Source organism: Talpa europaea (assembly GCF_964194135.1).
Source record: "Talpa europaea genome assembly, chromosome: 9".
NCBI classification, from domain to species: domain Eukaryota; kingdom Metazoa; phylum Chordata; class Mammalia; order Eulipotyphla; family Talpidae; genus Talpa; species Talpa europaea.
In genome coordinates, this window is record NC_140076.1 from 16,712,515 (window position 1) to 16,831,099 (window position 118,585).

Consider the following 118,585-nt stretch of genomic DNA (forward strand, 5'->3'; position numbering starts at 1 on the left):
GAAAGAAACCAGAAAAGGAGAAGCAGTGTAGTGTGGCTCACTGTTGAATGCCTTAGGTAAATGACTGCTTATCTTTTCAGAACTGTAGTGACCTCGTATTTGAATGATGTAGACAGGTAGTGAATGAGGTCTTTTTCAGTTGTAGGTGAATGTTTTTAATAGGGATACCAAACTATTTAGAACAAAGGGATAGCCACTTTAACATTGGGTTACCTGTCAGAAAACAAGACTATCTTCCTATCCGGGATTATAAACCCTTGGTGTTAGGAATTATTTGTTACCATTTTTATATCCCCCCAAAAATAAAGAAAGTGCTTTTATTTATTCAACTTGAATGTTGAATAAACTCGAATACTTGAATGGCAATCATTTTGATCAAGGATGCAAAGATTAACAAGAGATTAGCATTGCTGCCTTTGTATAAAACTTTAAACAAGCAGTTATAAACAGTACAGTGAAATAAATATGAAAATACCCGAACTACAAGGCATTTACAAGGAGGTAAGGAATTGGAAAGTCAGAGAAAACTTACTCTTTCCTTTTTTTTTAAATTGTAAAATATACATAACATAAATTTATCTTAAACATTTTTAAATGTTATATTTCAGTGTCTTTACATATACTCAAATTGTGTGCAGCCATGACCACTGTCCATCTTTAGAATGTCATCATCCAAAACTAAATTGCTACCCATCAAACAATAACCCACTATCCCTTTCTGCCCTAACCCCCAGCAAGCAATGTTTTACTTTTGTATCTGCCTTATTTCACTTAGCATAATATTTTCAGGGTTCATCCATATCTTGGTACATGTCAGAATTTTATTTTTAGGGCTGAATAATATGCCATAATCTGGATATCATACACCTATTAAGATTATGTTGATCTTTTAGAAACCACATTGCATTTTTGGCTCATAAGAAAAATTTTTTTATAGTCCAGAGTTTATTTTTGTTTTTCTCAGTTCATCTTTGTTTGCTTTCTCTAAATATGAAATCTTTAAAAAGAATGTCACCAAGTTGTCTTTCTCATAATTATGTAATTATTTTAAAATTTATTGTAAAATATTTAAGAAATAGGAAAAGATAAACATTACCCAAGTTGCAAAATAGAACATTACCGATATAGTTAAGAGTCCCAATGGTGCCTCTCTGTAAATCTTATTTCCCTCCCTGTCTCTGGGGGTAACCACTATTCTAAATTTTGTGATTATTCACTTCTTTATGCTTTTGTTAAATAGGTATTTCTGATTTATTGTATTATATGTTTTCCAATTTTATATAAAGAGTATTACATGAAATATATACTTGGATTTGCTATTTTCAGCAAACCTAAGATTCATCAATTTTGATGTGTAGTTCTAGTTCATTTTCACTGCTGTAGTTTAGATCCTCTTTATTATTAATTTATTCATCTATTCTGATTGATGTTTATTTCTACTTTTTTCTTTGTAATTATTTTTCAGACTTCAATGCAGAAACCTTACTTATATTTCTTTCAAATCCACCTTTTTGGTTTTGTTCCCTCTTTCAAACTTGAGGTATTTTTGAACTATGAACTAAGTTACTGGCTGCAAGTTACTTAACTTTGAAGTACAATTTTTTCTGAAACAGGAAAAGAAAGTAACCTGTTAGGTTACTTATATGAGCCTGAAGTAGCTTTGCTTTTAAGTTCTTCTTTATAGTTTGAAAGGGCACAGGTAATTTTGTGTCTGACACATGTTAACGCTATTCTATTTTTCTCTCAGACTCTAGTCTGAATTTTACCTTTATTCTTTCCTTCCTCCTCCCGCCCTCTTTTCTTGCCACTTTTTCAAAGTTTATTTTAGTTCCATCCTTCATTGAACCATAGCCTCTGGCCATTATTTTTGTAAGTACTCCTTTACAATGCTATTTTAAAATTTTCATTATTGTCCCCTGCTGTTCATGTCTGTCTTTAGTTCTTTCCTCAGGTTTTTCTAAAAATTTCTGATTGCATAGAGAAAATTTCATTGCCATATTGCCAGACTCTGAAAAGAACCTGCCACATAATATGCACCTATGAAATATAGTAAATGAGCTTCATTTACTTACAAGTTCTTGTAAAGTCCTTGGCCTTGCAATTAAGCTTTATTTTTCTTTTAAGTGCTTAAAAATTTTTTTAAATAAATTTTATTTTTTTATTCCCCATACAATTGCAACCCCCTTATTTTGACCCCACTTAAAAATTTTTTTTATAATAAGCTTACATATTTGACTACGACCTACCTCTTTTCTCAATATTAAAGCTTTTGAAAGTTGTTATTTTCTGGCAAGTTTCCTGATATGTTCTTTATGTTATAATTATTCTTTAATGCTCAGAATTAAGTAATAATAATGGGGAGAAAGAGAAAGTTGTCATCAAGCTTAGTCAGTAATTTTATTGAATGCTTTTAGCAAACTGTAGTTTATTGGAAATAATCCACCATTGTTAAATCTTTTCTCTGTTACAGTGTTAAAACTGTGTGTAAAGCAAATATTTTCTGGTAATCTGTAGTATATTTTTCACATTATCAGTGGTGGAAGACAATTATAGCATTTGTTCCAATTTTCAGAATATCTGTTAAAACAAATCATGATCAAATGTAAGTTTCTGATTCATACTTATATTGTAATCAGATGACATTTGATACCCAGTTTACTTACTATAGTTTTATTTGTTTAATTAAAGATTTTTTTTTTTATTTATACAATAGCTGGGGTATAGGTCAGAGGCCCAGGAGCGTGAGAGGATTCAACAGAGACAGAGCGGGGAGCAGAATAGATGGACGGACTGAAAGCACTGATGAGGGGAGCAATGGGCGAGACAGGAGAGGTCTGCCCTGCCATGTGGGAATCTCCACGGCTGGCCAGGAATTGAACTGGCGCTGCAGAGGCTGCAGACAGCTTCACGGAGCTGTGCTCAACCCGCTGCGCCACTGGGGAGACCCCTACTTTAGTTTTATGGTTAAGGTGAAATTTACCAATATAATAATTCATAAGGAATTTCTTGAGTTTAGAAATTAATATGGTAAGTGTATGTAGTACGGCTAGAAATTTTTAGGTTTTGTTTGTACTTACCTTAAAATTCTTGATATAATTGATTGGTTTTCCCTTCTTGTTACACTTTCAGACTAAACTATTTGTTTTTTAGTTTTGTTTTATTTTCCAGAAGAGTTTATAATGGTAAAATATCTTATAGAAATAACAACATTAAAAACTTTTGGTCTCTACTTGTAAAGAAAGTGAATGATCATTATATTGGTTTGCTGGGTCTGAAGGTCATTCATTGACTTCCTCAACTAGTTACAATATAATGGGAACCTCAAAGTAGGTTTCCATGGCATTTGAAGGGATAAAATAGATTTCATAAAATCCAAGTTTTGAAAGTAAATTCAGTATAATTACAGTAATTTAGAGCATTATTCTTCCTTAGCATTTACTCTTAATCTAGACACAATTTTATTACACTTTGCTATTTGATTTACTAGTCAATGGTAGATAAGTAAATAGCAGATTAGAGGAGGAGATATTGAAAGCTCTTGTTAGTGTGTGGAATTACAGCAAGAAATCGGAATTAATTATACAAATCAATAAACAGAAAAACTAAGGCTATTACAAAAAATTAAAAAGCACAGTACTCAGGTATCCAATGGCAGCGCTAACCATCCCACTATCCCTAAAGGACTTCAGTAGCCCTTGAGGATATTAGCTTTACATGGTAATTGTGAGGTTCACAGTGGTGACTAACTCAATAAAAGTTTAACTATGTCCTATGGAGTCAAGAAAATGAAACAAGATGCATATAATTCATTTAATAAAGATTTCTGCTCAGAATGGCTAAAGTAATACATTTTGACAAAGGGACTGAAGTTCCAGTTCCATGGAAAATTAGTTTTTTGGTCTCACATCTTCCTCAGTGATGCTTAGTAATTATGGGGGTTGTATATTCTTCTGGGTGGGCTCAGGTATATTTTTAAAATACATTGTCTAAGCACAAGCTTGAATTCAATGAAGAAGTACAAAACATTTCTTTAATATTAGAAGGAGGTGAGGAAGAATTTGCTTATTTAAAAATATCTTTGAATTAGTTGATTCAATGGTATTCGTCACCATAGAAATGACTTATTAAAAGGTAACCAAGTTGTTGAAAACAGCGTGTTCATGCTGATTGACATTCCTGATTCACTCAGTCTGACAAGGATTCTTTAAAATTCAATATAGGAGTAGATTAAGGTCCAAGTAGTTTGGGAGGACGGAGAGAGAAGCACAAAGGAACTCTAATATTTTAAAAAGTTATTTTAATCTGAAAATCACATAAGTGGTTATTGTTTTTTAAGAAGTGCTAATTAGGGGCCTCTCTGGTGGCTCAAGGGATTAAGATGCAACCTGTGAAGTTATCCGCAGCCACTGCAGCCCGAGTTCAATCCCTGGCCAGGGAGCTACCCACATAGTACTGCAGACCTCTCCTGACTCGCTCACTGCTCCCCTCAGCACTGTATTTCAGTCAGTCTACGTGTTCTGTTCCCCCTTCTGTCTCTGGTGAATCCTCTCACCCCCTGCACTTCTGGCCTGTACCGCAGTTCTTGTATGCATAAATAAATAAATCTTTAAAAAAAAGTGCTAATTAGTATACTTAAATTTGTTTTGAAGAAAAGACACTTTCCTGTAGTCTTGAGGGGATTGATTTTTTGTTGGGGGGGACATTTTTTTTCTTTCTAGATAGAATGAAAGAATGCCACTGGATTCTCTTGTATGTCAGAGAAGTAAAAGGGCCTTTCCTCATTTCTTTTTCTCCCCTTAATCCTTCTAACCCAAATGATAACTCTAACTTTATATTGTAGCCTTAGCCCAATTGTGCCATTACTCTAATGTCCCTGTTGTTTTCTTCCTTAAACTTCCTTCCTATCTGTTCAAATCTTAACACTGGATGGGACCTTAGAGGTCAGTTAATGGAAGACTCACTTAATAGAAGGACCCTTTCTCGGGCATCCATGCACAGATTGTCATTCAGCTTTTGAGTTAATATTTCCAGTGGTAAAAGACCCACTATTAGTTCATTTAATTATTGGATATCACTAATTATTAGGAATGTCTTCCTTTTAGTGTATTGAGATGAAAACTGTGTCTTTGTAATTCCAGACTAATCTGAGTTGTGCCCTTAAGAATCATCTACAGGGCCTCCCTGGTGGCACAGGGGTTAGAGTCTCAGTGCTATCAAGCTGTCGCCAGCTACTGCAACATGAGTTTGATCCTGAGCCAGGGAGCTAATCCCACATGGCGCAGCAGACCTCTCCCATCTCACCTACTGCTCCCCTCAGCAATGTATTTCAGTCAGTCCACCTGTTCTGCTCCCCATTCTGTCTCTGGTGCATCTTCTCACCCGCTGCACCTCTGACCTACATCACATTTCTTGTATGCATCAATTAAAAAAAAAAATCACCTACAATTTGGCAGGTCTTGATGTTCCTGAAGACAATGATTACTTCCCTTCGTTGGGCTTTCTTTTTATAAGCCAAACACCCCGATATCTTGCAGTTATTTACTTTATATGACATGGTTTCAAAATCCATTATCTTGTATTTCTTCTTTGGACAGATTCTGGCTTCTTTAAAACAAACTGCCCAGAACTGAATGACAGATTTAAAATGTAATGTAAGTAGTGAGAACTGAGGGACTGCTGTTTATCACTACCTTCTGAATGGAGATTAAGCCCAAGGGGACATGGTGGCAGTAGAGAAGGTGGAAAGTGGATTGATTATAAATATATTTTGGAGGCAGAGTAGATGGGACTAATAGACAAATTTGCTTGGGAAAAAGAGAATACTGAGACAAAGATGGCTCTTAGGTTTCTGGATTGATCTATTGGATGGTATGATTGAACTGTTTATTGGAATAAGGAAAAGAGAATTAGAAGCTTAATTTTGGGCAATTGAAATTCCTCTGAGATATCCATTTCTTCCCTTCTTTTTTCTATTGTTTCTATTGCCATACCATTTCTATTAAGCCATTTATCAGAGTGAGCCAAGGAAGGTTATTATAAAAATGCCTTTAACTTCAGACATAAACTGCCTGGGTTAATGAGAAACTTGCTAATGAGAATACACTGGAGAAACTAAGAAGTTCTTAAACCTTGGTTGGAAACCTTTTCAAGTTTCTCTGCTCAGTATTGGTTTCAGCTTCCCTAGGGATTCCCATTGTGAATTTATTCACTGATAACCTGAATTTACCTAATCATTTATGGAGTTTCTGCCTCATCTCGCCTGCCTCTACTTTATCTATTTCCCTGTTTTAAAATGTTCAGTTGGTGGGGGGGGTCCTGACGCAGGGAGTTAAGACACGGCACTCTGAAGCTATCCGCAGCCTCTGCAGCACGAGTTCGATTCCTGGTCAGGGAGGTGACCCACATGGCGCAGCAGACCTCTCCTGACTCACCCGCTGCCCTCCTCAGCAGTGTAATTCGGTCAATCTGCCTGTTCTGTTCTCCACTCTGTCTCTGGTGAATCCTCTCACCTCCCACACCTCTGGCCTGTACCCCAGCTCTTGTATTCATAAGTAAATAAATATTTTTTTAAAAAAAAAAATGTTCAGGGGTTCCCCACGGTTTACAGGATGAAGTACAAACTCTTTTTTTTTTTTTTTTTTAAGATTTATTTATTTATTTATACAAGCACTGGGTACAGTCAGAAGCGCGGGAGGGTGAGAGAATTCACCAGAGCCAGAGCGGGGAGCAGAGCAGGCAGAAGGATCGAGGTACACTGCAGAGGGGAGCAGTGGGCGGCAGGAGAGGTCTGTGCGAGGAGAGGTCTGCGCGCCATGTGGGACGCTCCTCTGGTGGCTGGGGAGCAGCCGGGGATCGAACCGGTGCTGCAGAGGCTGCGGGCAGCTTCGCAATCCAGCACTCAACCGCTGCGCCACCGGGGAGGCCCCTGAAGTACAAACTCTTGAGCATGTTATTCCAGTTCTTTCATAATCTGTCTTCTTTGCCTGCTTCTCCCCATCTTCCCATTCTACCTTCATTCATTCTGTGGAAAAAGAAGTATGTGCATGAATGAGGGACTTGAAACTAGTGGGAATAGAGGTGATCTTGGCCTGAATGAAAAGCCTGCCTATAAATTCTCAACAGATGTTTCTTTAGCAGAGAACAGCGGGAAGAAGCATTTGAAATACCAAGTTTTACAAAGACAGATACTCTGGGAATTTACAATGAAATCACTGCCTTGTCTTACATTAATAGTTTAATTAAAACATTGTTTAGTTCTATAATCTGGAGCAAAGTTTTCAACCTCCCAGAGCCTGTTTATTTGGGAAGTAAGAACATTGGCTATAAGCTTATATGGTAAAGAATGTAGAATAATGTGTGACATTTAGTAAGAACTCAATAAACAGTAGTTATTATTTCACTTAGAATCTAATTTTATTTATTTTTTTAAAGATTTATTTATACAAGCACTGGGTACAGTCAGAAGTGTGGGAGGGTGAGAGAATTCACTGGAACTAGAGGGGAGAGCAGAGCAGGTAGACTGACGAAGTACACTGCTGAGGGGAGCAGCAGGTGGCAGGAGAGGTCTGTGCGCCATGTGGGACCCTTGCTCATCGGCTGGGCATTGAACCGGCGCTGCAGAGGCTGCGGGCAGCTTCGCAGCCCAGCGCTTAACCACCATTCTAGGGCCCATTCTAGGGCCACCAGGGGAGGCCCTAGAATCTAATTTTAAATGGTAACTCTAGTGTAACATTTTTTCCTATTTCCCATTTGTAGCCCTGGTTTAACCAGTCAGGACTACTGATGAGTAAAGCTACACTTACTCTTATTAGTGTCAGTTTCTTTCCTGGAATACTACTGCCCTTTGCCCTTTTTTTCCTGTGACATCTTATACCCATCCTTCAAACTATAACTTACAAACCACCTTTTCCATATGACTTTTCGTGATCACTCTCTTTGACTGTTATTACTTTGTACTTCTGTAATGTTTAATGGTTCCATTCCTGAGGCCTTGTCTGATAAAGTACCAGATACCACCTTGGATTCAGTTATTTGTATATATGTCTTATGAACTTAAAAATTGTGTATTATTCTCTTTAAGTCTCAAAAAACCAAGCCAAACTTTATACATGATTAGCACCCAATAAACATTGATAAATGTTCAGTGAGCTAATTGAAGAATCACCAATAATTAAATCATTGAACTTCATCCTAAATGTAGCCCTAAACTATAGTGTTTTTACAAAGTTTTCCACTGAAGAAGCATTAATGGAGCACTGACGGTACTAATGTTAGAAAAACATGCAAAAAAGATGAAAGCTATCGTCCAGCCCTTGCTATGTGCTCAGTGTCAGAGATCTCATTTGCCTGAAGTCAACAATGCACACTGTTAAAACAGGTTTCTCTTAGATACCAGATGGGGTATAATTCTTAGAGTTTGGAGGATTAGGATTGAGACTGGAATGGGAACTCAACACTTTGTATTCAGAGCAGTGCTGGTTTTTTTTTTTAATCAAAAGACCTCTTTCTGTCATTAAGTAAATAGATTCCTTCATTTGGATTTTGTATCCAGGATGAAAATAGTATCGTTTACATAGCAGAACCTGTTTTTGGAGCACTTATTGGGACATTACTGTTTGACCTCTTTGTATTTTTTCCTTTGCATTTTGTCATTTGTAATGTGAAGAACTTGGCTGCGTCTATTACAGATTTGTCAGAATTAGTCTATTTGAGCGTTTAGTAAATGGGCCATAGGACCATTTTCTGGTCTTGCTGTTTATTTTTTACTTGCTTAATTCTGATCAGCTTCAGAGCTAGTTAAGAGATATTTGCCTCGTTAATCAGTTTCATTTATATTCTTTTTCCCACCTCCCTTTTGCGTTTGTGGTCATTTACTAACAGCATTGCTACCAATGTGTGCTGTGAAGAACATGCATGGAAACTGTCCATAGTTACTCATTTTAATCTACTTTTCCTTCCACAGACTGCATGCTAGCATCTTGCTAAATATTGTATTATCTGATTTTCTGCATTTAATATATATTATGTGAATTTGTTTGGTTTCAGTATATTTCAGTGGGATTCTTTTGACCTCCATGTGTATTTCCTTATGTTGTGTTCTTATCTGTCCTTATGTCAGCTTGTTTCTTTATATATGTCCAATTATATAGCAAAATATCCAAAATGTGGCACTAGTAGATATTATTCTCTAATTATTTATTCATTTTTTTATCATATCTTCCTAAATGTATCAAAGCAATCTTGTCAATGGAATTACCTAAACACTGACTCTCGGCAAGCGTCAGTTACATGGGCAACCTGGAATTGCCTCAGCTCTGTAGTTAAATATTTTTGATTAAGTGCCAAAAGAGTTCTCAAAATACTAGTGGTTGAGCTTCCACATTTAATATTAGGTTACATTCTTTGCTTCATTCTCTTTAATTCAGGTAACATTTGTTGAGCATTTATTATGTCAAGTATTTCTCACTGCTCGTAGTCCACCTTTTAGAAGTAGTTTCTTGCAATCTTTGTTTCTTAAGTATTTTGAGTGGTTTTTTAATGCCTGACTACTCAAACTGCTGTCACTGGGCCAGCAACATCAGTAACATCTGTGATTTTGTTAGAAATGCAGAATCTCAGGCCCATTCCAGAACTGCTGAATCAGAATCAGTGTTATAATAAACTTGCTAGATGATTTGATGCACACTAAACTTTAACAAGTAGTGTAACATATGTCTTGTTAACCATCTGTGGTTTATTTTTTAACAATTGATTACTTGTTCACACTCAATTACTTTATTAGAGATAAGAAACCTTTTCATGAGAAAGTAATTATAGCTTTAAAACTATTTTTTAAGAGATTTATTTATTTATGCATACAAGAGCTGGGGTACAGGCCAGAGATGCAGGGGGTGAGAGGATTCACCAGAGACAGAGTGGGGAACAGAACAGGCAGACTGACTGAAATACACTGCTGAGGAGAGCAGTGGGCGAGACAGGAGAGGTTTGCTGCGCCCTGTGGGTTGCTCCCTGACAGGCCGGGGATCAAACTCGTGCTGTAGAGGCTGCGGGTTGCTTCATAGTGCAGTGCTTAACCTCTTGCGCCTCCAGGGAGGCCCAGCTTTAAAACTATTTTAAGCAATGTAAAACACAAAACTATTTATTTACTAAAAGATACATACAATTCTGTTCAAAACGAAGTTTAAGTAATTTTTGTGTCTGTTAAAACTTGCAAAAATGTTTGTTTTTAAAATCTTTTTGTGAGACCTTGCTGTGAAGTCTGTTGTGTGGGAAAATATTAATAGAGTGGTTTTTATTTCTTTACAGTGATATTTGAAATACATGGCAAATAGTGTGAAATCCTCAACATGTCCTTTATTATTGCAAAGGAAGTATAAAGTTAACTTGTGCTCTCAAATCATTCAATCTTTTAGAATAATTAGTGGTTTGATACCTAGATTTTTTTTTCTTTTCTGGATCAAGTTCCATTACTTAAAGAAAAAAGAAATTTGGAAAAATTAGTTGCTACTCCTAATGTAAAGAGTAATTGCAGATAATTTTATTTCCTTTACATAAGTACTATGTGCCTCATTCAGGGGTAACAAATTAAGAATGTATATTTGTTGGTAAATATTTTAAGCAGTATTTATAAAGACCGAATTGCCTACTTTACTAGCACAGGGTAATTTTGATGACTTAGTACACAAGACTAGAATATGGCCTATAAATATTTTTATTGTTTGAAATATTATTAATGCTTAAAATGAATAGTCCAGCAATAAGGCCACATAAAACCTTTTCCTTTCATTCACATACCTTTATTTATTTCAATACCACTTACAGTGATTTGCTGCTCCAAGTACTATGATGTTAGGCAAGTTACTCCTGAGTGTCTACTTCCTCAACTATCAAGCTAGGTGATTCCTCTTCCTTTGTGAAAATTGAGATAGATAACCCCCTGTCATGGGGCCTGTCACAAAAATAGTACTCAGGACATATCAGCTTCCTTCCCTTTTCACTGCTTTATTCCATTTATATACAATCCTTTAAATTTGGCTCATATTGTAAATAAGATTTCTTGAATTTTTCTTTCATTATATAGGTTAAAGTTGAATCAAGAATATGAACTCCAAGATTGCATAAACCTTTGTTACTTTTATATCCCTAGCACCAGGCTAGGTGCTTGACAAGTGTTTATTGAATGAATGAATGAATGAATGAATGTCATGCATTTCAAGTAAATTTGAATAAATTCAGAGACGCCTTTTCAGTTTATCAGGAATATTCAGTTGACATTAACTCACACACAAAACTTATATTTTAGCTGGGGTGGAGGGAGGGAAAGAAAGAGAAGGGCGATAAAACCCTTCTTATCAAATAACAGGATAATTGTAGGTAGTAGTGAGTGTTGTAGTGCTGTGAGGCCATCTGGAGTAGAAAGGGCCACTGCTTTAGATAGGATGTGTGTGAGAGCTTCTCTGAGGAGGCAATGTCTAACCTGGGACGGTACCGATGAAAAGGGATCCAACCTACAAATAGTCAGGAGAGGAATTGTATAGGTAGAGAGAACAGCCGGTGCAAAGGCCTGAGGAGGGAATGAGCTAAATTTAATTCATTAATTCAGATTGTTAATATCCAACTAAAATTACTTCATCTAAATAGTATGGGGCAGGGCATCCCCGGTGGCACAGCGGTTGAGTGCTGGGTTGCCAAGCTGCCCGCACCCTCTGTAGCATTGGTTCGATCCCGGCCACCAGGCGAGGGTCTCACATGGTGCGCAGACATCTCCTGCCACCTGCTGCTTCCCTCAGGAGTGTACTTCATCATTCTGCCTGCTCTGTTCTCCCCTCTGGCTCTGGTGAATTCTCTCACCCTCCCACGCTTCTGAGTGTACCCAGTGCATGTATAAATAAATAAATAAACCTTTTAAAATAAATAAATAAATAGTATGGGGCAGTGTTATAAATACTGTCTTTTGAGTGGAGTATTTTCATGTATAGCAGTAAAACAAAATGTAAGATTATCAATAATCAGCTGTATTGCCTCATGTCACAAAAGTTCCTCTGTGTATTGGTTATTCTTTAGTAAATTGGTGACAATACTCTCTAGTTACTATAGTGAGACTTGACTAATAATACTGGAATTTTGAGATCATGAGGATAGAATCCAACAAGTTTGAAATATGTAAGGTCTGCAGCCATTCTTTCCCCCCATAATTGAATTTACTTTCTAAACTTTTCTTCTCTATTATTTCTCCATTTTAATTGTTTCACACTCTACTCTTAAAAATGCTGAGCATGAAGGAAAAACATTCTTAAAAGAATTTAAAATGGGATATTTCTGAAAGAGGCTATAATTTAGTATTGAAACACGAAAACCTAAGTAGTTTTTTTTTAGTGTGAACATATACTGCAATTGCTGTTATTATGTCTGATAACAATCAGAAGTCTACATCTGCTGTTCTTAATAGCAAAGCCCATGATTCTAAGAAATATAAAGAAAAAATAATAAACAGTTGGAGAACCTTTTTATTTAATCATCTCTGGGGATCCACAAAATCGTGTAATATTATTCTTACAAACCCTTCACCTTCGTATTGATACCCACATAGGACAGTACACAAATACATCCTTTCTTAGGGAGGATAAAACTATTTGTTGCACAGTTTTGAACATGAAATTGAAAGCATGATGCATTTCACTAGAGTGGTCTCATTGGGTGCTCTTTTAAGCTGATTTTTCTGTGTGATTATATATTTAGTGAAGCAAGGCATTAATAATTTACTCAGAATGTATAAGTAAGGTATTTTTGTATTTTATGGAAAATATCATGTTTAAGCACTTGAGTGCTGTCTGTTGGTGATTAAATACCTAAATATATTAATTTTGGCACACTTGACCTGATTTAGGATTTTGTCTGCCATGTGTGTTTTTCTTCTAAGAGCCCCCCCTTTTTATCTTTTTAATAGCAACACCATGACAACAGAGAAGAGTTTAGTGGCTGAGGCCGAAAATTCACCACACCAACAACAGAAGGAAGAGGGTGAGGGAGCCACAAACACAGGCCAACAAGAAACTCAGCTGGGAGAGGCTTCTCAAGTGGCAGCTGAGGGAGATAATCATTGTGAGCAGAAGCTAAAAGCATCTAATGGAGATACTCCTACACATGAAGACTTGATCAAAAACAAGGAGCGGACATCAGAAAACAGGGGCCTGTCACGGCTGTTCTCCTCATTTCTCAAAAGGCCTAAATCTCAAGTGTCTGAGGAAGAAGGCAAAGAAGTAGAGTCAGCTAAAGAGAAAGGTGAAGGAGATCAGAAAGAGATTGACTTTGGAACCAGTCTTGATGAGGAGATCATTTTAAAGGCCCCAATTGCCGCTCCTGAACCTGAACTCAAGACTGACCCATCTTTGGATCTCCATTCGTTAAGCAGTGCAGAGACACAGGTGAGGATGTACAGATGTGTGGGAGGTGGGCTCAAGGGAGGTTATACACTTTGTCTCTTAAGAACAATTTCTTACTAGCCACTTGACATGGGTATTGATAGTTTGTGAGTAACATTCTGCTTTAAAGATATTGATGTAGTCAATGGAATCTTGGTTTTTTTTTAAAAAAGGATTTATTTATTTATGCATGCAAAAACTGGGGTCCAGGCCAGAGGTGCCAGGGGGTGAGAGGATTCACCAGAGCCAGAGTGGGGAGCAGAACAGGCAGATCTACTGAAATACACTGCTGAGGGGAGCAGTGGGAAAGACAGGAGAAGTCTGCTGCACTATGTGGGTAGCTCCCTGAAAAGCCGGGGATCGAACTTGTGCTGCCCTTGACCCCTTGCACCAACAGGGAGGCCCAGAAGGTACTTACACTGTATAAATCAAATAAAACAGTTTATCAACCTGTATATCAATTTGCTCTAATAATGGAACAGTTCCAAGGTTTTTGATGAGAGGGGAGAAAAGCAGTGAGGTGGTTTAGAGTTCATTTTGGTAGAATTATTAGGAATGGGAGAGTTGCTGATTTATTCATCTGTCAAAATAAAAAGGGAAAATATTACTATGCCTCAAAAGTATTTTCTAGAAATCCCATTTGTTTTCAGCCTTGGTATCCTCAAATTAAGAGTATCTTTAAAGTATTTATGAAGCATATTAGCATTGTCTGCATTGTTACAAGTTTTATGTATTAGTATTAGGTCTCAGGTTTAGGTTGAATAATTTTATTGGAATTTTTTTTTAAGTATTACAGATATTTCTAGAAATATATTAAACATGATAAGAGTAAAATTTAAGATACAGTTGTAATTATGCAGTTGCTATTAGTGAAGCAAGGCTGAAAACAAGATTTACTACATATTGTAATAATTAAGAGGGAGGCTCTGGCATCAAACTAGAGGATTTAATTTACAGAACTGACACTTTTGCTTTATCAGTTTCCTTCTCTGTACAATGAGGAGATGGATATCCACCTCGTTTGGGGATTATAAAAATTAAGAGATAAACGTGAAGCTTTTAAGCTTTATATGTTAGGCATATATTAGGGCATATATAAATTTTATTTATTTTAGGAATACCAAAGGAGTTAAATAGCATGGTCTTTCAGGAAGAGGTTTTTTTTTTTTTTTTTCTTGCAGAAGTTTTATTTTATTTTTTTTTTTATTTTTTATTTTATTTTATTTTTTTTTATAGAGGCATGCTTTATTTATTTGTTTGCTGGTTTGTTTGTTTGTTTTGTTTATACATGCACTGGGTACAGTCAGAAGCGCGGGAGGGTGAGAGAATTCACCAGAGCCAGAGCGGGGAGCAGAGCAGGCAGAAGGACCGAAGTACACTGCTGAGGGGAGCAGCGGGCGGCAGGAGAGGTCTGCACGCCATGTGGGACCCTCCTCTGGTGGCCGGGGAGCAGCCGGGGATCGAACTGGCGCTGCAGAGGCCGTGCGCAGTTTCGCAACCCAGCGCTCAACCGCTGCGCCACCGGGAGGCCCTCAGGAAGAGGTTTTTAACTGCTTTTTCCCTCATTTGCTTAATGTAGGAAAAAAAATCTTTGTCTTATTTTTAGTTCACATTTTAATCAGTGCTTATTGAATTTGAAGATCATAGCATTTGTACTGAAATTGAAATAGAAGATTGACAAAGTTAATTCTTGATTTAGCTAAAATTGCATTCACTGAGATTATGAATGTAATTGATATAAATTATATGCAGGTGTTTATCTAAACATGAAGAAAAAGAAAAATTACTGCTGTTAATAAAATTTCAAGGAAGCATTGTTTAAAGGTGTGAACTACTTTTAGTCCTTTTGGAAGCTAGTGTTTACAATTAAACACTTGTGGATGAAGATTTATTTGCTTAACCACGTTTCTGTATGAGTAGTAGAATTTTATTTGAATGGCCTTTCCCTAGCTAGGATTTTTTTTTTTAAAGATTTATTTATTTATTTATACAAGCACTGGGTACAGTCAGAAGTGCGGGAGGGTGAGAGAATTCACCAGAGTCAGAGCGGAGAGCAGAGCAGGCAGACTTGACGAAGTACACTGCTAAGGGGAGCAGAGGGCAGCAGGAGAGGTCTGCGCGCCATGCGGGACCCTCACCTGGCTGCTGGGGATCGAACCGGAGCTGCAGAGGCTTCGGGCAGCTTCACAACCCAGCGCTTAACCGCTTCGCCACTGGGGAGGCCCTCTAGGATTTTTTTTTTTTAAGTGAATTTGCACTTACAGGATTGTACCAGTCTTTACCTAGGGTACGTTGGATATTTTGGAAGCAACATGTCAGTTTTTAATGTTCATTCATTTATTCAACAAATATTTTTTGAAAATATTCTGTGTTTGCCAGGTCCTAAGTTGGCATAGAGTAGGGGTAGGATAGACAGGATAGTTGATGAAGTCTTCTCTGGGATGGGGAGGACCCTTTTGGAATACCTTCAGTAGCTAATGTAGGACCCAAATAATTAATTTCTTTTTCCTAAATGCCAGTTATGCATTCTTTTGAGAGAAAAGACTTAGTAAGGCTTAGTTGAGAATCTTTCAGCAGCTTTATCATGTTAGAAGTAAGAAAGAATATGCATAAATGTTGTCCTACTTACCTAATGATTGCCCCCAAGAGACCACGATTTCATTCTCTCTCTTGCCTCTTTACAATTAACATGATTGATGCTTGGCAAAAAGGAGTTAGCTGGTAGTTATAGACTTCCCCTACCACATACATTGCTTTATACCTTAAAATAGGTGCTAAAAATCCCTCTTATTTATTCATAAAATTTAGAATATGTGACAAATCACATCTCATTTTGTAATTCATAAACTACCTTGCTAAAATTGAGGAGCATGGGGTAGAGATGGTAAAGTTTTTATTGGTTTTAGTAATATGTAGTGACATACTCAGGAAGAATATATACTACTGAGGGCAATTAGTTGGTGCCTGAAGCTATCATTTCTTTTTTTTTTTTTTCTTTTATAGAGGCATGTTTTATTTATTTGTTTGTTTGTTCGTTTGTTTCGTTTATACATGCACTGGGTACAGTCAGAAGCGCGGGAGGGTGAGAGAATTCACCAGAGCCAGAGTGGGGAGCAGAGCAGGCAGAAGGACCGAAGTACACTGCTGAGGGGAGCAGCGGGCGGCAGGAGAGGTCTGCGCGCCATGTGGGACTCTCCTATGGTGGCCAGGGAGCAGCCGGGAATCGAACCGGCGCTGCAGAGGCTGCGGGCAGCTTCGCAACCCAGCGCTCAACCGCTGCGCCACCGGGGAGGCCCTTTTTTTTTTTTTTTTTTTAAGATTTATTTATTTATGCATACAGGCCAGAGGTGTGGGGAGTAAGAGGATTCACCAGAGACAGAGTGGGGAACAGAACAGGAAGATCGACTGAAATACACTGCTGAGGGGAGCAGTGGGCGAGTCAGGAGAGGTCTGCTGTGCCATGTGGGTAGCTCCCTGGCTGGGGATTGAACTCGTGCTGCAGTGGCTGTGGACAGCTTTCATAGGTTGTGTCTTAACCCCTTGTGCCACCAGGGAGGCCCGCCATCATTTCTTGATTTGAGGGTTGGGATTCTATCTGAAGATGGGATTTTACCTTCTAGTACAAGGTTCTGGAAATAGTAGTCTGCAAATGTTTGGGGGATTATAATATCTTTTACAGGAACCTAATTATTTCACCTTAATGAAATTTATATTGCTTTAACAGCTTTTTTCCTTCAGTGGGTGCTTTTTATTGGTAGCATTGTTATAGGTTAAAGAATATATGTACAGGATGTTCTGTGAAATATCTGTTACTAACTTGATGTCGTGGCTATGTAGCCTGCTCAGGAAGAACACAGAGAAGATACAGATTTTGAAACTAAGGAAGGAGGAGTTGAAGATTGCTCTAAAATAGAAGTAAAAGAAGAAAGTCCTGAGTCAAAAGCAGAAAGAGAACTAAAAGCTTCCCAGAGATCAACCAGAAGACACAGAAACATGCACTGCAAGGTTTCTTTGCTGGATGACACAGTTTATGAATGTGTTGTGGAAGTGAGTGCTCTTTGCTTTCCAGTAGTTGGAACTCTTTCAGATTATTTCATTTGGGTTGGGTAAGTGGTATCATGGCCTGAAATAAGACCCAGTCTGACTGTTTCTATGGACAGAAACGTTAAGTGATCTTAGAGGTACCGAGTGCTGATTGCGCCACTGGAGTCACACCAGTGTTAAGTGATCTTGTAAGAGTGGAGATGTAGGATTATGAATGGGTCTTTTTTTCATCTCCAATTTCTTTCTGAATCTGCCAAATCTTGTGACTTGAGGATGTATTGCTTTTATCATCAAAAACAATTTTGCTTAAAAAAAAAAGGCTTGTTGTTTGTAGAGTAGCCCAGCTAGATTTCTGATATTAGGTTCATGCATTCCCATAATTGTGTTTGTTTAAAAAATTTACCATCTTTTTCATGTCTGCTTTCACAAATATAAACCTTAATGTGTTTTCTTAGCCCATGAGATAGCATATAAAAATTTTAAATAATGTCATTTCTTAATACAGGTACCCAATTTGGCAGTAGTTTGAGTGTTTAGGTAAAAAAAAAAAAAAAAGAAGAAGAAATAATTTGCAGCACAAATGAAAGAGCTCCTGCAACTGACAATGTCTGTAGGATATGTAGATTTTTACACTTTATGCATTTTTGGGGAAAGATTTCAGAGAGTTGAAACATAGCTCATTTTCTTGGTACAGTGGTCTGGGATTGAGAGTGTGATGACTTATATGGCCACTGCTGTCATTGCTGCTCTTGATTGATTTAGTTAGGTGGTCAAGGAGACTGACGACAGCCCAATAGCAAGCTTCAGAAAATACTCACCAAAAAGAAAGTGTGATATTTAGGAGAGGGAGGGAGTTGTAGATGGAGGGAAGGTAGAATTTTGATTTGAATTGTAGCACTATTTCCAAGCCATTTAAATGTGTTGCATATTTAAACTGACAAATTATGACACAGAATTTTGTTTGTCTACATTGTTTTACTTATACTCTGGCCATCTGAAAGTGTTAATAACTAAGATTGAAAGAGGAAATTGGAAAGTAGCATTTTATTTGGTGATCAATATAGGAATAAGAAGAACCCTCGACTAAAGTGTGTATATCTTTGCAGAAGCATGCCAAGGGGCAAGATTTGCTTAAACGAGTGTGTGAGCACCTTAATCTTTTGGAAGAAGACTATTTTGGTCTAGCCATTTGGGATAACACAACCTCTAAGGTGAGGAGACTTCCCTTTTTGTGATATAAGAGGCTAAAAATATGTATTTTAGGTTTTTTTATTGATAAAAATGTATTTATTCATGCCTCTCCAAAACACAGCATACTTAGTTATTCCTGTCTATTCTTGTTTCTTGGATTTTCCCTTTAGAATTAACATTTTAAAGGAAGGACTATTACTGGTATGTTCTTTCATCATTGAGAAAAATTATCTACTGTATATTTTTAAAAGACGGGGAAAATAAAGACACAAGACATCCTGATGAGGAAATAGATACAAATAATTTCTATATGCAATTTGAATTATATTTAAATGCAGTACGTTCATAGTAAATATTCTTGTTGGAGAGATGGTCTGTCAATATTATAATTATAAACTATACTTGTAATTTGGGAGTGATGTTATAAAAGAGAATAAAGTTATTTTTATTAAAACAGTCAGCTTTAATACATAGAGTGAATTTGCTATTTTCTTCTAGCCTAAAAGGAAACCAGTAGTTAACTTTTGAAAGAAATAAAAGAAAGGGTGAGAACATGGAAGAGAAAAGAAAGGTTAAAAGTCAGGTATTTAATTCAGAACACTTGAATTATTTCCTGGGCCAATTAACTGAAAATTACAAATATTTAAAATCTAATAATGAAAACTTTAATCCAGCTTGACAAGAATTTGTAAGTACTATAGTAATTGATAAAGATGTAGCTGTGAATAAGGTCTACATGGTCCCTCCTTCTGTAACTTACAGTTTAGTGTGACGAGTGTTATACAAAAGGGAAGTACAAGATGTCCTGGGAGGTGAATGGCACAGAAATCTTCTCTGGGGAGGTGGTGCCTAAACCAAGACCTGAAGCTGAGAGAGTGGCTTGTGTGAAGACTTGATGTTGAGAAAGTGACTTTTGAGGAACCAAGAGCCATCTTGCATGGCTAAGCTAAGCATTAGAAGTGAGGAATCAAGTAATAGATAAATCTGGACAGCTCCTTGGGGGCCAAGTCATGGCGAAAGAATCTTGTGTCAACATACTTAAGCCATTTTAGTTGGTTCTTTTTCCAGGATTATTTATGTTTATTAAGAAAAGTTGAGGAGCTACAGTCATTAACACCTGCAAACCCTGTCTGTTGAGTTATGGGAGTTAGGTAATGTACACTAGAAGACATGAACTTGCCTTCTGCCTAAATAAAATCTCTGTGTAGAATGTACCAGTAGTTGCCTAGTAGTTTTCAGCAGCTTGTTCATTCTATGAATGACTCAAACAGAAGAAATATGTCTACCAGCACTAGGTTAATTTGTTCTTTAAGTATTTATAACCTTTACTCTGTCTAAAGACTCAAATCAGCTTATACTGAAGCCTCTAGTTTCCATTAGGAAGGGAAGATTGAAGGTAGTGAAAAGTGAAACAATAGCCCAAAACTACAGTGAAAAACTTTATGAGCTACAAAATTATCTATGAATCAAGAAAAATATTCTGGAAAGTATTTTATGTTATATATGAGTGATAAAATGGAATATTTTTATATTGGGGGGAGGCCAAAGATTGACTAGCAAATAATTAAGGATCCTTGAATGTGGCCTATAAATAAAATATGAATAATAAAGTCACTAAATACCTAGTTGTTTAATAACTGGAAATAAATTTTCCATGAACCAGGAATACTTAAATTTCTAGAAGCTGACTCATCCAAAGGCGTTCAGCTGAGGAAATCCTTTCCACTTGCTGTTGAGCTTCTAGGGCCACATTTTGAATTATAGCACTATCTCCATTGTTTTCAGCTGCACTGAAAACTTTTCACCATTGTTGGGGCCATCCATACTTTGTCCTATCAGCAAGTTTTATTTCTTTTATAGTAGTTTTCACTATTTTTAATGAGCGGAGTTAAATTGCTTTACTTATAAAATTCATTTATATATTGAAGTGTAAATTGTTATTAAAAGTGCCTAGTATAAAAACTGAACAGCCAGCCTGGCTGTGTTAAAAAAAGGGATGGGAGAGCATTATTGTTCCTCTTGATAAAATGTCCCTGGAAAAGAAAAACTGATGTCTCTGAATCATAATCTAGCTTCTGCTTCCTGATAGTTTATAGGAACCCCTTCTGGGGAAATCAGTGGACAAATGAGTTCTGTGGAACAATAGAGCTTATCATAGTCTAAGCATCTGGCAGGTCTGTAGTACAGGCTAGGTTCGTACAGGATATCCAGGAGGAACATAGTCATGGGCTGATCTATATTTTCTGCTTCTAAATTCATCATGGCTGACCTCCAGCTCTTGGAAGTAGGTCAAAGGAGAGTTTTTCTTTGAGTTAAGTGAGGACCTTTAACTGATCCAAGAAGCAGAACACAGAAAGGAAAGCAGGAACTTTATTTGCACCTGCCTTAGATCTTGTACAAAAATGAATCTGAGGAGACCTTGCGTAGCATTGTCAGGCTAAACGACTAACTGGCAGCAAAAGCCATCTTGGTGATGACAATTTTTCCTCCACATGGTATTTCTGAGTCACACTTCTCTGATCTATCAATAGTTGGGTTGCCCTCTCTGTCTTATAAATAGCTGCCCCTGGTATTTCACATCTAGTGAAAGTGTCTTCACTTTTCTGCCATCTTGCCAGAACTCACATTCTGAGTCTTGTATCTTTGTATGACGTCCCTTCTCCCCTGCCCTTTGTAGAATTAAGCCAGTAGAATCTTTTCCTTTTTGGTCTTTAGGACTTTGAGATTTACACTTATCCATCTTGGTGCGGGGTTAATTACCACCATTATTCTGGCATGATATCTGTATTCTTGATTGCAGGGTGATTCACTAAAAAATGGCTTTGTCTGTAGACAAAGCCAGTTGCCTGTCTGAGTGTGGAGGGATTTAGTAAAGGGTTGAAAAGGTGAAACATTGGGCCTCCCCTGTGGTGCAGCGGTTGAGTGCTGGGTTGCGAAGCTGCCTGCAGCCTCTGCAGCGCCGGTTCGATCCCCGGCTGCTCCCCTGCCACCGGGTGAGGGTCCCACATGGCGTGCAGACCTCTCCTGCTGCCCTCTGCTGCCCTCAGCAGTGTACTTTGGTCCTTCTGCCTGCTCTGCTCCCTGCTCTGGCTCTGTTGAATTCTCTCACCCTCCCGCGTTTCTGACTGTACCCAGTGCTTGTATAAATAAATAAATAAATAAATAAATCTTTAAAAAAAAAAAAGGGTGAAACATTGTTATACTGTAGAGAATAACTGTTACTTACGTTTGTGAATTATGTGAATAAATTACTTCTCCCTTTTCTCATTGGTAAAATAGGAATGGCAATAAGATAATCTGTATAAAAATGGTACCTGGAAGCGCTCAATAAAAGGAAGCACTCAATAAAAATTAGATTACTGTTACTGTCATATGATAGTATCATTTAAAAATGATATTATTAACTGACCAAAGCCTTTGCTTAAAATATTAGATTTCTGTGTCATAATTTAGAGACACACTCTGGAGTATCCTTCAAGATGAATAATCTACTTGATCTTTTTTCAGGTAACATATACTGGAGAACAGCATACTTCTTATGTAAAATTGATGAAGCTAATCAAATTATCTGACTTCACTTTAGTTACCAATCTCTATACCTGTGATCAATATATTAGCCAGATTTCCAGATATTCTCTCTGGAAGTATTAGATATTCACAGAATGATTAAATCTGTAAAGCAATTAGTGTTTATTAGTCATTTATTTAAACTTTCCATCATTCTGGAAACACAAAGGATGTTAGAGCTATAATGGTTCTTGAAGCATAACCCCTCATTTTATTTTATTTTTTTATTTTTTGAGATTTATTTATTTATACAAGTACTGGGTACAGTCAGAAGCACGGGAGGGTGAGAAAATTCACCAGAGCCAGAGCGGGGAACAGAACAGGCAGACCGACGAAGAAATACACTGCTGAGGGGAGTAGCGGGCGGCAGGAGAGGTCTGTGCGCCATGTGGGACCCTCGTTGGTGGCCGGGGATCGAATCGGTGCTGCAGAGGCTGCGGGCAGCTTCTCAGCCCAGCGCTCAACCACTGTGCCACCAGGCAAGGCCCATAACCCCTCATTTTAGAGATGAAAGAAAGTGTGACTTCCTCCAAGCCACAAGTCACTTCACTCTCAGAATTCCTTACCTGCTGCCTCTTCCTCGGTGGTTTTCTTTCTCAGTTTTTGTTCCTTCTCTTCTTTTTATTAATTTCCCCTTTACTTTTGCACTTTATTTTGGTTTTTTCCTACCTACAGAATTAGTTCTTTATATTGTGGGGAAAATATGAACGACATACAAGAGATAAAGATTTTATCCCCTTTCCATTTCCAGTCTCTGTGGTGTCTTTTTCTCGTGTATGTAAAGACTTTTCCTGTGTATATATAACTTCTTAAGAGCTTCTAGATCTGAGTGTTTTTGTTGTAAACAACTGGATACCTTTAGCAGAGAGGAAAGTTAATGAATTGACTTTTTCCTCACTTGGAATGGCTCACTTGCTCCCCTTAGGCTTCTTGCCAGATTGAGTCTAACCAGAGAAAAGGAAAAGCAGTCAGGAACAAACATCTATGTCCTTGAGAGATTTATTGCCACTATGAAATAGGGTTATATGGGTTAGTTATTTCCAATATTTTATTACTGCTTAGAATTATTTATGAATGAATCAAGGATCTTTTCCATGGAGGAGAAGTCATATTAATTCATACATACTCTCCTTCTACCTGCCTCCCCCTCTTAATTCCCTCTGTAAGCAAAACACTTGAGCAGTTCTGGTAAATAATGCAAAGTTAAAATTAGAAGTTCATTCAATGCAATAAACATTAACTAGCAAAAACCACATACCAGATGATGTGCTGACACAGAGAATTTGAACAAGACTGGAGGTCAGAATTAGAGGAAAAAAATACAATTTGGGTGATGTCAATCCTGATTAGAGTGTTACTAGTCTTTATAGAATAACAAAATTTCTTGTTTAAGAATTTTATATGTATTAACTCATTTAATCTTTACAATAACTCTGTGAGATAGGCTCTGCTACTATTATCTCATTTTATAGATGGGGAAACTGAGGAATAGGCTTGCCTAAAATCACTCAACTACAAAGTAATAAATCTAGCATTCAGGTCCAACTGTGTGGTCCCCCATTTCTCTGCTCAAAATTACTATGCTATCTGAAATAAATGCAAGAATATCAAAAGTGTAGGTTGACCAGGAGGTAAGTAATCATCTTCTGGTACTCTGGTTTGTGTTTTGGAGCTCTGTGTGAATGCATTATTGTTTTGTTTTGTTTTTTTCTTTTTTTCTTAACAGACATGGCTGGATTCTGCCAAAGAAATAAAAAAACAAGTTCGTGGTAAGTGAATATAATCCTTTTTACAGTTCTTTGATTCTTTTAGTGGGTCAGAGAATTTCCACCCGTCTTCTGGTTGTGAGTCACTTTAGACTCCTGACTATGCAGATGGCTTTGAATTGAGATAAAGCCTCACCCTGGAAGGAGGGATTCCATAGTAGAAAGATATAGCAAGGTGGACACTGTCAAGATGTAGGTCAAATTTTGATGATTTTTTTTTTTTTTTTTTACAACTAGGCAAAGTTGGGGAATATAGGAATGGTTGAGAAACAAAAGGTGAAAAAGAACATAGATGAGAAGAGAAAAGGGATAGTGATTGAAACCATAGTAGCCAACAGTTGGTTTGCTGCCCAATTCTGTTTCTTTTAAATGGTTCCTGACTATTGCATCTAATCTTTTCTGTCTTTTCTTTGGTACAGTTCTTTTTGTCTATTTTCAACAGTCTTCCAAATTGAAATAAAAGACACTGTGGAAGACAAAAATTATATATATATATATATAAATGAGAATTTCTTTCGTATGGCCCTTCTGACATTGTGGCTTTCTCTTAACTCTAAGTCCTCCAGCATATATTACTGCTGAACACTGCTGATGTTCTGGATAATATTTCTAGGTCTAAAAGGGGTAGATTAATATATTGAAGTCCCAGGCCCAATGGGGCAAGCTACAGTGTAGAGGCACTCCCCTTCCCCATCCCTATTTATCAGTACATGTCCTTTTAGTTTAGTTTATTTTTGAGAAACTTCTAGGAACTGAAATAGACATTACTCATCATGATTAACGAAAGAAAAAAGAAAACACTTATTATGGTGAGATGTTTCCCTATTTATAGTTTATTTTCTTAAGATTAAGAAACAAAATGCTCTTTTGGACTGGCAACTCTCCACATTGCTCCCTGACTATAAAATCTTGTTTCAAAATGTAAGCTAGAGCAAAAAGTATCTAGATTACTTGAGACATTACAAGAAAAACAACTCCAAGCTCCTTTTAATTAAAATGCTTTTCATATTCAATATTACTCAGGAGAAAATGATTGTACAAAAAATCTCTTCAGGAAGAAAAGTTAAAAAAGAGTTTATAAGGAGTAGAGAAGAATAACTAGATTATCTTCTTCTTAAAAAAAATCTTTTGCTGGGCCTCCCTAGTGGCGCAAGGGGTTAAGACGCAACCTGTGAAACTATCCACAGCGACTGCAGCACGAGTTCGATCCCTGGCCAGGGAGCTACCCACATGGCACAGCAGACCTCTCCTGACTCGCCTGTTGATTCCCTCAGCAGTGTATTTCAGTCAGTCTACCTGTTCTGTTCCCCACTCTGTCTCTGGTGAATCCTCTCACCCCCTGCATCTCTGGCCTGTATCAGTTCTTGTATGCATAAATAAATAAATCTTAAGGGCCTCCCCGGTGGCGCAGCAGTTGAGCCCTGGGTTGCGAAGCTGCCCGCAGCCTCTGTAGAACCAGTTCGATCCCCAGCCACCGGGCGTGGGTCCCACATGGTGCGCAGACCTCTCCTGCCGCCCTCTGCTCCCCTCAGCAGTGTATTTCTTCATCAGTCTGCCTGTTCTGCTCTCCGCTCTGACTCTGGTGAATTTTCTCACCCTCCCGCGCTTCTGACTGTACCCAGTGCTTGTATAAATAAATAAATAAATAAATCTTTAAAAAAAAAAAAAAACTTGCCAAGAAAAAGAACTAAATATTTGTCTTTTTTTTTTTTTTAAGTTCTCAGTCTAAACAACTTCTTTTTCTTTTTAAAATAAGAACATTTTATCCACAGAGCATGAAAATATTAAAAGACCTCAGGGAGAGAAAAGGATTTTTAATATTTTTAGGTAATAAGTTTACGTATAAGCATAAAATTCTTTTGTGTTTATTTTTATAGGTGTCCCTTGGAATTTCACATTTAATGTAAAATTTTATCCACCTGATCCAGCACAGTTAACAGAAGATATAACAAGGTAAATAATTTATTAATAGTTAAATATATAATAAGTAATTCTCATTATTATAAGCTCTGGGACTTTATTCAGAATTGAAGAAAAATGATGAGTGATTAAATCTGAGGTAGAAAGTTTGAAGAAAATGATGTGCTATTAAATCTAAGATAGAAGGTTTCTGGTTTCTTCAAGACAATTTGAAATCCATGAACCTAAAAACCTGACACATTCTGGCTTGCCTGGAGGAAACTGGCAAGAATTGACCTTGTTTGTCTGTCATAATGCCAAGCTATGGACAGGACACGTATAAACCCACAGCGCCCTCCAAAGGTCAAGACATAAATATAGTGGATGAAATACCTCTATTTTTTTCCGTTTCCCATTATGTTCTCGCTTATAGGGATCAAAAAACCTGATATGGCAGTGTTGTTATTATTTCTTTCTGTCTCTCTTTTAAAGTGTATAATTAGGAAAATGATCTTCATGAACTGAATTTTCCTCAGTAATTTTTGAGCCCACTTAATTTAGGCAATGAATTGTGTGCTCTTTAATCAGCTTACTGATTTCTTTTAAGAAAGTTGCCTTTATTGGATCCTATATAAATATTAATAAAAAAAGAAAATGGGAAAGCATTATGTAAATATTGTAAAGAGTAATACTGTACTTACCTATTACATCCATAGCATCTTGCATAGGGCCTTATACATAGTAGATGTCTGGCTAGTGTCTGTTAACATTGAAGTGTTGTTTGTTGAGAAAGTGTTTTGTAGTTTTAATTTTGCTGATAACTATCTGACTTCAGACACTTTTAGAACCTCTGGGCCTCAGTTTTCTTATCGCTCCAGGGAATAACCCAAATAAGCTCTTTAAGTACTGTGAAATGTCTACACCATTTTTTTTTTTTTATAGAGGCATGCTTTATTTATTTGTTTGCTGGTTTGTTTGTTTGTTTTGTTTATACATGCACTGGGTACAGTCAGAAGTGCGGGAGGGTGAGAGAATTCACCAGAGCCAGAGCGGGGAGCAGAGCAGGCAGAAGGACCGAAGCACACTGCCGAGGGGAGCAGCGGGCGGCAGGAGAGGTCTGCACGCCATGTGGGACCCTCCTCCGGTGGCCGGGGAGCAGCCGGGGATCGAACCGGCGCCGCAGAGGCCGCGTGCAGCTTCGCAACCCAGCGCTCAACCGCTGCGCCACCGGGGAGGCCCTGTCTACACCATTTTTAAAGATTATTTTTTGTAATCCTTAGTACATTCTTGGAGTTGTGATGCCAACGTTTTCCTGTCAGTTATTTCTTTAGTTGTCTTATTTAATTGTTTTAGCTATTTCTTTTTTGCCGGTAATATTTGTCTCTTAAGTTGCTATTTATTCATCTTTCTTCATTGAGGCTTATTATACAGAAAATAAAACAAATTCTTAAAAATATTTCCTGATCACCGACATTTTAGAGATATTAATGAGTCTGTGGCTTGGTTGGCCTTGCTCTGTGTTAAAAGAAAATTTTATGTAGTGACTAATTATAGGTAGCAAAAGTGATTATTGATGCTTATGCTATTCAACATCTTATTATAGTCCAAACAAGAATATGATTCTAATTAATATAGGACTTTTCCATTTAATCATATCTTCCAGTTTTTCTGTTTGGTAAAACATCTAAACTGGTCAACTCAGTTGGTTAGAACAAGTGCCAAGGAGGTCAGGGCCATCAGTGTGAATACCCTGCTGACTGAGAAGAGTGTCTGCCATGCAGGGAGGGTCACTCCGTGGTTTGTTGGACTGAACTGTGTTCTTCCTCATCTGAAGGCCAGCAATTAAGCACACAGGTGGAATCAGTTTTACAAGATGATAGTGTGTGGAAAGGTGCATGCAACTTAGTTTCTTAGAGGAGAAACATAACAAAAATGTTCATGTTCTATTGAAAAAGTATTAATAATGTTATCTTTGTATATGAAAGACAGTATCTACACATTTGGCAAAGTAGTATACAGAAAAGAAAGAGCCCAATTTTGGAGTTAAATAGCCTTTATTACAATCTGACAATGAGCAAGCTTAGCCTTTGGGGCTGCCCTCATATATATAATCTGGTAATGATACTCACCTCACAAGTTTTTTTGTGAAGATTAGACCTAGGTGTATATATATATATACACATATATGCCTACATATCTGTATATTTGTAGATATATAATTTTTATGTGAGTTGTGTTATCTTGAATCTCATCTTAATACATATAGTACTTAGTGCATTCAAGAATATTTTTTTTACCTCCTTCAGACTTTTCACAACTTTTCTTCCTTTCTTTCTAAATTGCTTTCTAACCATAAGCCAAACATAATTTTTTAATGTTTTATGTGGAAAAATTTAAAACACAGAGAAAGGGAAAAAAATGATAGTACAATAGTACTATTATTTAGTACAATGAATAATAGTAAAATGAACAACCTAAGACCCTCTACTTAGATTGAACAATTATTATTATCTCAGATTTACTTAATCTCTCTTTTCTTCTCCCTTCTCTTTCCCCTTTTCTTCCTTTTTCTCTGTATTTTGTTACTGTTGTTGCTGACATAGTAATGTTTTTTCTTTCTTTTTTCCCTGTAGGTATTATTTATGTCTTCAGCTCCGGCAGGACATAGTTGCAGGACGCCTGCCCTGTTCCTTTGCAACCTTAGCATTGTTGGGTTCTTACACCATCCAGTCTGAGCTGGGAGACTATGACCCAGAGCTCCATGGGATAGATTATGTCAGTGACTTTAAACTGGCCCCAAATCAGACCAAGGAACTTGAAGAGAAGGTCACGGAACTACATAAATCATACAGGTAAATACATCTCCCGGGTTTGTTTCTTTGTTTTGGCAATAAGTTTAAGTCCTTGACCTGGGATTGATTCAGTGTTTGTTTAGCCAGAATGTAGTAGTCTGAAAACAGTCAGTGTGAGGTCAGTTCTTTCTCAATTCTTTGGACAAGTCATTTAGGCCCATTGAACCTCAATTTTTCTCACAGAGTAAAGTGTGTTATAAGACATCAAATAAGGTAGAACACTAAGCATATAGTTTGGCACATAGTAGGTACTCAATGAATGGTAGCTATTATTACCATTGCCTTATTTTTTTAATCTGGATTTTAAACATATTGTACTGTATTTAGTGGTTTAAGGTCCTTACAGCAGGGATTCGAAACTTGGGAGAGTTTTATGTGGATAGATGACAGAGGACCCTGAAAGTATTTTAGAAATCTATATCTAATTCACTGCTTTTCTTCATGGGAATAATTGGTGATGTTGGGAGATATGATACAGTGATCAAGAGGAAAGGCTTAAAGTCAGACTAAACGGGGTGAAATCTTGGCTCTGCTTGGTCCTTGACTTCTGACCTTGGGTAATTTACTTAACTTATCTGAGCCTCAAGTTTCCTTGTATGTATGATGGAGATGACTACTTCAGAGGAAAAAGAGTGATCGATAGGGTTAGAATAAATAATTATGGACAAACTTAGTCTTACACATAGTAAAAATTGAATACATGCTAGCTGATATTAAAGTGCCACAATAATTTGTGTTTCTTCCTACTGTAGTTATTTGAGTGACTTGCTATAACTAACTTTATAAGCTATTTTAACTTATTAATGTGAATGTCTGATCTTAAGTTACTGAGTTATGTCAACATGAGTTGCGTTGTGATACTCGGAAGCATCGCACTGCTAAGAGAAAAATCCAGAGTGCTCCTGGTAGGCTTTTTCATGATAATAACAAATATTCTGTCCAGCCATTGCACCATCCTATTTCCTCAGAGTGATTGCAATAGGACTTGCAATGATTGGGATACTTCAAATTAGATGGGTTTAACTCAGGGCACCCAATTCTGGGTACCTTATTGCCCCTGTAGGTTCCAGTACTTCGGTCATGAAAACCATGGCAGGGCTTTAATGCTTACAATCTACATATCAATAGTCTTATAAGAATCACCCTACTCTCTTGGAGACACATTGTTTCCACAGAGAACTGCCAAAATTTGGTTTTTAAGTCCGAGTGTATACATTTCAATGTACTGATGTCTAGGGTCACTAAATACACCACTTTCACCTTGCTGGTGATTGTAACTGAAACACATTATTAAATACTTCTATTTATATTCTGATTATTAATCTAGATACATATATTCATACATATACATACAAAAGCAAGTAATAGAATGAAACAAATATTTCGTTAGAATGTTGGGATTAAAGGGGAATAATCTTTTTATTTTCTAATAATTTTAAATAACTTTATTAGTGATAATATAATCTTTGGACAATTAGTAAAGTAGTATAAGAAAATACTTGGCTGCTTCTGTGAAGCCAAATAGCAGAAAATAGTGGTATCATACTGTGATTAATATCTTATATCTATGATGACTTTTTTTTTTAAAGATTTATTTATTTATTTATACAAGCACTGGGTACAGTCAGATGCGCAGGAGGGTGAGAGAATTCACCAGAGCCAGAGCTGGGAGCAGAGCAGGCAGAAGGACCGAAGTACACTGCTGAAGGGAGCAGCGGGCGGCAGGAGAGGTCTGCGCGCCATGTGGGACCCTCCTCCGGTAGCCAGGGAGCAGCCGGGGATCGAACCGGCGCTGCAGAGGCTGCAGGCAGCTTCGCAACCCAGCACTCAACCGCTGCGCCACCGGGGAGGCCCTATGCAGAATATTTTTAAAACAACTAGCTAAACTACTGAGACCTGAGTATTAGATAGCATTAACATTAACATCCTGGTTTTGATAGTTGTATTGAAGTTATGTACGAGAATGTCCTTGTTTATAGACATTTGTTTATACTGACATATTGGAGTGACAGATCATCAAGTTGCAATTTACTCTGAGGAGAAAGTTATTTGTAATTTTTAAGTTTAAGAGTGTTTTTAAAAATTAAAAATTATATTAAAAAAATAAATGCAAGGGCCTCTCTGGTGACGCAAGGATTAAGTCTCAGCACTATGAAGCTGTCGTCAGCCACCACAGCATGAGATCTATCCCTGGCCAGGGAGCTAACCCACATGGCACAGCAGACCTCTCCTGTTTCAGCCGCTGCTCCCCTCAGCGATGTACTCCAGTCAGTCCTCCTGTTCTGCTCCCCACACTGTCTCTGGTGAATCTGCTCACCAGCCCACTACACCCTGGCCTGTACCCCAGCACTTGTACGTATAAATAAATAAAATGAATCTTAAAAAAAAAAAATGCAAGTGTTAGCCAAACATCCAATACAAGTATTATTTTCAATTAACAAAAAGTTATTGTTTTAAAGTTAAAAATCCGTCCTTATTGCCTGCCCTTAATACAATTTGAAAGCATACTTATTTTTTTTAAAGATTTATTTATTTATTTTATACAAGAATCGGGGTATAGGCCAGATGCGTGGAAGGGTGAGAGGATTCACCAGAGACAGAGCAGGTCACAGTACAGGCAGACTCATGAAATACACTGCTGAGGGGAGCCGCGGGTGGGACAGGAGAGGTCTGCCGCACCACGTGGGACCCTCGCTGGCCGGCCAGGATCGAACCAGCTCTGCAGAGGCTGCGGACAGCTTCACAGCGCGGTGCCCAACTGCCTGAGCCACCAGGGGGTCCTGAAAGCATACTTATTTATGAAAGTATCTTTTTACATAGTTTGAAATTTTTATCTGAATTTAAATTGACCCCATTAATATGGTTCTTAGAGTTGAAGGAATGAGTATAGGGAAGATTTTATCATGATTACTTCATTTAATATTTTAACATTTGTCTTCATATTCAAGCAGTCAAAATTTCTTTATGAGCCTATGTACCATCAAAAAACTAAGGTTACAATAATAAACATTTATACTTTATAAAGTAGTCTCACAATCATTAACTCGTTTGCTCCTACTGGTCACATTTATTCAGTAAGCAAAGTTTAAAAAAAAAAAAAAAACATTGCCTGTCCTAGTATCTGGAAGTAGGTATTGTGGTTCTTACTTTATTAGGAAATGGAGGGAGACACGGGCCACCACCCTTAAGTGTAGGAGCCAGGGCTCCAGCTCCAAGATGTGGTTGAGTCATAACTTGCCCAAGACCATGTGATCCCTCAGGGCCTATTTCCTCATTAGTGAAGTGAAATTGTTGGACTCTATAATCTTCAAGCTCCATTCTAGTTTCAAAATCTTAAAATTCAACTCACTGATACTACTAACAACAAAAGACATAAACTGACTGGGTGCATCTTAACTAGATAAGTCTGTTCTTTACATGGGGATAGAGAGGGGTGAACTACAGAACTTTCCTGAGATATTTTCAATGACTTGAATATGGGTTAATTTAATTATTCTCCTGTTTTATGTGTTCAATTTCAGACCCATTAATAAATAGAATTCAGGTGTTACGCTTTAGACGTTTGTTGGGGTTGGGGGAGCTAAGTCTTGAACAAATCTGTTGACTCTCTTTTTCATTATTGTTTCAAGGAACCCTTTGTTCTTTTTAATGAGGGTAAAGACAGATGGGCTAGGAAGAGACTTTCTCCTATTAGATGAACTGGGCACTGCTGCTTTGTTTAGCTTGAGGCAGTCTTACGGGAAAGAGGGGTTTACACGATTTTTCTTTGGGGATGTGGCTGCATTATTATTATGAATTTATACTTGATTATTCCGAATTGTGCAGCCCTAAGAGTGTTATCTTTTTCTTAAAACATTAGTTCATCAGCAGTTTCAAGAAAAAAGTTATAAAGGAGTAGGAAAGGCCATCACAGTGTTTAGGCAGAGAGACTAATTGTTTCAAACAAATTTAATTCATTGTATGCCTACTAATGGGGACATTGTACTAACAGAAAAAGCAGTCCCATTATCTACATGTGTCTATTAACCAATTTATTTTGTGTAGATCAGTGGGCAGGATACCATCTGTTACCAAAAATTTTCTTTTCATCAAGCCTGCCCCCAGTAAGTCCCCAGTTAAGTAACTTTAGCTGCCCTCCTGGTTAATTTCCATAATAACCTTATTCAGAGGTTGATAGAGAAAAAGGCAGCTAAGAGGATATTGTAAATTGTACCATACCCTCAAAGGATTTAATTTGGTCACCGCCTTAACAAAAATAAAATTAGCAGGAGGAGGGTTTATGTGAGTTGGAGAAAAAGGGAGGAATAGGAGGGACTGAATTGATTATGGGTGAAGAGCTTTAAGAGCTTTAAATTGTATGTTGGATTTTTTTTAAACTTTTTTCTTATAGCTTTTTGGTGACTGTGTTTCTCTAAGATGTCCTTTTTGGGGGAAATATTTCAATAATTTAGACACAGGTGTGAAAAGTCCTTTTCCATAATATTCCACTTTCAGGACCATGAAATATATCTATAATATATATTGATCTATATGTCAATATTTATAATACATGTATTTACGAGCATATTTTTATAAAGTACAGTTACACTATAACATTGCATTTTTATCTTTGTTTTTTCAAAGGTCCATGACTCCAGCTCAGGCTGACTTGGAATTTCTTGAGAATGCCAAAAAGTTGTCAATGTATGGTGTTGACCTTCATAAAGCAAAGGTAAAGATAACCTTGGCCATTTTCAATATGAATGCATCAGACCTTTGTCACATAGTACCTTCATCTGGGTTATTATAAAGTATTCAAAATAAACAGTAGCACTTGTTAGAATTTTAGGTCTTTCAATTGAATCAATCAGGTGTATCATATGTATGCATTGAATGTATATCAATCTTTGGGTTGTATAGAACATTCAAAAGAGATGGTTCTTTTTTAAATTTTTAAAAAATTTTTTACATCATTGTTCATTTTTAAACAATATTTGCTTCCCCCTACCCCCTCAGGTGTAGTCCCCATAGAGTTTCCTTCACCAATGCACCCGTGCACCATCACCTCAGTCCCCTGTGTTCCTCCCTCCCGCCTTCTGATCCCCCTCCCTCCACCTCCTCTGCAGTTTGTCTCTGATTTATAATTGTCTATTTTTGCTTTGTTGTGTTTTGTACTGTTGTTGGTTTTTTACACTGTTGTCTTATTTGGTTCTCCTATATTCCTGCTATAAGTGAAACCATCCAATTATTTTTCTTTTTCCTTCTGGCTTGTTTCACTGAGCATAATTCCTTCTAGCTCCATCCATGTTGTTGTGAATGGCATGAGTTTATATTTTTGATTGCTGAATAATATTCCATTGTGTATATGTACCACATCTTTTTGGGCATTTGGGTTGTTTCCAGGTTTTGCCTATTGTAAATAGTGCTGCAATAAACATAGGGGTACAGGTGGTCTTTTGAATCAATGTTTTTGTGTCCTTTGGGTAGATCCCTACGAGTGGAATTGCTGGGTCGTATGGTAGCTCCATTTTTAGTAGACTGAGGAACCTCCAGACAGCGTTGCATAGTGGTTGGACCTGTTTGCACTCCCACCAGCAATGTAGGAGAATTTCTTTTTCACCACATCCTTGCCAACATTTGTTGCTTGTTTTTCAAAAGAGAGGGTTCTTACTGGAATTTTTAAGTCTGTCAATGGAATCAGTCAAGTGTATCAAAAGTATAAATTGACTTGCCCTTTTGTGACTTTACTACCACATGAAGTTTCATGTACATATACTGTAAGGATCAAAAAATAGAGCAAATAGAGCAAAAGAAATGATACTTTCCTAAAGTATCAAATGTGAAGGTGTGTTTGAAAATATAGAATGTCACTAAGGCCTGTTTTACAGCCAAGGTCACTTACATCAGAATCACCTGTAAGGTTTATATGCTGAGTCCTAAGGTCCTCCCAAATTTAATGAATTACTTTGGAGAGGAGATTCTAGAATCTCCGGAATCACTGAACTTCCCAAATGATTCTCATTCATATTTCAATGTGAGAATTATCAGCCAGAGGTGGTGGTTTTCAGAGTGTGATCTCTGAACTGGCAACGTTTAGCATCATCTTGGAACTTGTTGGAAATGCACCTTTCACGCCCCATCTCAGAGATACTGATCAGCAACTCTGTGGGTGGAGTCCAGCAGTCTGTTCTAACAAGCTCTGCGAGTGATTCTGATGTACACAGAATGGGCCATAGTATCTCTGTTGAGGACCGCTGGGATGGGGAATTGAGCTTTAATACTACCCATGCTTAAATACAGTTTAACTGAATACTTAATGGAAGTCATTTGACTTCGCTCATCTTCAGCTACTGAAATAGTTGAGGAAATTGTGAGGGGAAGGGCTCAAGGGATGATCTGAGATTCCTTTAGAGGGACAACTAGGATGTGTGTTGGTGAGACTCAGAACCATGTCCAGAAATAAGCAAAGGAATAAGGATGCTTAGCCCACAGGAGAGAAAGTTTAGGGAAGACATAAACATCTATCTTCGTGTATTTAAAGGATTGATATGTGAAGTACAGATTTTACTGTGGCTTCAAAATATAAAACTAGAGCCAATAAAATGGAAACTACAGGGAAATACTATCCAGCTCAGTTTGAAAAATTGTGTAATAGTCAGAGCTATTCGGAGACAGGCTAGACTGCCTGAGAAGGTTGTGTACTTTCTGTCACTGGAGGAATTCCAAGATAGGCTGAGTAATCATTTGGTAGGAATTTAGAAAAGGACAAACATCTGGTGGGTGATTGGACTATAGTGATCTTTCAGGCCACTCCCAACCTTAATATCTAGTATTTGAAGTCTCTTTCTTATTTAAACTCTACTAATTATAGTAAAATTTCATTGTTTGTTGGTTTTTCTTAAGATGCTGCTCCTTACTGTTTTGCACTAGTTAGTGTTTTGACTGTAACTTCTGTGACTCTCTAAAGCACTCAGAGGGTAGAATGAGCAGCACATCAGGTCAGGTGTGTCTGTTCTATGAAGTTTTTAGTTGTTACTTCTCAGTTCCTGCTAGAGGCTGGTGTCAAGTTAGTAATTGTTAGAAAAGGATGAAGGATTTAGGCAGTATGTTCCTTTCCCAGAGGATGTAGAGCAGATAGTATCTCCAAAACATATAATTAAGATAGAGATATAGTTATACCCAGAGGCTTTAGGAACTTAAGAGGGTTATTCTGGAAAATTCTGTTATATGGTCATGAAATCGGAGCTATATATAGTTAATACTTCTCGATTTTGCTGCACTAACACATGTAGCACAAATGTGTTTCTCTACTCACCTTGAGAAAAGAAGCAGAGATGGACTCAGGTGAAATTAATTTTCCTTAAATTACAGACATTAATAATGTATAATTTAAAAATGTCTTTAATAAAGATGCATGTAATGTGGCTTTGTTTTATCACATATATGTATTTGAACCTGAGAAGGTTGCGTGCTCTCTGTCACTGGAGGAATTCCAAGATAGGCTGGAGATATATATATATATATATATATATATATATATATATATATTTATGTATTTATTTAATGGCCACATTATATTTCGCTATGTGAATGAATGGACAGTAATTTAACCCTAATGCTTGGATACTTAGGTTATATCCAGTTTTTCACTCTTATAACACTCTGAGCATTTTCATGTATGAAGCCTTTTCTGAGATTTGAATGATTTCCTTGGAATACATTACAGAAATAGAATTACTGAGACTGATTTGGATGTTTTAAAGACATTTGGGATAGGTAAGAACATTGATGTTTCTGGAATGTTGTATGGTAACATTTTTACATAGCCCGAACAGTCATCTGGCTTATGATTGTTAGTTTAAGTTTTATTTTTTTTTATATGCTTTGTAACTGCTGGTGGTGGTTGACATTTGTAGTTTATCTTTAATTTTTTTAAAGATTTATTTATTTATGCATACAAGAACTAGGGTACAGCCAGAGGTGCTGGGGGGTGGTGAGAGGATTCACCAGAGACAGAGTAGGGAACAGAACAGGCAGACTGATTGAATACACTGCTGAGGGGAGCAGCGGGTGAAACAGGAGAGGTCTGCTGTGCCATATGGGTCAAACTCATGCTGCAGAAACTGCGAATAGCTTCATAATATTGTGCTTAGCCCCTTGACAAGGGAGGCCCCTGTAGATTATCTTTTAATAGTCAGCAATGTATTGTGCACTTTATTTAAGACAAATGCCAATGCTTTTCTTTTTCAGGACCTAGAGGGAGTGGATATCATTCTAGGTGTCTGCTCTAGTGGCCTTCTGGTTTACAAAGATAAGCTGAGAATTAACCGCTTTCCTTGGCCCAAAGTGCTGAAGATTTCTTACAAACGTAGCAGCTTTTTCATCAAGATTCGACCTGGAGAGGTATAAAAGGCACATGTCTTTTTTCCTGATTCAGAGACCAGGCCTAAAACATCTTTTCATTCCTGTTTTCTTTGTCATGTCATTGAAGAGGTCACTCTACTACTAACTACTAATATTTAGGAGCAGATAATTCTGTTCTCTAAATTAGTCTATCAGGACTAATGCTGCTTCTCTTTCTTACCACTAATCTTCTGGACATTTCACTTTATTTAAAGAAATATCCCATAACCAAAGTGAAACTTGGATTGGTAAACTTGTTCCTTGTTTACTATAGGTAAAAACTTGATGGAAAAAAAATTTTTTTAATTAAATAGCATGAAATTTTTAAATTGTGGAGTTAATGCATGTTTTGTACTGTGAATTCCTTACCTTGTATAATTAGAATTTTTTTATATGTATAGTTTCAAGTGTTTACTAAGAATATGTTCTAGGGTAAAGGTCTAGATTTTTAAGAGTAGCATTTTCAGCTCTATACCAGATACCTCAGTTGGTGATCAAATTTCAGGATATACTAATGCCAGCAATTTAACTTTTATGTTAAAGAGTTGTTATGCATAGCAGGGGCAAGAAAAGGGTTTCTAGCTCCTACTCTGTTTGCTATTGAGCAAAAGACCCTTCATGACCCTAAAGCTCAGCCACCTTCTTTGTCATGCTTGATTTGACGATCAAATGAGATGCCCATAAAAGCCCTAAACAGAAAAGCATCAGACTAATATAAGTGGCTTTTTTGTGTAACTATCACCATCTGCTGGTGAGAAATGACTCATTATTAGAGCATGGAAATACTGAATATGTAGCCTTAAACATTTTGAATAAGGATTATCAATGAAGTTTGCTATTATTTATCTGTGTCTAGCATGGAACCATCAGTGTCTTCCTACAAAGAATTCAAATCCCAAGGTCATTCAGATGACAAATATTTATTAAGGACTTTCTTTGTGCCAGACACTGTTCTATGGGCTAGGAATATAACAACACAGTTCATCCTTCAGTGATCTTAGGTTTCAATGTGGGAAGACAAAAAATTAATGCACAAATATCAGTAAATAAATGAGAACATCTGTTTTCTTTAAATGTCAACTATATAATATATACTAAACTACAGAATTCTTTTTTTTTTTTAATTTTCTAGAGGCATGTCTTATTTATTTATTTATTTATTATTTGTTTGTTTGTTTGGTTTATACATGCACTGGGTACAGTCAGAAGCGTGGGAGGGTGAGAGAATTCACCAGAGCCAGAGCGGGGAGCAGAGCAGGCAGAAGGACCAAAGTACACTGCTGAGGGGAGCAGCGGGCGGCAGGAGAGGTCTGCGTGCCATGTGGGACCCTCCTCCGGTGGCCGGGGAGCAGCCGGGGATCGAACCGGCTGCAGAGGCTGCAGGCAGCTTCGCAACCCAGCGCTCAACCGCTGCGCCACCGGGGAGGCCCTAAACTACAGAATTCTTAAGAAAGCAATCAGAAGCAACAGTAGGTTTTGGTTTTTTTTTTTTTTAAAGCTTAGGGCTACTTTTTTTTTTAAGATTTATTTATTTATTTATACAAGCACTGGGTACAGTCAGAAGCATGGGAGGGTGAAAGAATTCGCCAGAGCCAGAGGGGAGAGCAGAAGGCAGATGGACGAAGTACACTGCTGAGGGGAGCAGCGGGTGGCAGGAGAGGTCTGCGCGCCATGTGGGACCCTTGCCAGTGGCTGGGGATCGAACAGGCGCTGCCCAGCAACTGTAGGTTTTCTGAGGAGTGTGGTATTACCACTGCAGTAGGAGATTTAGCATGATGTAGTAGACACTGTGAAGTTCTGCTTCTGCCACTTAGTAGCTGGGAGACTGAGCACATAACTTCGCTGACCTCAGTTTCTTCATGTATCAAAACATAAATAATGTTCTATCATCTTCGTGTTCTTGGCAATGGTAGGTACTAGAAGTAAGTGTCAGTTTTCTCTCTCTCTGCTTAAGGCAGAGATGAGGAGGGCAGTGTTTCTAGTAGTTCTAGTTTGATTGGCTTGCTTAATCAAAGGGGCGTGTAGATCAATTAAATCAATTAAAGGGAAAAAAAGAAAAGATATTTGATAATTCAAGAATCTGGTTTGAATATGGTTTAAACATAGGAATATGTTTAAGACAAAGGTTTTGGCTTCTACTACTAAAAACTACTACATGACAGTTATGATTAATTGGAAGAATCATTCAGTGCCCGATTCCCTAATCATTGAGTAGTCTAGAATCTCAAATGCAGATGATGACTAAGGAAGAGCAGTGTCTAGACAATCAGAAGGTGACTTAATTTTTGTTTTGGAAAAATGTATGTACAGTGTATTTGCATGTGTATGTTTTTCTTAACAAAATAAGATGTATAAATAATATAAAATGTATTCCCTGGCTTCCTTGCTTTGGAAAAAGTCACCCTCAGTGAGTAAATTTATTTTGTTGAGTAGGGAAAAACTTAATGATATTTTATGTCTTAGACTATGAGTACTCTTTTTATTCCCAATGACCTCTTCTGAAGGACTGTATTTCTCTGGTATTGTATCATTCTGGTCAAATAATATTTCATGTTTCATCTTTATTTCTGTTTTTATAGCAAGAACAGTATGAAAGTACCATTGGATTCAAACTTCCCAGTTATCGAGCAGCTAAGAAATTATGGAAAGTCTGTGTAGAGCACCACACATTTTTCAGGTATTGTGTTAAGTATTTTTCAAGGACAAATTATTTGTGCATATTTCTATTTTGAGCTTTCTATTGAAATTCTCTTCTTTGTTTGGCTGGCATTCTTTTATTTAGTTCAGGTGAGATCATCTTAAGCAAGGCACAGTGGATCTAGTCTTCTTCCTCTAGATTGAAACATGTGCTCCACGTGATATGGCAGAAGGAAGAGAGAAGTGAGGAGTAAAGTGAGGACTCTTCCAGGAGCCCTGAGATTGTCAGGGGAGACACTGACTTATCTCCACATGGAATGTCTCAGCACTTAACTACTTTCTGTGGGGAGTTTTATACAAGAAGGTTAAAGATAGAAAGTGTATTGTTACCCTGACTCTGATCAATCTCAGAAAGGGTGCATAGAGAACTATCCTTGAAGCCAATTATATCCTGTAATCAGAAGACAAAGAAAGTCTCCACTGCCCTGCTTTTCAAGAGGCTACATCATTAATGCCTGATGTTCATTTACCAAGCATTTTCTGTGTACTTATCCTTTGAGTAGGCACTGTACTAGGCATTGGGAATATACCGCAAGATAGTTTGTGTCCTTGTCCAGATGGTACATAATATCTAGCAGAGACAATAGACCTTAGATGAGTCATTGCTTTTCTTGAAAAGATAGCTGGTTATTATCAGCGTTTAAGAAAATTTCCATATTATGGGAAATTGCATTCATAGCAACAGTAAAGATAGTAGTATAATGAACTCTGTACTTATCACCCAGCTCCAATAATTATCACCCCAAGGCCAATTTTATTTCACCTATCTTCCCACCCACTCCTTCCCACTACTTCTCTGACTGTTTTGAAGCAAATCCTAGACCTAGTCATAAATAAACTTGACTCATTATGAATGGCTCTCAAGAGAGATAGTTATGATATCCTTTCCTTCTACTTGTATCTTCGTATCACACTGAGCTCTATAACACTATGGACAGAAGAAAAGTCAGGAAAAATAATACTTCAATTCTCATTTCAAAATAAACATGAGGGTACATTTTATGCCCAATTAAAGAATCTTAATTATTGCTTATGATTTTTTTATACTTTTAACATCCCCTCTTTATAATCAATATCCCAGCCTCCAAATTAGAATTTTTATAAAGGGTAAGAAAAAGAGCAGTTATTTTCAATGTTTAATGTCTGTAGTACAGAATTCAGCTGTGACTAGTATATTTAACAGCAGGATAGCATATATAAATCCATTTTGTCAAAATAAGGCATAGGAATATGTTTCATTATATGAAAGAAATGTTTAAGTATTCGAATGTAAAAAAAATGCTTTCTTTTTGATAGCATTTCATGTAGTGATTTATGTATTTATTCAGGAAACATTTATCGAATGCCAAATTCATGCCAGGCACAATGCCAGAAATGAAAACACAAAGATGAATAAGTCATATTTTTTATCCTTTACCCCTAGAGACTTCACAGTTCATAGGGGAGACCAGCTCATAAATTGTTTCAAATCAATGCAGTAATAAATACTGTGACAAAAGGGAGCATGGGATACTGTATAGGAAAAAGATGGGGTACCTAACTGAGGAGATAATATACCAAAAATATAAAGTAGGTCACGGGGTATTAATTAAGTTTGGAGTGTACTTGGCAAGATTATCATTTTAATAGAATGGAAAATGAACTCTGAACTTAGACCCTATTTGCCCAATCTCTTAACAACAACCTTAAGCAATTCCCTTTGTGAGGCTCAACTTCCTGTATCTATAAAATGAGACTACATAGAGGGATATAGTAAAAATAGTCCAGTGCTATAAAAGTATTTTGAACCCATAAGGCCCTGTCTACAGATGTAAGATGATATTAATATAGGCCAAAAGTGAATTATACTTGTTGCTTTGAGAAATGACATAGAATTAATGATTGCCTGGTTGGAGATCCATTTTAGTAACTATAAGGAATCTATGAGAATTTTGAAGCTTTTTTGAATTCTTGATTTTGTTTTTAATCTTATGGTCTCATTACAATAAGATAATATATATGACTCTTATGTTTTTTTCCCCCCAGGCTGACATCTACAGACACCATTCCTAAAAGCAAATTTCTTGCACTGGGATCCAAGTTTCGATATAGTGGCCGAACTCAGGCTCAGACCAGGCAATACAGTGCTCTGATTGACAGGCCTGCCCCACACTTTGAGCGCACAGCGAGCAAACGGGCATCCCGGAGCCTTGATGGAGGTAGGTGCAGAATACTAGTAATTTCTTGTGATCCTCTCTTTAGAGAAAGATAAAAGAAGTACAATTATGTATTTGAAAATTAAAAGAATCTCAATTATAAAATGAAATGAACCTTATTGATTGTCTAATTCAGTGGAATCATCTTAAGAAAAGAAAACCTGAGTTTCAGAGAGAGTAGTGACTAGATCAGGTTTCCACTACTAGGTAGTGGTTGATTGAACACTACCAGAATTAGAATTTAGAAGCTCTAACACAGAGTAAAAACCTAATGTAGTATATTAGACTATAGCCTTATCAAACATTTTTAAATGGGTACTTTTTCAGCAGAAAAGAGGCGTTAGTAGCCTCACCAGAGCAATGATTTAAAAGTTTAGATCATTTTGTCATGTGGAAATTACAGGCAGAAAGAGGAATACTATTATTGGAATCTTCAAATTTTGTTTAAATAAAATAGGAAGTAAATAAGTTTCATGAGTGCATATACTGACAGAAAACCTTTCTGAATTTTTCTAAGGTAAGTCTCAAGGATTTGAAAGTATTGCTGAAATGAAGTACCAAACTATATTCAGTTCTTTATGCCACTAAAAAGAAAAGGTAACTAATAAATAAAAGTTCTGAAGGCAACTGCCAAAATAGAGTACTGTCAGTTACTTTTTTGAAGGACTTGCCAGTACATGGCTTCTATGCAATCTGTGAAAGCAGGGGGCATGTTACAGAAGTTAGGGGCTTGGATTCTGGATTCAGACCTGGTTCCAATCTCAACCCCTGCATTTAGGATCTTACCTTCTTGGTCAAATTACTTAATCTCTCTGTGCCTTTTTCTCATTTATAAAACAGGGGTAATAATAATGCAATACTACCCTAAAAGAGTTTTTTTTTTTTTTAAATAGAGGCATGTTTTATTTATTTATTTGTTTGTTTGCTTGTTCGTTTATACATGCACTGGGTACAGTCAGAAGCGCGGGAGGGTGAGAGAATTCACCAGAGCAGGGAGCAGAGCAGGCAGAAGGACCGAAGTACACTGCTGAGGGGAGTAGCGGGCGGCAGGAGAGGTCTGCGCGCCATGTGAGACCCTCCTCTGGTGGCCGGGGAGCAGCCGGGGATCGAACTGGCGCTGCAGAGGCCGCGGGCAGCTTCGCAACCCAGCGCTCAACCGCTGCGCCACCAGGGAGGCCCCCTAAAAGAGTTTTAATGAAGAATAAATGAGATGGTATATGTGTATGGTACTTAGCACAATGGTTGACATTTAATAAGTCAAAAATATTACCATCATTAAGATAGTGTTAATATTCTAGACACCGCATTGTTATTTAATTATTTTGTATCATCCAGAACCATATTTTGGTTTGTTGCATTATGGGAATGTATGTCAGAAACACCTCACTCAGTTTAAAGGAATGAGGAACGAGGAAGCCATTCTTGGAAAAGAGATTTCCCAAGCAATTTTGTTCTTCCATACTGCAAGTCAGGCTGTTTTCTTTCAGGTGTTTTTCTGTTGCCTTGACTGCGAAGGTACTGCTTTAATAGTAATAAGACAGATTGCAGGTTTTGTTTTATTTGGTCTCTATCACAAACCTAGGAATTAGACTGAGAGATTAACTTTTCCTAAAATGTGATAGCTGCTAAGTGGGTTGGTATGCAGGTTGGGTGAGCTTCAAAACCCATGTTCTTTGAGACACTTATTTATTCTTTTTTCACCAAGGTATTTTTATACATACTATGTGTTAGGTATTGTTCCACTCACAGAATATACAGCTGTGAGCTTACCGGCATAGTCTCTGACCTCATGGGGCTTATATTCGATGTGTCGAAACAAAACAAAACCATTTCAGGTAGCGATAAGTGTTATGAAGAAAACAAAGCAATAATGGGATAGAATGTCTGGGCTTGGGGGATGTGGTTTGGGGAGCTGTTTGAGATTGAGGAATCTAAGTATAGAATGTTCTTCTGAGGAGTCCATTAGAACAGACACCTGAATTATGAGAAGCTTAGATACTCACAAAATCTTGGAGGAGAAAATTCTGAAAGAGAAGTAACTATTATAAAATCCTGGAGGTGGGAATGAGCTTGACATGAGACTTCATGTCAATTAGTGCTGTCTATAAAGCTGTCTGTGCTGATGGGAATCTATTTTGTGACATCCAGTTTGGGAACCAGTAGCCGCAGGTGAATTTGAAATGTGATGGTGTAACTGAGGGCTGAATGTTAATTTAATAGCCACATGTGGCTATTCAGCATAGGTCTAGCTCCTAGTAAATGAAGAGAAGTAAAAAATAAGTTAAGTTAGAGAAATGGACAGGGGCCAGATAGTGCAGGGCCTTGGAGGCCATAGTATAGAAGTTAGATTTTTTTTTTTTAAATTGCAGTTGAAAGATATTAGAGGGAGGGATATGATCTAATTTCCATTTTTAGAAGATCACTCTGATTGAGGTGGGAGGAAAGCAGAAGTGTAGTTAACTGTCGCAAGATATAGGTGAGAAATGGTGACAACTTGGACTTGAGAATTAGCAGTGAAGGCACAAAATTTGCTCAGGGATATTCCTGAGCTCCTTGTCCAGTAGGTTACTGTACTTCCAGTTCACCTTAGGCTTGGGGAACCTGTTGTTTTTATTAATTTATACAAGTATGTCAGTGAGGAAAATTGAGGTTGAAAAATTTAAGCAACTTTTGCATGATCCCGCATATATTAAGTTGCAAAACTAGGACTAATCTCAGGTCTGCTGACTGAGACAGGGGACATGAGACAGACCATGTCCCCTGACTTTTCCTAAGTGGAATTTCAGTTACATAAATACTGTGCTGATGTATTCTTTCTTTCTAATAGCAAAATAACCAAAAAGTCAACTGTTAATGAGCTTTGGTGCCTTGAACAAATTAGAAAGCATTACTTACAGAAATATTATTATTTATAGAAATTATATCTTCATTGTTGTCATTTTTCTAGCTGGGGCCTCATAGTTGAAGATATTAAAAAATCTTCATGTCTCTGCCTCTTGACTAATATTGGCTAGTTCTTACTAAATTATACACTGTGTTCCTTGGGGGAATGGGAGATATTTCCAAAAACTTGCCTTCAGAATGCTGTACGAATGCTTGAGATTCTAAAACTAAAGTCAGTCAGATGACTCTAAAGGAAGCCAGATTATTGGTGACGTTACCATAGCATCACAGAGTTTTGGGGCTTGGGAAAAGATGAAATCATTTATTCCAGTCACCTAATTTTATAGAAGTGGAGTTGATCCAAAAAAAAAAAAAAAAGTAATTTGTCCAAAGTTAATATAGTTCAGCAGCACAAACTTAGAACAGAATCTACATTGCCTGGTAGCTAGAATAATCCTCTCTTTCCTTGCTGTATTCTTTGTTGTCTCCTTCCTATCTACATATTTTGAGAATTTTTTTGAAAGATGTATCATCTTAACTGGTCCTTACAATTACCACAGTACTTGTTATATTATAAGCACTTTGGTAAATGTTGAAAATAACATGATTGCTTCTCCTGTTTAGTTGAATGTGTGCAGAATTTTATGTTCCAAATTCCTATGTGATATTTTCTAAATATGAATCTTTTGTCAGCTATATACTCGTATAGATACTATATATACATACATATATACATACATATATATGTCTATTCTCTGTTTCTTGCTTTTTCGTTCTTTTAATGGTATCATTGGATGAACAGAACCTCTACATCTTAATGTAATCTAGTTGATCAAATTTTTACTTTTTTGCAAAGAATTTATGAGTTCAATTTAAGAAATCTTTGCCTACTCATGAGCATGAGCTGTTTTCTGAAACCCTTGTTATTTATATTTCATATTTAGATTAATAATCCATCTGCGTTTATTTTTGCATGTAAAATGAAATAGAAGTCAAAATTAATTTTTTTTTTGGGGGGGGGGCCTCCCCGGTGGCGCAGCAGTTGAGCGCTGGGTTGTGAAGCTGCCCGCAGCCTCTGCAGTGCCGGTTCCATCCCCGGCTGCTCCCCGGCCACCGGAGGAGGGTCCCACATGGCGCGCAGACCTCTCCTGCCGCCCGCTGCTCCCCTCAGCAGTGTGCTTCAGTCTGCCTGCTCTGCCCCCACTCTGGCTCTGGTGAATTCTCTCACCCTCCTGCGCTTCTAACTGTACCCAGTGCTTGTATAAATAAATAAAAATAAATCTTAAAAAAAAATTTAAAAAAACATTAATTTGTTTTTCATGTGGATATTCCATTGACTCTGTACACTGTATTAAAGATATCATTCTTTCCCCATTGTATTCCAGTATCACCTTTGTTATAAATCAAGTAACCATAAATTTTGGGAGTTTATTCCTGATCTAATCTGTTCTATTGGTCTCTGCCTATACCACACTGTCTTAATTATTCCAGCTTTATAACAAGTTTTTGTTTAGAGTTGTAAGTTCTCCAACTATCTTCTTTAATACTCTTGACCCTTGTTGTTTTCTTATATATTTTAGAATCAGATTTGCAGTTTCCTTATTTATTTTAATGGTTTATCTATGGAGTTTTTTTTTTTTTAAGATTTTTTTTTTTAATACAAGTGCTGGGGTACAGGCCAGGTACGCGGGAGGGTGAGAGGATTCATCAGAGACAGAGCGGGGAACAGAACAGGCAGACTGACGAAATACACTGCTGAGGGGAGCAGCGTGTGAGACAGGAGAGGTCTGCCATGTCATGTGGGATTCTCACTGGCCGGCCTGGATCGAACCCACGCTGCAGAGGCTGCGAACAGCTTCACGGTACAGCGCTCAACTGCCTGCGCCACGAGGGAGGCCCCTATCTGTGGAGTATATTTGGTACATAATGACATCAAGCAAAAGTAATAGTAATTGTATTACTTCTTTTCCAACTCATACTTTTAATTTCTTTTTTGCTTTGTTGCTGGCTAGAATTCTTGACAATTAGTATTCTTCTTGCTCCCAATCTCAGGGAGAAAACATCATCACTTCTTCATTCAATATGTTTGCTATAGGTTGTTCATTCAAAATGTAGCTACCTTTTATCAGATAAGGGCATTTTCTTTTATTCCTAGTTTCTTTGTGGTTATCATGAATGAATGTTGACTTTTAGCAAGTGCTTTTTACTTTATCAGATGATGTAATAAAATGATTTCCCTTTTTTGTTATGTGGATTGCATTGATTGACTTTTAATTGTTAAACTTTGCTTTCTTATAGTAAACTCAATTTGATCATAATGTTTTTCTTATAAAATAATTTTAGGATTTTTGCAACTATTTGCATAAGGGAGATAGGCCTATAGTTTTCCTTTCATGTAATATTGTGGTCAGGTTTTAGTATCAAGTCTCAACTTACCAAAATAAATTGAGAGAGATTTGCCTATTTTTCTGTTCTCTGAAAGAGCTTATGTAAAATTGATGTTATTTTTTCCTTAATGTTTGGAAAATTCACCAATAAAGCCATCTGGTCCAATAGGTCTCTTTGTGTGAGGGTTCTTTACATAGAGATTCTTTATTAGAGTCCTTTATTAGATAAAGGACTCTATATTATAGAGTCCTTTATTAGATAAAGGACTATTAAGATGTTCTAATGTTCTTGTTTCAGTCTTGGTAATTGTACTTTTCTAGGAAATGTCCATTCCATCTAGATTTTCAAATTTATTTCCATAAAGTTGGGTATCTTTTAATATCTATGAGACCCCTAGCAAAGTTCTTTTTTGTGTTCCTGATATAAGTTGTGCCTCTTTTTTTCTTCAGTAGTCTTACTGCAGATCTATTAATTTTACTAATTTTTTTCAAAGAACCACCTTTTGGTTTTGTTATCTTTTCTTTCTTTTTTTTTTTTAAGATTTATTTTTATTTATTTATACAAGCACTGGGTATAGTCAGAAGCGCTGGTGGGTGAGAGAATTCACCAGAGCCAGAGCGGAGAGCAGAGCATGCAGAAGGACCGAAGTACACTGCTGAGGGGAGCAGCGGGCGGCAGGAGAGGTCTGCGAGCCATGTGGGACCCTCCTCCAGTGGCTGGGGAGCAGCCGGGGATTGAACCGGCGCTGCAGAGGCTGCGGGCAGCTTCGCAACCCAGCGCTCAACCCCTGCGCCACTGGGGAGGCCCGGTTTTGTTATCTTTTCATAGTATATTTTTAAAATTTAATTTATGCCAGCTGTTTGTTATTTTATTTCTACTTTCACATAATTGTTCTTTTTCTAATTTCTTGAAATGGTTACCTATTGGTGTTCATTATTTTTTAAAATCTATCCTTCGGATTCAAGTGACTTGCCCAAGGTCACACACAGTTAGCAACAAGACTAGATATATAGAATCTAGAACTGTTCTCTGTTAAATGAGAGGACCCAATAAAAGGGGGGAAAACAATCTAGAATATTCTCCAAAACCTGTATTTTTTGCTATTCACTATGATAACTTCTTTTTTGTAGATGAGAATAATAAAAGGTGTTCATAGTCAATATTCATTGAGCCCTAATAAAGCAGGCACTGTTCTGAACATTTTGCATGTATTATCCTTTAAGCTTCTGAATTGCATATAAACTTGGGTAGGGCAAAATTTTTTATAGTTCTCTTTTCAAATGTCTTCTTTTTCTCTGTGCTATCTTCCTAGTATAAAAACTAGAAACAGTTGATGGGAACTATTTTTCTCTCCTTTTTCTATATCTTTCTCCATTCTTTATAATAGATTTTTTTTTCTCTATTATGTCCCCTCTTTTTTGTTTTTTAATGAATATAAAATCCTCTGAACTAGAGATGATATATTAGAGAATCGTTTATAAAAACCTCATTTTATTGATACAAATGACTATCCCCTTTCTCTTCCATTATATGCTCAGCATCTGCTTCACCAGCTGGAGAACTAAAACTGATTCAGATCCCATTTATATGATGGAGTGACGACAAGTCACAAGGATAGTAATAATGATGACAGGAACTTCTCAGCTTGTATTGTACTTTTGCTTTCAAAACATTTTCATATATTTTTTTTAAGATTTATTTATTTATTTTACAAGCACTGGGTACAGTCAGAAGCGTGGGAGGGTGAGAGAATTCACCAGAGCGGGGAACAGAACAGGCAGACTGACGAAATACACTGCTGAGGGGGGCAGCGGGTGGCAGAAGAGGTCTGTGCGCTGTGTGGGAACCTTGCCTGGCGGCCAGGGATCAAGCTGGCATTGCAGAGGCTGCAGACCGGTTTGTTCCCTGGATGCTGGCGAGGGTCCCACAAAAAAACAAAAACATAGATTCTTATTTAGTAGCAACAACCTAGTGAACAAGAAGCTTTCAGGATTTCTTGTTTTAATTCATGAGAAACTAGGCCACAAAAATGCCATGTTACTCATGAGAGTCATACAGCCAAGTACTTCTTTCATTTGGTGGTTGTGGTTGCAAGTGATCTTTGCCAGGAGCATATATCTGTATCATCTTTGGAGCTTTGAGACAAACCAGATGCCAGCTCTCACTCTTAGAAGCCTCATCTGCCTGTCATGGGCTCGAGCATTAGCTGGATTTTTGGTTTGTGTTTCAGGATCCACAGATGATTCATGTGGGTCCTCTGATCATGGACCCATTGATCCACTGCATATTGTTGTGCCAACACCATACACACTAGCAGAAGTAATGCTGGTAACACAGCTAGAACCAGAATTTAAGTCTTTTTTTACTCACTATGATGGTTTTGAGTTTTATTCTTTACTGCTCAAGTATGTAACTGTCTGAGATTTTTCTGTTGTCAGATAAGACCAAAATAATACTGAAATTAATGGGTCCATAACATTACCGCTGCCAGCACTCTTCTTTGTCTATACCTTCGGAAATGGGAAACAATTGAATGTTTAAAGTATTTTCTATATAGGGTGGCGCAGCGGTTGAGCGCTGGGTTGCGAAGCTGCCCACAGCCTCTGCGGCGCTAGTTCGATCCCCGGCTGCTCCCCGGCCACCGGAGGAGGGTCCCACATGGCGCGCAGACCTCTCCTGCCGCCCGCTGCTCCCCTCAGCAGTGTACTTCGGTCCTTCTGCCTGCTCTGCTCCCCGCTCTGGCTCTGGTGAATTCTCTCACCCTCCCGCGCTTCTGACTGTACCCAGTGCATGTATAAAAAAAACAAACAAATAAATAAATAAAGCGTGCCTCTATAAAAAATATTAAAAAAATAAATAAAATAAAGTATTTTCTATATATGTTAAGTATATGTTATGTTCTATATATGTTAAGTATATTTTCTATATATGTATTTTCTATATATGCACCAAAATCTTGTAATAGCTAACAAATGAGTTCATAAGGTTGGAGAACCAAAACATCTTCAAAAGTAATCACTACCCCAAACACTGAATACACTAAAAAGCATTGAATACTCTTCAGGGGGTGAATTATATGGCATGTAAATAAAGCTATTTTTAAAAATAACCCCAATCACTGTGATTCTCTGTTGTCATCCATAGTTTGAGTCTTATGGAGAAAAGGAAAGAACTTTGCCTCTTTCCAGGGCTGCCAGGTGATAAATTTCACTTGAATCACATGTCAGTGTAATTAATATAGTTAATTTTTGACCAAAATACTCATAAAATTATATTAACTCATAATAAAAGAAATATAAGTCTAAGGTATAACATTAAAAGTTGTTAAAATTTAGGGTTTTTCAAGTATTTTTCTATTCACTGACATGCCTTCTTCAACCACCCTATGTAATAACTGGTGTCTTCCACGTTTTACAACTGATGAACTTTCTGCCTCTTTCTAACTGCCAGTTTTCACACTTGTACCTACTTTTCCACAGACAGTACAGATTGGTGGGACTAGGAATGCTGAAGACATAAATCATTTGGCTCCACAATATTAGTTTTGGATTAAAATCAAACACAAGTGGCAAAATAACACATGGTGAAAGCATGGGCTATGTTTCTATGATGCCAAGCAGAGCTGAAATAATTCTTTGAGAGGAGGTGTGAATACACATGTATAATGATACTTTAACCCAACTGTGAGCAAAATATTTTGTCACATTCCCTTGTGTTGTTAGGTTTGGTCTGCCATCTGCCATTCTTGCACTGACTGGCTTCGAGCACTCATGAGTAGCAGGAACTTTGTTAGAAGCACAGAGTTTCCATCGAAAGATGAACTAGGGTCTTAATTCTGCTGTTTTTCCTATGCGTCCTCTGAGGAACGGTTTCTTTCACTGGATATCATTACAGAGTAATAATCATTTCTTTCTTGGTTTTGTATTTATGTGAATTTCATTTTTTTCTCTTCTGATTCATGCAATTCCTCTGTTTCATTTTATCTGTACTGCTTATAAATCTAAATTTATCAAGCTAAATTAAGTTCAATATGCTCATTTCGAGAAGGCAGGATAATTATGCAAAATAATTAAAATGTAAACATCTCAGTATTTGAAAGGCTGATAATCTGTTATCAGAAATGTTAAATTGTGTGGAAAAACACCTGCATTCTTAGCCACCTCCAGATAAGTGAGGTTATACTACAGATTACATAAATTTTTTTTTTAGTCCCTGAAAGAATGAGGATAAAAATCATTTAAAAAGTAAGGGTGTAATTGTTTTGTAGTAAGTGCTCTTAACCTTAAATACCCAATGCTTGAAACCATAACAACTGTTAACTACATGAAAAGATCAAGCTTTTGTCATTAACCTGTATTGTATATTCTCTCTCAAACAGTTTATGTATACCCTTTTCCTAAATCAAGGTTTCTTAACCACCACAACTTTGGCCTGTAAACATTAGACGCCAGTACCCCCTCCCACTTCTCTTTCCTTGCGACAACCAAAAAAAAAAATCTCCAGATATTTCCAGATGTTCCAGATGTCCAGCCCTAAATATACTAGAGAATAGGAGCTATTATACAAATTGGTGACTCTGCGAAAGGCTAAAATTCAAAAGGCTGTTGTTTTTTAAGGAGTAAAAACCAAAGGTTTTGAATTGATGTCATTTTACTCAAATGGTTTATTAAAAAGGAGTGTCTGGTTCAAAGGTAGACCCTTAAACAAGCATCAAAATTGTAGCATCTTATCAAACAAGCATCTCCTATCAGAAAATCCATTTATTAAGTTATTTTGTAATCACTCTAAGGAGACTACACAGAAGAAATCAGAATTAATCCTTTTTTTCCTAAATATATTTTTTAGGTTCCTAAAGCCACCTCTAACTAAATATATCTTTATTTTCAAAAGACTTCATGGAAGAAATCAGACTTAACCCTTTCCCCCCCTCCTGTCAACTACACTGCAGTTTCCTGAAACTAATAGATTACAAGGTTAAAGAATCGTGCCAACTTTTTAATAAAATAATTTCAGTTTCTTACTTTGATGTCTCCTGCCCTCTCCATAGCCCCACTTATGGAACATGATAGTCAGCACATTTTAGCTTTTCCATTGAGGGTACTTTTAGCTTTTTTGTTGCCATCTAATACCTGGCGGAACACTAATGATTTATTTTTACCTTCTCTATGATAGCCCCGTGGACACTTAACACTTCTATATGTCCTGAATTTAAAATTATTTCACCTGGTGACTTTGAAATCACTCTTGCCTTCTCTTATGCTCCCCCTCTCCCTTCCTCACATAACAGCAGCTGCTGATTCAGCAGACCGAAGTCCTCGGCCCACATCTGCACCAGCCATTGCTCAGAGTCAGGTCACAGAAGGCAGTGTCCCAGGTGCACCTCTCAAAAAACCAGTGGCTTCTAAAACACCGAAGGAAACAGTGAAGGTTGAAGTGAAAAGGGAAGAAGTGCCACCTGAGCAAATTGAACCAGAGCTCACAGAATCATGGAAGGTATGTCATAAATCCAAATAACTAGCTAATTCATTCTGATTTAGAGGTGTTAACTCCTTGACCAGGAAGGCTTTCAAAGTGGTTGATTCTTATAGAATCCTTACAGTTATTTTTTGCTCACTTTTTCTTAAAGAAGGTATCACCCATGAATTTGAAAGTATTTTCACAGAATTATATTATGAACATTATAAATTTCCCAGAAGTTTTAAGGTAACCCACACCTTGATCCAACTTGTATCTGAAAAAATGAGTCTATGGAACATACCAGCACTGTGATTGTCCATCATCATACAGGCGGAATTTCCACATTCTTTTTTAAGCTAGTAGATTAAAATATAACTTGATTTCCGAGCATTAATATATCTTATCCATATTCAGAGAATATCTCGGTACTACATAAAGCACATCTGTATAGTCTTAAGTAGCTTCACAAAAAGGGGCAGCTGTGTTATGGAGAGGTTATGCTATTTGAGTTGCTTACAAATTCAAGTTGATTGTACCCACAGTCACTGAACCTTGTTGAAAAAGCACCATTTAAATTAGCAGATTTCCCAGGAGTAGCAGTAACATATGTTGACAAGATTTTTTTTAAAGACATTTAGATAGTGATAGAGTTGAGGTGTTAGTTCCAATTTATTGAAGTAAGTACCAGTCTCACTGTTGACAACAGGATTTATTAGAAGCAGTCTTTATAAGAAAAATTATATATTCATAGGTCTAAGGAATTCAAAACCATCTAAGACCCTAGTCTGTGCTCTCACCTTGGCAGACGGACTGATCCTGTGCTTTTGGAGCCAGTTCAATAGCTGGTTTATCTGTAGCGCAAGTAATTTAAGCTTTACAAAATAATTTAAAACTACCATTTTATAAGCATCCATATTTACTGCATATTATTGATAAAAATCTAAACTCAGCCTTTTGGGTGGATCCCCCATCTTCCAGCAAATCACCAAATTGACAAACACAAAGGGAAGGAGGAGAGACATCTCTTCTGTGTTCGCCAGGCCTTTTAGAAAACAAAGAGCTGTTCCCACATTAATGCGAATCTGCAAGAGCAGCAATACTGTGGACATCAAGGGGGTGTGCACTATTTAAAAAGGAGTGTCCCATATGTTATCATGTGGTAAACCTGCAAGTGTCTGTAATGCTGCCCAGCATGTAGTTGGCATTGTTGTAAACAAACAAGTGAAGGGCAAGATGCTTACCAAGAGAATTTATGTTTGTATTGAGCATATTAAGCTCTCTAAGAGCCAAGACAGCTTCCTGAATTATGTGAAATAAAATGATTAGGAAAAAAAGGAAGCCAAAGAGCAAGGTAAGTGGGTCCAGCTAAAGTGCCAGCCTGCTCTACCCACTGAAGCTCATATTGGGAATGAGTGGAAAGGAGCCTGAGGTGCTGGAATCCACTCCCTATGAATTCCTGGCATGACAGGTGTGGTGGTAAAAGACCTCTGGGTTATTTTTTAAAAAATAAAAACCTTAAACTCAGAGAAGTGAAAAAACTTGTAAATGATCAACACAGAAAGTGTACTGGGATTCAGAGTAGAAATGACCCAAATTTGTTGATTACCCCTTGTAGAAAAAGGTGCTATAGATGGATGTGCTTATAATTTTGACAGTGTCACAAAATCTGGTGTTTCCTTCCATTAATGTTCTTTACATTCAGTCCTAGAGAAAATAGCATGGTGACATTGTATTCTGAAGCAGTGCTGCCAAGTGTGATTAAAAAGAATATGTCAAAACCACAGTTTTGATGAGTTTCTGTAAAGAGCTTAATGATACAAAGTGATTGATTTGACCCAAAATAGTTTTCTAATTTTGAAATATCCAGTGCTTTGGGCATTGCTCACTCTATTATGCTTCCTTTTAATAGTCTGTCTGGATTTATGTTGTTTATCCTTACTCAATTTGGGGTATAGAAGATGGCTATTACTAAAAGTATTTCAAAGTTAGGCAGGAGGCCTTAATATTCTCGCCCTACTATTAAGGATGAATCTTGCCCATTCATCAAACACATGGACTCCAACTCCCTAGAAAAGAAAATACAGCCTGCTGAATGTCGCAGCTGAGCCCTGTATGTGCTTATTTATAAATCAGACTTGGAAGCAATTGCATGTCTCAGGAACAATTTGTGTTGAGTTTTTTTTGATGTCTTGTTGTTTTAATAAACTTAAAGATGAAATGCCCTCCTTAAATATATTGATCAACTAACAAAATTGTTTGTATTTACCTGCTCAATGTCTCATGTGACTTATAACATGTGTGCTTTAAGTGTAAAGATTTTCCTTTGTTTCTAACACTCATGTATGTCATACATTGATATCTTCATTGGTAAATTTGTTTTCAAGTGTTGTTTAAAGTTCTAGATCACTACAGAAGGGAAAGCAAAAACATGGCCTATTTGAACCTATATTTTTTTTTATACGTAAGTAGGAAAATATTCTTCATGAATAGCATAATTTTCTTTTTTTGATTATTTGGCTATTCATATTACCTCTTCAGCCTTAAAATGGTTGGTGAGGTAGAAGATTGCTGTTGAGAATGACACCCCCTTGTAAGACTGCACCACGATGATTATATATATCAGCTTATTTCACAACCAGCTTAAAGATGCACTTATTTGGGCACAACGCTGTACATAGAAATCTGTTAACCTAAACTGTTTTTGCCACTTTATTTCTTAAATGTAGGTGGAAAAAACCCACATCGAGGTCACAGTACCTACCTCAAATGGTGACCAAACACAGGTTTGTGCCAATAGGCCACTTGTTTCTTTACCCTTCCCCTCCCAAATTTTTCTTCTCCCCCATTCCCCTTTCCTTAAAAAAAAAAAAAAAAAAAAAAAAAAAAAAATATATATATATATATATATATATATATATAAAGAAGGTTCAAACAAACTTCACTGAGCCAATATTTCATCATTTTTCTTTTTTTTTGTTTTTTTAATAATTGCAAAACAGAAGCTTGCAGAAAAACCTGAAGAGCTGATAAGAATGAGGAAGGTTAGCTATATTTCCTCTCACAAGACTGACATTACCATCACCCATGCTGACTTTGACAGTGCATTAAAAAGACAGTGATCCATTTTTTCATTGATTTCTCTTAATCAGAAATTATTTTAAATAGCTAATGTGTGTATATGCATATACACATAATACTATATGAAAGAAATTATAATCCTATACTATATATGAAATTTTCCATTAAAGCAAGCTTTTCAATGAGGAAATATCTTTTTAAACACAAAGAAATAATCAGTGAAGTCCAAACCTATCCTTTATGTTTAAACTTTATGAGAAATTTTCACAATGGCATTATAATCTTAGAATCATTGACAATATTTAATGCATACTTATCACAGAAACCATTATAGCAGCAGCTCCTAGAATTGTTATTAACTGTGGTTTTCTCTGCTCTGTGCTCTACTCTTCCCAACTAGAGGAGGATGAATCAGTTCTTCCTAAGTAGAATATTTGACTGATCATGTATAAAATGATTAGATTTTTCTTATGAAAGATATTAGGTATATACTGCAGTATTACCAAATATTAAATATGTCCAAAAAACTAAATGATGTTTTGAGCACTTTCCTACCCCATGTAACATGGAGTTTCAAAGATTCTTAAAGGCACATATCTTACGATAACCCTCAAACAGCTCAATTTCAAAAAAAAAAAAAAAAAACAGCTTGTTATGTAAGGCGCCAATGAAGCTAGGAGCACTGTCTATTTAAATAACATCATCATATCTTTTCACTGCTCATGAGCAAGGCCATCCATTTTCTAGTATGATCATGTGTTCTGTGTGTCCTTGTGGTTCTGTGACCATTTCATGTTGGCATATGCTGTGCTGTGGACATTTTCACTTAAAATATTTTTTTGGTTTGCCAATTTGCTGTTTTTTCCCCGCAAGAACAACATTTTAATTTTTTATGCTTTTCTGTTTTTCCCTCTTTCATTTTCACAGAAAAAGAGAGAGAGACTAGATGGTGAAAACATTTATATCAGACATAGCAATTTAATGTTGGAGGTTTGTATGAACTTGAAGCTTATTTCAGTTGGTTGCCTGTAACCCTCTGCACTCTTTGCTGATCTTTCTTCTTTCTATGCTGCATTTGGTTTTGCATGCCATTGCATGAAGGATTACTAGATTTAAAATGCTTTTGCATGTTGGTAAACATGAAGATACGCAACCTTCTCTCCTTCTGGCTCTTAGTTTCCATCTCTCATACTTATCTATAAAATATATGATTGGGACTGCCTCTGCCTCGCATGGTTCCATTTACTCACTTTCAGAAAGTTCTCAATCATTGTTAAAAATTCCTTGAATTTTTAAAGAATATAGATTCCTATATCCCAAACATCAAATTTGGTCAGTTTTCATCTTCTGAATGGAGACAGTGTAGGAAAAATGATCACAATTCAAAAGATTTTAAATTTGGGGCATACCAGATAAGAACAGGAAGTCAGTTAGAGGAAAAAAACTAAGATGCGGGAAGGCAAGAAGGGAACCTAGCATTTTATATGTAGTTAGTCTGATATAAGCTAGGTTAATAATAAAAACAGGCCTGTGAGTATAGGATTATTAATTTAAAGATGAGAAAATTGAGGTTTAGAGTAATTAGGTAATATCCCTATTGTCACAGAACTGGTAAGTTGATAAAGCATGGATTTAAGATAGGGTGTATCTAATTCTATTAAAGTATGATTTTTTTTTTCATTCAAAAATAGCACCTGTTGTCTGCCATAGGAATTGTTAGGTTATTTCCCTATTCAATATTGGTCAGATTTTTACTAGACATATATCGTTATACATTGTCTAGTTTTGGGCTAAGTATAAAACCAAGTAGAAATTAAGTAACTCCATGAGGAAAAATTAAGGAAACTGGAAGTATTCTGTGTTATTCACATTAATTTACACATTAGAAAAACACTTATATTGAAGCTGACCAGATTGCTTTACAATTCCCCTCAAGACAAAGCCCGAAGAAAGGGATGTAAACTCTAACATCAGCAATTTAACTTAAATATAAAGGAAATACAGATATAAAGGAAGATGACAAACATGGTTTCTGCCTTCAGGAAGCTTACAATGTAGGGAAGTGGGAGGAGAGAAATAATAAACAAGTCGTGATAAAATGATTGCAATTAGTCTAAAAGCTGTGAAGAAAATAAGCAGTATGTTGTGATAATAAACAGGATCTACTTTAAGTAGGATGGACAGGGAAGTTAACTCTGAAGAGATAACATTTTAAGCTGAGACCTAAAAGATAAACACATTCAATGTGGTAAACCAAAAGTTTAAAAAGTTTAAAGGAACTTTAATATAATGGCCTCTAATAATTACTAAACATTGTCTTACTCCTTATCAATATGTATATTTTGAGTGCCTGCTATGTATAAGATATTTTGGTAAAAGTAATGAAAATTAAGGCCAAGGCCTCCCTGGTGGCGCAAGGGGTTAAGCACAGCACTGTGAAGCTATCCGTAGCCTCTGCAGCACAAGTTTGATCCCCAGCCAGCCAGGGGGCTACCCACATGGTGCAGCAGACCTCTCCTGTCTTGCCTGCTGTTCCCCTCAGCAGTGTATTTCAATCAGTCTGCCTGTTATGTTCCCCACTCTGTCTCTGGTGAATCGTCTCACCCTCCACCCCCGTACCTCTGGCCTTTACCAAATAAATTTATATATTTATTTAAATAAATAAATCTTTTTTTAAAAAAAGAAAGAAAATTAAGGCCAGCCTTTGTTAATCATGTCTTGTGTGGTAGGCAAATGCCAAGTGCTTTATATACATTTACCTCATGCAATGTGAGGTTGTCCAAGGCTGGATCTAAACTTGAATATTAGATCACTTTGCATTAGCCTATAACAGAAACTAGGAACCAGAATGTTTCCTCTTCTAAAGTTAGCAAGACTAGAGAAGACTAGCAGATATCATTTGATCTTTTTGTACTCAGCATGTAATATCTTCCAATCCCAAACATGCCAATTTCTTTACTATCTCATTCGCTTAACTGGAACCTGCAGTACCAATCATATATTTGTCATTAACTCCATAAGGTGTGGTATGGCTTCTGAGACTCAAAGTCCTTGTGTGTGATGTGTTTTTTCCAAGTATTTCATTGACAGCCATAATAGGGGATTCCTAAATAAGTGTGTTTTTGAAAATTAAAACTACTAACTACCGTTTGAGAACATTTTATATTTAACAAAGTGTTTGGTTTGATTGCTGCTAAAATTACAAGATGATAGGCATCAAAAGTGTCTAACCTGACAACAACCAAAGTAATTTGGCTAACCACTGATTCTTTAGTTATTGTGAAAAAGTTTGTTGCCCTCCCTCCCCCCACTCCCAACTCCCAAGGAGGTTTTCTCAAGTTATCTGTCACTTTCACAGGTTTTTTTTTAAGCGTCCCTCCTTCCCCTACTCCTACCCCACCCCCACTAATGCTTTGTTCTGGCACAAATAAGGTCGGTCGAGTTCATTTTTAGATCTGCCGCCTCCTCCTCCATCTCCCAGAGAGAACCTGTAGCAAGTGTCTATGACAAATTCTATTTGGAACAGGTCCCTTTGAGATCTTAATTTTACTCTGTGCCCCCACAGGTTTCCAACAGAGCCAGCTAAGAAAGATGGAGAAAGTTCCCTCAGAAGCTACTGATTTATTGAAACATTTATTTCCTCAGGTTCCAAGTCAATCAAAAGCTAGGCAAGAAGAGTGACAGACCACCATTCTTTGATATTAAGAGGTTAACCCAGAGAATCTTGGTTTTACCATAGCATATTTTGCTCATTTTTGTTTTGCTCCATTTACACTTTAAACTCCTCCAAATGTGTTAAGTTGTGCAGATTTAATTGCAGTCAGGAGCCAGGTCACAGGGCCTCATATATATATATATATATATATATATATATATATATATATATATATATATATATGCTGAATGGGTCTCAGTTGCTCAGCCTATTCTGAGTCTTTGACCCAGCTTCTTCATATGCTTTTCTTTAATGAGGAAACATGCTTTTCTTGCTTTCAGCTACAACAAAAGTGCAAGCTGTCGTTTCCCCATGGTGAAGCCCATATTCATGAGTTATACTTACATTTCATCCCAGCAATAAGAGATACTCTTATGGGGGAGCGACAGGATTGCCCTTTTGGGATTAGTTTTTTCTTTAACTAATCTCAAAGCAAATATATATGGTTCAGTTTTGCAAAATATGGACTATTAAGTAAATTTTCTGAATGAAGAATCAAAATTGTGTCATGTCTCACTGATTCTTTTTCCTATGTTATTTTCCCTTTGACATTGGTTTTGAAAAAAATTGTATTTAGGTGAAGCCTATATTCCCTCCCCCCCAAAAAAAAAAAACAAACTTTAACAACATGTTTTGATTTGAGTCCTTATTTTTTTCCCCCAAAATGGGTTAGTTTCCATAAACCCCCCCCAAAAAAAATCCCAAAATTGACACAACATATTAGGAAATATATTTAGTATTATGCTTTTCTTGGATACAGAGCTGCCTTGATATATAATAAACACAGAATTTTTAGCATGAAGTGATGGGCTCCCACATATTTTGATTTCAAGCATAGATCTCAAGCATAGTTTGAGTTTTGGGTTTTGTTTTTTTGAGAACTATGTTGGACTGAGACTGTTTGAGTTTTTGTCTTCAAGTTCTATTTCCCAGATTATTTCTGGCCCACTTTCCCTTTTAAGTCATTATATACCCCTGTTACATAAACCTGAATTATTTAACCTTATTTTTGATCACTTATCCCTAGAATATCCCCTTTAAGAGTCCACCCCTAGTTGTCCAGTATTCAAATCTGCTAGCATATTTTAAGTTAATTGCATCAAGGAGATAATATATTTGACAAACTCTTATTAATTCACTCCCAATTGAAATTCCTGGAGGAAGGTCCCTATTTTGAAATGTTAATGGATGAAGTGAAACTCTCAGCCATTGGAAAGCTTAAGACTTAGTTTTTGTGAATAGTGATGGTAAAGAAGAAAAGTCATTATATTACCTTTGAGTTTCAAAGGTAGTAACAATCTGCCCTAGAGACTTGAGCCAGGAATTTCATTAATAAATTCCTTACGTCAAGAAAGGGCTATTCTAGTTTATCAAAACCAATAGCAGCCACCTAGTAGTAGGGTTGCAAAACTATTTCCAGGTAGAGAGAGGTATCCCCAAAGACAGAAATATTGTCCTAATTATTAAAGAAAAAGTCAAGATGCCAGAAAGTGGAATTGTCCTCTTACATAGAGAGATACTGACAGTTGCAATTCAGCAAGACACAGCAGTAATGGTGGGAGCTGAATATTTGACCATGTACTTCATTAAACAGTCTCCTTATTTATTGCTGTCTCCGTGCTACCTGAGCTGAGCCTACATCAGTGCATACTAAACTGAGGCTAAATGAGTTGTGGGGTTACCTTCTTGGGATGAGGAGATCTAGCACTGTGTCACAAATGGGAAGAAAATTAAGGAGTGAACTCTATGGGGTTTGAAACTAAAACCATGGGGTTATAATGCTTCACTGCTTCCAAGAAAAGCACCTTGTTTAAAAAAAAAAAAAAGACATATACCATGTTGTATATTTACAATTTGAATGCAATATATGAATTATAACATCTATCCTAGATGTGGTTTATTTTCTACCAGTGCCCACAGCCTGTGACAGGCTTCCCTTCATGTGTTTTTTCCCTGAGTATTTATTATAGTTTTGCATCTTTGTCCTTTAAACTATAGGATTTAGACAAAAGTCAAGAAGAAATCAAAAAACATCATGCCAGCATCAGTGAGCTGAAAAAGAACTTCATGGAATCTGTACCAGAACCACGGCCTAGTGAATGGGATAAGCGCTTATCCACTCACTCCCCCTTCAGAACACTTAACATCAACGGGCAAATCCCCACAGGAGAAGGAGTGAGTACTTTGTCCATGTGACCAGTTATGAGAATAAAATAAATGTTTTTGCTTGTTAATGTTATGTATGTGAAAGAAAGTTTGGAACTGAAATTTAGCTTTGATGCCTTACCAGTTCATTGTAGCTTTAAGGCATTCATAATCCAACACTGTACTTTTTTAAGCGATTTGGGCTCCTCAATCAGTTATAGGAGTCTCTTAGAGCTTCTCGAGGTTTATCAGATTCCAAGAACTAGCTCTGCAGCTGATTGCTTCTGTCTAGTGTGTGTTTACAAATTGACCATAAGCCAGTGGAACTTTATGTTCAAACTCTGCTGTCAAGGACCAGAGAGTTTACTAAATTTAGTAAGATCAAAATTGGAAAGGGATAAACATTTTTTTTTAACTTTATTTGAACATTTGCACAACTTAGAAATATCTGGAATGGTTGACCACAATTATATAATAAACTCATGAGGTCCCTAAGCCAGAGAATGCAGAACACCAACTATAAATGATAGTGTTTCAATTTTAGAAAAACTACTTATTTATTTTGAGTAACATCAAACTTTTAATGTGTGGTTTTATAAGATGGCCATAATTAGAGGGAGCCAGATACACCTTTCAGAGCTCTCCTTTATGTATCATTGTTGTCATTAGCTTTTTAGAAATATCTGAATCAATCTGTATAATGAGTTTATCTTAAAAGTTACCTTGAGCATATTTTCAAAAACTGTTTACTTAATCTTTAACCTATATGGGTTAAATATTTATAGAGTCGCCAAGACAAGATGAATGAATCTAATGATTTTAAAATTATATGCTTGTTATTCTCTTTGAAGTAATAGCATTTCCAGTTAGTTAAATATGGTGAACTGATACCTTAATAATTGGAAAAAAACCTTTGTTTTTATAATCATGGAAAACTATCCAACTTATTGCTTACTTTCTGGAACTGGAGAAGTTGATAAAAGTTGGTCCACTAAGGATATTTTTTTAATATTTTTCAAATGTGGTTAAAATTGGCAAACAATTCTCCAAATAGTGTTGAACCAGTTTTACTAAGAAAGACTGATTCCTGAATGACAGGAAGCGAAACAGAATTACCAGAGATAAGCTGCAGTTGTTTCTATTCACTGTCCTCTCAGCCTCCAATTGCCGTTATATAAATGTACATTAGTTTTATATTCTAAATCTAGGTAACATACCCTGAACTGAGACAGTGATTGCTTTCTAGAAATATTTAACTCTATCCATGCCTGGTTGCTTTTTCTTACTTGAGTAATCCTATCTGCAAACTATAACTGCATTTTTTTTCTAAAAGTTTTCTTTTTGATTCTGTTCAAGTAATAAAAAATGTTCAACTTCTTTGAAAAGTAACTTACTGCTCTCTTGGATAAGACAATATTGAATTGGTCTCCATTTCCAGAAAACATCTTATGTCTTAATAGAAACCCTTCAGAAATCATCTCAGAGCTGATTTGAGGAATGGTTGTGTCATACAGTGGACTTCAAAGAAATGACTTTTTATAAATTAAATTAGACCAGTGGGGAGTACTTGAGCAACTTTAACTCTGTGCTTATGTATATTACCCCCCTAAATGAATAATGGAATAAATAAGAACTGTACTTTGGTAACTTTTGATAGGACAATTCCACTTTCTGGCATCTTGACTTTTTCTTTAATAATTAGGACAATATTTCTGTCTTTGGGGATACCTCTTCCACCTTTGACAGCATTGTTGTTGCATTGTAAGGCAACTGAATTTTACATAATTTGTGTATAACCAGGTGAAGAAAACCTCTATCCTTCCCTCGGAAAGAAAGGTTGGTGGGCCAGAGGTAAAGCTGCTGTTATGACTTGTGCTTCTCAATCGGAATTTGCTCTTGTCATGGCATTAAGCAGATAATCCCCTCAGAACTGAACAGCAGCTGCTGAGTAATTTTTTTTTCTTTTGGCTATACTAGTAAATTCACACCCACAGCCTTTGGCCTAACACATAGCATTTCCACTGCTGCAGCTTTTGCAGCTTTCAATTTGCTTATTTCGGCGCATGGCTGGTTGAAAAAGCTGCATGAAGATATAAATATGTATTCAGAGAGAAAATGAATTTAATTGTACCCTATTCTTTTTATGTTGTCTTTCTTCTCCTCCTTTATTTTCATTTAAAAATCATTATAATTTTGCACCCTTTCTTTTCCTTTTTTTCTTTTTTGCTGACCAGTCCCCTAGCTACTTTCTCCCTGATACATATCACTTAGGGGTGTGCAAAGAACCAGTGTCAAACTTTCAGACTGATCAGAGAAGACTGGCTCAACTGAGAGAACTTAGGGCCAAGTTTTTCCTGTCATAGATAACATCTGTCCTGACTGGATGGCAGAGCAAAGAAACTGTAGTGGGACAAAAACTTCTCACTTGGACAATTGGGGAAAAAAAAAATTCCTTAAAAGTGTCAAAAATATTTGCTTAATGTGATGTATAAACTTTTATGATGGTTGTTAGTACTATTTTTCATCATGATTCTGAAAGAGGGGGAGGGAGTTTGCAATTGTTGAGATTTGTGGGATTTGGTTTTTCTTTTTTTCTGGATAGACCTTGGAGGCATATTTAAGCTTTTGTACATTTTTTCCTTTTGCTATCTTTAAAATGTATAGGATTAAGATTTTTATTCCCTTGAGCAAAAAAAGCTAACTACCATGCTGAACGAAAATGTTTTTTTTAAAGTCTATATGAGGAGATATGAGGATAACATTTTTTATTCTGCCATTCTATTTGTAATAAAAATAACTTTTCTGATGGCAAGAAGAAAACTTCATTATTGGCTTTGCCCAATTGATCTAAAAAAAAAAAATTGGCAGCACCAAACTAATGAAAAATGACCAAAAATTCATGTGTGAGTAGATTCAAAGGAGGAATACATACTATAAGGAAGTCCACTTTCCGGATTTCTGATTTTCATTCATTAAAAAAAGTTTTGAGATATCTTTTTAAAAATTTATTTTCTTACATCATTTAAAATTTTGGAGAGTATTTGATTTCTTCCCTCAGGTATAGTCCCCTGTTGAGATACTTTTATAGAAACTTTGCCAGAATAAATTGCCAAAGTAAAGAAAAATAAAGAATGTCCAAAAGACCTTCCCAAATCCTTTGCACATCCCCAAGTGTCATTTTTGAGCATTTTCCCATCTGTCATTTTGTTCATCTTTCTCTGTCTTTCTTGATCTTCTACCGTGAAAGCAGACACAGGAACGTGCTCTGTTAGTGCAGGATGAAGAGAAAATTAAAAGGCAAGCGAGATCTTCTGAAAGAGCCTTGTCCCAGCAAGAACATGAAGAAATTCTTCCCAAGGTTTCTATTCCAATCCCTGAGGATCACAAGTCTCTCAAAAAGTGCCACCTCTACTCTAGTACTTTTCCATCTCCTCGTATTCCTTTCATGATGTCTTTTCTCGTGGTTCTTGCGTTGGCTGTTTGGTGGTTGGTCTTTCTGTGATCGGAAACCAGGGTACACGACTGAAATGTCAAGACTAAAACCCTTGAACTTTTGTCATTGGCTTCTACTGTGTTATCACCTGTACAATGCCCTCTGATCTCAATTAGTTCAATATCCCACAGGAGCTCTTGTGGACATTTATCTGTCAATAAAATGTGATTCATTGTAGAATATATCTTGTGGGGTATAAAGGAGTAGCCATGGATTACCCAAGCTAGTCTTCCTTGATGAAGTTTAACAAGTTTAGACAAATCAGATTTAAGCATGTGGCAGGTTAGCACTTTCCCTAAAAGCTTTAACTCTTTTGTCCTGCATGTTCTTATTGTTTCCTATTGCTGTGTCCTCCTCTTCGATGTTTCACACAAAGCAGGATACTCCATAGAAACCTCTGATGGAATATTTTCCATATCTTCTATAGTCATTTGTGTGGCATGATCTCTATAGTATAAGAAAAAAAAATTCAACATGCTAACCTTTCAAAAGCCTTAAAACAATACATTCTAATCTAAGAATCCATAACCACTCCTTTTCTTGAGATATCAAACCAGTATATTCAAAGGCCTTTTTTGGAAAGGGCTTTTGACTTCTGTGGCCTTCTTATGTATATTTCTGAGATGTATTAGGACAAATGACTTTATTCTGTCTGGTGTAATGAAAAGATCTGCAAAGCTAAACAATGCCATCTCGTAAGTGAAGTGATGGTGATTTAAGGAAAATGGTGCTGGTGTCCCTTAGCCTCCAGCCAGGGCTGAATTTTCTCCCCATCTTTAAATGTCCTGGAACACAGATTTAATTCAAGATCTGTACAGAAACATACCTTCTCTGAATTAAAAGACTGTGTTACTTCTTTATGACATAAGTAATAATACTGCTAGAAACAATATCTAGCCATTATAAACTTACAGCATATATTGGTATACTTTGTTTTCACAATAGACTTTAAACCTGTTGGTTCTTACATTTGTATTCAAATCAATTGTTTTTAATTGATGGTCTTGTGAGTTACTGTTCTGTCGTGACAAGTATGTGTCCTCTGTTTGCATGTGGGTTTTTAAAATTTCCCCAAAGTAAATACAAGTGTGCTCTCTCTTCACAACACAACTTGGATACCTAACCTGTTATTTTTTTTAACCTCAATATTAATGAAATCTTGCATGTAGCTTGCTTTTTATGGCACTTGATTGTACCAATATGAATGATTTAGTTTATGTCTCAAATTTTTGTTTTGAAATTGAATTCAGAGGGTTATCAAACTGACATTATTGTACTTTGTTTTACTTCTCAACACTTTTTAGTTGATGAAACTTCTAAACCAGACTTTTTGTTTTAAGAAGATGATTATTAGAGCAAAGAAAGAGAACAGTAAAGCCAAGAATCTTTTGTGCTTCACACACCTTTGTGCTGTTGTCTCGGGAGACATGTAGAAATAACTCTCTGGTATTTCCTGAAAATTGCTTCTCTGTCATTATAGGCTTTCCCTAGAATGGGGAAAGAAGCAGGAGCGGGTTAAATTTAAAAATCTGGTGTATGTATATTTCATGTCACAGGCTATGTCTGTTTATAGCAAATATTATGTAACTAAGCAAAATATCGATTCACTTAAGAAAAGAGACCTCAAATCAACCTGAAATACTGCAAAATTACTCTCTAACATGAAGGAGATCACCATAAGTAACTCCCTTTTATCGGTGAAATAGAGATAAAGAGTTTTCTTATGAAATAATAAAACTATAGCATTGGTTAGTCTTTTAAATCTTTTTTTCAAAGAACTGTACAGGAAATAATCTTACAATTTTATTGATACTTTTATAACAGTTTCAGATTACATGTCCAGTTTTCATCCTTGTACACAGCTTTTTATTAATTAATACCGTAAACTTTACCTTGGATTTTGTTTCCCCTTATATTGAAATTGAATTAACCCAAGTCCATTAAAAGTCTAGTGTAAGCCAAATGTACTTTTCAGGAGTCCTCAGAGATCCTTACCACGGTCAGAGGAGAGCTTTCTTCTACTAATAGGGTAAGAATGGTCAAGAGGAGAAGGTTCAAGCCCTTGTACTGGATTAAGCTGGAAGTGCGGGCTCAAAAGATATACCCATCACATTATCAGAGGAAAAACATTGGACATTACAGCTCTGTATTACCTAAAGTTAATGCTGCTGATATTTGTAACACTAAGCCGGTAAATGTAGTCTTCGTTTTCTTCTCACATCACATTCCATTCTCAGTATCAGAGACAGATCCAAATAACTGTGTATTGGTTTTGCCCTGGTTCAGCTTTTTAATAGCATTCATAGTAAAAATACCTATTTGAACTGAAAGTATCGATATAGACCAATAAAAAAAACTCTTGGGTTTTTGCCTTGGTTTTGTCATCAGTCATTTCTAGGGTATCTGTGAGAAGTTCACTTAACTACTTGGTGCCCAGATTCTCTTTAGTAATGTGGAGACAAACCTGCCTCATGAAAATGAATTTGTAACATGTTCTAGGAGCCAGAATTTGTAACATGTTACTGGAACCAGAAGTTCTGGTTGTTGTTCAATTCTTATTTAGCTTTTGGGACTAGGGGGGGTGGAAATTAAAAAGCAAAGAAACATGCATAAGCTTCTTGAAATTCTAAATATAAAAGCAAGCAGTTTGTCTCCATCTACCTCTTAATTGATACTTGACCAAGCACTACTAAAGTTAAAAATATCTTTCCAGATTTATCATATTCTTAAGCAATTCATCTTACCCATGTACTTAGAGAGGACCATGTTGGAAAATAAAGCCTCAGCATCTATATTTTGGAACCCATCTTTTAGCTAGTTTCTTAGGCCAACACTTGAAATATAAAGGAGTTTTGGTTTGCACAGGCCAATTTCACTACTTGGTTACACATAACTTCAGTAAAAGTTTTGAAGGGAGAAAGTAATGGTTTTGTTGACTAAGATTAGACTAAGGATTATCAGTGGATTTGATTTCCAGTTACCATTGTAGATGCTAGTACATTTTTTTCTATTAAATATTATTGTAAGTTTTGCTGTGAAATTTCTGTGCATATAAGTTAATTCACCTTCTCCTACTTTCCTAAGTCATTTCTGTAATACTTCCAAGAGAAGCATTTAAAAGGACCCATGAGGTTCAGTTAGTTTTAGAAGGCATTACCAATCAAAATTTAACTTGGACTTTACCAGTGATCATGTATTTACAAAAGGAAGACAAAAAATTTAAAAATAATATGAAACTCTTTCTTATTGTTGCTTTTTTTTTTTTTTGCTAACACTATTGAGTATAAAAATTCTCTATTGAATTTTCTTTCCTTCTCTTCATAGAAATTATAAAATTCCAAACTTCTTTATAGCATTCTCTACCTATCGAGAAGGACTTGTTCACTGTTTTTATTAAACATAAAATTTTGGGGTTTTTTTTCCCTGCATTCAGATTACCACCTGTTGTTTGTAATTTTGACACAAGAAACAGAGACAAGTTCTTGCTTTTAATCTCTGTTTTGCATGGCATGCAGGAGAACCAGCCTGCCCCCTCTGCTCTGTGATGAATAGCCATGGGGCTGCTCTCATTTCTGCTGCTTTGCTCCTCCGGTCTCAGGAATTCCATTCTCTGCAGCAGAATGACATGCAAATAGACACATATTGGTGCAGATCTGGAAATGCATGCCTGAAGGGTGTTGGAGTGAGGGAGCCATATAAAGTTAGTTTGGAAGAGGAAGAGGGATGGCTGTGATCAACAGTTCCAATTTTGTGAAGTATTTCATAAATGAAATTCCTGTCACACCAAAACCTGAAAGACAAATGGAGAGTGAGAGAGAAAGTGGTTTAGTACTCCCACAGATTGGAGATACAGGCTAAAAGCTAAACAGTTTTAACAATAGCCTAACTGAATGTATAGGCGGCAGGTTAGTGAGGAAATAGATGCCTTAGGGTTGCTTCTCTTATCATTTGTGATTGATGTCCTAGAGGGCAGTCCTCCACTTTATCATAGTCAGAATCCTGTTTGGGGTAAGGAAGGGAAGAAAGCTAACGTTTCAAAGGTGAAAAGGCTGGAAGGCATAGTCTTTGAATGCAATAAAAGATGCAATTCAGTCTCCTCTACTGTCTCTTTAACAAACGGTTTTCATATGCCCAGGATCCCATCTCAGAACATGAAGAATAAGAATTAATGGGAAAACATGGTTACTTCTATCCATTCATTTTTTTCATTTGCTACTAGCAAGGCATTTTGCTATGTATTAAAGGGATGCAAAGAGGTAGCACTGTCAGAATTTTAAGTGGATATGTTCCTAATCAAACTCCTTTTCGCTTTAATGTTTGACTCTTCTGTACATCATTTAAAGATTTAGAGACCTTTTGGAGACCAAGTATCTTCCCAGCCTATGACTAAATATTTCCCAAGATATGTAACACATTCCATATATGAACAGTGCTAATTTTCACATACAAATCATTCATATATTAAATTAAAAAAATCACTTTCTCTGTAGCTTTTAAAACTAGTTCCAAAGCAGGGTATTCTGAAGAATTTTCTGTCTTCTTTCACATTATAAGCTCTTCACATAGTGAGAATTCCTGTCATGTTGGAATTAGTCAGTTCTTGCCTTCAGATGACCTGCCATCTAGATACTTCCCAGTCTTCCAGCCTCTATTCTGCTTTCTTCCTTTCTTTTTCTAGATTTCATTGTTTTTTTTTTTTTCAATCAGCTCTTTTTCTTTCTGGCCCTGTTGTGTATGGGTTGCTTCCCTGTGGTTTATTCAGCTTTAAGTCCCTACCCATTGACCAGCTCTCTCTGAAAGAACAATTTGAAGTTCCTGGAAATCTCAGTTTCTTCATGGATAACACTTGGGATTTTTTTTTTTTTTTTTTTTTTAGGTAAAAGAATCAGGATAGGACAGTTTTAGAAGCTTCTTGTAGCCCAGAATCTGTTGACAAGAAAGTGTCATTATAGTTTGTGGAAACATATCACAAAAAACCTGCATTCTAAGTTTGCTTGGCTATCTGACAGCCTAACCTTTACATACTTTAGCACTTCCAAGTGATTTGATTTATACTGGTGTGATATAAAACTATGGAAACTAACTTTTTAACTTTCTGATTATGATGTAGAAAAAGTAATACTACAACAGTTAATCTATTGGCATGTGTTCAATTCTCAGAATATTAATGTTTTAAATCACCTTGGAGCTCATTTGAATTATTTGTACCCAAGTTTTTAAAATAACTTTTTTCTCACCAACATAATCAGTCACTGTAACACATACAAATGTCACATCTGTTGGAAACATTTTTAATAGACTGAATTTGCCTTTTGTTATTATTTTTTTAAAGCACTCTACAAATTAGTCGTTATTAACCATCCAGTATTTCCACTCTGATCCTGTTGAAGAGTGAAGAATGGCGTGGGTGTGGTTATGTGGGTGTTTGGAGAGCTTGCTGCTGTAATGTAAAATTAACAGAAGGTCTATCACTTTATCTCTTACTTGACCTTGGATAAACCTTATCATTCTCTCACATTCTTAGATTCCATTGTATTGGCCAGGAGATTGCTTGAAACCAATACTCCCCATTTTGGAATGGTCTCCTCACTAGCTCAAAGTCTGTATGTACCTTGTGGTCATCTCTGAGCAAGATGAAAGTTTTGCAGCATTTCTTCAGTCTTGTCCATTTTAGGAATTTTTGAAAATGTTAACATGGAAAACAGTTTTCATTGTAAAGTTTTTTTAAAAAAAGAGTAGTTACAGTTAGTTAATATCTAGTAATAGTTTCCTATTGTATTTAGTTCTATGGAACTGATTTGCTGTTTTCTAGATATCAGACCAGGGCATAATGTTTTTCTTAAATGCTTACTACAGCTTTAACATTTTTGGAATGGGAATATGAGAAATTGTTCCACTAAATGATCAGTTTGTTTGTTTTTAACTATTATAGTTTCCATCTCCAGATCTCCACCTCAACCCTTCTTCCCATAATGAAATACATTTGACCAACCGATGGCTTCTGGTCTCCTAGATTTGTTTAGTATGACCTTTAATGTTTGCCCAGTCACTTTGACTTCCATGGCTCTATTCAGGTTTGAGAACACTCATTTGGTCTGTGGAATCCTTGCTGGTGAGTGCAGAGTTAAGGCAAAATTTTCTATTACCCAATAGCTAAAATTTTGCATCAGGCACTGATTTTGAAGCTGATTGCTTTTACATTCACCTATTCTGGGGATAATCTAATAGCAGCACAAATTTAGGAAATTATAAAAACTGTGTTTGAAGGGTAATTGTCATTGGCAAATCTTCTTGCCGGCATGTGTGAAAGACTGTATCATCGAGAGATTTTCCTATAAAGAGCAATTTAGCTGCTCTAGTTTAATAAAGGCCAGCATCTTCCTAAATAAGCTCCTTTATCCATATGTAATCTTTATATGCAAATGAATACCAGTGGACCATGAAAATGACTTTGAAATTCACGGAGAAGCTAGTAAGCACCACAAAGATATATCAATATTTCAAGCTAGGGACCAATAACATACAACTTTTTGTTTTTTTTAAGTGAGGGAAGGTGTAGATAAGAGAGAAGATTTAGAATGAAGAGAAATGTCTAAAAAAAAAAAAAAAAGGCACGATAGAGAGGAAAGGTAAAATTTTTAAATCATCTTTGCTATCCCATGCTTACTCTGTCGTTAGCTTATCCCCAATGTGAGTGTTTGTGATTTTAATGTACTTTGATTGGCCTGATTTTTCCATGGAAAGTGTACCAAAGCTATTATTTGTGAAACTTTTGGGGGTAGGGGCCCAGGGATGTGTTCCTTTTTGGAAACTTTATTCTTTGTTTGTGTCCTTTTTTGGCTGAAGAATGGGCTACTACTGCTTGATTTGTAATTTTAATGTGCTGTTTACATGTGGGTTTATACAGGACGTCATTACCATATCTGATTTGTCGTTTATTGCAAGTGCCCATTTAAAAGCATTAAACTTAACAAACTTTTAAACAAATCATCAGGTTAATGTTCCTGATTATTATCAACCAAGGAAAACAATTATATTGTTAATTTTTCAAAAGAGAAGTAAATTTACAATTATCAGTAATATATTAATGTATTAAGACGTATGTTTTGTTTTTTAGAGCTTTTCCCAAAGCATATAACATGCTTTTCTGAGACATAAACTATGAATAGAGAACAATGTAGAAACAAAGCACTCGCATTAACTGATCTTATCAGCATTGGATTCTACATTTTTTAGTTTGCATGTTGCAGATCATTTGGGGGTATTATTTAAATACAGTGTTGATAAATTAAGTGACTGTAATATTTATTGTTTACTTTAGTTAAGAACCAGGAGCTGGACTCTTCTGCTGGGTATCTTCCTTCTGTGCTTAGCAAGATAACCGCGATTCCTGCTGGTTCTATGGGCATTTGCAGTGCAAAGCGTTTCTTACTGGGTTTGCAAAGCAAGGGTAATGTGCTCTGTGGGTGTCTGTGTGTCTGTGCACACCCTTTCTCCAATCCCATAGCTACCTTCTGCTCACTCCCTTTTTCTATCAAGACTTTTTTTAAAACTATATAAATTGTGTTAAAAGTCTAATGAATCCCTAAATCCCTTTTTTCTGATGTATAGAAACACTGATACAATTTTAATGTGTTAACTTTCCCTAAGGTATTTGCCTTTCAACAAGCCTCAGAGTCATTGAAAAGATGATAGTGACATTAGAGAGCTGGTCACACGTGAAGCAGTGTTTACAGTTTATTTAATAGAATGGCAAACTAGAATGAGAAAAATGTAAAAACCAAAGGGAGTTTAATAGGTTTTGGTGGATTTAGTGTTCCTTTGTGTAAAATGACTACAAAGGTAATACACTAAATCTCAGATTCTCTTTTTATGAAAAATTTAATTTCAGGAAGCCAGATCTGTGGATATTAATAGAAGGATATGCTTTCAGCTTAGAAGCAGCAATAAATATATTCAACTTCAAACTGGTTGTAAATTTTGTGACTGATCAGAAATATTTCCCCTATTTTCTTTCTTAAAAGACAGTATGTATGTATGTATGTATATATTTGAGGTATATGTACCTCTAAACTGGTAAAAGTGGCCTGTTCAATGTTCTTTATGAGGATCTAGATTCAGGAATATTAAATCTTCTAGTGTACGTATCTTAGTTCTTTATCTATCATAGTTTTTTGTTTTTCAAAGTTCTGTGTGTTGATAGTCTGTAAAATATGAGGACCTGGCTGAGAACTTGCCAGAAGTTGCCAAGCTGGCAGGATGGAAGGTGATCAGCCTTAGTTAAATCCAGTCTTGGAACTAGATGTCTTTATTGCTCTGGCTCATGTTTCTTTGCCAAAGATAATATTTTAAGAAAGGTAAACCATTCTGAAGTGAAATATAACAGTGTTGGTCTATAATCTAGGATTATTGTTCAGGTCAAGTTGGGGGATAATTGGATCCTTACATTTGATATTCCTAGTTGACTTGAGCAAGACAGTGATCATTCCTTGAGTGTCTTCACTTATTTCAGAGGCTGATATCTAATAAGAAAATTTACTAGGAAATTAAAAACAGAAAGAACCACATTTTTATTCACATTGCTGAGAAAATCCTTGCCAGCACTGTGTCAGAACACATTAAACAAAAATGTAATGAAGCTACACCTTAAATTTGAGTTACTTCTTTTCCAACCAGGTATATTAAGTCTGTCGTTATAGACTTTAACTTTCAAAACCAGCTCACTAAATTATTAAGATTTTATATTCGGGCCTCCCCTGGTGGTGCAGCGGTTGAGTGCTGGGCTGCGAAGCTGCCCACAGCCTCTGCAGCGCTGGTTTGATCCCCGGCCGCCTGCGAAGGTCCCACATGGCGCAACAGACCTCTCCTGCCACTCCCACTGCTCCCCTCAGCAGTGTACTTCGGTCCTTCTGCCTGCTCTGCTCCCCGCTCTGGCTCTGGTGAATTCTCTCACCCTCCCACGCTTCTGACTGTACCCAGTGCTTGTATAAATAAATCTTTTTAAAAAAAAAAAGATTTTATATTCTCCATATAAAAGATATATATTTTAAATTTGGAGATATATATTTTAAAATGTACTTTCGTACATTGTTAATTTTCTTACGTCATTGCTAATTTTTGTATAATATTTGATTTCTCCCTTAAGGTGTAGTCCTCTTAGTTCTCCTACCAGCACAGCACCTGCACCAGTGATCCAGTCACCACAGTCCCTTGCACTCTTCCTTCCCCTGTTTTGATCCCTTCTTTTTCTCCTTCCCTGATGGATGCCTCAGATCGCTGGTTAGCTTGCAAGTTTTATCTTTGTTTTCCACCAAAAGTCTAGTTTCCATTATTCTTAACTGTTTAAAAAGCATAAAGAACATTAAGGATTTATTAATACTTCCTTCATAAATTGTTTACCAAACTTCAGGTTTTACAGATCACTTCATTATGGAACCAGATACCAAAACTTGCATGAGAAAATATTTTAATACCAGTTTTTAATTTTTTTTTAAGATTTATTTATTCATTTATACAAGAACCAGGGTACAGGCCAGATACGCGGGAGGGTAAGAGAATTCACCAGAGCCAGAGCGGGGAACAGAACAGGCAGACTGATGAAGTACACTGCTGAGGGGAGCAGTAGGCGCGGCAGGAGAGGTCTGCGTGCCTTTTATATTAAAGTAATGCATCTTCATTTTAGAAAGTATAGGAAATTCAGAAAAACACAGAAAAATTACGCTATTGGCAGCCCTATCATTACTATTTTAGTGTACTTTTATCATGTATATAACTATCCATATAGGAAAAAATCTTTTTAAATGGATAATAAATAGAACATAGTACATTATCAAGAGGAAAGTTTAGTTTTTGCAGCTGGCATACTTGCATTCTTCCTCATTCCATCATCTAAGCATGGTCCTGAGATGAAAGTACTTCCCTGAAGTCCAGTGACCAGGATGTCAGTGATACTGCTGTCTGTACCTGGTCCTTGTCTGCTCTAGAGAAAGATAGGATGGGAGATTCTCTTTGTCCTTTATATTGCCACCCAAAGGTAAAATTGACTGTCACTAAGCAGGAAACAAGTGATCAAATATGTGTGGGGAAAATTACCGCAGAGGCTCTTCAGAAAAAAAACCTACGTGACTTGCTCATGTAGCAAAATTTTAGAAAAATTTCAGGGATTTACTTTCATTGTGATGCTTAGAAGATAGTCTTGTAAGCATAACTGTGGTTCTTTTGATAGTTTGTACAAATGTGTAAGTTCCTTCACAAATAACCTGGAAAGAAAAAGACTCTGGATTGTATTTAATGGATTGGTAGCTGAATACTTAAAGACCTATATTCTGCTTTTAATATCAGGAATCTAAGTCAAGAGAGAAGTAATTTATAATTCAAAGGCACATGCATACACAGGGTTTGATGATTCTGACACATAATCCCTTTGAATAAGTAGCTTATAGAGAAAGCCTTTGGAAAAAAAATTCCAAAAAAAAAAAAAAATACCGAATTATTACACTTAGCAGAAGCCATTGACTTTTTCAGTGAAATGGAACATCTTCAAATAGTGTTCCTTCTCAATTAAATATTTGTCTAACATTCTTGTCGTATTCTTGATCCCAACAAGAGAGCATTGCAGTACTTTATGTAGGCAGCTGACCTTTCTATTGTAATATCGTTCCTCTTATAGATTCTTCCTTCAGTCCAAATAAGCAACATCTGAATTAGCACCGCTGACTCACTAAGTCTCAATTCTGTCTGTTACAGTGGATGGGTCCAGGCACAGCCATATATTTATTCAGATCCCAAAAAAGATCGCTTTAAAATTTCTGGGCCAATTTGGTATATGCAGTTGTTCAGACTCAACCCAGTGACCCTTACTGAAGGTCATAACCAAAGGCACAACACTGTCAGTTAAAATTCCTCAGTGATGTTACCTGCTAAATTAGAGGTGTCATAGTTTTTTTGTTTTTTCTTTTTTTTTTTGTGGGACCCTCGCCGGTGGCTGGGGAATGAACCGGCGCTGCAGAGGCTGCGAGCAGCTGCAGAGGCTGCTTGCAGCCTCGCAGCCCAGTGCTCAACCACTGCGCCACCAGGGGAGGCCCTGTCATAGATTTTTCATTTCCTTTTTGCCTCAGTCTTTTCTCCTGGCTTTCCAGCCTTCTCCTTATTTTTTTTTTTTTTTTAAGATTTATTTATTTATTTATACAAGCACTGGGTACAGTCAGAAGCGCGGGGAGGGTGAGAGAATTCACTAGAGCCAGAGCAGGGAGCAGAGCAGGCAGAAGGACCGAAGTACACTGCTGAGGGGAGCAGCGGGCGGCAGGAGAGGTCTGCGCGCCATGTGGGACCCTCCTCCGGTGGCTGGGGAGCAGCTGGGGATGGAACCAGCGCTGCAGAGGCTGTGGGCAGCTTCGCAACCCAGCGCTCAACTGCTGCACCACCGGGGAGGCCCTCCTTATATTTTAAAGTATAGTGTTGACTACTAAAATCAGACTCTGCTAAGAGGACTTTGGACAATCATTGTACATCTCAAAATTATAGCCAGGCTTGATATATTCTTTTAAACATAACTCGATAAGTCCTTTGGTCCTGTTTGCAATACTTTCTGTTGCTGTGGGAAGAAGTAGACTTTAGAACCAGAAACAGACCTGAATTTAAATCCCAGCTTCATCATTTAATAGCTCTAGTTACTTAACCTTTCTGTTTCTTCATCTATCAGAGGGTGAATTCATCCAGAAATGACGATTTTCATAGTGAGGTTGTGAAAAATTAGTCAGTTGTTAAAGTGACTAGTGCAGTACCTGGTAAATGGTGAACAACACACTAATGTGAGTTTTCCTATAATTTTGCTAACATAGGCGATAAAATGCTAGACTAGACAATGGATCTGGTCAAGTGAGTGGTTTTTATGTTCTTTCTAAACATGCCTGCTTTTTAAGTTTTTCAATAGCATAATGCAAAATAGAAGTTCCTGAGTCACCTGGTTTCATTTAGTAAATTTTTAGCTTTTTAACTGAACATCTGTTATGTGCCAGAAACTATGAGAGATACAGAACTAAGTAACAAATTTTTACCGCCCCCCCCCCCCAGGAGTTCATAGTCTAATGGAAAAGACAGATGACTGAACATTTTTTGTTTAATGGGAACAAAAGAGGAATGATAGCTAAACATACTCTAGCCGTCAAGGGAAAACTTTGACACTTGCCCTGAGTGTGGACTCCTATTGACAAGATTTACAAAGGCACGAAGGCTACAGAAAGTGTGTTATGTTCTAGAAACTCCGACTAGTTTTGAATTAATGGAGAGAAAGATGAGTATGGAGATATGACAGGTGAAGCTGGAGAGAAGAAGTTATACCTTAAAATAGTTCTAGGTCTTACTAGGATCTGAACTTTAACCCAAAGAACCATTAAAGGGTTTTAAACTGGAAAATAGAATTTTCAGTGTTTCATTTTAGGAAAAAACACTTTAGCAGCAGAATAAAGGATGCATTCAAAGAAAGTTTGTGATGAGAAGGAAGAAAGAGAAGAAAAATAGTTTAGGACATTATTAGTAAGCTGAGTGAGGCATTCTGAGAACATAAATGACAGTAGTAAATGTGGAAATAGAAACAAGCAGATGGATACGGGAGATATTAAAATGGAATAGAAATGACCTGATGATGTAATCTATGGGGTTTGGTGGATAAATTTAATGAGGGTATTAAAGGTGATTCTCAGGATTCTGGCATGAAGACAGGAGGGGTGATTGTGCCATTTTCCTATATAATAGAAATGACGAAGGAAGTTGGAGTGGCAGGATCAGGCAGCAGCCGAGATGAATTTAGTTTGGGGCATATTGCATTCCATATGCCAAGGGGATGCCCGGTAAGCTGTTGACTGTGTTGTTCAAGGGATCTGGGCAACAGAGCCAACTGGAGAGGCTGACTTGACCATATGTGAGAGTGTTATAAGTGGCAGTCCATCCAGCTGTTACCAGTTTTCCTTTTATTTCCAACAACTAATACATATTAGATGATCAGTAAATATTTGCTGAATTGATAACACAGCTTTTACTTTTGGACTCCCCTGTATGTGCTTGGACAGAAACTGATTGATCTATCTAATTTTATGCAGCAATAAGCAACTTTGGGCCAGGTGGTGCCGACCTAAGCAATGTTTAATTCACAAATGGCTTCCTGATCACAGACAACCACTTATCACTTGAGCGACTAGGACAAAATAGGCTTTTACTTGATTATCTTAGGATTTTCCTGGTTATTAATCAGCCTTCTCAGTTGTGACAAAATTATTTGGAGAAGTCATGAATTCCTCTCCATGTGAATGGATTTGGATACGATATTCAGTGTTATTAAAATTGAATAGATTATTAAATTGCTAGCATAGAGTAATTTGAAAAAGCCTAATTTATTTATTACCAGCTGATCCATTTTTGGACAATTCCATAACAGCTTGTCTGACTCAAAAAAAAAAAAAAAAACAGTGAAATAAGTGCTCTGGAAAGTAGTACAGTATGTTAATAACATAACAAATTAATTCTAGTGACCCCTAGGCCCTAGCATATTGTAGGTGCTCAGATAATGTTAGCTAAATTATTTTTTTAATTTATTTATGCATATAAGAACTGGGGTATAGGCCAGAATTGGGGGGGTAAAAGGATCTACCCGAGACAGAGTGTGGAGCTGAACAGGCGGCTTGACTGAAATACACTGCCAAGGGGAAGCAGAGGGCGAGTCAGGAGAGGTCTGCTATACCATGTGGGTCTCTCCCTGGCCGGGCATCAAACTCGTGCTGCAGTGGCTGTGGACAGTTTCATAGGTTGCCTCCTAACCCCTTGTGCCAGCAGGGAGGCCCCTTAGCTAAATTACTTTAGAATTCACAGGGTTTATATACACATGTTCCTGTGTTTGAGCCTCGGAACCGTGAGTCAAGCCAAAGTAGTATTCTCATTTTAAATATAAGGAAATTCATATATACTTGGCAAGAATATTTTATGTATTTCTGATATATCTACAGACAGAGACAGTCCTTTTTGTCATCTCTCATTTCCGTTTTTCAGGTCCTGAGTAATATTTATAACCAGGCAATGAGAGACCTGCCTATCTGAGTTCAGTTTGAGAACTGAGATACTCCTTGAATGTTTGCAATGCTCTTGAATGTTTGCCGTGGCTTAGAAGTACCATCAGCCCGAAATTCTTGAGAGCGGTGTATCTTTTCTTGCCTTACTAGCCCAGTATAAGCGGGTTTACAAATTAAAGAGCAGCAGTGATTTTTAAAATAGAATGCACACTGCATGGTTTCACTACTGAGATGGAAGCTGGTGCAAGCATATGTCATTTACTCCAGGAACACCTTTTTAAAAGATTCCCTCATGAAGTGTCTGTGTATGTACTATGGCAAGAGGTTGATTTCAGGCCTGAGTGGCTTATTTACAACTTTCTGGTCATCACAGCGGTTACTTTTTACAACATTTGGCTTCTGTTCAATTGTTCATTTTTCAGGCAGCCCATAATCTTTTCCTACTTAGTGTGAATTCCTTCTCTTCCACCTTTATTGCCTTTCTTTAAACTTGAGGAGTTGGTCCTTCTTCTGGGATGTTGTCTTCTCGCCCACGTTGTCTTGGAAGTACTTATTTTAGAACTGTTTTCCTGTGGTGTAGCCTGGGAGGCAACGCTCTTTGTTTCCAGGATTTCTCTCTCACAGGGCTCAGAAATGGCGTGTCATTAGTCTGTGAAGAGATACGGCTCAGCTGCTGGGTCACTTTTATCCTGTTTACAAATATATGTTTCACTGTTTTTTGATATTATAATTCATGCCATGAAAATGACAGGAATAAATGTGTGTTGGATATGCTCAACTCTAAATCCCTGCCAACCAAAGACTAGATTTTAGCTTCTTTTAGGGTCTAATGTATGTGTGGTTTGGAAATCTGAAACATTTTCCAGTGTGCATAGTAATGAGTTAGGTATTTTGGAGTACAGGGAAGCCCATGGTAATGTGAAGTACTTGGCACTGTGTGAGGTACATTGAAATTATTTCTCAGATTAGCAATGTTATAGAAATATGACCTAAATGAGATTGGAACAACTTAAGCTGCTGACATCTTTTTTTTTTTTTTTTAAGATTTCTTTATTTATGCATATAAGAACTTAGGTGTACGCCAGAGGTGTGGGGGGGTGAGAGAATTCACCAGAGAGAGAGTGAGGAACAGAACAGGCAGACTGACTGACAAACACTGCTGAGGGGAGCAGCAGGCGAGGCAGGAGAGGTCTGCTGCGCTATGTGGGTAGCTCCCTGGCTGGGGATTGAACTTCTGCTGCAGTGGCTGCTGATAGCTTCATAGTGCTGAGACTTAACCCCTTACACCACCAGGGAGGCCCTGCTGTTAACATCTTTAGTGAACAGTTCTTCCTTTTGATAAGCTAAGATTCTTGGTTTATATTAGTATTAATATTTGTGAGACCTCTTAACAATCATTGTTAATTCTCAGAGTTCATTATATTCCCCATTTATTCCTAATCTTCTTGCTTTTGTATGTGTTCATTCATTTGTAGAATATAAATGGCATTCGCACAGAGGAGGTGGCTGCTGTGGCCAAGGAGCCATCTACCAACCTCATCTCTGAATGGGAGGGCCCCAAGCAGTCAGTAATTCCTAGTAAGAACCAAATGGCCACCCCATCGGAGTCTCCACAAAGCACTGACTTTGGTTCCCTCTCCATAAACAGCAAGGAGGCTGAAGAGAAGGCACAGGGGGCAGCTGGCTCTCTTGATATTAAGGAAATGCCAAGAGACCCAAGAGGGGAATGTATAGGAGTGGAGGAACAGGCCAGTGCCTTAAAGTTCTCAGTAGCATCAGCTTCCTCTCAGCTGCAACTTGATGGAAAAAAGGCAGAGAGTAGTGAAGAACATGTAACACCAGGAGAGCCTCTTGGAAAGCAAAATGGATTTCTTGACTCTTGTGTGGGTAACCAGTTCTCCACCCTCATTCGAAGTTTCCAGGTAGTAACTGCTACAGTGATAAAGATCCAATGACTTACTTGGGAGAGGGCCAGAATCTGTTCTGTGTAGGAGGTGGTGGTGGTGGTGGTGGTGGTGGTGGTAGTAGTGGTAGTGGTGGTGGTGGTGGTGGTGGTAGTAGTAGTAGTGGTGAGGATAGTAGCCTCTGCTTTTTTTTTCCCAATTCACAGAATAAAATCGGAACCCTTGAATTACTTCTGAGACATTTATTCAGAGATATTAACTCTGTGGCTACAAATGCTTTCTCCCCTTAACAAAACTAGTGGGAGTGAGGCCATCTGTTTATCTTTATGAAGCCAATGTAAGTGTGTTCCTCTTTCCCTTGTTCTTATATCTGAAGAGGTGAATTTCTGAGACATCTGTGATGAGGAGCTTCAGTGTTCTGAGACCATGCTCAAACTTACAAATGCTTTTAAGTAAAAGGGGTAACTGATGTTTTTAATGAGTTTTCAGGCCCCAAATAATTATTTACACCTTGCACCATATAGTACACTGCCCACCACTCCCACTGCCCCCACTCACCCCGGCTTCCATGATCACAGTCACTAATCTCCTGTGCTGAGGTGGGTGCCACTTAATTTATTACAATCAAATAGAAGTTTTAGGGTGATTTATCATCTTGGGGAAGGTGAGCTGTTAGACAAGCAGCCTGTGATATTTTACTACTTTCGTTCTTCTGAAATTCTGAGATTAATCACCAGGTGGTGGTTGAACTGATTATTTTCTTTCCAGTTTCCCAAATGCTGTTTCTTCTCAATAATCCAAAGTGAATGTCTGACATTGATTTGAAAGAAGTTAATGAATTCCAGAGCATTCCAGTGCCACTGCTGTTTCCTGTACCATTCGTACTTAGTGGAGAAAATGTGACTGATTTTCTTAATGATAATGGTACAGTCACAAGGACAAACAAAAGTCAACGCTGTTTAGCAAATAGTTTTATATTCAAATTCTGAAGGTCAGTCTGAGGTGGTTTATATCACCAATCATAATTGATTTTCTGGCTTTGCATTAAGCATATGGAAGTGATTGCAGTGATGCTGTTCTTTAATATCCCTCATGCTTTCATACCGTCTTGTCGGGACCTCTGTGGAGTGATGTCCTAGTCTTGGGCAGAGATGGAGCTAGCCCTTTGCTTTCTTAGATCTGTCACTTTGCTCAAATCAATGTCAGAAGATTAGCTCTCCACAGCCTTCAGTAGAGACTCCTATAACTGTTTCTTTACTGCTTCACAGCCTCCCCTGGTGAAGACTCAGACGGTCACCATCTCAGATACTGCCAATGCTGTGAAAAGTGAAATCCCAACCAAAGACGTCCCCATTGTCCACACTGAGACCAAGACCATCACTTATGAGGCTGCCCAGGTAGGACTCGGCTGGATGCTTCAGACCCCAAGGCTGGCATGAACGTGATAAATTACCTTCTTTCCTCATGGGGTTTCTAATCGGGTGCTGTAAATAAATGCTTAGTTCTTCTGGGACAGTTCTTTTTAGAAGAGGTGACAAGATTATAGAACTGTGACTAGCCCAAAAAGTACTTTAATAAAAGCAAAATTGTCTGGGATCTGACTACTTAGATCCACTCAGTACTGTTAGGAAATGCAGTCTAGTACGATGGTTAGGAACACTGGCTTTGTGTCAGACAAACCTGAGTTCAGGTCCTGGCTCCTCGATTTACTAACTTAAGCAAGTAGTTGAATGTTTCTGAGCCTTAATCCCACCAAACTCCCTCCACACCATGAGGTTAGTGCCATGATTTTGTTAGGAGGATTATATAAGATATAATACTGTGTGGAACTTACGTGAACATCATATCTGATATCATAAAAAAAACTGTCATAATTATAATCAAATTAATATAATTAAAGTCACATAAGAATGTATTTAGGGCCTCCCTGGTGGCGCAGCGATTGAGCTCTGGGTTGCGAAGCTGCTCGCAGCCTCTGTAGCACCGGTTCGACCCCTGGCCTCTGGGTGAGAGTCCCACATGGCGCGCAGACCTCTCCTGCCGCCCGCTGCTCCCCTCAGCAGTGTATCGTCAGTCTGCCTGTACTGCTTCCCGCTCTGGCTCTGGTGAATTCTCTCACCCTCCTGCGCTTCTGACTGTACCCAGTGCTTGTATAAATAAATACATAAATCTTTAAAAAAAATTATTTAAAATTTTTATTTACTTCCTACTTTCAATAAAATTTCTCCTTCATTTTCAGTAGTTTGAATGAACTGGGATGGCTTTATACTTTAGTTCAATTGTTTTTCTTTGCTTTTTTTTTATTCGTAGAAGCCCAAAATAAGAAAAACATTTCTCTCTCTAAACTGAGCTGTTAATTCATTCCTGTAACAGATTTTTGTTAAGTATTTCTATATTAGGCCAAGGCCACGTACATGGTATACATAGGCCCTACCCTTCAGAATTACCTTCTAGTAAGGAAAGACATGCATGCAGTAAAAGACTTAAACGCATAAATTTCAGGCATTGATAAGTGCTATAAAGAAACTAAAACAGGATAAAGAGTCAGTCCTTATGGGATCACGTGAGAGGTATCTACTTTGGGGCTGAAATAGTCAGCAGAATTCTGATTAGGTACCATTTCTGCTGAAGCCTGCATGATGGGGAGGCAGCGGGTGAAGCTCTGACCAGGTAATTTCAGATCCTTTCAGTTCATCTTCACATCACCATGAATTGGATGATGATACTCTCCTTCAGGAAACAGTGCAGCTTGTCAATGAAAGGCATTTACTTTGCAGTTAGACAAACAGGCATGTATCCTAACTCATGAACCAAGTGGATAACTTTAAATAAATTGCCAGTGTCTCCAAGTCTCTGTTTCCTTGGCTGTAAAATTGGAATAATAATACCTACCATTAGAGAGAGAGAGAGAAAAGGAAAAAATACTACTTACCATCACAAGATTTGGTGTATTCATAGACATTCAGTTAACACTAGTCTGCTTCCCCCTTCTTTCTTGTGGTCTGGGGTGTGAAATTTGAGTTTGGTAAATAATAAAAAATTGCCTGAAGTTTTTAGTACTGGTAATAAAGAGGCATAATTAAAGCACTGATTTTGGAGGATGATTCATAAAGCTGTGTGCTGAATACAATAAGGTGGGGGAATGCCTGGAGATAAGAATAGGACTTTGGCAGATCTGAGGAGAAGCTTGTAGAGAACTGAAGTGCAGCCTGAGGAATGAGGAGAAAGCTTTGCCAAGAGCAACAGAATTGAATGAATAAGACTCGACAGTGAAGGGCTTTGAAAAAGGAAGGAATCGGAAATTACTTTAAGATTGTGCACACTCTTAGCCAGAGGACATAGGCAAAGAATTACCTACCTTTGAGAAAGAACCCTTTAAGTCATCACTATCATGGAAACAACTGAAATGTTCCCTCAACTGGGAACAGGTTAAATAAATGATGGTACCTTTTTTTTTAATTCTGATGGGAATAATGTGCATGATAAATTAGTAAATGAAAAAGCACAGTATAATGTAGCATAAATGACATGCCACTATGCAGAGGAGGGAAAACACTCTACAGGAAATATAGTTCTGTGTCCTTGATGTGCATAGGGAGATGCTATTTCTGATCAGGCCCTCAGAAAACAAGGCACCCAGGGGTGGCCTCCGAGGAAGGGATCTTGGGCTGCAGCACTGTGGTCAGGGGTGGGAAGGAGACTGACCTTAGACCATGCACCAGCTTAATGGCCTCAGAGTGTGCATCTAAGTTAAGTCATCACTACCAAGAAGTTACCTAAATGTCGATCAGTAGGGAACAGGTTAAATAAATTATGGTACATTCAAGAAGATAATGGTATTCTTTTGGGAATAATCTACATGATAAATTGGTAAATTAAAAAGCTAAATACAATATATGGTGTGGGTAATATGTAGAAAAAAGTGCCTGGCACATAATAAGCACTAGATTATTATTTGCAATTGTTATTATTCACCATAACGATTTCTGCTTCTGTTGTTATTATCCTGACCAACAAGTAAAGCCCAGGAACTTTCTTTTTTTGGTCCACCATTCCCTCGCCTTGAGTAACGTGGCGAAAGGAGATGGGAATCGAAGCAGGATTGTGTTTGTGTGTACATGCCTGTATGTGTGCCCCAGGTAAAGTGTGCAGGTGGTGAAATACAGAGATTATACATGATCCATTTGATTTGTTTTGACAGATGTACATACCTGTGTTACCAGGACACATTCGGGATAGACATTTCCATTACTCCTGAAACTTTCTTCACAGTCTTTTCTAGTCGGTCCTCCCTCTCTGGGCACTGATTTCTCCATCGCTTAGTTCTGCCTGTTCCTGGACTTCATATAAATGGAAGTCTACAGCAGTACTCTTTCGTAGTTGTGTTTTAGATTCATCCATGTTGTTTGAACTCATAGCTCATTGTTTTTTACTGCTGAGTAGTACTCTAGTGTATGAATGTAAAGTGTTTATCCTTTCACCTCTTGATGGACACTTGACATGATTCCAGTTTGAGTCAAATGTGAATAAAAGTGCTATAAACATTCATGGACAAGTCTTGCTGTGGACATATGCTTTCACTTATCTTGGGTAAATACCTAAGAGTGGGAAGGCTGGGTCGTAGGGTAAGTGTATGTTTAACTTTATAAGCAATTGTCAAAGCCACAGTACCATTTTGAGGAAACACGGGCAAGAGGGTCAAAGAAGAGAGGCCCCATGTGGGAAGAGTGTAGATCAGAAATCATAATATTGTCTCTTCCATCTTCCAACTTCTTCAGAGCTGGAAAAGGAGGGTGGTGGGAGGAAGAAAAAGAGTCACAAGTTTAGTAAAGGAGGAGCCCTTCAAAATGGGTTAGCCTTCCTGACACACAAATGAATTTCCTTATAATAATTTATAAAGTATTTTTGTGTCTAAATCCTTTTCACCTTCACAACAGTACTGTTTTGTACGCAGAGCACATCAGGATTGCCTGTTATAAATGGGAAAACCAAAGCTCAGAAGTCAGAATGGGGCCTCCCTGATGGCCTAGGAGTTAGGTCTCAGCATTATCACTGCAAAGGCCCACCATGCAGACCTGAGTTCAATCCCTGACCAGGGAGCAGACCCACATGGCACAGCAGACCTCTCCTATCTCACCCGCTGCTCCCCTCAGCAGTGTATTTCAGTAAATCCACTTGCTCTTTGCCCCACTCTGTCTCTGGTGAATCCTCTCACCTTCCCCCCCACCCCAGCACCTCTGACCTACACCCCAGCTCATCTACACAAAAATAAATAAAAAATCTTTTTTAAAAAAGTCAGAATGGCTTGCCCACTAATCATCATCTGAGCTGAGACCCACACCCCTGTCTTCAGACAAGTTTCTTGCCCTAAGTCCTAGTTGAAACACTTACTGCTTTAGAACTTTTTTTTTTTTAAGATTTTATTTTTATTTATTTATGCATACAAGAGCTGGGGTGTAGACCAGAGGTGCAGGGGGTGAGAGGATTCACCAGAGACACAGTGAGGAGCAGAACAGGCAGAGCTACTGAAACACACTGCTGAGGGGAGCAGGGGGCGAGGTAAGAGAGGTCTGCTGTGGGGCCAGCTCCCTGGCCGGGGATGAACTCCTGTCACAGTGGCTGGTGACAGCTTGATAGCACTGAGACTTTAATCCCTGCGTCACCAGGGAGGCCCCTACTTTAGAACTTTGACAACTAAATTAACCTCTCTGGACGTCAGTTTTCTTAACTCTGCAGTAAGTGAAATACTAGAACCCATTTCAGATGGTGAAGGATATAATTGAGATAACAGTTGCATTATGTAACCGGTACTTGGCAGGACTACAGTAAATATTTCTTGAGTCTGAATCTAAGGAGCTAAGGGGCCTGGGCTGAGGGGTGCTAGTGGGCCAGCCAGTCACACATCTGGTATGTTGGTGGCACGTGTGTAACACTACCGCTTCTCAGTCGTGTCCTTCTCTTTCCTTCAGCCTCCTATCTGGACGGGAACTCAGCCAGGGACTCTTCCTAATTCTCTTCTCCTCCTTCTGTCCTCCCACCACCAATATCTCGAAGTTTTAGCTCAGTAAATGTGGTCTCCTCCTGTTCATAAAAAGTTCGGAGTCCCTGCTTATAATACAAATGACTTACAAAAAAAGGCAGAGAAAGATAGTAACCAAACATTTTTACTGCAGGGTTCTTTATGACAATAACTGCAGTTCTCCAGCTCCCCCTCTAAGACAGTGTGCAGTACCCGTGCCAGGTATTTAAATAGGTTGCTATTATCTGAGAAGCACGTTGCTGGAGGCAGACTCCATCCTCCTACTCTTGGTTGTTTCCATCTTGGTCATGGGGTTATCAGCCACTCAGAGTTTACCAATGGCCAAAATGATTGCTGATAATGTTCTTCAGACTGTTTGGCCCCTGCCAACCATCTCTTCCCTTTTTGCTAATGTTATTTCTCAGCCTCATCATAATATAATTTTGTAGCCATAGAGTAAGCTCTAGAGAAACAAGAAATAGCCCTGCTCCCCATTCCCTATATAGATTACTTATAATCTAACATTTTAAATACTTCTATACCTCTCTTAATAAGGAGACCCCATTTCACTAATAGTTATATTGTCACAGTGTCATTAACACATGTGCGCCTTAAGGGACAGTTCCTACCTTGTTGGCACCAGTCTCCCATTTCAGTCTTCTGAGAAGGTTGCCTGAGACTCCCTGGCCTCTTCAACTCCAGCAAGGACCTTTCCCAGTCCTTTCTGGAAAGTTCTGCCTTGTGATTCAGAACCTACCCATGCCTTAGCAGCAAAGAGTTTTCAGTTTTCCCACCTTGGGAAGTATGATGAGAACACCATATTTGTAGCAAGGACAGGTGTCACTTACTGCTTGTATTCTTGGAAAAATCATTCACCTTTTCTGACTGATTTTTCTTACTTATTTTTCTTTGGAAGTGCTAATAAATCTCTGCCCCATTTATTTTTTAGTAGTTGTGTGAGCATCAGGAAAAATAATGTTTTGGAAGGTATCTGTGAACTATTAAGGCTGTACACATGTGTGTAATTAATATCCCTCTTGTTGAACTATCTACACTCCAGCCTCCCCTTTCTGATCCACTCTCATTGACCCAATGCTAGGGAAATTGGGCCCATTCAACTTCTTTAAATGGAGTCTTATTTCCAGGAAATTTATTAATTCAAGATCAGCGCAAGGGAATTGGGCTTTTGCTTTAGGGTGGACAGCTGAAGAGCAGAGTTGCATCCTGCAATATTGGCCCCCAAAACTTCCTGAGAGGCCTGGTGATGAGCTGTGTTTCCTTCTGCAGGCTGATGACAGCAATGGGGATTTGGACCCAGGAGTCTTGCTGACCGCTCAGACCATCACCTCCGAGACCACAAGCAGCACCACCACAACTCAGATTACCAAGGTAACAGCAGCTAGACCTTCTTCCTGGGATCTGTTCGCATGCCAGGCTAGCTGCCTCTGCAAGAAGGACCCCAGCCTCAAAGCAGGGATTTTCATCCCTACAGAGCCAAATTATTCCAAGTGTCCTAGGTGACGTTGCCCTGCTGCTTCCTCCAGCATTGAACCCAGGCGTGTTCCTGCCTGCTTATAGTCTCAAAAGTCACATGTGTTTGTTCTCTTGACATCCTGTCTGTCTCTGGTCAGTGAGTCCCATATCTAACTGTGAAGGTAGATTTAAAAAGTCAGTTTAAGGGCAGAAAGGACTGGTATTATTATGCAACCATATTTTTGAAGCCAGAATTCAGAACTCTGGGTCCAACAAAGAATTTTTATGTTATGTCCAAGGTCAAGAAACTATAGTTTGGGTCCTGAAATATTGGAATTATTAGAATATATGTGGAGGGCCTCCCCAGTGGCGCAGCGGTTGAGTGCTGGGTTGCGAAGCTGCCCGCGGCCTCTGCGACGCCAGTTCGATCCCCAGCTGCTCCCCGGCCACTGGAGGAGGGTCCCACATGGCGCGCAGACCTCTCCTGCCGCCCGCTGCCCCCCTCAGCAGTGTACTTCGGTCCTTCTGCCTGCTCTGCCTCCCGCTCCCGCTCTGGCTCTGGTGAATTCTCTCACCCTCCCGCGCTTCTGACTGTACCCAGTGCATGTATAAACAAACAAACAAATAAAAAATAAATAAATAAATAAAAACATGCCTCTATAAAAAAAAAAAAAAAGAATATATGTGGAACAAGAGGGAGAAATTATCTAAAATTAGAACTGCCCCCAGAAAATCAAAGACAGTCCATGTTTGTTATAACACAAGAGGTAAGTGCCTGTTCTTGTAAGCAACCTAGATTCCTGACCAAGCTCTGTCATCAACACACAGAAACTAGAAGCCTGGGACTTGATGTCTAGAGCTTGGTTTTCTTCATCTGTCAAGTTGGAAAACTTACTCCCACTGGGGACATTATTTGAAGATCTTTGACATCAAAAATATGAAAATGCTCTAAAACAGGCTAATTTCAAGCTGTGTGATATTTTTGCTCATCATCTTCTAATTTTTTTCCTCTTAAAAATAAGATGTACAGGAAAAGAGCCAAAAGAAATACCTATTTGGTTTACTTGCTGAATTTCTGTGGTGTCCGGGAGGGGAAAAAAAGGGAAAGGTAAATAAATAGAGAATTGTAACTTTCCGTTTAGCTTATTAAAAATGTTAGCAATCCAGGGAAAGAGCGTTATGCTCGTTTCAGACAGTCCAGCCAGGATTTTGGATAGCAGGTGAGAAAGCTATCCTATAAGTCTGCCCCCACCCCCGCAGGTTAAAATGTGGAGTGGAGCTTCCAGAATAGTCTCTTGCTCTCTCTCCCTCTTTCTCTCCCCCTTCACCTCTCCTTCTTTTCCTTTCTTCCAAACATAACCATCTTTCTTTGGTTTCAGACTGTAAAAGGTGGGATTTCGGAGACCCGGATTGAAAAGAGAATTGTCATCACAGGAGATGCCGACATTGACCATGATCAGGTAGGACTGTGCGGAGATGCTGGGCACAAGGGGTGCTGGGCATGGGGGTGCTGGACGCGAGGGATGTGGGGCATGGGGTGCTAGGCACAAGGGATGCTGGGCGTGGCGGCCCCCGGGCAGCAAGCCTCTGGATGCAGCGAGTGGCTGGCAAAAGACACCTCTGCCAGCATCATCTCCAAAGAAACTCCTTTGCTGCTCCAGCTCTTAATCAAGAAGGTCAAAGGGAAGCAGAGCACAGAGGCCTATGGGGTGGGGTCCACAGATTGGGAATGCAAGCGAGTGTTGTGAAAGAAACAGACTTTAGACTCAAAGACTCGAGTTCAAATTCTCATCCTTACCATATTTAGCTCTTCATACTGTGCGCCTCTGTCCTCATCTAGAGGACGGCCATGGTGGCGTCCTCCCTCGAGGACATGGTGAGAGGCGGTAGACACAGGCTATACGGCGCATGCCTGTGTGGGTGGAGGTGCTGCTACTCCAGGCTGTGTGCACCCTCGCCCGAGCCAGGAGCCGGAGATGGTGTCAAAACCAAGGCTCAGTCTCAGCCCGCAGAGGGCTATGCAGCTGAGGACACAGCTGGAGGGGAGCACAGTCTGATGGACTAGAAATCAGGAGACTTGAAACCTGATTTCTGTCCTAGATCTATCCCTAGCTTGCTGTGTGACCTTGGGCAAATCACTTTGCCTCTGATTTTTTTTTCTCTTAAAAGAGAGTAGGTTGATCTAGATAATATATGGGCTCTGCAGTGATAAAATTCTATGTTTTTATGTTAATTAGGCACTAATTGTGTGCTACAAGCAATTAGAAAATAATAAGGTCAGAATTAATGTTCCCAATTCTCTGCTGGGTGAAGTTAGAACAGTCAAGCTGCAGAGAAGAGGGGGTGGAAGAGATTGTATGCAAATGCTTCTGGAATCATTGACAGGAGTGCTGGAGCAGTAATTCTGTGGCCTTTATGCTGAGTGCCTTAAAAAATAACTGAGCTGCATTGCTGACAGTTCCCTTGGTAGCAGGGTTGAGACTTACACTGACCACCCTAGGCCCAGGGGTCCAGCAACAAGGCTGCAGATCCCAAGTGGGAGGCCTGGCAGCCTGTTTGCCCCTGTGCCATGGATCCTGTGCATGTCCAGCCTGCACCCACCTGCTCAGGCTGTGTGATGTGGGCCCCTGCTCTGTGCACAGTCTGTGCCAGACAGCAAGAGCGGCGGGCAGAGGTGTTGGGGTATGCAGTGAGATAGACCTGAATTGGTTCCCCACTCTGCCACTACCTGGTTGTGTGCCCTTGAGCAAGTTATTCTGCTCCCCAAGCTACAGTTTTACCATGTAAAATAAAGATAATCATAGCTTGCTATCAAGGTTCTTGTGACAAAGGGACAGGCACATTTGCTTGCTCAGAGAGATGCACCAGAGCCCTCGGCCTCCTGGGCACAGAGGTTTACGTGGCAGGAGGAGACAGGTTGTGGTAGGCAGGGTGGGAGGCACTGTGGGAAGGATTGTTGAGGAGACGTAGCGTGGTGCAGCCTCACCGAACTTGGTATAGGCCAGAGACCGAAATGAGGACTTGCAGTGCAAGCAGATGGGGCTGGCCAGACAGGGTCAGGGAGGGAGAGCAGAGGCCTGTGGAGGTGCCAGTTCCAAGAATGGCTTTTCCTGGAATTAAGAAATGGAAAGAGGATGTTCCCTGTCTGTCTTAGAGTTCTTAAAAGCCAGGGGCGACAGTCAGCTGGTCAGATCTAGCTTGAGTGTTTTTTGATAGGGGGACCTGTCTCAGAACGCCCAGTCCACCATCCCGCAACGGCTGTGTTGGAGGTGCTCTGGGCTTCAGGCTCAGAAACTTGCAGTGCTGGGACAGTAGTGATATCAATACTCTTCTTTCCCTCTGCTCCTTTGGATTTTCTAAAATGATCAAAACAGCCTCCCCCAAACTAAATGATAAAGAGGGGAAAGTCTGACAGACATAATACCCCTGTTGCATTACTTACTGGCTGTGAAACATGAGGCATTTTAGTCACTGAATCTCAGTCTCCTCATCCATAAAATAGTAGTAATGGGAATGAGGACAGTAGCTATCCTGATCCACGGCACTGTTGTGAAGATGAAGCCAACAATGATGTGCTTAGGCTGGTGCGTGGCATATAACAGGCTTTCCCGCTCTCCCTGTCTGCTACTTTAGCCAAAGGTATTTCTCTCTTTTTCTTTTGTTTTCCTCTCCTGTCCTGAACTTCCTGGATAACCTGCATTGAACACAGATTTTACTTTGTCCTTTCAACTCACTTCTTTTTTTTTTCTTTAAATATTTATTTATTTATGCATACAAGAGCTGGGGTACAGGACAGAGGTGTGGGGGGGGGGTGAGAGGATTCACCAGAGACAGAGTGGGGAGCAGAACAGGCAGACTGACGAAGTACACTGCTGAGGGAAGCAGCAGGCAAGTCAGGAGAGGTCTGCTGCGGGTTGACCCTGTGGTTTTCTCCCTGGCCAGCCAGGGATTGAACTTGTGCTGCAGTGGCTGCAGATAGCTTCATAGGTTGTGTCTTAAACCCTTGTGCCACCAGGGAGGCTCTCAACTCACTTCTTTTTTTTTTTTTTTTTTTAATTTTTATTTTTCTTAGAATGGGGTACAGACCACATGTGCAGGAGGGTGAGAGGATTCACCAGAGATAGAGCAGGGGGAACAGAACAGGCAGACTTGTCTGAAATACACTGCTGAGGGGAGCAGCGGGCGAGACAGGAGAGGTCTGCTGCGCCATGTGGGAATCTCCCTGGCTAACCCAGATCGAACTCACTCCGTAGAGGCTGCGGACAGATTCACAGCGCTGCGCTCAACCGTTGGCGCCACCAGGGGAGGCCCTCAACTCACTTCTTGGGTGAATCTTCGCAGGCCCGCCTGGCCAGGGGCAGCTGTCACCCCTAAAGTCCCCTCTGACTCCTTACAGACAGCTCTGTGTCTTTAGTCCAGGAGCCACTCTGTGCAGGCTGGGTGGGTGCTGCCCTGGCCTGCAGACAGAAGGATTGAATTTGCCAGGGAAATGATGTCCTCTGACCCCTGCCTTCCCTCACCAATGGGCTTTTCCTACCTGATGGGTGTTGTTCTGTCTCTCTCTCAGGTGCTCGTCCAGGCCATCAAGGAAGCAAAGGAGCAGCATCCAGACATGTCAGTGACTAAGGTGGTCGTCCATCAGGAGACTGAGATCTCTGAGGAATGAGCTCAGGTGTGGACTTTTCCTCCTGGGGTGGAGGTAAACAATGCCACCTCAAACAGCATTGGACAGGAAACCTGGACACTGCAGGGGCCGTCTTCCCAGAGGGGGCCACAGTGATAAGGAAGACATGGGAGGTTATGAAATATTTGGCTCCAACTAAAGGAGCTGCTGCCCTCCTGCCCTGGGCAGTGCCAGCAGTGTTGGGGAGGTGGGAGGTGCCGGAAATACCCCAAACTTGGGTAAGCACCGCTCAGCTCCTAAATCTTCATGCCTCCTCCTGCTTCTCCACTTGGCCCCCTCTCCGTGCTGCTCTGCTCTCTGCACTCATTAGCTTCTTTGAGACTAAACCTGGGAGGTCCAGAGGAGGGGAACAAAACCAAGAAAAGCACCCAAGCTGCCTGGAAACTGGGGTCCTAGAGTTCAGGGAAGAAATAGCACAAGTTCTGGGGCTAGACAAGAAAGTTGGAAGAAGGTAGCTGCTTTTAGGGGGTCAGAGATCTGGATAGATTCTTGCTGAAAGTATTTGACAGACGTCTTGAAGAAGCCAACAGTCAACTGGGGAGGCCTGGACCCACAGGCCACTCAGACCTGTCACTGCAGCCATCAGAACTTCGACCTGGTAGCTGTCTCTTTTGCAGATTTTAAGTTTGCTTCTCTCTCTCCTCTAGGAACTATCCTACCCCCAACTCCCTGCCCACCTCCCATCCAAGAGAAAACCAGCAAAATGATAAAGAAAAAGCAAACCCGCTTCAGTAGGACTTCAGACTTTCAAGATTATTCATCAGAAAATTCTTTCATTTTCTATTTGGAGTTTATAACAAGCATCTTCTACAGAATCTCATTGATCCTTTCTAATACCTTTTCTACATTGTGATACCAGAAATTGTTCAACTTTTCACTCTTTGACTGTTTTTAAAAATAGCTTTTTGGTTTTTATGGGTGGTTTATAACCCCATTCAACCTAGCCTCTCCCCATTTATTCCAACCCAGATACTGACAGAGTCCACCGAATTCTTTGGGAAGTCCTCCAGAGACTCTGTCGGCTGTGTTGGGGGCCAAAGCCAGCTTAATGGGGCTTCCCTGCTCCTTCCCTTCTTTTAAATCCTTTGAATGTCAGCAGAAACTTCATAAACCAGCCCTGTCTCGGAGCCAGTGATGTGACTTCACCAGAATGTCCTGCGAGGCAACTGTCCTGATCCATAGAACCAGGAAAATGTCCCTGACCCCTTGTTGATGGTGGTTTTGGTGAGACAGAGACCTCTGCTAAGAATGTATTGTTTTTCCTCCCTCCCGCCTGTTCTTTGTGGAGCTTCTTTAGAACAAAGACGTGAGAAGTTGCTTCAGATAGATCTGATACTGTGAATGTTTGAACATATCTGTGGCCTTCACCCTCCTGCCCTCCCTCTTCAACTGCCCTCTTACCTCATCAGAAGCAGTGGCTCTGCCAAGTGCTCCCCTCACCTTCCATCTCAGGAGACCAAAACTCACGGAAAAATAGGCACTTTTGGCCAAAAGCTGTAATGGCACATTTTAAATAGTGATTTGGGAAGGAAAGTTAATGAGTTTTTTTTAAACAGTTTTTCTAGTTTTGGAAATGTGCTCTTCACATGGGGGAATGAGTGGAGTTTACCTCCGTCAGTTCCTGCTTAAAAGTATTTCTAGGAGACCGTCCCTGGGCCTCTTGCGCTAATCCCAGGTTACAGGGAGTGTGACTCACACGGTAGGGCGGACTCCTTTCTTCTCCTCACCAGCACCTGCCTGCAGGCACCCTTCTGGTTTTAGGGCCCACCCTCCCCACAAACCCCACATGACGGAGCGCCTAAACACCAGCTCCCCTCAGTCCCTCTTGCTATCTGAGGTCTGTCAGGTTTTATAGGCTTGATTTTTGTGGTGGATTTGGGTTTGATTGTTTTAGTTTGGTTTGGTTTTGAAAATGATTACTGATGCTCCTAGCCCACCATTCCTGATAAAGATCTGGGGGCATTTTGGCTCAATAGGATTTCTTTAATCTTCTGGTCTCTCGTAATCAGATCTGCCCGGAAGTTCTTAAGAGCTTGAATTCTAAGACGGAAGTGAACTTCACGAGATAGATGGTGGGTCACAGCCGGCAATCACTGGGGGCCCAGGGGCAGTGAGCAAAAGAGAAAAGCCTGAAGCCTCTGTTCCCCACAGCGGGGGCCAGTGATGTGTCCAGAGCCTCTACTGATGGGGTTCTGTTTAGACAAACTCCATTGGTTTGAACTGATTTCAGGAATGTGCGTTTCCTTAGAGCAATTATGTGAGACTGTGACTAACCAGCAGCAGCTCCCCCTGGGGAGAGGCAGGAGGATTTGGGTGACTATGTGACAGGCCTGGGGAAAGGAGAGCACCCCATCTCAGGAATAGACTTACAGCCTGTGGGCATAGGCTCTGAAATGGGCCATGATGCCAGGAGCGGTGGCTAAGTTAAAAAGCCAGCTCACACCAACAAGCAAATCTGTGAGCTTGCTCCCCAACGCCAGCTGTCCTGCTGAAAGCCACTCGGCTCACAAAGCTGAAATCTATGGGAAAAAAAGGATGGGGGACAGGAAGAGGACACAGCACATCCACTGCCCTGGCATGTGTAATGTTCTGTATGGTCCAGATCAGGGGGTCTAGACTTTCCCTCAGTGTCACCAGCTCACTACATTTCTCCTCTGCACCCCCCCCCATCTATAAATTGGATCAGGAGCTCTCTAAACACCCGCCCAGCACTGAGAGCTGAGGTTTGGACAGCCAGCAAGAGGGGTGTCCTTCCAAACTTCTTCCCCTTTTCTCCATCTCTGGTAACAGATCTTGGGAGTTGGCAATTGTGTGGATTTTTTTCCTTCCTGCAATTATGTGTGTGTGAAGAAAAATAGACTCTGTCCAGGTGGATATGGTGAGGAGGGGAGAAGAGAGTTTCATTTCCAGGGTTAGAGACTTGGCAGTAATTTTCCAAGTGACTCAGACACACCACAGTAACAACTCTTGCTGCAATTTTATTTTTATTCCACTTGAGAAATAAAGATTTCCTCCAAGCCACACGAGGTCTCTGCCACCCACCTACCCACCCAGCAGGATTTATAAGCTGAGGGCCACAGAGCCCAGTCAGGGCCTGTGGGCCCCTCCCGGAGGCTCCCCCACCCCCGTGTGCTGCGGAGCAGCTGCGGGCGAGGGGACAACATCCACGAGGGAAGTGGAGCCAGAGCTCCAGCCTGGCCCACACCGAGGAATGCTCCAGGAAACGCCTGCCAGGAGCTCAGCCCCAGCCTGGTTTTTACAAATCTCTCTGAAATGTATTATTTTGGTGACAAAAATGAAGGAGCTTTGTAAATTTTTTTAAAAATTATGAATCATATCAAGTAGTTTACATTTCTCGGCAAACTAGGAACAATGGCAACAGAATCGAATTGGCAACATCCTTAGATTAAATAGGCAATAATTAGGCCTGCTGTTTGGCCTTCGGTAGTAAGGAAAGTGGTTGTAGTGTTTAGTATGTGTTTGGTCTTGCTTCTTGTATTGCATTTTTCAATAAATTTAAAAAAAAATTGACTCTGGGAGGATTGATCAACCTTTAAAGTTGTGTTCTGCCTGCAATTTCGGAAAAATTAAAATAGGTAGGGAGACCCAAACTCAAGCCATTTTCTAAAGTAAATGACTCAAGGTGGCTAAAATGCAGCTTCAAAGTTGTATAAAAGGATTTCTGAGAACTGGCAAATGTTGTTTGCCCACAGGAGGGAGAGTTTGCAGCCTAGGCCACAACAAAGGAGAGGAGGCGGCTGCTCAGACCTGTCTGGGGAGAGGCCAGACCCTCAGTCTGAAGGCATTGGCAGTAAGTAGTGCAGCCCTAGTGGCGTGTGCCCTGCACGGCTGAGGGAAGGAAGGGGTCAGCATGGCGGGAATTAAAGGCTCAGTCCCCAGCCGAGATGGCAGTGGAGGGTCTCAACTCTACCCAGTCCAGATGGCAGTGGAGGGTCTTCACTCTACCCGAGGCCCGAGGCCCAAGCCCCATCGCCAGTGCCACCTTGAGAGAGCCTGCCCAGCCTGTCATAGCCCAACCTACCTTCCAATCCCCAAGTCCTTGCCCACCCCTCTGGGTTTGCCAAGATACCAGGTGCATCTCCCCATCACCTGGCCTGGACCTCCTGCCCCCTCAGGTACCTGTTCAGGGCTAAGGCCACTTTTGGAGGCTGAAGGAATTCCTGAGCCAAGTCATGCTGATCTCCAGACTCCACACCAAGACACATTCTCTCCAGCTTAAAAAACCCTTGTGCAGTTGGCATCTCTGTGCCGCCATGCAAGTCATAAAGCCTTGGCGGCTGCTGGGACCAAAGCATCCATCCCCAGTCTGGTGTGATGAGCATCTACTAGGCTCTTGGTCGGCTGTCATGGTCCATGCTTCAGCCTCACAGGGGCTGCCCCCTGCTTTTCACACCTGGGCACCCAAGTCCCCTCCGCCTCCTCCCAGCTTTGCATAACCTCCCAGACTGAGGCGGTCCAGCCTTGGCCAGCTTCGATGAGCACAGTCGCGTGCTGCTGGGGTCCCCAGCAGCAGCTCCCCAAAGCCGAGGTCCAGAGACTTGGAATGTTCGATGCAGGAACCAGAGGGCTGCACGGTGATAATCACATGGCCGGCCTGGTTGCGTGGACCCCAGGGTGGGGGCAGCCCCGGACCCTTCAGCGGGTAGCTGTTGAGCAGGGCAGGTAACCCCAAGCGAGGATTAGCAGGCTCTGAACGCAGACTCCGCACTGATGGCACGGGTGAGGTACCCCGATGCGGGGACAGGTCCCAACTTTCTGGCTCCCCGCAGCCTATGGCTCGGGGAGTCCTGGGGCCGGGGCTGGGGAGGAGAGCGCAGTCCCAGCCCGGCCCCTCAGGGGGGCGGAGCGCCTGAGCCCGCAGCACCCCCTGGCGAAGCCGTCGGGTCTCCAAGTCACGGTTCTCGTAGAGCAGCGTGTTGGCGCAGATGAACACGAACAGGCCGACGCCCATGACCACCGGGCCCAGCAGCCGCAGCCGCTCGTGTGGGCCGTGAGTCCGGCCGGCGCCGCGGCCCTCGCGTCGCAGCTCGCTCGCCGGGGGCGCGCTGGCGTTGGCCGCCCTGGGCCCCGCGGCCCCCGCGCGGTGCGGCCAGTAGCCGGCCACCGCGATGCCCATGCCCACCAGCACCACGAGCGCGCCCAGCGCCGCGAACGCCCCCGACGGCGAGCGCAGCCGCAGCCGCGCCCGCACCCTCAGAGGCTCCGGCGGCGAGCGCGGGCGCCGGCGGCGCCCCAGGCGGCGGCCCAGACGCGAGACGCGGCCCTCGGGGCTCCTCCGCGCCTCCCCGCGGCCTCCGGGGCTCCCGGCCGTCATGCCGCCGCCGTCTGCGCGCTCTGCGGAGAGAAGACGGGAGGCGGGGACTAAACCGACGGGCCTGGGGTCGGAGCGCCAGGTTGGGGACCCAAGCCCGGGAGGGAAGGTCGGGGTGCTGCGCCCGGGACGCTTGGAGATCCCTGGCGGCCACCCCCGGATCTTCCCGCGCCGCGAGAGCCGCCCCCGCTCGGGTTTTCCGCAGCGGAGCTCGGCGCCAGGGACGCGGCAGAGCCCGAGCTGGCCCGGCCCGCGCGCGGAGGGGAGGGAGGGGGCGCGGGCCGCTCCCCGCTGCATCCTGGGCTGCGGGGCTCCGGCCGCCGGCACCCCCTTCGCCAGCCCGCGGGTCCGGGGCCTCTGGAGTTTCGGGGTCCCCAGCAGCGGCGTCTCTAGGGTAAGTCCCGGCCCGGCCCGACCTCACCCCCGCACGTGGCCGCGCCGTGGAGGAGGCGGGGGGCGGGGCGGGGGGCGCCGGGTCCGCAGGGGTCGCTGGGCCCCCCCCCCCGCGCTGTACATACCGCAGCGTCGGAAGGGGGAGTCACCGCCTCCGACCTCCTCCTGCCCGCCCCCTTCTTCCAGAACTCCGCGGCCAGCGCCGAAACTGCAGCAGGAGAGACTTGAGCGAGACTCCGGGACGGCCTCTCCGCCCCGACCGCGGCCGCCGGGCCCAGGACGCCCCTGACCCGCGCGCGGAGGAGGCCGGACTCCCGCCCGCGGGCCGGGCGCGGCGGGGCTGTCGTGGGGGCGCAGGCCCCGCGGGGCGAGCTCCCCCGCCGCGCTCCCCTCCGCCCGGGTAAGGCTGTTCCCAGGTTGCGGCGTTTCCAATTCGGGCTCCTCGGGATGAATCATCCCCTTCCCCACCGCCCGGCCTCCTTTCCGGCCTCCTCCTCCCGAGGCCCCAGCGGCCGCGTCCCGGCAGGAGCAGCGCCGCCCCTGCGCCCCTGCGCCCCGGCCGCCGGGGCCCGGCCACCCGCTGCAGCCCCTCGCGGCCGCTGGTCCCGCCCGCCTGCGGCCTGAGAACGGGGTGCTGGCGCGGCAGGGGTAGTCCGGCTGCGTGTGGGGTGCTGCCCACGGACGAGCGTGCGGGAGCTCGGGGCCCACCCCGGCGCCCCGGGTCCCGGGAAGCCGGCCAGGACCTCGCTGTGGGTCGTGCGTCCTCGCTGCCCCGTCTGGTTTCCAAACAGCTGCAGCGCTGGAGCCCGACGGGCCCGAGCTGGAGACCTTACTCCCGCCCTCTCCCCGGCCGCACCCCCGAAGCGCCAAGCAGGACACCCCATCCCTGCCGCTGACCCTCGCTCCGAAGGCCCAGGGCCTAGCGTGGAGTCGTGGAGTCCAGGGCCGGGTATCCACGGAGGGGGACTGCGGCCCAGCGAAGCGGCGGAGTCTGCCCAGGTCATTCCGCCACCCAAGGCGGGGGAGGGAGGGTCCCCAGGACCCCACTGCAGGCCTCCGGCCCCTCTCCAACGCCGGGTACTTGTCGGCCCAGCCTAGCAGCTCCTGGGAGGCCGGTTTCCGCCTGGTCTCTGAGCGGGGAGCCCTCCCCGCAGCCCGGGACCAGGGAAGTGACCTCCCGGCCCCGGCCAGAGCGGGCGCCCCAGCCCCAACTTCAGGGGGACCACCCCTGAGCCCCACATGTCCCTGCGGGGAGGGGGCGAAGACGTGCTGGGAGGGGACAAGCCCAGAGAGGCCGAGACTCCGGAGGGCAGGAGTCACGCCGGGGACCCCGGGAGGCGGCGCTCGGAGGCCCGGGGCGCAGGCTCAGGTCAGGGACGTTGCTCGGGCCCCGGCCCTCGGGGTCGGCCCGCGCCCGCGAGGACACCCCGGCCCGGGGTCGAGGAAGGACCCGGCTCCCGCTCCCGGGGCCTCTCCGGAGGGAGGGGCCAAACAAAAAGTTGGGGAAAGTGGGGGACCAACCCTGGGACCCTAGTTCTGCTCACCTGGCGCCGCCGCGCCGGGGTGGGTCCGGGTCCAGTCCTCGCGCCCGGGCTGGCGGCACGGCCGCCGTCTGCGCGGAATCTGGGCCCCCGCGCCCGCCCCGGCCCGCGCCCCGCCCCGCGCCGCCCCGGCCCCGCCCCCCGGAGCCCCGGAGCCCGGCCGGCGGGCGCTGGAGGGCCGCTGCCCCCAGGGCTGAGCGCCACAGGTGAGCGCTCTGGGGGCGCCCGACGGCGCGGAGGACCCGGGAGCCCGAGTCTCCGACTTTCGTGGTTCGCAGAGGCCTGAGAGGGCGCCTCTGCCCACGTGGGGAGACCAAGAACCCCGAGTCCAGGAGCCTCCTGCTTAGCTCCGCAGCCTGAGCGCGCAGCAGGATTCGGAAGCCCGCACGCCTGGCCCGCGCTTCTCAGCCCGCCTTCTAGGCGCCCGGGCGGCCCCCCCCAGCCCAGCGCCGCCCGGAGGGCTTCCCGGAGGAGGCGGCCGGAGCGCCCGCGCGGGACCTCGCGCCTCACCTGCAGGACGGGCAGGCGCCTCGCGAGTGCGGGGAGGAGAAAAGTGGCCCTGGGGGTGAGGGGCGCAACACAGGCGCAGCCGGCGCCCGCGGGCGCCCAGAGGGGCACCTCGAGGAGGGGGACAGCAGGGGCCGCTGAGTTCCCAGAGCCCCGGGAAGCGAAGCAGAGTCGCGGGTCCGCCCGGCCTCGCTCGTCTCCCCTAAAAAGATGCGCCCAACCTGGAGTGGGCAGGCGGTGCTTGTCCCAAATAAAGAGGGGGGTCCTGAAGCCGGCGGGGCCCCCCGCCCACGGGCCGGCAGGGACCCGCCCAGCCTCTGCGCCCCGCCCGCCCCTAGAGGCAAGAATGTGGAGCCGAGCGGAGGGGGGTCGGCCGGCGGCCCAGTTTCCATGATGCGGGGGGCGGGCTCAGGGCGGAGGGGCGGCGCGGGCGGGTTGCCAGCTTCCGCGCGGGGCCCCCTCGCTCCCGCAGCCCGGCCGGGCCCCTCGGGAGGAATTTCCGGCCTGGGATTGATTATCAGGCGCCCCTCCCCCGGCCGCGGAGACCCCCCGGCTCGCGGGGGCGGGGGAGGGGCGGTAATGAGACCCGGCTGTGCGCCGGGGGCGGGGAAGTGGCCGGCGGGGCCCCCCAACCTCGCCACGCGTGGCGGAGCCGGGACCCGGCGCTCCACCTCCGCTAGGCCTCGAAGCCCGGCTCCGGCCCCCTGGCTGGCCGAGGAGACAGCGCCCCCGGGCAGCCCTCGCCCGGCCCTCGGGGACCCGGCGTCCTCGGGAGCCCCCGGGGCCACCCCTTCTCCACCCGCTCTCCCTGCGGGTCCGGGAGCGGAGCGCGCGCGCCTCCGGCCACCGCGTGGGACGGCGGCTCCCGCCGCCTGAGCTCGGGAAAGGCGGCGCCCTGTGCCCACCCAGGCGGCGGCAGCCCCGCCCGCCCCTTCGCTTGGCACCCCGCATCCGCCCTGCGCCTCACGCACTGCTCACACCCTGGCCCGCCAGGCCCACTTGCCCTCACTCACCCCCCCTCCCGCATCCGCCCCGCTCCCAGGGCCCGGCTGCCAGTACCAGCTCCGGAGGCCAAAGCCCGGACAGGCCCTGCGCTGGTGCCCTGCGCCCCCGGGCGGGCTCCCCTGGCCTGCGCCCTCCTGCCCGGCCCTCGGCCCTCCCCAGGCTGGCGCTTCCCCCAAGCCGGGCCCTACTCTCAGCAGCAGACCCCTCCAGGGAGTCTCCGGGGCAGGGTGACCAGCCCGGTTTCTGCTCGGCCCACCTAAGGCCAACCCCAGGGGTCACCCTAGGGTCCCTCTCGGCCCTTTACATCTAATCCCAGAAGTTCTGTGGCCCCTGCTCTGCCGATTTGGAATGAGCCAGTTCTCCCTGTCCAAGGGCACCCGGCACCTCTCTACCCTGAGTCTGAACCCCTCTCCGAGCCCTGTTAAACCCTGCCTGGCTCCCCAGGGTTGTCCAAATGGAACTGAAAACCCCTTTTCACCATAAAGTGGCCCCGCCTCCCTCACCTGAGCTCTTCAGGGCCCTGCTCACAGGCAGGCTGCAGCCAGGCCTTGGGAGTCCAGTGGGTGTCCTGGCTGCGCCCCCACTGGCTCTGAGCTGAGGGAGGACAGTCTGTCTCCCACCCTGGAGCCCATGCCCACCCACGATGCGGGCCCTCAACCAGGCCTGGGATGGCCAGTCTCCTCCACCCGGAGGCCTTTCCTGGTCTCTGGGGTCCAGCCCAGACAGCCGGAGTAAAAGGATTCAGGGCTCTGAATGGCAGTGTCCCCTCTGCCTCCCCCGCAGCGCTCTTCTGGAGACTCAGTAAGAGCAGACGTGCTCGCCTCTGGCAGCGTGGTGCCCTGCCAACAGCCGCTTCCTCCTGTTTCAGGCTCGAGGGCACAGTGTGGGGGCTGTGGACACCTCCCCTAAGGTCATTCAGGGTGGTGAGGGAGAGATGGGTCCCCTTTCCTAGATAGAACCCCTTTAATTTTCTTAAGCGTGAGGTCAACGTTCTGCCTAAATCGCAGCTGAGGAAACTGTAGAGAGACCCCCCCCCCAGACATACAGCCCGCTCTCTGCAGAGGGACACCCCTGGGCTTGGTCTGGCCCTGTGGATGTGCAGGCGTGTGGGCGCCAGGGGCCTCCATATTGGGACACCAGCTCCCTCCCAAGTCTAACCTGGCCTCCTTCATGAACCTGAACCTGGAGGGCCTGAACGGGCGTCCCCGGGGGGCAGGAACAGTCACCCTTTCTCCCCTGAGGTTCTCTGGGAAGCAACGCTGGACGCCGAGGCTCGTGTCCCCTCCAGGAGCCGCAGCAGGGAGAGAGGCTGCCGCCCCCTCCAGGTCACAGCCGGTGAGCAGCGCTTCCAGGAATGTGTCTTCTCCAGCTCCACTTCAGCAGTGTGTGCTGGGCTGGGCACCCCAGATTTCTCACCCCAGACCCCAGTGCTGTTCTCAGGACTGTCCTCATCCTGGCCCCAACTGAGAATTCAGAAGTGGGTTCAGAGAGAAGAGCAAGCCCAGTTTTGATGATGCGGCCCGGGCCCAGTGCGTGATGGGGGGGCAGGGGCATCATGGTGCAGGGGCTCTCACAGCGCCTGCCTTGCAGCACAGGAAGGGCTGTGTGCCATGCCCTACAAAGTGACTGGCAGCTCAGTCCCCATGCCCTGTTTTGTAGGGGCGGAAACCAGTGCCCAGAAGTGGGGGGGCAGAGACTTGGGCAGGGAGGCCCAGCTGTAAGTGGTAGAGTGCAGTTTCGAGTCCCAAGGTTCCCAGGAGAGGCTCAGGCCCTCACAGGACTTGGGTGTGACCTCCAAACCCGTCTCCCGCCCAGAGGAAGCAGAGCAGCCTGGACTCTGGGGGTTGTCTTGGGCCACTGGTAAAATCCTTAGGGAGACCGAGCTGTGTGTCTCCCTCGCTCTCCGGAGCCCAGAGGAGAGGCAGAGGCAGGGCCGCCTGACATGGGAAGGTCAAGGGAAGGAGGCCCTCCCGGGGCACAGGCCAGACCAGCCTCCCGCCAAAGTCCTTAGGCACAGGGAGAGCAGCAGGAACCCCCACCCCTGGGCCCCCAAGCTCTTGAGGGTGCCTTCTTGATGGTGCACAACGGCCCTGGGAATCAGGGCCTCTAGAACCCCGAATCACACCCGCAGAAAGAGGTTCAGTGGGTGCAAGCTGTCCTGTGTCACAGCTGGTCCAAGGCAGAGCTGGGGCGCAACCACGTAACACCACACCTCCCACGGGTGTGACCACGGGCGAGGCGGTTCGCCATTTTCAGCCTGTTCTGTCCTACAAAACGGGGACGGTGGCAGCACCAGCGTCAGGGGCTGTGACGGGGATGGAGCTGGCAGTGACAGCGCGCGCCGTGCTCCGGCTTTTCTGGATGCCACCTAGTTCCTGCTCATGAGTTTCCTCACCTAAAAATGTGAAAGGGACCTCGTGATTTAATCTCTTCAGCTGTCTCCTGGGGCTGGCAGTTGGGGGCCAGAGAGAACCCATCCCTGAGTCCTGTTCAGGTACTTTGGGGTGGGGGTGAACAGGCCCATTCACCAAAGGCTGGGGGGGGGGCAGCATATGACCCTATATGGGGGGCAGGCAACAGGGAGAACTTCGTGGAGGTGGGGACATTCCTGATGGGTCTCAGGGAGTTTTCCAGGCTGTACAGGGGGAGGATATTCCAGGGACAGCATGAGATGTGGACATGGGGTCAGGGGCGTAGGTGGGGGAGAACCCGAGCGCAGAGCACCTCAAACACCAGGAGCCTGGGAGAGGGTGACAGGTCCCCACAAGTGACTGTCAGCCTTGAGGGTGGGGGTGGACCCTGGGAGTCGGGTGATCTCCTGAGAGCTTGGAGCGGGGCTGGGGCCTAAATGGGGCTGTGGGCACGTCCAGCCACCGACCGTCTCAGCCCCAACATGTGTCTCGCTGGGGCTGAGGCCGGAGCATCCCTGGGAGGACCTGCTCCCGCATTCCTCTGGGGGTGCTCACTGCAGGAACCCTTGGGCAAGGAAAACCTCAACTGAGGAAATTAAATGTGCGCGTGTCCCCCATTCCCTGGAAAAGAGGGGCGCGGCGCCCTGTGCAAGGAGGCTGCCGTGGGCGACACTGACAAGACATCTGCGCGTGGAAACCACCGAGAAACCTCTCGGCGTCCCTGCAGCGCAGCGGGAGGGCGGGTCGCCCGGCCTGGAGCGGTTGTTGAGCAGCAGCTGGTCGTGTGGTTTAGTCCAGGGACGGAGCAAGGACCTGACTGGTATCGCCAGGACGGCGCCAAGAACAGCGGCCCTGGGCAAGATGGAAAGGATCCCCCTCACTTCACAGCTGGGGCGTTAGCTGGGCGGAGCCAGCAGCCCCCAGAGCCAGGGGCTCGGCTCCTCCCCTCCCGGGGCTCTGCGCCCGAAGGTGCGGCACCTGCCTTGGTTTCTGGGCGCCTCCCTGGGTCTGGGGACCAGGCTCGTGACGGGGCCGGGGAAGCCAAGGGGCTTCCTTTCAGGGCTCACATCTGGGCCACGCGTCCACAACGCCCCTTTCTCGTGCGTCAGAACCAGGCCACGTGGCCACACCTGGCTCCAGGGGCAGCTGGGAAACACCGACAGGACCCCGGGGTCTCCCCACAGTGCCCGGGCTGGGGCACCTCCCCGGGCGCAGGTCTCACCGCGAAGGGGCACGTGCTCCTTGTCCCTGGGGGGAGGCGGGGAGGAGGCGCTGGTGCCTGTCTCCAAGCCGCCCCGAGGGCTGGTCCCCAGGAGCAGGGCTGGGGGGACCTGCCGTGTGCCGGGGCCGCGGGGGGGGCCCGGGAGCCCGCGCACCCGCTGCTCGGAGAAGCCGGGACGCCGCGGGCGAGGCCGCCGGCCTTGGCGCCACCTGGCGGCCGCGCCTGCACCTGCACCCGGGGAGCCGGGGTCCCTCGGGCCGCCCGCGGGGTGCGCAGCGCCGCTGTGCTTGGGGCAGGCGGGCCCGGGCGCGCCCCTCTGCCGGCGCCCCACGCGGAGATCCTGGGCGCCCACGTGTCCCCCTGGGGCTTCCTCTCCACCCGGGCGGCCGACCCGCGGGCCGCGCGGAGCCAGGAGCCTGGAAGATCCCGCGTCGGGGCGGGCTGCAGAGTCGGCCTCTGCGCGCGGCGGGGACCCTGTGATCCTCAGGGCGCCCCAGGGAGGGCAGCGCTGCCCGCATCCCGCCCTCCGGGCCAGGCACAAACGAGTCGCGGCCGGCGGGGCCGGACCCGGGCCGGCCTGCGCCACCCCGGGGGTGTAGACCGCGTGCCGGCTCTGCAGGGCCCGCCAGCGCCCCCCGGCCCCCGGCCCCCCGCGCGGCCCCGGCCGGAGCCTGCTTCTCGGCCAGACGCGCGTGTCCTGCGGCGGGTGTGATGACTTTCGCCACCGCCAAGAGGACAGGCCCCCCAGGAAGCCCGCGCACGCGCGAGTGTCTCTCCCCGCTGCCCTTCAAATGCCGGGAGGCGTCGAGGCCCGGAGCCGGCGGCCAGCGGCCTCCGCCACCCAGAGGCATCCGCCCGGGCAGCTCTGCTGGTGCCTTTACCGATGGGGACACCTGCAGGCTGCAGGGGATTCCCTCCGGGGGTGCCTCCCTCCCCAGGGTCACGACTCCAGGCACGGAGATGGGCGTGGAGGGGGCTCTGGTGTGAAGCGAGCTGTGCGGGGCAGGAAAGGCCCGCCGTGGAGGGAAGCGCGCGCGGCGCCGGCCAGGTGCAGGCCCTTCCCGCAGGTGAAGCCGCGCTCGGCTGTTTCCTGTTCTCAGGCTGCCCGGGAAGGCGCCTCCCGGCGTCCCACGGAGTGTGGGGCAGAGTCAGGACCCCGGGCCGGGCCGAGTCTGCTCACCGCCCGGGGTCATAGGGGTACGAGTTTTCACCCCCGCTTTTCAGAGAAGCTTGTCTGTCCAGAGAACTGAACTCCTTGGTCCAAGGTCACGCGGCGGGGAGTGCAGAGGCCTCGCGGAGTCTCTCGCTTCTTCTCTGTGAAAGTGGAACCACTTGCTGAGCTCCCACAGGTGTTGAGGACCACGGGCGCGCCCCCCTGAGCCTGGCCTCCTGATACTTTCCAGGAACCTGAAGCCCCAACCATTGCCAGTAAGAGCGGCCGGAAGAGCGGAGACACGTCCTCAGAGGGCCGCAGCCTGGACGTTCCTTTGGGGGCCGCGGTCGCCCCTCACCGAGCTGGCCCCTCACCTGTGTGGGCCCCGCCCGGGGCCAGCCCCACGGTTGAGCCCTGCACAGAGTTTTGGTTGGTAAGAACCATCGAGGATGCTCCCGGAGCCTGGTCCGACCTGCCAGGAGACGCGGGGGGGAAGGAAAACACCTGAAGCCGGAGCCGCCCCATCGAGGCGGGCGCCCCCTGATCCCCGCCCCCACTCGCGGGCCAGGGCCGAGCCGCAGGTGAAGCTGGTGGGCAGGGACGGCCGGTGGGCGCCGGGGAGACCCGGACGGCGCGCTTGCTGCTGGGGTGTGCGCTCGCACCGGGGACCTGGGGGACCTGGAGGAGGCGCCTGGGGAAGAGGCCCGCGGACGCGCTCGGCGGTGGCAGGTGGGCGAGGGGCGCGGGGGGCTGATCTGTGCTCGGGCCTGGCCTGGTGCCGGGGGCCGTAGACTCGTGGCAAGTCTTGGGCCCCGGGGGCCACACGCTGGGCCGACCCTGCACGGGTGACTCGACCTAGGGTGGGGGACTTCGGGTGTTTTATTGGCAAACGACGACCCTCTCCCGTCCTCTTAACGAGCCCATGAACCTCCTTGACGCTGAATCTACTTTGTTTGCACACCCGGCTGGGTCCCTTTAGAGCGAACAAGTGGGGGTCCCTGGGGTGCCCCTGGGGCGGGCTAACCCATGAATAAAGACGCCTGGGAGGCCGTGTGGCCGCTGAGTGACGCGACCGCTCCGCTCGCAGCCCTGATGGCAGAGGCGCGGATTTTTCATTTCTTTTCGGGGGACTCGCGCCTTCCCAGGACGGGCGGTGCCCGGACCCCTCCTGGCTGAGCCGCTGGACACGCTTCACAGACGGACGCGCAGGACGGGGCGGAGCTCGGCTCGGATCCGCGGGCCCGGGCGGGCGGGGCTCGCGTGGGGGGGGGGTGGGGAGGGGGGGGCTTGGCCGGCGGCCGCGCTCCTTCCTGCTGTAAATAACCGGGGTGTAAACACCGCTGCGCTTGGGGCGCTTCTCTTGACTTGTCACCTCCAGACGAGCGCCGGGGCCGGGCACCCCAGCGCCGCCGCCGCCCGCTCCCCGCGCCCTCGGGGGTCAGGCCGCGGCCGGGCGGGTGGGCGGCTCAGCGGGGCGCGCGGAAGCCCCCCCTGCGGGTGCCCCGTTTGCGCCTGAAAGGCACGTCCCCGGAGCTGCGCAGGAGCTAGGACACCCCAAGTTGTCCTGGACAGTGGGGTGAGGCGGAGCCGCCAGTCTTGTGAGCGAGGAAGTCGGTGCCGGCGGGGTCCGGGGCGTCTCCACCCTGAGCGTCACGCACCCCGGGGCCGCGCGCGCGGCAGGTCTAGCTCGCTCAGCGTTCATGAAGCCAACTCCGTGGAACCCCCCAGGCGGACCCCGAGGGCAGCCAGCACCCCAAACCCCCACGTCCACGACCAGCCACCGTCCCTTCCCCGCGGCGTGCGGTTCCCAGCGCGGCGCGCCGGGGCTGCGGTGCGGGTGCGGGCCGCGGGTGCGGGGTGTGGGTGCGGGGTGTGGGTGCGGGGTGCAGGTGCGCTGTGGGGTGCAGGTGCGGGTGCGCTGCGGGGTGCGGGTGCAGGTGCGGGGTGTGGGTGCGGGGTGCAGGTGCGCTGTGGGGTGCAGGTGCGGGTGCGCTGCGGGGTGCGGGCCGCAGGTGTGGGCGCGGGTGGGCCGTCTGTGCTCGCGGCCTCGCGGCGCTGGGGGGCTCGGGCGGGAGCCCGGGCGGTGTCTGCTTGGGGCACCCCAGGGCGGCGGGCGGCATCCTCGCTGCAGGCCCCTGTGCCCGGCGCGCCCGCTGCTGCCAGGTCCACCCGAGGCGGGACGCGCTTCGCTTCTCCGCGCTCGCGGCGCCCGGGAGTGGAGCGCCCGGCCCCGGGCCTGGGAGTCCCGTCTTGCTGGCGGGCGCGCGCACCCGGGCGGCCTCATCTGGAGTCTGGCTCTGAACCAAAGCTCTGTGGCTTCACGCGGGGCCTTCCCGGGGCTCGACACCAAAGAGGGCAGCCGTCCCCAGACACCGGTCGGCCCAACGGCCCCTCCAGGCCTCCTGGGGGCGGGGCGGGGGGGGGCGGGCGTGGAGCTCAGGGAAGACGGGGCGCTGCGCTTTCCCTGAAGTCAAGGAAACGGGTCTCCTTCGCCTGTCCGGGCTGCCCACGGGGCGCTATCGGCCCTCGGCCCAGCTGAGCTGCTCACTGTCCCGACAGGCCGCCCGGCTCCCGCTCAGCTCCCGCCAGCACAGGCCGACCCGGGTTCTGCCCTTGCGTGCGCCTACGTGCGAGTCTTCTTTTTAAAATTATTTATGCGTAGAAGAACTGGGGTACATGCGGGGGGCGGGGTGAGAGGACTCACCAGAGACAGAGTGGGGAGCAGAACAGGCAGAGCTACTGAAATACACTGCTGAGGGGTGCAGCGGGCGAGACAGGAGAGGTCTGCTGCGCCATGTGGGTAGCTCCCTGGCCTGGAATTGAACTCGTGCTGCAGTGGCTACTGATGGCGTCATAGTGCTGCCTTAACCCCTTGCGCCACCAGGGCGGCTGAGCTTTTGGTTCTTGTATGATCCATTTTGAGTTTATACGAAAGGTGTAAATTGCCCCCCCCATGTTATCCAGTTGTTCCAGCACCATTTGTCCTTTCTGGATAGAATTCCCTGTGCTCCTTTGCTGAAGCTCCACTGAATATATTTGTATCTATTTCTGGGCTCTTTATTCCCTCCTATTGGTTTATTTTGCCTGGTCTTTGGCCAGTGCAGCTCTGCCTTGACTGCTGGAGCTGTGGTGAGCTTCAAGTTGGGCAGTCCTCTGACCCCTCAGTGTTGTTTTGGCTATCCTGGGTTTGTCTTTCCATAGAAACTTTAGAATTAGTGTTGGTTGATAGCCACAACATAACTTGCTGGGATTTTGCACAAAATTGCATTGAATTTGGTGTTTAAGTTGGAAGGAACTGACATTTTTTTCATTTGCTGAGGTCATGTTGATTTGCACATGGCCTGTGATTTAGGGATGTCAGTTCACACGTCTGCAGATGTAAGTTACACTGTGTCCACCACCCAAGTACCAGTAACCCACCTCCCCACTCCGTTGGGCCCCCTCCCCACTTACTCCCACTGGCCCCTTGTAACCTCCCATCCGCAGTCAGAACCCAAGGGATTGTGAAGCCGCAGCCTCCTCTGACGTGCGGGTGTTTCTCTTTACATACCGTTTCCCTTTGCAAAGAAGCAGCAGCCACGCTCCCTGCCCACCTGCGATTAAGCAGATGCTTCATTTTCTGTTTCCTAACACGCCTATCCTTTTTTGTTTTTTTTAAAGATTTATTTATTTATACAAGCACCGGGTACAGTCAGAAGCGCGGGAGGGTGAGAGAATCCACCAGAGCCAGAGCAGGGGAGCAGAACAGGCGGACTGATGAAATACACTGCTGAGGGGAGCAGAGGGCAAGACAGGAGAGGTCTGCTGCGCCATGTGGGTAGCTCCCTGAGGAGGGGGGTTCAAACTCAGGCCGTGGTGGTAATAGTGCTGAGACTTAGTCCCTTGGTCACCAGACCCAGTAATGAACATTTTTTTTAAAGATTTATTTATTATGCATATAAGAGCTGGGGTACAGGCCAAAGGTGTGTGTGTGTGTGTGGGGGGTGATAAGATTCACCAGGGACAGCGTGGGCAACAGTACTGGCAGATTAACCAAAGTACACTGCTGAGGGGAGCAGCAGGCGAGTCAGGAGAGGTCTGCCGCGCCCTGTGGGTTGCTCCTTGAGGCTGCAGATTGCTTCATAGTGTGCTGCTTAACCCCTTGTGCCACCAGGGAGGCCCCTTTTCTGCCAATTTTTGATTGTGCTAATTTATTAGTTTGCTTGCATTCTCTGTAAATCTTGGATAATAACCCCTGTTGGATGTATTATATGAAAACATTTTCTCCCAAGTAATCAAACAGCTGGAGAGAAACAGATGGAGAGAAACACAGGGGAAGGTATGAGAAATAGACTTGAAGCCCCCATGCTGTCTCCAGGTGAGCCAGCTCCCCCAAATTTTTAGTGTTGTTCACCACCCCGGAAAGCCCAAGAACGCACATTTTAATATCAAGCCTTCATGTTCATAAATGTGGACTCTCTCCATTTATTTAGATCTTTCTTTCAACAGGGATCTTGTACATATTCTGTCGGATTTATACCTAAGTGTTTTATTTATTGGGGTGCTGATGTACATTGATTGTATTAACAATCATTTTCAAATTCTAATTGTTACTATACATAGGAAAGCGATTGACTTATATCTAAATGAATCTTGTACCTTGAATACTTGCTGTAATTGTCTATTTGCTCCAGGAGTTTTTGTTGCTTCTTCGGGATTTTCTACCAAGATGATGTCATTTGTGAATAAAGAGTTTTCTTTCCTTCCCAATCTGTGTATCTTTTATATCTTTTTCTTGTCTTTGCATTGGCTAGGCCTTCCGGTATGATACTGAGTACTGAGGGGGTACAACCTTTCGTTGCTGTTCTCACAGGGGAAGTATCTAAGGGTTTCACCATTAAGTATGATGTTAGCTGTAGGTCTTTTGTACATTTATCAAATTGTGGAACTTCCCTTTAATTCTTGTTTGCTGAGTTATGAGTATTGTTTTCTCAGATGCTTATGCTGCATTTGTTGCTGTTTCATTTTCCTACAGCCTGTTTGCACTGATATTTGAATGTTGAACTAGTCTTTTTTTTTTTTTAAGTGCCCAGCTTCCCAGGGCCCTTGCAGATGGCACCTCTCCTGGGTTTTTGTTTTGTTTTTTAAGATTTATTTTTATTTATTTGCACAAGCACTGGGTACAGTCAGAAGCGCGGGAGGGTGAGAGAATTCACCAGAGCCAGAGCGGGGAGCAGAGCAGGCAGAAGGACCGAAGTACACTGCTGAGGGGAGCAGCGGGCGGCAGGAGAGGTCTGCGCGCCATGTGGGACCCTCCTCCAGTGGCCGGGGAGCAGCCGGGGATTGAACCGGCGCTGCAGAGGCTGCGGGCAGCTTCGCAACCTAGCGCTCAACTGGTGCGCCACCAGGGAGGCCCTAAACTAGTCTTATATGCCTGAATAAATTCTACTTGGCCATGGCATATAATTTTTAGACATTGAATTTATTTGCTAATATTTTATTGAAGGTTAAAAAAATGTATACTGAGTTACTGGTCTGTAGTTTACCTTATAATGTCTGTCTGATTTTGGTAGTGGGGTAATGCTGGTCTCATAAAATGAGTCATCTATTGATTAATAGGTGCAGGCATATCAGATATGTGTTATTTATGCACTTAAGGACCAGGGTACAGGCCAGAGATATGGGGGGGGGTGAGAGGATTCACCAGAGTGGGGAACAGAACAGGCAGACTGACTGAAATGCACTGCTGAGGGAGCAGCGGGTTAGGCTGGGGTCTGCTGAGCCATGTGGGTTGCTCCCTGGCCAGCCGGGGATTGAACTTGTGCTGCAGAGGCTGCGAATTGCTTCATAATGCGGCGCTTAACCCCTTGCATCACCAGGGAGGCCCTGGTAGGTTGTTTTTAAAGGAATTTCATCTAGGTTATCAAATTTGTGGGGCTAGATAGTATTCCTTTATCATCTTTTAAAAAAGATATCCGCCTCCCCCCCAAAAAAAATCCCTTCTGTCCCCTCCCCCTCTTAACCTGAGCGCCCTCAGGATGTTTACCAGTGTACACGGGTTCTTTAAAGTGTTTTACAATGAGTTGTCTGCTACATGCATATCCAGTATTTTGATCATTCTGACTTTACGGCACAGAATTCTCTCAAACTCCATTTTGTTGACAATGGCTGATTTCATGGCTGTATGATGCCCCACGGTATAGATACATACACATCTTCTTGAGCCAGTCGTTTCGTGATGGACACTTAGCCTGTTTCCATGTCCTTGCTATTGTAAATGTTGCCATGAACACTGTGGAACACACCATTTTGGGGGGAAGATTTCATATTCTGTGTCTCTATGCCCAAGAGTGGGATTGCTGGGTTGTTTCCATTTTTAGTTTATTTTTTAAAAAGATTTATTCATGCATACAAAAGCTGGCGTACAGGCCACAGGTGGGGGGAGGGGAGAGGATTTACCAGACAGTGGGGAACAGAACAGGTGGATTGACCGAAGTACACTGCTGAGGGGAGCAGCGGGCAAAGCTGGAGAGGTCTGCTGTGCACAGCTGCATAGGTTGCATCTTAACCCCTTGTGCCACCAGGGAGGCCCATTTTTAGTTTTTTAAGGTAAATCCAGATTGCTTTCCATAACCATTATACCAGTTTATATTCCCACCAGCCCTGTAACAGGGCTCCTTTTTTCCCTCCAACACCTGGTGTTGAGGATCTTTTTAATATGGGCCATTCTCACAGGTGTGAGAGGGCATCTCATTATGGTTTTAATTTACATCTTATTAGAACAACAAATATATTTTGTCATTTGTTTGGCCTCTGGATGTCCTCTTTGGTGACTAGCAGCCTTTTCATGTCTGCAGGATCAGTAGTAATGGCCCTTTTCATTTCTGGTATTAGTAATTTGTCTTTTAAAAAATATTTTTTAAAAAAATATTTAAAATAGCTAGAAGTGGGCCTCCCCTGGTGGCGCAGCCGTTGAGTGCTGGGCAGCCTCTGCAGCGCCAGTTCCTTCCCTGGCTGCTGGCGAGGGTCCCACCAAAAAAAAAAAAAAAAAAAAAAGCTGGAAGTTTATTTTTCAAAAAAATCTTGGTTTTATTGATTTTTTTCCTACCAATCTCATTTTCGAGTTCATTGATTTCCACTCTAATTTTTCTTTGCTTCTGACTTTAGCTTAATATGCTCTTCTGTTTCCTGAAAGTAGCGGCTTATTGACTTTAGGTCTTTCTTCTTTTGTAAGAGTTAATGCTTTTGCTGGATCCCACAAATACTGGTGTTTGTAGTTCAAAATACTTCTCACGACTTCTTTGACCTGTTACTTAGAAGTGTGCTGCTTAACTATTTTGGGATTTTGCAGCTATCTTTTCTGTTAATTTCCATCTTAATTACAGATAATTTTCCTTGCTCTGAAGCCCACTTTCTCTGACACTAATACAACCATCCCAACTTTCTTTTTTTCTTTTTTTTTAAAGATTTATTTTTTTATTTTTTATTTATTTATACAAGCACTGGGTACAGTCAGAAGCGCGAGAGGGTGAGAGAATTCACCAGAGCCAGAGCGGGGAGCAGAGCAGGCAGAAGGACCGAAGCACACTGCTGAGGGGAGCAGCGGGCGGCAGGAGAGGTCTGCGCGCCATGTGGGACCCTCCTCTGGTGGCCGGGGAGCAGCCGGGGATTGAACCGGCGCTGCAGAGGCTGCAGGCAGCTTCGCAGCCCAGCGCTCAAGCACTGCGCCACCGGGGAGGCCCCCAACTTTCTTTTGATTAGCTTTCTCTATTCCGTCTTCACATTTAAAATGGGTTTCGTATAGACACCATACATAGTAGTGGGATTTTTTTTTAAGATTTATTTATTTATGCATACAAGAGCTGGGGTGTAGGCATACAAGAGCTGGAGTGAGAGGATTCACCAGAGACAGAGTCAGGAGTAGAACAGGTGGATTGACGGAAATATACTGCTGAGGGGAGCAGCCGGCAACTCGGGAGCTCTGCTGCACCATGTGGGTAGCTCCCTGTGGGGATTGAACAGGAACTCATGCTGCAGATTGTTTCAGAGTGCTGCGACTTAACCCCTTGCGCCACCAGGGAAGCCCAGTAGTTTGATCTTAATTCACTCTGACAGTGTCTTACCATTTAAATCATTGATATTTGAAGTCATTACTGATAGTCTGATTATAATTGACCACAATTGTTATTGCTTTTTTTTTTTTTTTAATATTTTAGCCTTTGTACTTTTTTTTTCTTCTAAAGATTTATTTATACAAGAACTAGGGTGCAGGTCAGAGGTGCAGGAGGGTGAGAGACTCCACCAGAGACAGAGCGGGGATCAGACTAGGTAGACAGACCAAAGACACTGCCGAGGGGAGCAGCGGGCGAAACAGGAGAGGTCTGCCATGCCATGAGGGTATCTCCCTGGCCGGCCGGCCGGGATTGAACTGGCTCTGCAGAGGCTGTGGACAGCACAGCTTCACAGCACAGCTCTCAACCCACTGTGCTACCAGGGAGGCCCTGCTGTTTTTTACCCTTGTTACTTCAACTTTTTTGGAGGGTGATGGGGGAGGTTAAATATGAAAAGGGTTGTGTTGAGCTTGACCCAAAGAGGTGAATTATAGTGGACCTTTGTACTTGACTCTTCCTGTTTGGGGAAAATTTTTTTTTTTTTTTTGATGCCTTGTCACTTTCAGAGAATCTCATTTTTGACTGGACTCCGAAGTGTAAGTTCTCAAAGACAGTCTGCTTCTGGTGATTCCATGGCTACCTTCATTCTCTTGGCCAGAAGTTTAGCATACTCTGCAGCCTCTTCCTTGTTTTTCTTAGTGTACCGTTTCTCCAGATCAATATCCCACATTTGTGTTGCAGAACTAAGACGAGAGAGACAGGAGAAACTTTTGTCATTCCCACCACTGATTCGGACCACATAACCCTTTGATTCTTCACTCAGTGAAAGAGCAGCTTCTGTGGCCTTCAGCTCATAAAAGTTTGTGTTCTTCGTCCACTTCAATGGTTTCTGGCAGCCAGTGGCAGGGAAAGAGATGTCTGGTGCCATTTTGAAGCATCAGACTGCCTCTCAGGCGCCACAAGAGTTGGGTGCATTTCTATGGTTACTGCTTCACTGCTTCCCACTGTAACAGAAGTGAGATGAGCCATCCTCATTTTCTTCATTCCTTGGCATAGGATATGGGATGACAATCTGGACTTGGTCAAAGTGACACTTACAGACAATCCTTTAAATCTTGACTAAGTGATGGAGCAATTAAAACTTTCTCATAATAGTGGGTTGTGGCCCTGTCCTGCAGCAACTGAGACACTTAAGGAAAACAGGCTAAATCTTGTAGAAACCCTATTTGACTTGGACCTCAGTTCAAATCCTGTTAGAACTTGAAACAAATGTTTTCTTGCATCAAAAATGAAGCTTTACAAGGGAGGAGACCCACAGAAGTCCAGAGAGGAATCCTATTTTTGTCACTAGCTGTGCTACATTGGACAAATCACGTCACTCCGAGCTTTTGTCACAACCTAACCTTTACCTCAAGTTACTGCCATCTTCCCAACTTAAACTAGAAAGATCAGTTTGTTGTTTAGGGATAACAATGCAGCCAAGAACAAGTACCACACTTAGAGACCCTCTTCAACAGCTGTCAGGAGAGCTCCGTGCAATGATTTGCCAAAGACAGGGAACTGTCAGGCCAACAGGAAGTGCTCAGTGGTCCAGTGTCAGGCCCACAGGAAGTGCTCAGTACTGATCAGGGGCCAAGTTCCATGACCCCAACCTGAACAGTCAAAGAATGTTCCATGGCAAGAGGGCCTTGTCTACTGTGTTCATACTCTCTTCCCATGACCTATTTAGAAGGCATCAAGTATCAACTGAATGCTTTTGGGGGCGGGTGGACATCGTGCTGCAACTGAACCCAACAGTACCAATCCAGGGTAGTGCTGCAATAACACGATGAAAAATATACATGAAAGGACTAACTGATGCACATTTGGAACTCAAAAAGTGATAAACTCTTTTATTTTTTTTTTTAACCACTTCCTTTTAAATCAGAAGCTAAGTAAATATAAATGGGTTTAAAAACTGCTGGGGAAAAAATAATTGTAGATCCATTTTGTACAGAGATGGAACTTCCATGTCACAACATTTAAAGGTCTCACACAGTAAGTTCACTTGGTTAGAATTAATGTGCCTTAATCATGAAAATGAGAACTTTAACTTGTGAAAGAAGAAAAATACCCAAAGACCAGACCTCATCCTTAGGGAATGCTTAGTCCTTATCACCACTGGAGCCTGACACTGGATCAGCGGCAGTGGGAAATGTACTGGTTGGCGTCACTTTGTTGTAATGACAAAGGACTGGGCCCAGGTAAACAGAGGAAAGAAAGTTCTAGGAGGAAATGGAGGGTCCTTAGTTTAGCTGTCCTTTGGGATCTTAACATTTCAGGTCTCTAACACTCACCTCAGTCTCCTTCATCCCATCTGTTCCTCAGAAATGCTTCATCACCTGGACGACTATGGACAATTCCGTTTCCCAGGTAACCTGTAGATCTTTCCTGCTCCTTGATGTGCTCCGGCCCCAAACAACTGCAATCACTGTGCGGCTGGGGTGGCTGCCCCCGGGAGTTCACATGATGGTCAGATCCATTTACCAGCAGTAGAGCCCTACAACTCCTACCCTCCTGTGCAAGGATTTTCAGCTCCCTCCCCTTGGCATTTATAGCCCTCTAAGATTCAATCCATTTTGCTAAACTTGTCTCCATGATCAAACCCCTGGTCCCCAGGCACACAGCCCCATGCCTTCCTAACCTCCACCACCACCTCCGTAAAGGTCTAACCTCAGTGCTCCAAACTGTCTGAACCCAGATGAAGTTACAACTCCCTTCTCTGAATGACATGTCACCCTGGGGTCACTTCCCATTTGCAACCAGAACACACCTGTAGAAGGGCAAGAAACCGATTCTGTCTTCACAGTGTGCTCTACAGGGAATGTTCTATGGAAGGTGACAGGACAGTCTAGGACATTTGGCAGCCCCAAATGCTCAAAGGCAGCAGTCTGAGAAGGGGTTTTCTCTCCTCCCAAGCTTGCTGCAGCTCACAGTGAAGATTCCCAGACTCCTTCCTGCTCTGATGTCTCTCACAGCTCCCTCGGCGGGGGTGCAGGCTGGGGTATGCATCTCGTGGTACCTCCAAACGCTCGCCAGACAAGTAATGCAGAGAATGACCGGACAACGATAACCCGGCAGTTTTTCTTCCTGGTTTCTGATTAGTCCAAACTCTAAGGTAACTACTGCAGACTCATGCAAGCAATTCAAACAGCACAGAACTCTATGTTCGTGAAACACTCATCTGTTGATAGTCTGAGTTCCCAAACTGATTCAGTTCTCATCAATTTGCCAATTTCTGGAAAACGTGCCTTTATTCTGTTAGTTGTGAAAAACTCTTTAGGAAATGTTGGCACTCTACCCACGGTGAGCCCAACAAACCAAACAGCCATCACACACTGAACTTTTCATGCTGAGAGAGGCTGCTGAGCTCTATCAGGAAATGCAACTTCCATTCAAGCACCATGAAATTTTGTCAAGCAAAAATAGTCTTTATTCAAATTTAATGGAAACAGGGGTCACTATACTTTGCAAGACGGGGAAAAATAAAATTAAAAAAAATTCTTTTTTCTTTTCTTTTTAATATAAAACAATATAATCACAATACCAGAATATGGAACTCTAGAGTTTATTTCCTAT

The 118,585-nt window shown here is 42.3% G+C and overlaps 2 protein-coding genes across 10 annotated transcripts; one reads left to right on the top strand and one right to left on the bottom strand.

Annotated features, from left to right (window-relative positions):
- Positions 1 to 12,953: 12,953 nt before the first annotated feature.
- Positions 12,954 to 93,295, top strand: EPB41 (erythrocyte membrane protein band 4.1; the record flags this gene model as incomplete). 9 transcript variants are annotated; one of them, XM_084243136.1, is made up of 19 exons in its annotated part: positions 12,954 to 13,424; positions 17,259 to 17,468; positions 18,572 to 18,676; positions 23,950 to 23,992; positions 25,867 to 25,942; positions 28,522 to 28,740; positions 33,364 to 33,451; positions 36,970 to 37,122; positions 39,702 to 39,799; positions 41,845 to 42,017; positions 52,573 to 52,778; positions 55,469 to 55,525; positions 55,742 to 55,783; positions 56,748 to 56,810; positions 61,534 to 61,710; positions 82,406 to 82,534; positions 88,444 to 88,545; positions 90,009 to 90,089; positions 93,197 to 93,295. In XM_084243136.1, 19 exons carry the CDS (start codon positions 12,954 to 12,956, stop codon positions 93,293 to 93,295), a joined length of 2,592 nt encoding a protein of 863 aa, XP_084099262.1. The 9 variants fall into 9 exon arrangements, with proteins under 9 accessions (XP_084099262.1, XP_084099263.1, XP_084099264.1 ...); XM_084243137.1 differs by lacking the exons at positions 55,742 to 55,783; positions 56,748 to 56,810 and adding an exon at positions 63,481 to 63,516; XM_084243138.1 differs by lacking the exons at positions 55,742 to 55,783; positions 56,748 to 56,810.
- A 4,426-nt stretch (positions 93,296 to 97,721) lies between these two features.
- On the bottom strand, positions 97,722 to 98,648 carry TMEM200B (transmembrane protein 200B; the record flags this gene model as incomplete). The annotated part of the gene is made up of 1 exon (XM_084243720.1): positions 97,722 to 98,648. The coding sequence occupies one exon, from the start codon at positions 98,646 to 98,648 to the stop codon at positions 97,722 to 97,724; it is 927 nt and encodes a 308-aa protein (XP_084099846.1).
- Between the last annotated feature and the right edge of the window lie 19,937 nt (positions 98,649 to 118,585).